This window comes from Cherax quadricarinatus, unplaced genomic scaffold (genome assembly GCF_038502225.1).
Source record: "Cherax quadricarinatus isolate ZL_2023a unplaced genomic scaffold, ASM3850222v1 Contig987, whole genome shotgun sequence".
Taxonomy (NCBI): domain Eukaryota; kingdom Metazoa; phylum Arthropoda; class Malacostraca; order Decapoda; family Parastacidae; genus Cherax; species Cherax quadricarinatus.
In genome coordinates, this window is record NW_027196013.1 from 1 (window position 1) to 115,423 (window position 115,423).

Sequence of the window (115,423 nt, forward strand, 5' to 3'; positions counted from 1 at the left end):
GATGCCAATTTCAAAAATAGGGTCCAGAATAAACAATGTAGACATTCTTGGCACTAAAATAACATATCTTCTGTTCATTAGTCACATCTCTAGACCCCTCTTATATTATTATTGCTTTCTATTTTGATTTTTTATTCATACAAAAAAATACAAAATTTACTGTTATGCAGACTACTGCATTATTGTAAAAATGGTATAAATAATATCAGTGCACTAGTGAAAGAATATTAGACTCCCCAGTTGACGTGTATTGGACGTGTGGTGTGATTTGTTTACTCCTGAATATTGGTAAAAATCGAACATTTCCGCTACTTTGAGCTCAGTTTCAAGGTCGTTTTCATCGTCAAAGTAATGAAAATCATCTCTATTTCTGTAATATGTTTTCCATTTTATGACCCAAGACCATGAAAACGCAAATACATCAATAAATACTATACGAAAATACACCTCAAAGTCGGCGTTTTAACCCTTTGAGGGTCGACAGGCCCTCTCCGAAACTCGTTCTCAGGGTCGGCCAAATTTAAAAAAGAAAAAAAATTATTTTCTCTTATGAAAAGATAGAGAATCTTTTCCCGATCATAAAGACACCAAAAGTTTGAAATTTGATAGAAAACTTACGGAATTATGCTCTCGCAAAGTTAGCGGTCTCAGCGATGTTTACGCATCGGCGATTTTGCCCACTTTGAGCCCCATTTTCGGCCAATTTCACTGTACTAGTCGACAAAAAACATGAATATTTCGCTAGAACTCCATTTTTTCAATCGAATGGATGCAAGAAACCACTCATTTATGAAATTCAACTATCCAGTACAGTGGTCAGAATTTAGCAATTTTGCCAATTTCACACAAATTTCAAAAGATGCCAATTTCGGAATAGGGTCCAGAATAAACAAGAAAGACATTCCTGGCACTAAAATGACATTTCCTCTAGTCATTAGTCATGTCTCAAGTCCCCTCTTATATTATTTTGCTTTCCACTTTGAATTTTTATTTTCACAAAAAATATAAGATTTACTGTTATGCAGACTACTGCATTAGTGTAAAAAATGGTATAAATATTATTGGTGCGCTTGTGAAAGAATATTAGACTCACCAGTTGACGTGTATTGCACGCTTGGCACGATTTGTTTACTTTTGAAGTTTGGTAAAAATCGAACATTTCTGCTACTTTGAGCTCAATTTCAAGGCACCTTTCTTTGTAAAACCAGTCAAAATCATCTCAATTTCTGTAATATGTCTTCCATTCTATAAAATGAGACCAAGAAAACTAGAATACAACAATAAATACCATACGAAAATACACTGCAAAGTCGCTGATTTATTCAAAAAAAATGGTCAAAGTTTTTTTTTTTTCATTATGCACTGTGTGCTGCAGGATTTTTTTTAGACTGTGCACACTGACCACATAGACCCATTCTTTCATATGAAGGCCTACCAGCTTTCTCCCACTAGATTTGAGGCCGCTAGAATTTATGAGTACTAGTACGTCAAAAACCCCTACGCGTAAAACGTACTAGTACGACGAAAACCCTCAAAGGGTTAATCCAAAAAAACGATCAGCTTTTTTTTCTCATTACGCACTGTGTGCTGCAGGATTTTTTTTATGTGGTGCACACTGACCACACAGACCCATTCTCTCACATGTGGGTCTACCAGCTTTCTTCCTCTTGATTTGAAGCCGCTAGAATTACTGAGTATATATACGTCTGAAACACTGGCTCGTAAGACGTATACAATGTATATACGACCAAAACAGTCAAAGGGTTAAGAGGACATTTTGGTTTCTTATGGTATTATCAGGTCTTGGTTTCAATTCTGACAAACCCACAATGGATCGGAACATTGTCTGCTTTCCTCTCCACAAAACAGTTTATTGCACCAACTCTCCTCTCCAGAAAACATTTATTGTACCAACGTGAAATTGTGAAATGCATGCAGGTGGTTGTCGACGTACAATATTTCGACTCTACGATGGTGCAGCATCAATTACTTTGGAGATGAAACTTAAGATAATTACCCAACATGAAGGTGGCAAGGCCATAACTTGTGTTCATTTAATTTTTCAATACTAGTACAGTGGACCCCCGCTTAACGATCACCTCCAAATGCGACCAATTATGTAAGTGTATTTATGTAAGTGCATTTGTACGTGTATGTTTGGGGGTCTGAAATGGACTAATCTACTTCACAATATTCCTTATGGGAACAAATTCAGTCAGTACTGGCACCTGAACATACTTCTGGAGTGAAAAAAGTTCGTTAACCGGGAGTCCACTGTATTAAGTTACAGTAATTAATTATTTACTTACTCAGTAGCACTAGTTATTTATTTGTTTATCAATTTAGCATACTGTATTCATATTCATAAGGATAACAAAAAAATTAGGTAATGAAGATTGGATATCAGACTGGAGGGAGAGAGTATGGAGGAGGTGAATGTATTCAGATATTTGGGAGTGGACGTGTTACTAGATGTGTCTATGAAAGATGAGGTGAATCATAGAAGTCATGAGGGGAAAAAGGGTGAGTGGTGCACTGAGGAGTTTGTGGAGACGAAGAACCTTATCCATGAAAGCAAAGAGGGGAATGTATGAGAGTATAGTTATATCAACGTTCTTGTATGGGTGAGAGGCATGGGTTGTGAATGTTGCAACAAGGAGAAGGCTGGAGGCAGTGGAGATGTCATGTCTGAGGGCAATGTGTGGTGTGAATATAATGCAGAGAATCAGTAGTTTGGAGATTGAGGAGGGGTTGCTGAGATGGTTTGGACATCTAGAGAGGATTGAACGAAATAGAATGACTTCGAGAGTGTACAGATCTGTAGTGGAGGGAAGGCAGGCTAGGGGATGGCCTAGGAAAGGTTGGAGGGAGGGGGTAAAGGAGGTTTTGTGTGTGAGGGGCTTGGACTTCCAACAAGCATGCATGAGTGTGTTAGATAGGAGTGAATGGAGACAAATGGTTTTTAGTATTTGACGTACTGTTGGAGTGTGAGCAAGGTAACATTTATGAAGGGATTAAGAGAAACCGGCAGGCCAGACTTGATTCCTGGAGATGGGAAGTACAGTGTCTGTACTCTGAAGGACGGGTGTTAATGTTGCAGTTTTATAACTGTAGTCTGGCAAGACAGTGATGGAGTGAATGATGGTGAAAGTTTTTCTTTTTTGGGCCACCCTGCCATGGTGGGAAATGACATGGAGTGAATGATGGTGAAAGTTTTTCTTTTTTGGGCCACCCTGCCATGGTGGGAAATGACCAATGTGTTAATAAAAAGCAAAATAATTCATATTAAACTTACGATATTTTCAATTTACGGTATTTTCAATTTACAGTGTCTTCAACTTACAGTGTCTCCAGCTTTTGCGATATTTTCAATTTATGACTGGTTCGCAAGTCAAGGTTCACCTGTATGTTGAAAGTATTTATGTTCTCATTTCACACATTACACTGAATCTTGGACAACTTAGGTCCTAAATGAGAAAGTGGATAAAAGAGAATCGTACTTACTAAGCACAAGGAATGTGTGTTTGGACTTCATCAAGACGAGGATTCGTTTGAGCAGGTCTCGTTGGACTATGTAGTTTTTGATGTGGTATGTGTGGTGCTCCACACAGAAGGCTAGCAGTTCCAGAATGAGGGCCAGGAGCTGTGCCGAGGGGTAGTCCTCGCGACCCACCTCGTCGCCAACCGTGTTGGATAGTAGTGGTGCTGCAACAGAGTAGAAACAAGAAATAAAAAAAATATTTGCATTACAGGCAGGTCCCACTTTACAGCATTTTGCTAACACAGCAGTTTACAATTATAGCCATTTTTCATTTACATTAAGCCTCCAACTTACGAACACATTGGGGACCTTCTGTATAGCATATAATAATGATATCACACAATACAGAATTCTCAACGTGTTCATAAGTTGAGATCTTACTGGATTCAAACTCCCTACAAAAATACATATTCACCATTCGGTAAGCATAAACATATTTTTAGGCAAGTAGTGTATTGTATATACAGTGGACCCCCGGTTTACGATCAGCTCCCAATGTGACCAATTATGTAAGTGTATTTATGTAAGTGCATTTGTACGTGTATGTTTGGGGGTCTGAAATGGACTAATCTACTTCACAATATTCCTTATGGGAACAAATTCGGTCAGTACTGGCGCCTGAACATACTTCTGGAATGAAATAATATCATAAACCAGGGGTCCACTGTACATTCTTAAGCCTAGTTCTATTGCTTACTTACTCTATAATACTGCAAACATGTCAGCAGGCTTTTATATGCATTTAAAAGAGGAAAAAAAATGATTCACCTTATAGCAATTTTTGTTCCATGGAAGTAGCCCGGAACCTGACACAAAATTAGTGGTGTATTATGCATGCATCGCAAAACAAAAATATAACGCTTATTTTACAAGAAACTACATACAGTGGACCCCCGAGTTTCGGCAGCCTCAACTTTCGCAAAATTTGACCTTTGACAAGTTTTTTTTTTTTGAAAAATTTGGCCTCGAGTTTCGTGAAAAAACTCGTGTTTCGGCGACTGTCCGGTACCCATCCACCCGTCACTGCGCACACAAAGCCAGTCTCCCACGCAACTCACGCTCAGTGTGCCATTGTTTACCAACATGTGACCATCACCCCAATGGTTCATGCAATACATTTCATAATAATCCATTGTTTTTTGTGCTTGCAACTGCTAAATAGGTCATCATGGACCAAAGGAAAGCTAGTGCAAGCCCTTTGGTAAATAAAGTGAGTGACGGGGATGTGGAAGAGTTGGTGGAGGACCACAGGGAAGAGCTAACCACTGATGAACTGCAAGAGCTTCAACTGGAACAGCATCAGACCACAGCCGAGGAACTTACTTCAGAGGAGGAGGAAGGAGTGGATGAGGTGCCTTCTTCAGTGATTAAGGACATGTGTGGAATGAGTTGCTAAGTTTTGTTGAAAAGTATCACCCTGACCAAGCTGAAACAAGCCGTATCTGCAACATGTACAATGACAGTGTTGTGTCCCACTTCAGGGAAATCTTAAAGAAACGCCAGAAAAAGACCTCTCTGGATAGATATTTTGCGCGCCAGGGGTCCAGTGACTCTCAAGTTGTTCCCAGTGGCATTAAAAGAAGAAGGGAAGTAACCCCAGATAAGGACTTGCTACCTAAAGTCCTAATGGAAGGAGATTCTCCTTCCAAATAATAGTGTACACCTTCCTCCTATCCCCTCCTCCCGTCTTCCATCCACGCAGAAGTCTTCAGTAAAGGTAAGTGTAATGTTATTATTTATTTATTTTAAATGCATGTACTTGATTTCTGATTTTCATTATGTAAATCTTTATTTAATTTGAAAAAAAAAATTTATTTTAATATTTTTGGGTGTCTGGAATGGATTAATTTTATTTCCATTATTTCTTATGGGGAAAATGGTTTCGAGTTTCGTGAATTTCGACCTTCGGCGGGCTCTCTGGAACGGATTAATCACGAAACTCGAGGGTCCACTGTATTTATATTGATATTTCATATTTTTACATTTCTGAATGATTTTTTAGTACACCTACCATTCGACTTACGACCGAGTTCGGTTCCGAGAAACCAGTCGTAAGTCGAAATGGTCGTAAGTCGAACTTTACTACTGAATATCAACAAAACATTTTTGTAATGACTTTATTTTGTTTTATTTTGGTATTTCATGTTTTACTTTACTTTTTATTTGTTAGTACTGTGTTTTATACTGTAAGGTTTAGGATAAACACTGTGTACAACACAAATACTGGTTTATTTCCCAGAAATTTGGCATGAAAAACACGGTCGTAAGTTGAGTGGTCGTAAGTCGGATGGTAGGTGTATTTATAAAATACAGTAGAACCCCCACAGTATCCACCGATTCGGTATCCGCAGTTTCAGTTATCCACAGTTTGTCAGATAACCGAAGTCCTGAACAGGCACGTAAGTTCCCCCCCCGTCTTTCAATAACATGTTTATTTTTCCCCTATAATCTACCTTGTCCATAATTAGTATCACATTTGCTTTGTTTGGTAAAGTCTGGGATCTTTCCTTAATTCATGTTATAACTTAACAAGTCTGTGAGGACAAGTGTATTAAGAACATAAGAAATAAGGAACACTGTAACAGGCCTACTGACCCATGCGAAGCAGGTCCATGCCACCTCCCGGCCTACAACGAACACCTAGTCAGGTCACTTCCACGTAATGAAGGAGCACAGCACCAGACCTGGTAGCACAAGTTAGTCAGGTCCAACTCACACCCACTCATGTATTTATCCAACCTGTTTTTAAAACTACACAAGGTCTTAGCTTCTATGAGGGTACTCGGGAGTTTGTTTCACGCATCAACAACTCTAAAATAATCACACATAAAGTGGGAGTTGTCACAGCTGCTCTTTGCTGATGACACTGTGCTCTTGGGAGATTTTGAAGAGAAGTTGCACAGGTTGGTGGATGAATTAGGTAGGGTGTGCAAAAGAAGAAAATTGAAAGTGAATACAGGAAAGAGTAAGGTTATGAGGATAACAAAAAGATTAGGTGATGAAAGATTGGATATCAGATTGGAGAGAGAGAGTATGGAGGAGGTGAATGTATTCAGATATTTGGGAGTGGACGTGTCAGCGGATGGGTCTATGAAAGATGAGATGAATCATAGAATTGATGAGGGGAAAAGGGTGAGCGGTGCACTTAGGAGTCTGTGGAGACAAAGAACTTTGTCCTTGGAAGCAAAGAGGGAAATGTATGAGAGCATAGTTTTACCAACGCTCTTATATGGGTGTGAAGCATGGGTGATGAATGTGGCAGCAAGGAGAAGGCTGGAGGCAGTGGAGATGTCATGTCTGAGGGCAATGTGTGGTGTGAATATAATGCAGAGAATTCGTAGTTGGGAAGTTAGGAGGAGGTGCGGGATTGCCAAAACTGTTGTCCAGAGGGCTGAGGAAGGGTTGTTGAGGTAGTTCGGACATGTACAGAGAATGGAGAGAAACAGAATGACTTCAAGAGTGTATCAGTCTGTAGAGGAAGGAAGGCAGGGTAGGGGTCGGCCTAGGAAAGGTTGGAGGGAGGGGGTAAAGGAGGTTTTGTGTGCGAGGGGCTTGGACTTCCAGTGGGCATGCGTGAGCGTTTTGATAGGAGAGAATGGAGACAAATGGTTTTTAATACTTGACGTGCTGTTGGAGTGTGAGCAAAGTAACATTTATGAAGGGATTCAGGTAACCTGGCAGGCCGGACTTGAGTCCTGGAGATGGGAAGTACAGTGCCTGCACTCTGAAGGAGGGGTGTTAATGTTGCAGTTTAAAAACTGTAGTGTAAAGCACCCTTCTGGCAAGACAGTGATGGAGTGAATGTTTTTCTTTTTCGGGGCACCCTGCCTTGGTGGGAACCAACCAGTGTGCTAAAAAAAATAATAATAATAATATTAATAATAATAATCCACAACTCTATTACCAAACCAGTGCTTTCCTATGTCCTACTGTAGAGGTGTGAGCTGTGCTCACACCTCTACAACACAACTATCCTCAAAGATTTGTTAAGTTACACCATGAATTAAGTAAAGATCCTGGACTTCACCTTACAAAACAACGCAAATGTAATAGTAATTATGGACAAGGTAGATTATAGGTAGGCTGTGGCTCGTACGTTGGTTTGCGTGCAGCCAGCAGCAACAGCCTGGTTGATCAGGCTCTGATCCACCAGGCGGCCTGGTCACAGACTGGGCCACGGGGGCGTTGACCCCCGGAACTCTCTCCAGGTAAACTCCAGGTCTCCAGGTAATTAGAAGACGGGGGAATTTACATGCCCCACATACAGCATCTCCTCACTTAACGACAGAGTTCCGTTCCTAAGACCACGTTGGTAAACGAGTACGTCACTAAGTGAGGAGAGGCTGTATTGTACTTATACCTGCAGTGAAAGTTCCTTGTATTTGCCTGCCTCCAAAAAGGACCTTTAGTGTAGAGCAATACTCCAGACAAGAGAGAACAAGTGATTTGATATATGGTTTAGCACCACTCACTCTTTTTCCCTCATCAATTCTAAAAAAGACCCAGTGGGGCAATTGATATATCCTCATAACCTTACTCTTTCCTGTATTCACCTTTAATTTTCTTCTTTTGCACACCCTACCAAATTCATCCACCAATCTCTGCAACTTCTCTTCAGAAAAACATTTCTTCAATAGAGATTTCCATATGTTACGTGTCTCAATCATCAACAAGTGATCTGATGAGAATCATCACTGGCTTTGGTATCCCAAGTTTCAAATAAACTTTTACCAGGATCGCTGGTAGCTGGGAGTCCTGGTCTTGGAGAGAGCATCAAAGGTCATGTGAAACTCTAACAACCCAAAATCCTTGACTATTATAATGTTTTAGGATGCATTTTGAAGCACCAAGCAGTTGTGGTTTTCCATGGTGTTGTGAAGCTCCACGACCTTGTGGTTTTACTTGGGGTTTTGCATCATTATGGAATATTTGCTTGTAAGCTGACTTCATTTCTATTTTCTGTGGGGTCTCGCCACTTGGACCAGTCAACACATAGCCGTCCAGGAACAGGGCTTGTTTTTCATAATCCTTATTTTGAAAACAGGCAAACCCATATTCCCGGTGTCCCCTGATTCTTCGTGGCATTTTTTCAGCTGTTTTACAGTCCTGTCCCTGCATAATGATGGGACGTTGGCTATAAACACTCCATACCCTGTAGGGTTGGGGATGGTGATGGGGTTGGGGACGGTAATCAGGTTCGGGGACGGTGATGGGGTTGGGGAGGGTAATGATGTTGAGGTAACAGCATCATCAGTAGTAGCAGGTTCTAGCTCACCACTCATCAGTGTGTCACTGGTGCTGTTAAGTATTTGTGGCTGTTGAAGCCAGGTACGGAAGCATCGCAGAATGAATTCGAACACCAGTAGCACTGTCATAACAAACCACAGAAAAACCAGCATCAGCTGGGGGGGGTTGAGGAAGTATCCTGGCAGGACTCCTTAATCTCCTTGAGGACAATCTCCAGCTCCTCAACATCACTGCTGGCTTGGTACCATCTAAAGATGATTCCCAGAAGAGGCCAGGAGTTTGGTGCCCACCAAGGGCTCACCTGGCTTCCAGGGACCTCTAAGGGGCATAATTATCACAATTAACAATTATCCCCATCCAGAAAACTCTCGGGAAAGCTAATATATTTATATAATGTCTAGCCATAATAATGGTCAAAATAAAATGAGAAATATAGTGCCCCTAGAATGTTGCTATTTTGCTCTTGAGTATAATGGTGGTGATATATGTGACACTGGGAGACGTACAAGTCATAATGTTTATATAAATAGATGTACAAATAATAATAATAATAATAATAATAATAATAACAACTAAAAATTATAACAAAAAAATCACTAATTGTCCTCTTATAACTCTTACGAGTTTAATGCTCTAATTCAAAAAATAAAACTCCCTTTTCAACAATAAAAACACTTGACTGAAATGCATACAGTCTTAGGAATCAACCAGTTGTATGGGACTTGTGGCTTTCATGTTGATATTAAACTTGGTAGCTGGGAGGCCTGGTCTTGGAGGGAGCAGCAAGGGTGTTCTCACCATTGCTGCATTTTGTACCACCATGAACTGGTGCTTTTCCATGGTGTTGGGAAGTACCATGATCTAGTGGTTTTCCATGGTGTTGTGGAGTACCATGATCTAGTGGTTTTCCATGTTGTGAGGTACCATGAACTGGTGGTTGTCCATGGTGTCGTGAAGTACCATGAACTGGTGGTTGTCCATGGTGTCGTGAAGTACCATGAACTGGTGGTTGTCCATGGTGTTGTGAAGTACCATGAACTGGTGGTTGTCCATGGTGTTGTGAAGTACCATGAACTGGTGGTTGTCCATGGTGTTGTGAGGTACCATGAACTGGTGGTTGTCCATGGTGTTGTGAAGTACCATGAACTGGTGGTTGTCCATGGTGTTGCGAAGTACCATGAACTGGTGGTTGTCCATGGTGTCGTGAAGTACCATGAACTGGTGGTTGTCCATGGTGTTGTGAAGTACCATGAACTGGTGGTTGTCCATGGTGTTGTGAAGTACCATGAACTGGTGGTTTTCCATGGTGTTGGGAAGTACCATGAACTGGTGGTTTTCCATGGTGTTGGGAAGTACCATGATCTAGTGGTTTTCCATAGTGTTGTGGAGTACCATGAACTGGTGGTTTTCCATGGTGTTGTGGAGTACCATGAACTGGTGGTTTCCCATGGTGTTGTGGAGTACCATGAACTGGTGGTTTTCCATAGTGTTGTGGAGTACCATGAACTGGTGGTTTCCCATGGTGTTGTGGAGTACCATGAACTGGTGGTTTTCCATAGTGTTGTGGAGTACCATGAACTGGTGGTTTTCCATGGTGTTGGGAAGTACCATGAACTGGTGGTTTTCCATGGTGTTGGGAAGTACCATGAACTGGTGGTTTTCCATGGTGTTGGGAAGTACCATGAACTGGTGGTTTTCCATGGTGTTGTGGAGTACCATGAACTGGTGGTTTTCCATGGTGTTGTGGAGTACCATGAACTAGTGGTTTTCCATGGTGTTGTGAAGTACCATGAACTAGTGGTTTTATATGGGGCTTTGCATCATCGTGGATTATTTGCTTAAAGGCTGGCTTCACGTCTATTTTTTGTGGATTCTCGCCTTTTGGACCCGAGAGGACGTGGCCATTCAACATAAGCGCTTGTTTTTCATAATCCTTATTTTTAAATGTTGCAAAGCCATACCCCCGATGGCCTTTGTCTCCTCGTGGCATCGTTAATTAGATTAAACCGCCGCATTTTTGCAGAAGCCGTTTTACGGTCATGTACCTGCACAAGGTGGGTACATTGGCTACAAAAACTCCATACCCTGTAGGGTTGGGGATGGAGATGGGGTTGGGGAGGGAAATGGGGTTGGGGATGGAAATTGGGTTGGGGAGGGTAATGGGGTTGGGGAGGGTAATGGGGTTGGGGAGGTTAATAGGCTTAGGGAGGGTAATGGGGTTGGGGAGTGTAATGGGGTTGGGGAGGTTAATAGGGTTAGGGAGGGTAATGTGGTTGGGTAGGGGCTATGAGGTACCAGCATCATCAGCAGTAGCAGGTACCAACTCACCACTCACCACTGTGTTACTGCTGCTGGATACTATTAGTATCTTCTGAATAATCCTACGGAAGCATTGCAGAATGAAGTACAGTACCATTAGAGCTGTCACAATGACCCGCAGAAGAACCAGCATCTGCTGGGAGGATGAATTATCCTGGCAGGACTCCTTAATCTCCTTGAGGACAATCTCCAGCTCCTTAACATCGCTGCTGGCTTGGTACCATCTAAACATGATTCCCAGAAGAGGCCAGGAGTTTGGTGCCCACCAAGGGCTCACCTGACTTCCAGGGACCTCTAAGGGGGTATACCTATCACAATTAACAATTATCCCCATCCCAGGGATCCCACACATCCTCTCAGCTAATGATTCACAAGCCCAGGAGGCTTCCTGGACCTCCTGTTGGAGTTGAGTGCGGTCCAATTCCAGCTCCTGGACCCACTCATCAAAAAAGCACCACACACCAACAAAAATAAATAAAGTGGCTAATACCACGAGGTACATTTCTTTTGTATAAGAATCCATACTTAAGTCTTTAGAAGATATTATAACTCTTGGATCAGCTAATATTTATATAACTTCTAGCCAAAATAATGATAAAAATAAAATATATGAGAAATATAGTGCCCCTAGAATGTTGTTGTTCTGCCCTTGTGTATAGTCATGGTGATATATGTGATGAATAGTGATAGTGAAAGATATATAGTGATGGTGATATATATGTGATGAAGTGATAGTGAAAGATTATAGTGATGGTGATATATATGTGATGAATAGTGATAGTGAAAGATGTATAGTGGTGATATGTGATGAACAGTGATAGTGAAAGATAGTGATGGTGATATATATGTGATGAATAGTGATAGTGAAAGATATATAGTGATGGTGATATATATGTGAAGTGATAGTGAACAATATATAGTGAGGGTGATATATATGTGATGAATAGTGATAGTGAAAGATATATAGTGATGGTGATATACATGTGAAGTGATAGTGAAAGATTATAGTGATGGTGATATATATGTGATGAATAGTGATAGTGAAAGATATATAGTGATGGTGATATATATGTGATGAATAGTGATAGTGAAAGATATATAGTGATGGTGATATATACATGATGAATAGTGATAGTGAAAGATGTATAATGATGATATATGTGATGAATAGTGATAGTTAAAGATATATAGTGATGGTGACACAAGTTGTGAATAGTGATAGTGAAAGCTATATAATGATGATGTATGTGATGAATAGTGATAGTGAAAGATATATAGTGATGGTGATATATATGTGATGAAGTGATAGTGAAAGATTATAGTGATGGTGATATATATGTGATGAATAGTGATAGTGAAAGATGTATAGTGGTGATATGTGACGAACAGTGATAGTGAAAGATAGTGATGGTGATATATATGTGATGAAGTGATAGTGAAAGATTATAGTGATGGTGATATATGTGATGAAGTGATAGTGAAAGATATATAGTGATGGTGATATATGTGATAGATACTGATAGTGCATGCCAGCGGGCATGCGCGAGCGTTTTGATAGGAGTGAATGGAGACAAATGGTTTTTAACCCTTTGAGGGTTTTGGTCGTACTAGTACGTCTTACGCGTAGGGGTTTTTGACGTACTAGTACGCATAAATTCTAGCGGCCTCAAATCTAGTGGGAGAAAGCTGGTAGGCCTTCATATGAAAGAATGGGTCTATGTGGTCAGTGTGCACAGTCTAAAAAAAAATCCTGCAGCACACAGTGCATAATGAGAAAAAAAAAAAAACTGACTATTTTTTTGGAATAAATCAGCGACTTTGCAGTGTATTTTCGTATGGTATTTATTGTTGTATTCTAGTTTTCTTGGTCTCATTTTATAGAATGGAAGACATATTACAGAAATTGAGATGATTTTGACTGGTTTTACAAAGAAAGGTGCCTTGAAATTGAGCTCAAAGTAGCAGATTATTATTATTATTATAATCAAAAAGAAGCGCTAAGCCACAAGGGCTATACAGCGCTGCAGGGTAGGGAAGGAAGCAAGGGAATTGGATGGCAGAAGGGAGGGGGGATGATCAGCAGGTTACAGAAAACAGCGGGGCAGGGGATAGTACGGGGGTAGAGGGTAGCAAGAGATTCAAGTAGAAAGGGCTGAAAGTATCAGAATTTGTGAAGTAAGTCAGTCGTTGTCAAAAAGTCAATGAGAGAGTCCGGATGAAAGGTGGGTCCATCAGCGAGAAGGGAAGGTAAAGAGAGAGCAGCGGGGCGAAGACGACGACAGAGGTAAATTCTGCGTGCTCGTTGATAAAGTGGGCAGTCCAACAGAATGTGGCTGACTGATAATGGAGCTTGGCAATTCTCACAGAGAGGAGCAAGACGCCTCTCCATGAGATATCCATGAGTAAGACGAGTATGGCCAATGCGAAGACGGGAGAGAGTAGTCTCCCAACCTCGACACTGGTGATAAGAAGACGGCCAGTAACCTATACTCGGTTTAATAGACTGAAGTTTGTTGCCGAGCATAGTAGACCAACGTTGTTGCCAACGGGTGTGAAGGTGGGAAGATATTACAGCAAAATAGTCCGTACATGGAATACCTCTATAAGAAACTGGTAGGTCATGTACTGCTGACCGCGCAGCAGTGTCTGCCTGTTCATTGCCCTGTACGTCAACATGACCAGGGACCCAACAAAAAACAATATCTTTATGCTTAGTAAAGATGCGGCGTAGCCAAAGTTGGATACGGAGGACTAAGGGGTGAGGTGTATCAAATTTTTGTATAGCCTGTAAAGCACTAAGGGAGTCTGAGACAACCACAAATGATGACACAGGCATAGATGCAATACGGATAAGTGCTGTAAGGATGGCATATAATTCAGCAGTAAAAATACTAGCTGAAGATAGTAAATGCCCTTGTACGACGCTGTCCGGAAACACTGCTGCGAATCCTACGCCGTCAGAAGACTTAGAGCCATCTGTGTACACAGCAATGGCATGAGAATGAGAGTGAAAGTGGTCAAGAAAAAGAGAGCGGGAAGCGACCGTAGACAGTTGGGCTTTCGAGCAAGGGAGGGAGAAAGAACAGACTCGAACAGCTGGAACTTCCCAGGGGGGTAGGGAAAAGTGAGATGCTACATGTACATAGAAAGGTGGTAGTTGAAGAGAAGACAAGAGCGAATGAAGGCGAAGAGAGAAGGGACGGAGTAAGCAGGGGCGGCGAACAAATAAAGAATGTCTACTAATATCAGTGACCATTCTATAAATGGAAGGATTGCGGAGATCATGAGAGCGTACATAGTAGCGCAGGCAATGGGCATCACGGCGATCGGATAAGGATGGAACGTTCGCTTCTGCATAGAGGCTTTCGACAGGGGAAGAGCGAAAAGCACCAAGGCATAAACGTAATCCTTGGTGATGAATGGGGTTAAGGCTAGAGAGAGTAGCAGGAGATGCCGCTGAATAGATCTGGTCACCATAATCAAGTTTCGATAAAATAAGGGTGGAATGTAGGTGAAGGAGGGTTCGACGATCAGCTCCCCACTAAAGATGAGCAAGGGTTTTAAGAAGGTTCAGCCGGCTGTGACAAGTTGCCTTCAGAGAGGTAATGTGAGGTTTCCAGGATAACCTACGATCAAAGAGGAGGCCCAGAAACTTGACTGTATCACGTTCAGGGATACGTGAGCCATAGAGGTACAAAGGATGATCGGAGATGACAGAGCGTCTAGTGAAAGTGATTTGGTGGGTTTTAGTGCTGGAAAATTTAAACCCATGTGTGGTGGCCCAATTGGAAACACGGTCGACTGCATGCTGGAGAGAAACTGTAAGGAGGTGACAGTCAGCGCCTGCACAGGCAATAGCGAAGTCATCAACATAGAGTGATGACCAAATATTTGATGGAAGACTAGAGGCCAAATCATTAATAGCAAGGAGAAAAAGTGTTGTGCTCAGAACACATCCCTGGGGGACACCTTCAGCTTGGATAAAGTCCGGGGAGAGCACATTATTAACCCGAACACGGAAATGCCTGTCAGTTAAAAAGTTCTTAAGGAAGGATGGTAGATTGCCTCGAAGGCCTAAGGAGTGGGCTTGGGCTAAAATATTATACCTCCAAGTTGTGTCATATGCCTTCTCAAGGTCAAAAAATATGGCAATAACTGAGTGGTTATTCGCAAAGGCATTACGAACATACGTATCCAAGCGCAGTAAGGGGTCTATGGTAGAACGTCCCTTACGAAAGCCATATTGACGAGTGGAGAGACTGTTGTGTGTCTCTAAATACCACACTAAACGTCTATTTACTAGACGTTCCATTACTTTGCAAACTGCACTGGTAAGAGCAATGGGACGATAGTGGGAGGTTTCATGTCCCGTAGTGCCTGGTTTGCGGAAAGGGAGAACAATGGCGGATTTCCACAGCTGTGGAAGAACTCCTTGTGACCAAATAAGATTGTAAAGGCGTAATAGGACTGCAAGGGCTGACTGATGTAAATGTTGTAGCATACGAATATGAATGTCGTCGGGCCCAGCTGCCGATGATCGACAAGCTGAGAGTGTTGCCTCCAGTTCTTGAAGTGTAAAAGGCACATTATACTGTTCTTCTCTGAGAGAAGAAAAGTCCAAGGGTGCTAACTCTCTGGCAGACTTTGAGGAAAGAAATGAGGGGCATAGATGGAGTCCCTGAGAAATACGGACCAGATGATTGCCAATTTCATTGGCAACATCTAGTGGGTTTGCTATATCAACACCGGCAACCCGCAGAACAGGAGCCGGGTCAGGAGAATATTTACCACTCAGTTTTCGTACTTTTTTCCAGACTGCACTCATAGAGGAAGCAGAGGTGATGGTGGAGACATAATCTCGCCAGCAAGTGCGTTTAGCGTCACGGATGACACGGCGAGCGATCGCACGCTTCTGTTTAAAATCAAGGAGTCGCTCTGTGGTTCTATTGTACCGGTACCTGCCCCATGCAGCGCGTTTCAAACGTACTGCACGAGCACAAGCAGGAGACCACCAAGGCACGCATTTCTGAGAATGCCTGCCCGAAGTTTGGGGTATAGAATGAGAAGCTGCGGTGAAAACGGAGGACGAGAAGAGGTGTAAAAGCTCATCGATGGAGGACGAAGAAGGAACCTCTTTAAAAACAGTCAGGTGTGAGTAAAGGTTCCAATTTGCCCGATTAAATTGCCAGCGTGGGGTGCGAAGAGGTGGCGAATATGAAGGGGAAGTAAGAATGATTGGGAAATGATCACTGTCATGTAAGTCCGGGAGAACAGACCAAGTAAAGTCTAATGCGGTGGAGGAAGAGCAAACTGAGAGATCGATGCAAGAGAGAGTATGAGTCCGAGGATCAAAATGGGTGTGAGTACCTGTATTTAAAACATGGAGGGGGTGGGTGGCAAGAAAAGCCTCTAACTGAATTCCTCGGGAATCACAGTGAGACCCTCCCCAGAGGAAATGGTGGGCATTAAAATCACCAAGCAACAGAATCGGTGGCGGTAATGACGAAACAAGGAAGGCAAAATCCGGAATAGATAATGCCCGAGAAGGAGAGAGATATAAAGAACAGAGCGTATACCACCTATGTAAGTGGATACGGGCTGCTGTGTAATGCAGCGAAGTATGAACAAATAGCTGATGGTACGGAATATCAGTGCGGAGAAGAAGGGCACTTTCATTAAAGGTCCCATCAGGAAAAGGATCTGAAGAATACAATAAATTATAGCCTGAGATGTGAGAAATAACAGCAGAGTGTAATTTTGGTTCCTGTAAGCAAACACCAACAGGGGCAAACTGGGAGAGTAACATCTGAAGCTCACCCCGATTACCCCTGAGGCCGCGTATATTCCACTGTAAAAAGGCCATGATTGGCAATGATAAAGATACTTGAAATCCGCAGGTAAGGGTTCCTACGGACTAGAAGGGTTAGAAAAGTCCACATGCGGAGGCAGTGGAAAATGTTCAAGCAGCGAAGGAACGGTGCGCTGTGAAGAAAGGAGTTGCGCAGATGGAGCAGAGGAGAGAGAAAGAGCGGAAGGTGGATCAGTGTCCATTGATGGTTTGGTCTCTGCAATATATTCAGAGATTGCTTCAAGTGTTTCGGAATTCAGAGATGTCGTATGGGAGACAATATTGGGAATGGTAGGGGGAGGATGAGTAAAGATTGGAACTGTATTGGACTGTACCAAGGTAGGGGGGGGCGAAAGGGTGGAGGGAACTGGAGAAGCGTGGCAGGGGACAGAAGAGACAGGAACCTGGGAGGTGGCAGAAGAGGAAGAAACTTGGGAGGGAACAGGGGAGGAAGGTACATTACGAGGAGGAGGGTGAACCTCTGCACTTGTAACTGAGCCAGTGAGAGGGGAAGAACTAGGGACAGAGACAGGGAGGGTAAAATGAGGAGGTGGAAGATGGGTAGGAGGTGTTACCGGACCTTTTTTTGACTTTTGAGAAGTAGAGGGACGATTGGGAAGAGGTGTCGTACGAGGTCTCGTCGATACTGAGGCTTGTAAGAGAGAACTCGAAGAAGCGAGATTAGACTGAGGCGTTGAAGTAGGGACGTCTGAGCCGAGGACAGCAAAAGGATTAGATACAGGAGTGATTATGGGAGAGGTAACCACAGAGGTGGGTGTAGAAGATGGGATACCAGAAGTGGGGGGACGTTTTGAAACACGGGAATAAGAAACACGTGGGAGTCTCCCTTGGAGGCGGAGATGAGAAACTGCCATGGCATAAGGGAGACCTTCTGTCTCTTTGAGGTAACGGATTTCCCGCTCGTTTAAATAGACCTGACAACGGCGAGAGTACGAAGGGTGAGCCTCATGACAGTTAAGGCAAGAGGGAGATCGATTGCAAGACGTATTAGAATGGTCATCGGCACCACAGACTGGGCATTCGGCGATAGATCTGCAATATTTCGCTGGATGGCCAAATCGCCAGCAATTTCTACACTGTTGTGGTGTAGGGATCACCTTTCGAACTTGTAACCGATGTCCTGCTATATAAACTGAGGATGGGAGTTCTCGGCTGTCAAAAGTTAAACGAGCCACATTGCTAAGGTATCGTCTCCGCCCACGGGCAGGAAGAACGTAAGTGTCTACCTTGAGGATTGGGAGATCTTGGAGTTCCAGCTGTTCTAGAATGTCGGTGCCACATGTCTGGAAATTTTGTTGAACTATGGTATGGGGCAGAATAACGGTACCACTACAAGAATTGAGGGAATGATGTTTTTCAAGGGTGACAGGAACAGTATCTATATGGGAAAGACGAGAGAGCTCACGAGCCTGGGTAGCATTCTGTACGGTAATGATGCGCGTACCGCTCTTAAGAGCATGAAAAGAAATATCTTTACCAACATGGCGTAGGAGTGCCTTGCCAATACTATGGTCAGAAAGATAGGCAGTAGAGGAAGTTGGTCGTAAAGTGAAGAATTTAGTCCACTGTTCAGTCTGAAACTGAGCGTGGAAAGGTAGTGAAGGACGTGTCGATCGTTTCTGAGAAGAACGAGAAGGTGAAGGTGGAGAAGTATCATCAGCAGGTAATTGTCGTTGACGTTTAGGCGTGGGACCAGAGTTGGTCCGACGTGGAACGGGTCGGCGATTTGAAAATTGCCGCACCGTAGAGGGAGAGGCCGGAAGCATAGTCAGAGGAGAGCGAAGGTCTGATAAATCGAAGGAGTCAGTCGAGGCCTCAGTACCTGAAGCGGGTGAGGAAACAGCACCGGCAATAGGTACAGAGGCATGAGGAATGTCTGAAGAGTGGTCCAAAGACGAGGCGGGGTCAGAACGGGGTGCGGTATCAAGAAGGGGCCCGGGGGTACCAGGTTCATGGACTAGGGCTGCCATGGTTAGATTACTTCTTTCTTTTTGTTTTTAAGAAAAAAAAAAGAAAGAAAAGAAAATAAAAATAAAAAAAAAGAAAAAAAAAGGGGGGACCGGGGAGGGATAGTTCCTAGGAGGAATGAAAGGGCCAGAAATCTCCCTCCGCGCCCAAGAGGACTCGACACCGCTAGTAGTGCAGATGCAGCATGGAACCCGTGCCATACCCTACAGCACCGGCAATAGGTACAGAGGCATGAGGAATGTCGGAAGAGTGGTCCAAAGACGAGGCGGGGTCAGAACGGGGTGCGGTATCAAGAAGGGGCCCGGGGGTACCAGGTTCATGGACTAGGGCTGCCATGGTTAGATTACTTCTTTCTTTTTGTTTTTAAGAAAAAAAAAGAAAGAAGAAAAGAAAATAAAAATAAAAAAAAAGAAAAAAAAAGGGGGGGACCGGGGAGGGATAGTTCCTAGGAGGAATGAAAGGGCCAGAAATCTCCCTCCGCGCCCAAGAGGACTCGACACCGCTAGTAGCGCAGATGCAGCATGGAACCCGTGCCATACCCTACCCTTCATGCCAGTAAACCAGCAATCTGGGATAGCAACCTCACATCTGCCGAGCTACCTCGGTGGACAAAAGAGAGGGCGGCCGGATATCCGCCACAAAGCATACCTCCTTCAGCCACCACCCCCGGAATCCGAAAGGTGGCTTCCAGAGATACACCCGTCGCCCAAAAGACACCCAAAGCTACTCCGGGATACCGGAGAGGGATCGGGACATCCCTAGGCAATCCAGATTCCACGGCAAACTACGCCACCGCCAAGAAACCTCAACGGAATGGGATGGACCCCGGTGTCCTTTCCCCTACCTAGGAACTAGCGCGCCTGTGGGAGAAATCCCAAAGGACAAAAAGAGGAAGGGCAAAAGGGAGGAGTGGGGAGGAGGAGGAGGAAAGGAAAAAGGGGAGGATGGGGAGGATGGGATAGGGGAGGGGAGATTGGGGGGTAATTAGGTTCGGTCTGAGGAAGAAGACCGATAGGTCTAATTCCTCAGACCAAGAGCCTCTTCACCACGCCAAGGAGCCCCCCTTGAAGAGGTCAAAGTAGCAGAAATGTTCGATTTTTACCAAATTTCCAAAGTAAACAAATCGTGCCAAGCGTGCAATACACGTCAACTGGTGAGTCTAATATTCTTTCACAAGTGCACCAATAATATTTATACCATTTTTTACACTAATGCAGTAGTCTGCATAACAGTAAATCTTATATTTTTTGTGAGAATAAAAATTCAAAGTGGAAAGCAAAAGAATATAAGAGGGGCCTTGAGACATGACTAATGACTAGAGGAAATGTCATTTTAGTGCCAGGAATGTCTTTCTTGTTTATTCTGGACCCTATTCGGAAATTGGCATCTTTTGAAATTTGTGTGAAATTGGCAAAATTGCTAAATTCTGACCACTGTACTGGATAGTTGAATTTCATAAATGGGTGGTTTCTTGCACCCATTCGATAGAAAAAATGGAGTTCTAGCGAAATATTCATGTTTTTTGTCGACTAGTACAGTGAAATTGGCCGAAAATGGGGCTCAAAGTGGGCAAAATCGCCGATGCGTAAACATTGCCGAGACCGCTAACTTTGCGAGAGCATAATTCCATAAGTTTTCTATCAAATTTCAAACTTTTGGTGTCTTTATGATCGGGAAAAGATTCTCTATCTTTTCATAAGAGAAAATATTTTTTTTTTTAAATTTGGCCGACCCTGAGAACTAGTTTCGGAGAGGGCTTGTCGACCCTCAAAGGGTTAATACTTGACGTGCTGTTGGAGTGTGAGCAAAGTAACATTTATGAAGGGGTTCAGGGAAACCGGCAGGCCGGACTTGAGTCCTGGAGATGGGAAGTACAGTGCCTGCACTCTGAAGGAGGGGTGTTAATGTTGCAGTTTAAAAACTGTAGTGTAAAGCACCCTTCTGGCAAGACAGTGATGGAGTGAATGATGGTGAAAGTTTTTCTTTTTTGGGGCACCCTGCCTTGGTGGGAACCAACCAGTGTGCTAAAAAAAAAAAAATAATAATATTAATAATAATAATCCACAACTCTATTACCAAACCAGTGCTTTCCTATGTCCTACTGTAGAGGTGTGAGCTGTGCTCACACCTCTACAACACAACTATCCTCAAAGATTTGTTAAGTTACACCATGAATTAAGTAAAGATCCTGGACTTCATTTAAAATACAAAGCAAATGTAATAGTAATTATGGACAAGGTAGATTATAGGTAGGCTGTGGCTCGTACGTTGGTTTGCGTGCAGCCAGCAGCAACAGCCTGGTTGATCAGGCTCTGATCCACCAGGCAGCCTGGTCACAGACCGGGCCACGCGGGCGTTGACCCCCGGAACTCTCTCCAGGTAAACTCCAGGTCTCCAGGTAATTAGAAGACGGGGGAACTTGCATGCCCCACATACAGCATCTCCTCACTTAACGACAGAGTTCCGTTCCTAAGACCACGTTGGTAAATGAGTACGTCACTAAGTGAGGAGAGGCTGTATTGTACTTATACCTGCAGTGAAAGTTCCTTGTATTTGCCTGCCTCCAAAAAGGACCTTTAGTGTAGAGCAATACTCCAGACAAGAGAGAACAAGTGATTTGATATATGGTTTAGAAAAAAGCCAGTGGGGCAAAACATTTCTTCAATAGAGATTTCCATGTTACGTGTCTCAATCATCAACAAGTGATCTGATGAGAATCATCACTGGCTTTGGCATCCCAAGTTCCAAATAAACTTTTACCAGGATCGCTGGTAGCTGGGAGTCCTGGTCTTGGAGGGAGCATCAAAGGTCATGTGAAACTCTAACAACCCAAAATCCTTGACTATTATAATGTTTTAGGATGCATTTTGAAGCACCAAGCAGTTGTGGTTTTCCATGGTGTTGTGAAGCTCCACGACCTTGTGGTTTTACTTGGGGTTTTGCATCATTATGGAATATTTGTTTGTAAGCTGACTTCACTTCTATTTTCTGTGGGGTCTCGCCACTTGGACCAGTCAACACACAGCCGTCCAGGAACAGGGCCTGTTTTTCATAATCCTTATTTTGAAAACAGGCAAACCCATATTCCCGGTGTCCCCTGATTCTTCGTGGCATTTTTTCAGCGGTTTTACAGTCCTGTCCCTGCATAATGATGGGACGTTGGCTATAAACACTCCATACCCTGTAGGGTAGGGGATGGTGATGGGGTTGGGGATGGTAATCGGGTTTGGGGATGGTGATGGGGTTCGGGAGGGTAATGATGTTGTGGAGGGATGTTGAGGTAACAGCATCATCAGTAGTAGCAGGTTCTAGCTCACCACTCATCTGTGTGTCACTGGTGCTGTTAAGTATTTGTGGCTGTTGAAGCCAGGTACGGAAGCATCGCAGAATGAATTCGAACACCAGTAGCACTGTCATAACAAACCACAGAAGAACCAGCATCAGCTGGGGGGGGGGGGGGGTGAGGAACTATCCTGGCAGGACTCCTTAATCTCCTTGAGGACAATCTCCAGCTCCTCAACATCGCTGCTGGCTTGGTACCATCTAAAGATGATTCCCAGAAGAGGCCAGGAATTTGGTGCCCACCAAGGGCTCACCTGGCTTCCAGGGACCTCTAAGGGGCATAATTATCACAATTAACAATTATCCCCATCCAGAAAACTCTCGGGTAAGCTAATATATTTATATAATGTCTAGCCATAATAATGGTCAAAATAAAATATGACAAATATAGTGCCCCTAGAATGTTGCTATTTTGCTCTTGAGTATAATGGTGGTGATATATGTGACACTGGGAGACGCACAAGTCATAATGTTTATATAAATAGATGTACAAATAATAATAATAATAATAACAACAACTAAAAATTATAACAAAAAAATCACTAATTGTCCTCTTATAACTCTTACGAGTTTAATGCTCTAATTCAAAAAATAAAACTCCCTTTTCAACAATAAAAACACTTGACTGAAATGCATACAGTCTTAGGAATCAACCAGTTGTATGGGACTTGTGGCTTTCATGTTGATATTAAACTTGGTAGCTGGGAGGCCTGGTCTTGGAGGGAGCAGCAAGGGTGTTCTCACCATTGCTGCATTTTGTACCACCATGAACTGGTGCTTTTCCATGGTGTTGGGAAGTACCATGATCTAGTGGTTTTCCATGGTGTTGTGGAGTACCATGATCTAGTGGTTTTCCATGTTGTGAGGTACCATGAACTGGTGGTTGTCCATGGTGTTGTGAAGTACCATGAACTGGTGGTTGTCCATGGTGTCGTGAAGTACCATGAACTGGTGGTTGTCCATGGTGTCGTGAAGTACCATGAACTGGTGGTTTTCCATGGTGTTGGGAAGTACCATGAACTGGTGGTTTTCCATGGTGTTGGGAAGTACCATGAACTGGTGGTTTTCCGTGGTGTTGTGAAGTACCATGAACTGGTGGTTTTCCATGGTGTTGGGAAGTACCATGAACTGGTGGTTTTCCATGTTGTTGTGAAGTACCATGAACTGGTGGTTTTCCATAGTGTTGGGAAGTACCATGAACTGGTGGTTTTCCATGTTGTTGTGAAGTACCATGAACTGGTGGTTTTCCATGTTGTGAGGTACCATGAACTGGTGGTTGTCCATGGTGTTGTGAAGTACCATGAACTGGTGGTTTTCCATAGTGTTGTGGAGTACCATGAACTGGTGGTTTTCCATGGTGTTGGGAAGTACCATGAACTGGTGGTTTTCCATGGTGTTGGGAAGTACCATGAACTGGTGGTTTTCCATGGTGTTGGGAAGTACCATGAACTGGTGGTTTTCCATGGTGTTGGGAAGTACCATGAACTGGTGGTTTTCCATGTTGTTGTGAAGTACCATGAACTGGTGGTTTTCCATGGTGTTGGGAAGTACCATGAACTGGTGGTTTTCCATGGTGTTGGGAAGTACCATGAACTGGTGGTTTTCCATGTTGTGAGGTACCATGATCTAGTGGTTTTGCATGTTGGAAAGTACCATCAACTGGTGGTTTTATATGGGGCTTTGCATCATCGTGGATTATTTGCTTATAGGCTGGCTTCACGTCTATTTTTTGTGGATTCTCGCCTTTTGGACCCGAGAGGACATGGCCATTCAACATAAGCGCTTGTTTTTCATAATCCTTATTTTTAAATGTTGCAAAGCCATACCCCCGATGGCCTTTGTCTCCTCGTGGCATCGTTAATTAGATTAAACCGCCGCATTTTTGCAGAAGCCGTTTTACGGTCATGTACCTGCACAAGGTGGGTACATTGGCTACAAAAACTCCATACCCTGTAGGGTTGGGGATGGAGATGGGGTTGGGGATGGAGATGGGGTTGGGGAGGGAAATGGGGTTGGGGACGGAAATTGGGTTGGGGAGGGTAATGGGGTTGGGGAGGGTAATGGGGTTGGGGAGGGTAATGGGGTTGGGGAGGGTAATGGGGTTGGGGAGGGTAATGGGGCTGGGGAGGTTAATAGGCTTGGGGAGGGTAATGGGGTTGGGGAGTGTAATGGGGTTGGGGAGGGTAATGGGGTTGGGGAGGGGCTATGAGGTACCAGCATCATCAGCAGTAGCAGGTACCAGCTCAACACTCACCACTGTGTTACTGCTGCTGGATACTATTAGTATCTTCTGAATAATCCTACGGAAGCATTGCAGAATGAAGTGCAGTACCATTAGAGCTGTCACAATGACCCGCAGAAGAACCAGCATCTGCTGGGAGGATGAATTATCCTGGCAGGACTCCTTAATCTCCTTGAGGACAATCTCCAGCTCCTTAACATCGCTGCTGGCTTGGTACCATCTAAACATGATTCCCAGAAGAGACCAGGAGTTTGGTGCCCACCAAGGGCTCAGCTGACTTCCAGGGACCTCTAAGGGGGTATACCTATCACAATTAACAATTATCCCCATCCCAGGGATCCCACACATCCTCTCAACTAATGATTCACAAGCCCAGGAGGCTTCCTGGACCTCCTGTTGGAGTTGAGTGCGGTCCAATTCCAGCTCCTGGACCCACTCATCAAAAAAGCACCATACACCAACAAAAATAAATAAAGTGGCTAATACCACGAGGTGCATCTCTTTTGTATAAGAATCCATACTTAAGTCTTTAGAAGATATTGTAACTCTTGGATCAGCTAATATTTATATAACTTCTAGCCAAAATAATGATAAAAATAAAATATATGAGAAATATAGTGCCCCTAGAATGTTGTTGTTCTGCCCTTGTGTATAGTCATGGTGATATATGTGATGAATAGTGATAGTGAAAGATATATAGTGATGGTGATATATATGTGATGAAGTGATAGTGAAAGATTATAGTGATGGTGATATATATGTGATGAATAGTGATAGTGAGATGTATAGTGGTGATATGTGACGAACAGTGATAGTGAAAGATAGTGATGGTGATATATATGTGATGAATAGTGATAGTGAAAGATATATAGTGATGGTGATATATATGTGATGAAGTGATAGTGAACAATATATAGTGATGGATATATATGTGATGAATAGTGATAGTGAAAGATATATAGTGATGGTGATATACATGTGAAGTGATAGTGAAAGATTAGTGATGGTGATATATATGTGATGAATAGTGATAGTGAAAGATATATAGTGATGGTGGTATATACATGATGAATAGTGATAGTGAAAGATGTATAATGATGATATATGTGATGAATAGTGATAGTTAAAGATATATAGTGATGGTGACACACGTTGTGAATAGTGATAGTGAAAGATATATAGTGATGGTGATATATATGTGATGAAGTGATAGTGAAAGATTATAGTGATGGTGATATATATGTGATGAATAGTGATAGTGAAACATATATAGTGATGGTGATATATATGTGATGAATAGTGATAGTGAAAGATGTATAGTGGTGATATGTGACGAACAGTGATAGTGAAAGATAGTGATGGTGATATATATATGTGACGAACAGTGATAGTGAAAGATTATAGTGATGGTGATATATATGTGATGAATAGTGATAGTGAAAGATGTATAGTGGTGATATGTGACGAACAGTGATAGTGAAAGATAGTGATGGTGATATATATGTGATGAAGTGATAGTGAAAGATTATAGTGATGGTGATATATGTGATGAAGTGATAGTGAAAGATATATAGTGATGGTGATATATGTGATAGATACTGATAGTGCATGCCAGCGGGCATGCGCGAGCGTTTTGATAGGAGTGAATGGAGACAAATGGTTTTTAACCCTTTGAGGGTTTTGGTCGTACTAGTACGTCTTACGCGTAGGGGTTTTTGACGTACTAGTACGCATAAATTCTAGCGGCCTCAAATCTAGTGGGAGAAAGCTGGTAGGCCTTCATATGAAAGAATGGGTCTATGTGGTCAGTGTGCACAGTCTAAAAAAAATCCTGCAGCACACAGTGCATAATGAGAAAAAAAAAAAACTGACTATTTTTTTGGAATAAATCAGCGACTTTGCAGTGTATTTTCGTATGGTATTTATTGTTGTATTCTAGTTTTCTTGGTCTCATTTTATAGAATGGAAGACATATTACAGAAATTGAGATGATTTTGACTGGTTTTACAAAGAAAGGTGCCTTGAAATTGAGCTCAAAGTAGCAGAAATGTTCGATTTTTACCAAATTTCCAAAGCAAACAAATCGTGCCAAGCGTGCAATACACGTCAACTGGTGAGTCTAATATTCTTTCACAAGTGCACCAATAATATTTATACCATTTTTTACACTAATGCAGTAGTCTGCATAACAGTAAATCTTATATTTTTTGTGAGAATAAAAATTCAAAGTGGAAAGCAAAAGAATATAAGAGGGGCCTTGAGACATGACTAATGACTAGAGGAAATGTCATTTTAGTGCCAGGAATGTCTTTCTTCTTTATTCTGGACCCTATTCGGAAATTGGCATCTTTTGAAATTTGTGTGAAATTGGCAAAATTGCTAAATTCTGACCACTGTACTGGATAGTTGAATTTCATAAATGGGTGGTTTCTTGCACCCATTCGATAGAAAAAATGGAGTTCTAGCGAAATATTCATGTTTTTTGTCGACTAGTACAGTGAAATTGGCCGAAAATGGGGCTCAAAGTGGGCAAAATCGCCGATGCGTAAACATTGCCGAGACCGCTAACTTTGCAAGAGCATAATTCCATAAGTTTTCTATCAAATTTCAAACTTTTGGTGTCTTTATGATCGGGAAAAGATTCTCTATCTTTTCATAAGAGAAAATATTTTTTTTTTTTTAAATTTGGCCGACCCTGAGAACTAGTTTCGGAGAGGGCTTGTCGACCCTCAAAGGGTTAATACTTGACGTGCTGTTGGAGTGTGAGCAAAGTAACATTTATGAAGGGATTCAGGGAAACCGGCAGGCCGGACTTGAGTCCTGGAGATGGGAAGTACAGTGCCTGCACTCTGAAGGAGGGGTGTTAATGTTGCAGTTTAAAAACTGTAGTGTAAAGCACCCTTCTGGCAAGACAGTGATGGAGTGAATGATGGTGAAAGTTTTTCTTTTTCAGGGCACCCTGCCTTGGTGGGAACCAACCAGTGTGCTAAAAAAAAAAATAATAATATTAATAATAATAATCCACAACTCTATTATCAAACCAGTGCTTTCCTATGTCCTACTGTAGAGGTGTGAGCTGTGCTCACACCTCTACAACACAACTATCCTCAAAGATTTGTTAAGTTACACCATGAATTAAGTAAAGATCCTGGACTTCACCTTACAAAACAAAGCAAATGTAATAGTAATTATGGACAAGGTAGATTATAGTGAAAAAATGAAGCTATTAGAAGACGGGGGAACTTACATGCCCCACATACAGCATCTCCTCACTTAACGACAGAGTTCCGTTCCTAAGACCACGTTGGTAAACGAGTACGTCACTAAGTGAGGAGAGGCTGTATTGTACTTATACCTGCAGTGAAAGTTCCTTGTATTTGCCTGCCTCCAAAAAGGACCTTTAGTGTAGAGCAATACTCCAGACAAGAGAGAACAAGTGATTTGATATATGGTTTAGAAAAAAGCCAGTGGGGCAAAACATTTCTTCAATAGAGATTTCCATGTTACGTGTCTCAATCATCAACAAGTGATCTGATGAGAATCATCACTGGCTTTGGCATCCCAAGTTCCAAATAAACTTTTACCAGGATCGCTGGTAGCTGGGAGTCCTGGTCTTGGAGGGAGCATCAAAGGTCATGTGAAACTCTAACAACCCAAAATCCTTGACTATTATAATGTTTTAGGATGCATTTTGAAGCACCAAGCAGTTGTGGTTTTCCATGGTGTTGTGAAGCTCCACGACCTTGTGGTTTTACTTGGGGTTTTGCATCATTATGGAATATTTGCTTGTAAGCTGACTTCACTTCTATTTTCTGTGGGGTCTCGCCACTTGGACCAGTCAACACACAGCCGTCCAGGAACAGGGCTTGTTTTTCATAATCCTTATTTTGAAAACAGGCAAACCCATATTCCCGGTGTCCCCTGATTGTTCGTGGCATTTTTTCAGCGGTTTTACAGTCCTGTCCCTGCATAATGATGGGACGTTGGCTATAAACACTCCATACCCTGTAGGGTAGGGGATGGTGATGGGGTTGGGGATGGTAATCGGGTTTGGGGATGGTGATGGGGTTCGGGAGGGTAATGATGTTGTGGAGGGATGTTGAGGTAACAGCATCATCAGTAGTAGCAGGTTCTAGCTCACCACTCATCTGTGTGTCACTGGTGCTGTTAAGTATTTGTGGCTGTTGAAGCCAGGTACGGAAGCATCGCAGAATGAATTCGAACACCAGTAGCACTGTCATAACAAACCACAGAAGAACCAGCATCAGCTGGGGGGGGGGGTTGAGGAACTATCCTGGCAGGACTCCTTAATCTCCTTGAGGACAATCTCCAGCTCCTCAACATCGCTGCTGGCTTGGTACCATCTAAAGATGATTCCCAGAAGAGGCCAGGAGTTTGGTGCCCACCAAGGGCTCACCTGGCTTCCAGGGACCTCTAAGGGGCATAATTATCACAAGTAACAATTATCCCCATCCAGAAAACTCTCGGGTAAGCTAATATATTTATATAATGTCTAGCCATAATAATGGTCAAAATAAAATATGACAAATATAGTGCCCCTAGAATGTTGCTATTTTGCTCTTGAGTATAATGGTGGTGATATATGTGACACTGGGAGACGCACAAGTCATAATGTTTATATAAATAGATGTACAAATAATAATAATAATAATAACAACTAAAAATTATAACAAAAAAATCACTAATTGTCCTCTTATAACTCTTACGAGTTTAATGCTCTAATTCAAAAAATAAAACTCCCTTTTCAACAATAAAAACACTTGACTGAAATGCATACAGTCTTAGGAATCAACCAGTTGTATGGGACTTGTGGCTTTCATGTTGATATTAAACTTGGTAGCTGGGAGGCCTGGTCTTGGAGGGAGCAGCAAGGGTGTTCTCACCATTGCTGCATTTTGTACCACCATGAACTGGTGGTTTTCCATGGTGTTGGGAAGTACCATGAACTGGTGGTTTTCCATGTTGTTGTGAAGTACCATGAACTGGTGGTTTTCCATGGTGTTGGGAAGTACCATGAACTGGTGGTTTTCCATGGTGTTGGGAAGTACCATGAACTGGTGGTTTTCCATGTTGTTGTGAAGTACCATGAACTGGTGGTTTTCCATAGTGTTGGGAAGTACCATGAACTGGTGGTTTTCCATGATGTTGTGAAGTACCATGAACTGGTGGTTTTCCATGTTGTGAGGTACCATGAACTGGTGGTTGTCCATGGTGTTGTGAAGCACCATGAACTGGTGGTTTTCCATAGTGTTGTGGAGTACCATGAACTGGTGGTTTTCCATGGTGTTGGGAAGTACCATGAACTGGTGGTTTTCCATGGTGTTGGGAAGTACCATGAACTGGTGGTTTTCCATGGTGTTGGGAAGTACCATGAACTGGTGGTTTTCCATGTTGTTGTGAAGTACCATGAACTGGTGGTTTTCCATGGTGTTGGGAAGTACCATGAACTGGTGGTTTTCCATGGTGTTGGGAAGTACCATGAACTGGTGGTTTTCCATGGTGTTGTGAAGTACCATGAACTGGTGGTTTTCCATGTTGTGAGGTACCATGATCTAGTGGTTTTGCATGTTGGAAAGTACCATCAACTGGTGGTTTTATATGGGGCTTTGCATCATCGTGGATTATTTGCTTATAGGCTGGCTTCACATCTATTTTTTGTGGATTCTCGCCTTTTGGACCCGAGAGGACATGGCCATTCAACATAAGCGCTTGTTTTTCATAATCCTTATTTTTAAATGTTGCAAAGCCATACCCCCGATGGCCTTTGTCTCCTCGTGGCATCGTTAATTAGATTAAACCGCCGCATTTTTGCAGAAGCCGTTTTACGGTCATGTACCTGCACAAGGTGGGTACATTGGCTACAAAAACTCCATACCCTGTAGGGTTGGGGATGGAGATGGGGTTGGGGAGGGAAATGGGGTTGGGGACGGAAATTGGGTTGGGGAGGGTAATGGGGTTGGGGAGGGTAATGGGGTTGGGGAGGGTAATGGGGCTGGGGAGGTTAATAGGCTTGGGGAGGGTAATGGGGTTGGGGAGTGTAATGGGGTTGGGGAGGGTAATGGGGTTGGGGAGGGGCTATGAGGTACCAGCATCATCAGCAGTAGCAGGTACCAGCTCAACACTCACCACTGTGTTACTGCTGCTGGATACTATTAGTATCTTCTGAATAATCCTACGGAAGCATTGCAGAATGAAGTGCAGTACCATTAGAGCTGTCACAATGACCCGCAGAAGAACCAGCATCTGCTGGGAGGATGAATTATCCTGGCAGGACTCCTTAATCTCCTTGAGGACAATCTCCAGCTCCTTAACATCGCTGCTGGCTTGGTACCATCTAAACATGATTCCCAGAAGAGACCAGGAGTTTGGTGCCCACCAAGGGCTCAGCTGACTTCCAGGGACCTCTAAGGGGGTATACCTATCACAATTAACAATTATCCCCATCCCAGGGATCCCACACATCCTCTCAACTAATGATTCACAAGCCCAGGAGGCTTCCTGGACCTCCTGTTGGAGTTGAGTGCGGTCCAATTCCAGCTCCTGGACCCACTCATCAAAAAAGCACCATACACCAACAAAAATAAATAAAGTGGCTAATACCACGAGGTACATCTCTTTTGTATAAGAATCCATACTTAAGTCTTTAGAAGATATTATAACTCTTGGATCAGCTAATATTTATATAACTTCTAGCCAAAATAATGATAAAAATAAAATATATGAGAAATATAGTGCCCCTAGAATGTTGTTGTTCTGCCCTTGTGTATAGTCATGGTGATATATGTGATGAATAGTGATAGTGAAAGATATATAGTGATGGTGATATATATGTGATGAAGTGATAGTGAAAGATTATAGTGATGGTGATATATATGTGATGAATAGTGATAGTGAAAGATGTATAGTGGTGATATGTGATGAACAGTGATAGTGAAAGATAGTGATGGTGATATATATGTGATGAATAGTGATAGTGAAAGATATATAGTGATGGTGATATATATGTGATGAATAGTGATAGTGAAAGATGTATAGTGATGATATATGTGATGAATAGTGATAGTGAAAGATGTATAGTGATGGTGATATGTGATGAATAGTGATAGTGAAAGATAGTGATGGTGATATATATGTGATGAATAGTGATAGTGAAAGATGTATAGTGATGGTGATATGTGATGAATAGTGATAGTGAAAGATAGTGATGGTGATATATATGTGATGAATAGTGATAGTGAAAGATGTATAGTGATGGTGATATATACATGATGAATAGTGATAGTGAAAGATAGTGATGGTGATATATATGTGATGAATAGTGATAGTGAAAGATATATAGTGATGGTGATATATATGTGATGAATAGTGATAGTGAAAGATATATAGTGATGGTGATATATATGTGATGAAGTGATAGTGAAAGATATATAGTGATGGTGATATATATGTGATGAAGTGATAGTGAAAGATTATAGTGATGGTGATATGTGATGAATAGTGATAGTGAAAGATAGTGATGGTGATATATATGATGAATAGTGATAGTGAAAGATATATAGTGATGGTGATATATACATGATGAATAGTGATAGTGAAAGATATATAATGATATATGTGATGAATAGTGATAGTGAAAGATGTATAGTGGTGGTGATACATGTCATGTACAGTAGGGGCTCCACTTACATGGCAGGTTAGGTTCCAGGCTACCGCCGTAAAGCGGAAATCGCCGTAAAGCGGAACACCCTTTTTTCCACTTATAAATGCATACAAATACTAGATAACAAGTTTACACTAACATACATTAAATTAACAATAGAACTGAGCATGAAAAAACAATAAAGAATTAAAATACACACATAGTGCACTCATTACTTACCTGAAAATATTTGTAGTCTTAATCTAGGGTGAGACAAGTAGTATTTATTATAAGAAATCAAGTGTGGTATGTATGGTAGTCAGCCGGGCTACTATACCAGGCCAACCCACCTACACATAATATTCTGTTACATATAAGCATCCCAGAGCAATAAAATGTACATACAGTTCAATCATTACTTACCTTAAAATATCTGTAGTCTTAATGTAGGGTCAGAGGTGAGTAAACGAGATCAAACGAATAAATGGGGGGGGGGGGGGAGAGAGGGAGAGAGAGGGAGAGAGAGAGAGAGAGAGAGAGAGAGAGAGAGCGAGAGAGTGAGAGACAGAGAGAGAGACAGAGAGAGAGACGGAGACAGAGACGGAGACAGAGACGGAGACAGAGAGAGACGGAGACAGAGAGACGGAGACAGAGACAGACAGACAGAGAGAGACAGAGAGAGACGGAGACAGAGAGACGGAGACAGAGAGACAGACAGAGAGACAGAGAGAGACAGACAGAGAGACAGACGGAGAGAGACAGACAGAGAGACGGAGACAGAGAGAGACGGAGACAGAGAGAATGAGTACATGAGGGAGGACAGGCAAAAAGTTTTGTAAACAAACCAGGTGAACAAAAGTTTTGTAAACAAACTAGGTGAACATAAGTTTTGTAAACAAACCAGGTGAACATAAGTTTTGTAAACAAACCAGGTGAACATAAGTTTTGTAAACAAACCAGGTGAACGTAAGTTTTGTAAACAAACCAGGTGAACATAAGTTTTGTAAACAAACCAGGTGAACATAAGTTTTGTAAACAAACCAGGTGAACGTAAGTTCTGTAAACAAACCAGGTGAACAAAGAACATTTTGTAAACAAACCAGGTGAACATGTAAACAAACCAGGTGAACATAAGTTTGTGTGAACAAGTGTAAACAAACCATGTAAACAAACCAGGTGAAGATAAGTTTTGTAAACAAAGTGTACATGTCCAGTTTGTGTACAAGTTACATTGTGTACAAGTTGTCTCTACATTGATACGGTAGAATAAAGAATACCACTCCCATTCTCTTGTAACACCATTTTTTAGGAGAAATGACGCTCTGAGTGAAGGTAATGGAAATAAGTCACTGACTTTTTTTTGGGTTATCCCAGGTTCTCTACACATATGCTGTTATGTATGATAATCTATGTAACTGTATTTGTATATACCTGAATCAACTTACATACATACTAAAGGAATAATTTTCTACAGTTACCGCCAGTAACACATTCTCTGATGTTGGACTAGAGAAAATGTTATTCTTGCTGTAACTCGTAAAAGTCTGGCTACATCTCATAATTATGTTTATTTATTCTACTGTGGGGTGTATTATTATTATTATTATTATTATTATTATTATTATTATTCTACTGTTGGGTGTATTATTATTATTATTATTATTATTATTATTATTATTATTCTACTGTGGGGTGTATTATTATTATTATTATTATTATTATTCTACTGTGGGGTGTATTATTATTATTATTATTATTATTCTACTGTGGGGTGTGTATTCATCATCTTTATATGTTATGTATCGTGTTTATTATATAATTTTGAAAAAATATCATGGATGGATTAATGAAAATGTGTATATTAACAAAATATACGACATTTAATGAGACTTCGTGATTATTACCATTACTAATACGATGTCTCGAGACGTAAGACACTCTTAGTGATTTTAATGTGTACCTGCATGCCAGCAGTGTGTTTAAGTTTATTTAGGTACAGGTATACATAAGTATAATTATCAGAGTATATATAAAATATGAAATAACTTAAAAACACTTGAAATTTTGGAGTTTCCAGACATAATGAAGAGACTTAGTGCTCACGGATCTCACATAGAATGTAAACAAACCAGGTGGGGCGCGGTGACCGTATTATAAAGTCAGGTGGGGGGAGCCGTATAGAGAGCTTTGGTCATAATTTGAAATGACCGTATTAGCAGAACCCCATAAAGTGAAACGCTGTAAAGTGGGGCCCTACTGTATAGTGATGGTGATATATGTATAGTGATGGTGATATATGTATAGTGATGGTGATATATGTATAGTGATGGTGATATATGTATAGTGATGGTGATATATGTAGTGTATAGTGATGGTGATATATGTATAGTGATGGTGATATATGTATAGTGATGGAGATAGATGTATAGTGAGGGTAATAGATGCATACTGAGGGTGATAGATGTATACTGAAGGTGATAGATGTATAGTTAGGGTGATAATGTATAGTAAGGGTGATAGATGTATAGTGAGTGTGATAGATGTATACTGATGGTGATAGATATATAGTGAGGGTGATGGATGTATACTGAGGGTGATGGATGTATAGCGAGGGTGATAATGTATAGTGTGGCTGATAATGTATAGTGTGGGTGATAATGTATAGTGAGGGTGATGTATAGTGATGTATAGTGAGGGTGATAATGTAGAGAGGGTGTAATGTATAGAGGGAGTGATAATGTAGAGAGGGTGATATGTATAGTGAGGGTGATAATATATAGTGAGGGTGATAATATATAGTGAGGGTGATAATATATAGTGAGGGTGATAATGCATAGTGAGGGTGATGGATACAGTGTAAACTACACTAGTAGTACGAAAGTTGATATCATCATTGTAACTTGACTGAGTAGGTCACTTAGTAGGTGACTGAGTAGGTCACTTAGTAGGTGACTGAGTAGGTCACTTAGTAGGTGACTGAGTAGGTCACTTAGTAGGTGACTGAGTAGGTCACTTAGTAGGTGACTGAGTAGGTCACTGAGGTCACTAAGCACTAAACTAATACATAGACAAGATAGAAGGCAGCCAGCAGCAACAGCCTGGTTTATCAGGCTAGCACCAGACAAGCCTGGCCAAGGGCCGGGTTCGGACCCTAGGCCAGAAAGCTTCAACACTAAATACACAATTACTGTCATACAATGGTAAACACTGATTACACTCCCCTTTAAATTATCAATGTCCACCTGGAGGACTACCTGGGGGAACCACCTGGAGGGTCTACTTGAAGGGTTTACTTTGACTCATCCGACTCTTCAGCTTCCAATTGTGACCCCATGTTTGTGTCCCAACTCTAGAACATCCTCGCTTTCTCCACCATGTCAATTCCTCGCAGTATTTTGTAAGTCGTTATCATGACTCTCCTAACTCTCCTGTCCTCCAGTATCATCAGGCAGGTTTCCCTTCTGGAGGGTCCACCTGGAGGGTGTTATAAGGGTCAACACCCCCATGGGCCAGTCACTGGAGAGACCTCTTAACCCTTTGACTGTTTCAGGCCCCTTTCTGAAACTGTCATTCTATGTCGCTAAATTTTTGAAAAAAAAAAAAAATTATTTTTTCTTATGAAATGATAGAGAATCTTTTCCCGATGGTAATGACACAAAAAGTTCGAAATTTGGTCGAGAACTCATGGAATTACGCTCCCGCGAAGTTAGTGGTCTCGGCGACATATGCATATCGGCGATTTCGCCGACTTTGAGCCCTATTTTCAGCCAATTCTGTTGTTCCAGTTGACCAAACTCATAGCTATTTCTTTAGAACTCCATTTTATCTATCAGCTGAGTACAAGAAACCTCCCATTTACCAATTTGAACTACCCAATATTGTGATCAGAAATTGGCAATTTGGCCAATTTCACGCAAACTAAAAAAGATGCCAATTTCAAAATAGGGTCCAGAATAAACAAGGTAGACATTCTTGGCACTAAAATAACATATCCTTTGTTCATTAGTCACATCTCTAGGCCCCTCTTATATTATTATTGCTTTCTATTTTGATTTTTTATTCATACAAAAAAATACAAAATTTACTGGTATGCAGACTACTGCATTATTGTAAAAATGGTATAAATAATATCAGTGCACTAGTGAAAGAATATCAGACTCCCCAGTTGACGTGTATTGGACGTGTGGTGTGATTTATTTACTCCTGAACAATGGTAAAAATCGAACATTTCCGCTACTTTGAGCTCAGTTTCAAGGTAGTTTTCATCGTCAAAGTAATGAAAATCATCTCTATTTCTGTAACATGTTTTCCATTTTATCACCTAAGACCATGAAAACGCAAATACATCGATAAATACTATACGAAAATACACCTCAAAGTCGGCGTTTTAATCCAAAAAAAACGATCAGTTTTTTTTTTTCTCATTACGCACTGTGTGCTGCAGGATTTTTTTTATGTGGTGCACACTGACCATACAGACCCATTCTCTCACATGTGGGCCTACCAGCTTTCTTCCTCTTGATTTGAAGCCGCTAGAATTATTGAGTATATATACGTCTGAAACACTGGCTCGTAAGACGTATATATACAACCAAAACAGTCGAAGGGTTAAAGACACATGTAATGTTTCTCAAGGATTCGTATAGTCATCACGTTGATGAGTTTCAAGAGTCTCATTACTTTGGAGCACAGCCATGGGCCATGCTCATCTGGTGCTTGCCTGGTCAACCAGGCTGTTGCTGCTGGAGGCCCGCTGCCCCATATATCTATCACAGCCTGGTTGATCTGGCACTTCACTAAGATACTTGTCCAGTTTCCTCTTGAAGCTTCTACACTTGTTCCACCCAGGTTTCTGATATCTTCTGTTAAGATGTTGAATAGTCTGGGGCCCCGGATGTTGATACAGTGTTCCTGTATTGTGCCCACTGCACCCCTGCTCCTCACTGGGCTTATTTTGAACTTCCTCCCATATATACCCTTGATCACTTTCCCGAGTTTTGCTATCTGTGTAGCCTGACCCAGTGTCAGGCTCATCTGGTGCTTGCCTGGTTACCTAGACTGTTGTTGCTACTGCTGCGCCACAGACTGACCCTGAGTCAGGTTCATCTGGTGCTTGCCTGGTTACCTAGACTGTTGTTGCTGCTGCTGTGCCACAGACTGACCCTGGGTCAGGTTCATCTGGTGCTTGCCTGGTTACCTAGACTGTTGTTGCTACTGCTGTGCCACAGACTGACCCTGAGTCAGGTTCATCTGGTGCTTGCCTGGTTACCTAGACTGTTGTTGCTGCTGCTGTGCCACAGATTGACCCTGGGTCAGGTTCATCTGGTGCTTGCCTGGTTATCTAGACTGTTGTTGCTGCTGCTGTGCCACAGACTGACCCTGGGTCAGGTTCATCTGCTGCTTGCTTGGTTACCTAGACTGTTGTTGCTACTGGCCCACTGACTCCCATACCCATCACAGCCAGCTTGGCCTGGTAATTAAACAATAAGTCACTTGTGCAACATCTGGGAATCTTTACTGCAGATTCCCAAATGTTTACACAAGTGTCTCGAATTCTTCAACTTGTCAGTTTTCAAAAGTGTTTTCACCTGGCCTGATAATTATAAAACCAAGAGTCACATTATGCTTACTGGTGGACTGCCACCTCATCGTTCAAGAAGAACAACATTCGTGCACCGCCTAACCATGTTTTGGTCAACAAGGTACTGCATATACGATGGTCGTGACATGCAATACCAGTAGTATAAAAGCATAACTCATACCATCATGTACACTAAGTAATACTTGATAATAAACAACTATGCTATTCTTTTATGTACTTACTATACTCTATAGTAAACAGATGCGGTAAATACGAGATGTATGAGGCAGCAGCCTCGTACATCTCACATTTAACGCATCTCTTAACAGCAATATTTTTCCTTATGCTTGATTTAATCTCGTGTTGTTTTGTTCATCGTGGCTCCTAAGCTATATCAAATAGCTTAGGTGTGTAGTAGGCTATACCATCTATAGTGTAAATACACTCTACGACATCCACACAAACACAATCACGTAATGACACATTTCCCAGAATGCATCCCCATTGTTAAGCAACGCACGACTGAGGTGTTGAGGTAAGAGGTGGGTATGATGGGTACTTCAATGCCTAATTCTTTACCAAGTCTCAAGAGGTAGACGGGACAAGGAACTCAGTCCATTTACATAGAATTGAGTTAGTTTACAAGGAAAGTATTTACACACAAGGTAGTGGACAGAGTTAGGTTGCAAGGAAAGTACTTACCCACAAGGTAGTGCATGGAGTGTTTATAGAAGAACGCGAGGAAGTCCGCTCGCTCAGACTTGGTGACGGTGGCCATCATGTTCTCGGGATCTATTAGAATCCTCAGGATGCCCATTAACTGGACTGCTCCTCCCATCTCAGGGTCCGAGTCCACCACCATCTGTTCAATGATGATGTTTAACAGGTACTGTTCCTGTTAAACCCAAGGGAAAATATATATATAATTAAACACTTTCAGATGCTTTCATGAACACACCAGCTGTCTCCCGTAAGTCAAAATATGTTCCACTCCCCTCCCCACTTAAGATATATTTTCTTTAACGCATCAGCTGCCTCATATCGAAGTAGGGTGACCCACGAAAGCAGAAACACATTCACCATCAATTTATTCAATCACTGTCTTGCCAGAAATGTGTTGACATCACAGTTCACAATCGCCCTTCAAACTGCAATACCCTTATCCTAGTTGAATCCTTCCAGGGTCTAAAACTTGCTCTCAGGGTCTGAGAATTTAACCCTTAAACGGTCCAAACGTATATATACGTTTTTTCAACATCTGAAAGTATGTAAAAAATGTAGATATATTCTTTTTTGTTTTACATGTGAAAAAGTGGATAAAAAACTTTAATCTGCATTTTTTTTGTTATATTTGAAAATATGTAAAAAAAAAAAACTAGATCTACTTTTGTAGCTACGAATTTGAATGTCGATCTGTTTGGACCGTTTAAGGGTTAAAAAAGTTTTTTTTGTTTTGTTTTCTTGTGAAATGACAGAATTTTTTCCGAAGGTAGAGACACCAAAGGTATGAAATTTGATGGAAAACTTACAGGATTAAGCTTTGCAAAGTTAGCAGTCTTGGCGATATTTACGCATCAGTGATTTCGCCCACTTTGCACCCTATTTTGGACCAATTCCATTGTTCCAGTCAACCACTCATAGCTATTTCACTAGTATTTCTTCTGTTCTATCAAGTGAGTACAAGAACCCACCCATTTACCTATTTCAACTATCCAATAAAGTGATCAGAAATTGATAATTTAGCCAATTTCACACAAAATTCAAAAACTGCCAATTTCAAAATAGGGTTCAGATTAAACGATGTAAACATTCCTGGCACTAAAAAACATTTCCTGTGTTCATGTCTCCAAGCCTCTCCTATATTATGCTTGCTTTCTATTTTCAATTTTTATTCACACACAAAAAAAATAAAATAGAAAATTTACTGGTATACAGACTACTGCATTATTGTAATAATTGTATAAACAACGTCAGAGAATTTGTGGACGTGTATTTGACCCACCAGCTGACATGTATTGGACGAGTAAAGTACAGTGGACCCCCGGTTAACGATTTTAATCCGTGCAAGAGGGGTAATTGTTATGCGAAATAATCGCTATGTGAATGAATTTTCCCCATAAGAAATAATGGAAATCAAATTAATCCGTGCAAGACACCCAAAAGTATGAAAAAAAAAAATTTTACCACATGAAATATACATTTTCCCACACACAAAGAGAAGGATACATGCACAATAGTAGAGTAGTACATGCACAGTATATATTGTGCATGTACTAGTCTACTAAATGAAGAATAAATGACACTTACCTTTATTGAAGATGCAGCAATGACTGATGAGACACTGTGTCCTGGGAGTGCCTTTTCCTCCTGAGTACTGTAGGTCCTGTTTGGCATTTTCTTCCAGAACAGGCCTTATCACACTGTGTATGCCACTACGATTCTTAAATCTCTCAAACCAACCTTTGCTGGCTTTAAATTCACCAATATGAGCACTAGTTCCAGGCATTTTTCCCTGTTCACCTGGGTGTTAGTCAACTTGTGTGGGTTGCATCCTGGGAGACAAGATTAAGGACCCCAATGGAAATAAGTTAGACAGTCTTCGATGACACTGACTTTTTTGGGTTATCCTGGGTGGCAAATCCTCTGGGGTTAATTGTTTCTTGGTATTCTCAATAAGCCACACCAACAACGGTGCTACAGCAGCAGCAGCAGCTGACAGTGCAGCAGCAGCAGCAGCTGTACCACCAATAGTAGCGATGGTTGATTGGGGTTTATTATACAACCTGGCCAGCTCAGAGACATGCACTCCACTTTCATACTTATCAATGATCTTTTTCTTCATCTCTATTGTAATTCTCACCCTTATTGCTGTAGGGTTGGCACTAGAAGCTTTCTTGGGGCCCATGGTCACTTATTTTCCAGAAAAAGCACCGAAAACACTGTAATAATACGAAATATTCCGATTGTATGCTTGGATGTTACCGCGGAGGCTGGCTGGTAAACAATGCCACCGGCGGAACATGTGAGCGTGGCTCAGGCCGCACATTGGACGCGTCTCGGACGAAAATCGGTAAGCGGGTTTTTAAGCGGTATGTGAGGCAAAATTTTTGCAATTAAAGTAAGCGGTATGCGAAATAATCGCTATGTGATGCCATCGTTATGCGGGGGTCCACTGTAATTTGTTTACTCTTGGATATCGGCAAAAATTGAACATTTCTGCTACTTTGAGCTCAGTTTCAAGCTACTTTCAGTCCTGAAACCAATCAAAATCATCTCTATTTCTGTAATAAATCTTCTGTTAAATGAGACCAAAAAACTAAAAATGCAACTATAAAAACCATACGAAATATGCAAAGTCGCCGTTTTAAACCAAAATCACGGTCGGAGTTTTTATTATCTCCATTATGCGCTATGTATGCAGGATTTTTCTTGTATGGTGCACGCTGACTGCACAGACCCAATCTCTTATACCACTCACAGTTTATATGAGAGCCGAGCTCATCACACAGAATAGGACAGACCTGGGCCTCAAAGCCATAGCACAACGGGACCCACTCTGAAAGGGTTAAGAGTGTAGGCAATACACTTCCCACCTCCAGAACTTAAGTCTGGCTAACTGGGTTTCCTTACTCACACCCCAACAGTGCATCAAATGATAACACCCACTTGCCTTCATTCACCCTGATCAATCATACTCACAAAATTCTAATGGATAATCAAGCCCCTAACGCGTAAAGAGTTGGTGAATAACAATGCAAGGCGATAAACACTGCAAAATGAAATTTTCTCCATGGGGGGAAATGGAACAGAATTCTCCCTCATTAAGCCATGCGTGTCATAAGGGGCGACTAAAATGCCGGGAGCAAGGTGCTAGTAACCCCCGTCTCCTGTATAAATTACTAAATGTAAAAAGAAAAGCTTTCAATTATTTTTTTAGGTCACCCTGCCTCTGTGGGACACTGCCAATGCATAAAAAAAATAAAAAGATTTCTGCACACAAACTGTAGCAATGGTTCTAAAACAAGAAAACAGGGTAAGTGACTCGTAGTTACCATTGTAGCAAGTGGTTCTAAGACAGGATGAGTGACTCGTAGTTACCATTGTAGCAAGTGGTTCTAAGACAGGATGAGTGACTGGTAGTTACCACTGCAGCAAGTGGTTCTAAGACAGGATGAGTGACTGGTAGTTACCACTGTAGCAAGTGGTTCTAAGACAGGATGAGTGACTGGTAGTTACCACTGTTGCAAGTGGTTCTAAGACAGGATGAGTGACTGGTAGTTACCACTGTAGCAAGTGGTTCTAAGACAGGATGAGTGACTGGTAGTTACCACTGTAGCAAGTGGTTCTAAGACAGGATGAGTGACTGGTAGTTACCACTGTAGCAAGTGGTTCTAAGACAGGATGAGTGACTGGAAGTTACCACTGTAGCAAGTGGTTCTAAGACAGGATGAGTGATTGGTAGTTACCACTGTAGCAAGTGGTTCTAAGACAGGATGAGTGACTGGAAGTTACCACTGTAGCAAGTGGTTCTAAGACAGGATGAGTGACTGGTAGTTACCACTGTAGCAAGTGGTTCTAAGACAGGATGAGTGATTGGTAGTTACCACTGTAGCAAGTGGTTCTAAGAGAACAGGACAAGTGACTGGTACTTACCTCCTCTGTTTTATGCTGCTGTTGCATCATGTACTCCCGCACCATGGACGGGGAGAACTCCACGATGTAACTGAGAATGTCTATGGAGGCAGCTTTAATGACAGCATCGTCGAGCCCTAGAGTGATCTCCAGCGCTGATAAGACCCCCAGGCTGGACAGAGTCTAGATAGGCAGTGGTAAAGAGTGCCATCAGTTCACCTGGGTCTTGTAGGACTGGGTTACATGTGGGTCAGGTCAGGTAGTGACTGATGGTAATCAATCATCGGTTTCTAATTAATGTGCCAGACAATTATAAGAGTGCAAATACCCCCATCTAAACTTTTTAAATTACTTGCAATGAAATACATTATGGATGCACTCAATCATACATTATAAGGTCACAAAACCTAATCATAATATGTAACTCAACATGTAATTCATATACACTAACCAAGTTTGCCCTCAAAGATTTGTGAAGTTATACCATGAATTAAGGAAAGATCCTGGACTTCACCTTACATAAGAACGTAAGAAAGAAGGAACACGGCAACAGGCCTACTGACCCATGCGGAGCAGGTCCATGTCCCCCCCGGATTAACAAAATGACCTACCCAGTCTGGTCACCTCCACTCAAGGAAGGAGCACAGCACCAGACCCAGCACCACAAGCTAGTCAGGTCCAACTCTCACCCACCCACACCCACTCATGTATTTATCTAACCTATTTTTAAAACTACACAACGTTTTAGCCTCAATAACTGTACTTGGGAGTTTGTTCCACTCATCCACAACTCCATTACCAAACCAGTGCTTTCCTATATCCTTCCTGAATCTGAATTTTTCCAACTTGAAACCATTGTTGAGAGTCCTGTCTTGGCTGGAAATTTTCAGCACGCTATTTACATCCCCTTTATTTATTCCTGTTTTCCATTTATACACCTCAATCGTATCCCCCCTAATTCTACGCCTTTCGAGAGAGTGCAGATTCAGGGCCTCAGTCTATCCTCATAGGGAAGATTTCTGATACATGGGATCATCTTTGTCATCCTCCTCTGTATGTTTTCCAGAGCATTTACATCCATTCTGTAATACCGTGACCAGAACTGAGCAGCATAATCTAAATGAGGCCTAACAAAGGATATATAGAGTTGAAGAACAACCTGAGGACTTCTATTATTTATACTTCTAGATATGAAGCCAAGAATTCTGTTAGCTTTATTGCGAACACTAATGCACTGTTGTCTTGGTTTTAGATTACTGCTAACCAGAACTCCTAAATCCTTTTTGCAATCAGTAATATTAAGATCTACATTATTTAGTTTATATGTGGCATGGTTATTTACCTGTCCAATATTTAGAACTTTGCATTTGTCAATATTAAACTGCATCTGCCACTTCTCCGACCACTGCATCAGTCTATTCAAATCATCCTGGAGTGCTCTAGTGTCCTCATTAGAATGAATTGGACGGCCTATTTTGGTGTCATCAGCAAATTTGCTGATGTCGCTATTTATTCCCTCATCTATGTCGTTTATGTAAATTGTGAACAACAAAGGGCCCAACACTGACCCCTGAGGAACACCGCTTGTGACATGCCCCATTCTGATTTCTCCCCATTTATGCAAACTCTCTGCTGCCTATTTGTCAGCCATGCCTCGACCCAGGAAAAAAAATTTCTCATCCTATTCTGTGTGCCTTAAGTTTCCTCAATAGCCTCTGGTGTGGAACTCTACCAAAAGCCTTACTTAAGTCCATATACACAATATCATATTCATTACCATGATCTACCTCCTCAAACACCTTAGTGAAAAAAGTTAGTAAATTCCTAAGACAGGAACGCCCCTTTGTAAAACCGTGTTGAGATTCATTAATCAATCTGTACCTATCAAGATGGCTACGAATTGCTTCGGCAATTATTGATTCCATAAATTTTCCCACTATGGAGGTAAGGCTTATTGGTCTATAGTTCGAAGCCAAGGACCTGTCACCTGCCTTGTAAATAGGTATTACATTTGCCATTTTCCACTTATCAGGCACTATGCCAGTTTGTGGTGATATGTTAAAAAGATTAGCCAAAGGTATGCTAAGTTCCTCTTTACATTCCTTTAACACCCTTGCAAACAGTTCATCAGGACTTGGGGATTTGTTAGGTTTTAGTTTCTCTATTTGTCTGAGGACCATGTTACTAGTTACCGCAATTGTGCATAGTTTATCATCATCCTGTTCTACAGAATCTATTATTTCAGGAATATCGCTAGTATTTTCCTGGGTGAAAACAGAGGAAGTAGATATTGAGAATTTCACACATATTCTTATCACTGTCAGTGATCTGACCAGAGTTACTCTTAAGTGGGCCAATCTTGTCCCTAATCTTACTTCTGTATACCTGAAAGAACCCTTTTGGGTTAGTCTTTGAATCCTTTGCGACCTTAGCCTCATAATCCCTTTTTGCTTTTCTTATTCCTTTCTTTATTTCTCTCTTTAATTGAATATACATGTATTGATTTCTTAACTGCCCATCCCCTCTTTTGATACGCCTATATATGCCTCTCTTTTGACCAATGAGATGTTTTAATCTATTGTTCATCCATTTGGGATCATTTTTGTTAGATCTAATTTCCCTACTCGGAACAAAAGTTGTCTGAGCAGCTAGAACTATGCTCTGAAAAACGTCATATTGGCAACCAAGATCACCTACCTGACCCATAGTCAGGACATCCCAATTTAGCCCACCCAGGTAATTTTTCAGTCCCATGAAGTCGGCCAAGCGAAAATCTGGGACAGATTTGATTGCAGTTATCTGAGTAATTCCATGATATATTGTAACTAAGTGATTTGTGATCACTTTCCCCAAGCTCATCATTAACCTCAAGATTATTAATTAGTGAATCTTTGTTGGCAAGAACCAAGTCATGCAGATTGTTTCCTCTAGTTGGTTCTGTCACAACTTGTTCTAAAAAGCAATCCTGAACCGTACCAAGAAAGTCACTAGACTCAAGATTTCCTGTCAAATTGTTCCAATCAATTTGTCTAAAGTTAAAATCTCCCATTATCACAACATTTTCGTATCTAGATGCCTTATGAATTTCATCCCATAACAGCTTACTGCACTCCCTATCAAGGTTTGGGGGCCTATAAATCACACCCAAAATTAATTTGTCACGTCCCTCGAGAAACTGTAGCCAAACAGATTCTGTGTTCTATGTTTCTAATCTTATATCATGTCTAAGACAACAATTTAAATTTTCTCTGACATACATCGCCACTCCATCACCCTTCCTGTTGACCCTGTCAGTGTGGAATAGTTTATAACCCTGTATGTTGCATTCAGAAGGCATTTCTCTATCTTTCAGGCTGAACCAGGTCTCTGTTATACGAATAATATCTATATTACCTACACTTGCAAGTAATCTTAGCTCATCTATCTTATTTCTTAGACTCCTACTATTTGTGTAGTAAACCTTAAGGGAGCTAGTCACTCGTTGCCCTCTGCTATCTCTCTTTGTTTGTTGATCAATTGATTTGCCATTACTAGCAACTTTATTTTGAATATTGTCTTTTAAACATATCCCTGAGGTATCCCGGTATTATTATTATAATCAAGGGGGAAGCGCTAAACCCGGAGGATTATACAGCGCCTGGGGGGGGGGGATGTGGAAGGCATTCAGGCTTAATTCGGGGAACTGGAGCACAGATCCAATTCCCTAAATCAAGAGCCCCTCACCAACATCAAGGAACCTTCCTTGAGGGGAGGTATCCCAGTAATAACTGCTGTTTTTAACACTAATGCTGCAGCCTGATTGTTTCCCACAAACACCCATACGATGGTAATTATGACTTCCAAAATTCTATTTGATGTAAACTTAAATGTTATTTTTATCTTAAATATTTTTTGTATATGTATACAGTTTCTTGCTAAAACAGCGGCTTTCAATTATACCTATTCTTCATTTATGCAGACTTTTTTTTTTTTCAGCAAGTCAGTCGTCTCCCACCGAGGCAGGGTGACCCAAAAAAGAAAGAAAATCCCCAAAAAGAAAATACTTTCATCATTCAACACTCACCATACTCACACATAATCACTGTTTTTGCAGAGGTGTTCAGAACACAACAGTTTAGAAGCATATAGTACGTATAAAGATACACAACATATCCCTCCAAACTGCCAGACTTGCTACAATAAATATATTCACTACTCACTACAGTGGAGCCCCGGTTTACGATATTATTTCATTCCAGAAGTATGTTCAGGTGCCATTACTGAATGAATGTGTTCCCATAAGGAATATTGTGAATTAGATTAGTCCATTTCAGACCCCCAAACATACACATACAAACGCACTTACATAATTGGTCGCATTGGGAGCTGATCGTAAAGCGGGGGTCCACTGTATAAGCTAAGTACAAAAATATTTTAAAGTAAGTAATGTGTGTACTGTATGTGCATTTTTTTAGACCTAGCTCTATTGCTCACTTAACATATGATAGTGTAAGTATGTTATCAGGCTTCTATACGTATTTGAAAGTGAAAAAAAGAGGGGGGAGCAGGGAGCCGTCTGTCTCGCACGTAATGATTCACTTTACAGCAGTAGTCTGGAACCCAATCTGCTGTATAAGCAAGGCACTCCTGTAGATACAATGCATAGGTTCTATCATATTTTAAGTATCTTAGCTCACAACCTCAGTTGACACAATGAAGGGATCAATCCATCACGGGTGAAACACCTGTAGCATGAAGGTACTTGGGTGTTAATCACCTGTTGTGGGTACCATCCTGGGGGAGAATATTGACCTACGTTGCCTGAAATGCTTTGCATAACCAGGGACTTTCTATATAGTTGTCAGCTATGGTCTGTAAAAGTTGTACCATGTACTGATAGGAATAATTATTATTACAAATGTTATATAATTTACATAAAAAACATACATGTATTTGGTAATGAAGTACAGTGGACCCCCGGTTTACGATATTATTTCATTCCAGAAGTATATTTAGGTGCCAGTAATGACCGAATTTGTTCCCATAAGGAATATTGTGAATTTGATTAGTCCATTTCAGACCCCCAAACATACACATACAAACGCATTTACATAAATACACTTACATAATTGGTCGCATTGGGAGCTGATCGTAAACTGGGGGTCCACTGTATTTAATTTGTTGTCAACAAGTGAGAAAAAGCTAGTTATGTTTCACTGTCATATTCCATCCCAAGGGACAGGGATCATACAAGGTGTTGAAATTTGTCAGCCCAAGTTTGGAAGGATATGTTATGTATCTTTATATGTATATGCTACTAAACTGTTGTATTCTGAGCACCTCTGCAAAAACAGTGATAATGTGTGAGTGTGGTGAAAGTGTTGAATGATGATGAAAGTATTTTCTTTTTGGGGGATTTTCTTTCTTTTTTGGGTCACCCTGCCTCGGTGGGTCACCCTGCCTCAGTGGGAGACGGCCGACTTGTTGAAAAAAAAAAGTTGGGAAAACTCCGGTAGGGCACTGAGGATATCATTAGGTATGGGAACTTTAAGAGGCACGTAAGTTCCCCCATCTTCTGACAGCATATTCGTTTTACCACTAAAATCTACTTTGTCTATAATTCCCATCACATTTGTTTTGTCTGTTTTGTAAGGTAAAGTCTAGTTTCTTTCCTTAATTCACAGTACTGTACAACTTAACAAATCTTTGAGGACAATTGTGTTGGAGAGGTCTGGGCTTTGCTCAGACCTCTCCAACACAATTGTCATCACAGATTTATTAAGTTATACCATGAATTAAGGAAAGATCCTGGACTTCACCTTATGAAACAATGCGAATGTGGTATTATGTACAGTGGAACCTCAAAAATCAAACTGCTCCCAACTCAACCAATTACGTAAGTGTATTTTTGTAAGTGCTTTTATAAGTGTATTTTTCAGGGTCTTAAATGGACTAATCTAATTTACATTATTCCTGATGGAAATAAATTCGTTCGGTAGTGGCACTCGAACAGCCTTCTGGACCGAAGAAAGTTCGATATTTGAGGTTCCACTGTACAAGGTAGATTATAGTGGTAAAATGAGCATGTTATTAGAAGACGGGGGGAACTTACGTGCCTCTTGATATTCTCATTCCAGCATTGATGAAGTTACTATCTTAGTGACTATGATACTAAGCACTGTCTTCCAGGCTGAGGGACTGATTACCTAATCCTACACCGTCTTCTGTGTATAGTTCTGCAAGATTGAGGGACTGATTACCTAATCCTCCGTCTTCTGTCTACTGTTCTGCAAGGTTTAGGGACTGATTACCTCACCCACTGTCACCAGTTTCATTCATCTCCTTCAATTAACCTATGTACTGAGTTGATAAAGCCACTTGTTGAGAAAAAACTTCAAATAAAGATACCCAGGTGTTGCACATGTGTCTAATTTCTCATCTTACTGACTGAGGAGGGGTGACAGTATAGCCTCTCCTCACTTGATGACAGAGTTCCGTTCCTAAGACCACGTTGGTAAACAAATTCTTCGCTAAGTGAGAAGCATACTAATGGTAGTGGGTTTGTGTCAACCATTTTTTATATTGTTTTAATGTCACCTTTGCACCATTTATAAAATTTCTGGTATATTTTTAACTGTTTATACAGTAGTGTAACTGTATATTGTAATAAACAGAATAGAGGAAATCAGCTCTAATATACATTATTTAGGTATGCATACTAGTCAGAGAGCCCGTCGTAAGTCCAAGTCGTCAGTATACAAGTACATAGCTAAGTGAGTAGAGGCTGTATTCACCCACCTCCTCACCCCTCACACCTCCCCAGGAGCACCTCACACATCAGTCACATACTCACTTTAAAGAACGCTTCTCTGCTGGTAGGCTGGAGGGTTTGTGAAAAAGTACAGAACTCTTTGAGAAACAGGACGAGATCTCGCCGCTTTTCCGTTGGTACGTCCTCGTCACCACCCAACTGGTGAAACAACTCGCTCAAAAATCTTTCATCTTCCTGCAACACAAAAAAGTAAAGAGTTGTCTAAGCAAGATTATCATAGCTACATAGTGAGAACAACTTCAAAACTGGTCTTCCTGCAACACAAAATGAGATGTCTGAGCAACACTCTCATGGCTATATATGAGAACTTAAAAAACAGCCATGCGTGTCATAAGAGGCGACTAAAGCGCTGATAATAAGGTGCTAGTAACACCTCCTGTATAAATTACTAAATGTAAAAAAGAAAAGCTTTCCTATTTCTCTTCAGGTCGCTCTGCCTCGGTGGGAGACAGCCAGAATGTAAAAAAAAAATTGAAAAAAAAAAATTTCAAACACACTAGACAAAATCAATAGGCATTTTATTTTTTAAATCACGTTTCACTAGGCCTGTTGGCATTCCTCAAATTATTACTGAAAGTAAGCAAAAACCCAGGAAGCAAAGAGCACAAAAACTGCACATCAAACCCACTGCCATAAATGAAAAATAAGGGAAAACAAGGAAACGAAGACCCAGAAATGATTACTGGAGAAAGGAGAGAAACTAAAGAGGGAGGTACTACTGCCTGTGGTAGCAAATTGGTAGACAGCAACCACCCAGTGAGGTACTGCTGTCCTTCCAAGTGAGTGTAAAACGAAAGCCTGTAATTGTTTTACATGATGATAGGATTACTAGTGTCCATTTTTGTCTCATAACATGCAAGATTTCAGGAACGTCTTGCTACTTCTACTTACACTTAGGTCACACTACACATACATGTACAAGCATATCCATACACACCTCTCTGGGTTTTCTTTCTAGTTCTTGTCCTTGTTTATTTCCTCTTACCTCCATGGGGAAGTGGAACAGAATTCTTCCTCCGTAAGCCATGCGTGTTGTAAGAAGCGACTAAAATGCCAGGAGCAAGGGGCTAGTAACCTCTTCTCCTGTATATATTACTAAATGTAAAAGGAGAAACTTTTGTTTCCTTTTTTGGCCACCCTGCCTCAGTGGGATACGGCCGGTGTGTTGAAAGAAAGAAAAAACATGCAAGCTTTCAGGTACGTCTTGCTACTTCTACTTACACTTAGGTCACACTACACATACATGTACAAGTATATATATACACACCCCTCTGGGCTTTCTTCTATTTTCTTACTAGTTCTTGTTCTTGTTTATTTCCTCTTATCTCCATGGGGAAGTGGAACAGAATTCTTCCTCCGTAAGCCATGTGTGTTGTAAGAAGCGACTAAAATGCCAGGAGCAAGGGGCTAGTAACCCTTTCTCCCATATAAATTACTAAATTTAAAAGAGAAACTTTTGCTTTCTTTTTGGGCCACCCCGCCTCGGTGGGATACGGCCGGTTTGTTGAAAAAAAAAAATATATATATATATACACACACCCCTCTGAGTTTTCTTCTATTTTCTTTTTTATTTCCTCTTATCTTTATGGGGAAGTAAAACAGAATTCTTCCTCCATAAGCCATGCATGTCGTGAGAGGCAACTAAAATGCTGGAACCAAGGTGCTAGTAACCTCTTCTCCTGTATATATTACTAAATTTAAAGAGACAAACTTTCGTTTTTCTTTTTGGGCCACCTTGCCTTGGTGGGATACAGCCGGTTCGCCAAGAAAAAATAAAATTAACATAATGGGTACAGGACACCATGGGCAAAGCATTACTTTCTTAGCTATAAATGGTTAATTACAGTCCTGATCAGGAATGGCTTCAGGGACCCCATTAAGTTCCTTCTCACAAAGGTGAGCATTTTGATGTAATAGTCTTACTTGCACACGACAACCACCCTGATACACTAGACTTGCCTGCACACGATAACCACCCTGTTATACGTACTAGACTTACTTGCACACGACAACCACCCTGATACACTAGACTTGCCTGCACACGATAACCACCCTGTTATACGTACTAGACTTACCTGCACACGACAACCACCCTGATACACTAGACTTACCTGTACACGATAACCACCCTGTTATACGTACTAGACTTACCTGCACACGACAACCACCCTGATACACTAGACTTGCCTGCACACGATAACCACCCTGTTATACGTACTAGACTTACTTGCACACGACAACCACCCTGATACACTAGACTTGCCTGCACACGATAACCACCCTGTTATACGTACTAGACTTACTTGCACACGACAACCACCCTGATACACTAGACTTGCCTGCACACGATAACCACCCTGTTATACGTACTAGACTTACTTGCACACGACAACCACCCTGATACACTAGACTTACCTGTACACGACAACCACCCTGATACACTAGACTTGCCTGCACACGATAACCACCCTGTTATACGTACTAGACTTACTTACACACGACAACCACCCTGATACACTAGACTTACCTGTACACAAACTCCACCCTGAAACACTGAACTTACCTGTACACAACAACTACCTTGATACACTAGACTTACCTGTATGAGAGAAACAATCTCCACTTTGTTGAAGAAGATAAAGGATGAGAGTGTAGACAACATGTTCTCCTCGAACACCGCTGGGGTGGGTAAGACCACGTCCTGGATGTACTGTACACGATACGTTTGATGAATCTTACTTAGAAGCTCACTGTTTTCTATGGGGATTACCTGGAAACACAATTGATTTAAAATATAACAATACTCGAAACCAGTTTAAAAAAACTTCCCACTATACGAGTTAGAAATGTACACCTACCATCCGACTTACGACCGAGTTCGGTTCCGAGAAACCGGTCGTAAGTCGAAATGGTCGTAAGTCGAACTTTACTACTGAATATCAACAAAACATTTTTGTAATGACTTTATTTTATTATTTTATTTTGGTATTTCATGTTTTACTTTACTTTTTATGTTGTTAGTTCTGTATTTTATACTGTAAGGTTTAGGATAAACACTGTGTACAACACAAACACTTGTTTATTTCCCAGAAATCTGGCATAAAAAACACGGTCGTAAGTCAAGTGGTCGTAAGTCAGATAGCAGGTGTATATATAGGTGGGCTCCGCTTTACAGCGATTTGCTTTATGGCATTTTGCTAATGCAGCGGTTTTCAATTATATCCATTCTTTATTTATTCAAACTTCCAACAATATATTCACCACTCACTATAAGCTAAGAATGTATTCAGATATTTGGGAGTGGACGTGTCAGCGGATGGGTCTATGAAAGATGAGGTGAATCATAGAATTGATGAGGGAAAAAGAGTGAGTGGTGCACTTAGGAGTCTGTGGAGACAAAGAACTTTGTCCTTGGAGGCAAAGAGGGGAATGTATGAGAGTATAGTTTTACCAACACTCTTATATGGGTGTGAGGCATGGGTGATGAATGTTGCAGCGAGGAGAAGGCTGGAGGCAGTGGAGATGTCATGTCTGAGGGCAATGTGCGGTGTGAATATAATGCAGAGTATTCGTAGTTTGGAAGTTAGGTGGTGTGGGACTGCCAAAACTGTTGTCCAGAGGGCTGAGGAAGGGATATTGAGGTGGTTCGGATATGTAGAGAGAATAGAACGAAACAGAATGACTTCAAGAGTGTATAAATCGGTGGTGGAAGGAAGGTGGGTTAGGGGTCTGCCTAGGATAGGTTGGAGGGAGGGGGTAAAGGTTTTGTGTGCGAGGGGCTTGGACTTCCAGCAGGCATGCATGAGCGTATTTGATAGGAGTGAATGGAGACAAATGGTTTTTAATACTTGGAGTGTGAGGAAGGTAACATTTATGAAGAGATTCAGGGAAACCAGCAGGCCGGACTCAAGTCCTGGAGATGGGAAGTACAGTGTCTGCACTCTGAAGGAGGGGTGTTAATGTTGCAGTTTTATAAACTGTAGTGTAAAGCACCCTTCTGGCAAGACAGTGATGGAGTGAATGATGGTGAAAGTTTTTGTTTTTCGGGCCACCCTGCCTTGGTGGGAATTGGCCGAAGTGTTAATAATAACGATAATATGTGTACTGTATACGTACTTTTTAGGCCTAGCTCTACTTCTCACTTAATATATGATAGTGTAAATATGTTATCAAGCTTTTATATACACTTGAAAGTGAAAAAAGACTGTTTCATTTCACAGAGATAGCCGGGAACTTAACCTGCTGCACAAGCAGGTCCAGCCTATATTTACTACATAAATTATGGACATACCTCCTTAAACTTAGCTATACTTTTAAGGTACTGTCGATGTCTCTTTGGGTACGGCGAGGATGGGTCGTACTCCAAGCACCCGACGATGTCAAATATGGTATCATCTGCAAACATAATTTCGAAAAGGGCATTTTTGTTGAGCAGAAAGATGTTCTTGAAGATTTCATAGAGAAGATGGAGACCCTCCATGTTCTCCAGGTCCTCGCAGGTGTGGAACACTGACACTAGCTTCTTAACGTAGCCCTCGTTTTCTAGGGCTATTGCTAATTTTTCTCGCCTTACAGGAGAGTGTAGACAATTGCTTATCACCTGCAATTATAAACAAGTTTTGATTAATTTTGAATTCTTGATGGAATATTTATAAATTTTGAATTCTTGATGGTATAAATTTTGAATATTTAATGGTACAAATTTTGAATACCTGATGCTACAAATTTTGAATACTTGATGGTACAAATTCTGAATACCTGATGGTACAAATTGATAACATACAGATTCTCTTCGACTTATGATGGAGTGACTTTCCGATTAACCCATTGTAAGTAAAAAAATTTAGCCTCTCCTCACTTAACGACGAAGTTCCGTTCCTAATACCGCGTCAGTAAACTGTATAAAGCGACATTTCATTAAGGTCATAGGCTATCTCTTGTCTAATATTTCTATTTTCTTTGTTAATTCTAAGACTTAAACACATATACCTTTACTTGCCACTTTCAGCAACACTGGTATGCCTACTGGGTTCTATGATTGCTTGGTAGATACAAGATATGGTAATTAAAAGATCAAAACAATTCCAAACATAGCTAGCTCCTAAGACAATGTAACTGAATATACATTCACGAAGGCAGGGATGAGGGTGCTGGGAGTGTCGGGGGGGGCAGGGGATGGCGGGAGTGTTGGGGGTGGCAGGGGATGGTGGGTCTCCCCTGCTGACCGACAACAAGGCAGCAGCTTGAGTTGGGGACAGTTTTTCTGGTGCCTGCAAACGGAACCATGTTAATTTTACGAAGTGTTGTATAAAACTGTGTGTGTGGGGGGGGGGGGTTAAAGCTGTGCCACTTCTAGACTTATAAGAGGGCAGTTCCCAACTGCTCATAAGTAAGACTAATTAAAAAAAAAAAAACACCAAAAAATGACTGTCTGGACTCTACACGATAAAATGACTGAACTAAAAGAAAGCCACAGAAAAAAATAGCAAAAGATAAAAAATAAAAGGTTTTAGAAAGGTCCGATCTATAACATTAAGAGCATCATTCAGATCTCATCTTCACTGCCAGGATGGAACACTACAAGGTTAACTCTCACCTCATTTATGTCTTCCAATCTACCTATCTCACACGGGGGTAACTCGACCCAGGGGTTAGAGTCTGACACATCGTCGAATCTCTCGTCCTCGCTCTCCTCGACGATGTCTTGAGTTATGTCTACACTGGGATCTTTCCCTTGTACCTTTAAATGAAGAAACTGCCATTATAACCCAATTTCCATGCATTTGAATATAAACTGAAGAGGATGGAGGGTAAAGGAGGGTTTTGCATGCATGGGGCTTGGACATATTGCAGGCACATGCATAAGCATGTTAGATAGGAGTGAGTGGAGATGAATGGTTTTTGGGACCTGACGAGCTGTTGGAGTGTGAACAGGATAATATTTTGACAGAAATCAGGAAAACCATTTAGCTAGACTTAAAAGTCCTGGGGGTGGGGAGTACAATGCCTGCACTTTAAAGGAGGGTGTTGGGATATTGGCCGTTTGGAGGGACGTCTAAGCTGTCGTACCAAAGTGCCTCTGCAAAGACAGCGATTTTTCCCAACTTTACAACCAGGTGATGTATTTTCACAAGGCTCTCATCATTCATTCAATGCTGTCATTCTCATTCTCTCTCACATCATTCATTAAACATTCTCATTCTCTCTCATTCTTTCTCTCATCATTCATTCAATGCTGTCATTCTCATTCTCTCTCACATCATTCATTAAACATTCTCATTCTCTCTCACATCATTCATTAAACATTCTCATACTCTCTCATTCTCTCTCACATTCATTAAACATTCTCATTCTCTCTCACATCACTCATTAAACATTCTCATTCTCTCTCATTCTCTCTCACATTCATTAAACATTCTCATTCTCTCTCATTCTCTCTCACATCATTCATTAAACATTCTCATTCTCTCTCACATCATTCATTAAACATTCTCATTCTCTCTCACATCATTCATTAAACATTCTCATTCTCTCTCACATCATTCATTAAACATTCTCATACTCTCCCTCAATATAACAGATACAGTGTATTTTCCACAGAGGTCAAAAATCCACTCTGCAAAATGTTATGAAACATGTATGGAAAAATAAAGCCAAAAATTAATTTTAGAAATGTTGATTTTCTCTACTACATCGGATTTTTTTTTATAATTTCTATCTTACTACTGATTATTTTTTTGAACACGCTGCTGGCCGTCTCCCACCAAGGCAGGGCAACTCAAAAACAGAAACACTTTCACCATCATTCGCACTATCACTATCTTGCCAGTCACGCAGATTCAACACAGTATACAGTGGAACCTGGGTTTTCGTATACCCTAGTCTGTATGTAAAGCTATAATTTTTTTTTTTCAACAAGTCGGCCATCTTCCACCGAGGCAGGGTGACCCACCGGGGCAGGGTGACCCACCGAGGCAGGGTGACCCACCGAGGCAGGGTGACCCACCGAGGCAGGGTGACCCACCGAGGCAGGGTGACCCACCGAGGCAGGGTGACCCACCGAGGCAGGGTGACCGAAAAAGAAAATACTTTCGTCATCATTCAACACTTTCACCACACTCACACATAATTACTGTCTTTGCAGAGGTGCTCAGAACAACAGTTTAGAAGCACACAAAGATATATAACATCTCTCTCCAAACTGCCACTATCTCGAACTCCTTTAAAGTGCAGACATTGTACCTCCCATTTCCAGTACTCAAGTCCGGCTATATAAAAATAACCGGTTATTCTCAATGTGTTTTTTGTTAATATTTTTGGGTGTCTAGAATGGATAAATTGGATTTACATTATTTCTTATAGGAAATATTAACAAAAAATACATTTTAAAGAGAATAACTATAGTTTTACATAGACTAGGGCAAACAAAAACTCAGGTTCCCCTGTATATTCATTTGAGACGTCCCTCCAAACAGCAAATATCCCAAACCCTGAATTATTAATGTCTTAATTCAAAAAAACATACATAAAACACTCAACTGAAGATCTCTCAACAATTGTACATTAGGTATCAACTTTTCTTGAAAGGTCAGGGACAAATCCAACAAATAATTTTTTTTTTTTTTTCAACAAGTCGGCAGTCTCCCACCAAGGCAGGGTGACCCACCAAGGCAGGGTGACCCACAGAGGCAGGGTGACCCACCGAGGCAGGATGATCCACCGAGGCAGGGTGACCCACCAAGGCAGGGTGACCCACCAAGGCAGGGTGACCCACCAAGGCAGGGTGACCCACCAAGGCAGGGTGACCCACCAAGGCAGGGTGACCCACCGAGACAGGGTGACCCACCAAGGCAGGGTGACCCACCGAGGCAGGGTGACCCACCGAGGCAGGGTGACCCACCGAGGCAGGGTGACCCACCGAGGCAGGGTGACCCACCGAGGCAGGGTGACCCACCGAGGCAGGGTGACCCACCGAGGCAGGGTGACCCACCGAGGCAGGGTGACCCAAAAAAAAGAAAATCCCCAAAAACAAAAATACTTTCATCATCATTCAACACTTTCACCACACTCACACATTATCACTGTTTTTCCAGAGGTGCTCAGAATACAACAGTTTAGAAGCATATATGTATAAAGATACACAATATATAATTTTAATTTAATTTTAATGCAGTGGTCACGTCCCACCGAGGTAGGGTCACCCTCTCCCCAAATATGAGGAAACACACATACCATCATTTGTTCAATCACTCTTGACAGAAGTGAGCTGACACTACACTTAGTGGCCCTCAACTGTAACATTCTCACCCATCCTTCAGTGCAGGTGCATGTACTGTACTTCCCACCTCCAGAACTGTAACATCCCTACTCACCCCTCAGAGTGCAGACGCTGTACTCGTTACAATTACATACCTGACATATTTTTTCCCATATTTCGTCACAGCCGGCCTTCTCTTGAAAACTCAGGGCCAAATCAAAGTTCTCTCCTTCTGACCACACTATGAGCGTGCCCTGTTGCTTCTGATATGCAGTATCTGCTTGGATTCTTGACTCTAACAGTAATGACCCGTCCGATTCAGCCCGCACTAGGAGGGACATGCCTTTCAACCGTTCTACATATCTGTGGATAGGCGAAGGAATGTCAGTAGGGGCAGGATTATCATCATGGGGAGCACTAAACCCATTGAGATTATACAGCGCCTGTGGGGTGTCGGGGTTGGAAGGTGTTCAGGCTCAATTCAGGGAACTGGAGCAGAGATTTGATTCCCTAGATCAAGAGCCCCTCACCAGCATCAAATAACCTCCCTTGAGGGAAGGGTTACAAGGAGCATCTGCCTATTCATGGGAAGGTACATGAGCATTATCACAATGCTGCAATAAGATCACAGTAAACAGATGATATCACAATATATGGAACAACCTTGAAAAAATAGTGAAATTCCAAGCACTTTCGTGATTTCTCACACTGTCAAAGCGAGAAAGCACAAAAGCGCTTGGAATTTCACTATTTTTCAGTGGTTGTTCTGCAATAGTACAATGAATAACTACAGAGTCATGAACACTTGTCAATGCTCATTAATAACCCACATGGAGGGACAAACTCCGAAAATTAATTGAGCTGTATATTTCCACCCCTGTCTGGGATCCTCTTCAATAATACAAGTTCAGTGGCAATCAATTACAGTTGCTTGTCTTATAAAGCACATCGATATTATATAACTTTTGTATATCCTATTAACCCTTTGGGGGTTTCGGCCATACTAGTACGGCTTACGCCCCAGGGTTTTTGACGTACTAGTACGCCTAAATTCTAGCGCCCTCAAATCTAGTGGGAGAAAGCTGGTAGGCCTACATATGAAAGAATGGGCCTATGTGGTCAGTGTGTGCAGTATAAAAAAAATCCTGCAACACAGTGCGTAATGAGAGAAAAAAAATTTAACCATGTTTTTGGATTAAAACAGCGACTTTGCACTGTATTTTCATATGGTATTTATTGTTGTATTCTAATTTCCTTGGTCTCATTGTCTAGAATGGAAGACATATTACAGAAATTGAGATGATTTTGACTGGTTTTACAATGAAAAGTACCTTGAAATTGAGCTTAAAGTAGCAGAAATGTTTGAGTTTTACCAAAGTTCAAAAGTAAACAAATCATGCCAAGCGTCCAATACACGTCAACTGGTGAGTCTAATATTCTTTCACAAGTGCGCTGATATTATTTATACCATTTCTACACTAATGCAGTAGTCTGCATAACAGTAAATCTTCTATTTTTTGTGAGAATAAAAATTCAAAGTGGAAATCCAAAGAATGTAAGAGGGGCCTTGAGACATGACTAATGAACAGAGAACTTGTTATTTTAGTGCCCGGAATGTCTTTCTTGTTTATTCTGGACCCTATTCGGAAATTGGCATCTTTTGAAATTTGTGTGAAATTGGCAAAATTGCTAAATTCTGACCACTGTATTGGATAGTTGAAATCGGTAAATGCGTGGTTTCTTGCACTCATTCGATAGAAAAAATGGAGTTCTAGCGAAATAGTTATGATTTTTGTTGACTAGTACACTGAAATTGGCCAAAACTAGGGCTCAAAGTGGGCAAAATCGCCGATGCGTAAACATCGTCGAGACCGCTAACTTCGTGAGAGCATAATTCCGTAAGTTTTCCATCAAATTTCATACTTTTGGTGTCGTTATGATCGGGAAAAAATTCTCTTATCTTTTCATAAGAATTTTTTTTTTTTTAATTTGGGCGACCCTGAGAACAAGTCTCTGAGAGGGCCTGGCGACCCTCAAAGGGTTAAAAAGTGGACCAAAACTGAACAGGATATGATATTTAACACAGTATGTGATATTCAACACAGTATGTAATATTCTACACAATATGTGATATACAATTTTGTATCCACTTTTTTGAGAACATGATGTGAGGAAATTAGGCACAGAAAAGCCTATACAGTGGTACGTCGAGTTTCGAACAGCTCCTAACTCGAACAATTGTGTAAGTGTATTTTTGTAAGTGCTTTTGTAAGTGTATTTTTGGGAGTCTGAAATGGACTAATCTAATTTACATTATTCTTTATGGGAACAAATTCGTTCAGTATCGGCACTCGAACAGCCTTCTGGAATGAATTAAGTTCGTAACTCAAGGCACCATTGTATGTGTGTTGCCTTTGCTGCCGAGTCTTCTATATTTAAAACAATGGCTAAAACAAAAAAAACAAAAATACTGAAATAAATACCTTTGACTTGAGTTTAAAAAAAAAAATCAGTTCCTATACCAAATATTACATAAAAAAAAACTTACTCGTTTTTTTTTTTAAATTCAGTTCGTACACCACATAAATAATACTGTATACAAGTTAATATTGTTTCCAAGGCCAATGTTCATTTCTGAGATATTTTTCACAAGTGTTGTTTTCCAAACTATTTTTATATAATAATTTTGTTGAAAAAGAGTACATATGTACTAACCTTAGTACAAAGTACACTGTAACCATTTAACCCGTTAACTGTCCAAACGTAGATCTACGTTTGCTCGTTTAGTGCTCTGAACGTAGACCTACGTTTTTTTTTTACATGCCTTCAAATGGAGAAAATCAAGGTCGGAGCGCTACCTGCGTAAACGTAGATCTACGTTTGGACAGTTAATGGGTTAAGAAAGTCACCCATTAACCCGTAAACGGTCCAAGCAGATCTACGTTCACATGTGTAGTGCTACAAAAGTAGATCTACGTTTTTTTTACATATTTTCAAATGTAACAAAAAAAAAGTAGATCAAAGTTTTTTTTACACATTTTCAAATGTAAAAAAACAAAAAGATCTACGTTTTTTTTTACATATTTTCAAATGTAACAAAAAAAAAGTAGATCAAAGTTTTTTTACACATTTTCAAATGTAAAAAAACAAAAAGATCTACGTTTTTTTTACATATTTTCAAATGTAACAAAAAAAAAGTAGATCAAAGTGTTTTTACACATTTTCAAATGTAAAAAAACAAAAGTAGATCTACGTTTTTTTACATACTTTCAAATGTTGAAAAAACATATATATATGTTTGGACCGTTTACGGGTTAAACCGTTTAGGAAAAATTTATACCATCAACTTGTGTCTGAAATACTGTTCTTGTCAGCAGTTGTGTCTGTCTGTCTACCTACAGCAATTGCTTCAAGAGGGAAAAATTTATATTTGGAGAGGATATAGAAAAACAGGGGCTTGGACTTCCAGCAGGCATGCTTGAGCGTGTTTGATAGGAGTGAGTGGAGACAAATGGTTTTTAATACTTGACGTGCTGTTGGAGTGTGAGCAAAGTAACATTTATGAAGGGATTCAGGGAAACCGGCAGGCCGGACTTGAGTCCTGGAGATGGGAAGTACAGTGCCTGCACTCTGAAGGAGGGGTGTTAATGTTGCAGTTTAAAAACTGTAGTGTAAAGCACCCTTCTGGCAAGACAGTGATGGAGTGAATGATGGTGAAAGTTTTTCTTTTTCGGGCCACCCTGCCTTGGTGGGAATCGGCCGGTGTGATAATATAATAAAAATAAAATAGAAAAACACTGGTTTGGTACGAGTTGTGGATGAGTGGAACAAATTCCTGAATAGGGTCACTGAAGCTAAAACCTTTAGTATAGTTTTAAAAATAGGTTAGATAAATACATGGGTGAGTGAGAGTTGGACTTGACTGGCTTGGGCCAGTAGGTGACTTGGACCTGCCTGACTTGGGCCAGTAGGCCTGCTGCAGTGTTCCTTCTTATGTTCCTATGGGAACTCTAGTTTCTTCAACGGATGACTAGAGATGTGTGTATCCAGGTTACCTCACTGAATGTAAAAAAAAAAAAAAAAAAAAAAAAAAAAAAAAAAAAAAAAAAAAAAAAAAAAAAAAAAAAAAAAAAAAAAAAAAAAAAAAAAAAAAAAGCAAGGTGCCATAGACAGAAAGACATTTAATATGGATCATCTAGTAGACAATGGAAGGTTTACTGGCTACAGAATACACACACACATACAAACACAAAATTTTTGAATGAGGAACAATATAGGTGGTCCTTGACTTACTATGGGGTTACATTCCCTTGAACTCATCGTAAGTTGAAAATATCCTAAGTCGAATATGATAAATGAGTAAATAACTACTGTCGTTGAATAAGTGAATTAACAAATAATTACTGTAAATACCAGTACTGTAAATACCAGTACTGAAAACTAAACAAATGAATACAACTTTATTCTGTCAATAAACGTACAGTTCTATATGGTACAAATCTGCATCACTATCACACCACTGTAGAGTCAAAATATAAGTCAAAATATCGTAAGTTGAACCATCATAAAGCAAGGAGCACCTGTAATTGGTTGAAAATTTGCTACAACTAGAATTGCGGGCTAACAGCAGGGTCCAACTTACGAGGATGTGACATGGCCTGTACCCCTGTCGTCCCACTGGCGGTCAGCGTTCAGCGCATATAGTTTGACCCTGCGCCGTGCCATTCTGTCAGCCATGTCTCCGCAGTGTGCCCCGCCCACAGCTTCTGGCCCGGCTACTGGTCATTAACTCTTGCAAACATCTGCGGGGAAGACAATGATTGTTACAGCCTCTCCAGGGAAGACAATGATTGTTACAGCCTCTCCAGGGAAGACAATGATTGTTACAGCCTCTCCAGGGAAGACAATGATTGTTACAGCCTCTCCAGGGAAGACAATGATTGTTAGAGCCTCTCCAGGGAAGACAAAGATTGTTACACGCCTTTCTAGGGAAGACAATAATTATTACACGCCTCTCCAGGGAATACAATTGTTATACGCTTCTCCAGAGAAGACAATTATTACTCGCCTCTCCGGGGAATACAATTATTACACGCCTCTCCAGAGAAGACAATAATTATTACGCGCCTCTCCAGAGAAGACAATAATTATTACGCGCCTCTCCAGAGAAGACAATAATTATTACACACCTCTCCAGAGAAGACAATAATTATTACGCGCCTCTCCAGAGAAGACAATAATTATTACGCGCCTCTCCAGAGAAGACAATAATTATTACTCGCCTCTCCAGAGAAGACAATAATTATTACACGCCTCTCCAGAGAAGACAATAATTATTACACACCTCTCCAGAGAAGACAATAATTATTACGCGCCTCTCCAGAGAAGACAATAATTATTACGCGCCTCTCCAGAGAAGACAATAATTATTACGCGCCTCTCCAGAGAAGACAATAATTATTACGTGCCTCTCCAGAGAAGACAATAATTATTACGTGCCTCTCCAGAGAAGACAATAATTATTACACACCTCTCCAGAGAAGACAATAATTATTACACGCCTCTCCAGAGAAGACAATAATTATGCGCCTCTCCAGAGAAGACAATAATTATTACGCGCCTCTCCAGAGAAGACAATAATTATTACGCGCCTCTCCAGAGAAGACAATAATTATTACGCGCCTCTCCAGAGAAGACAATAATTATTACACGCCTCTCCAGAGAAGACAATAATTATTACGCGCCTCTCCAGAGAAGACAATAATTATTACACGCCTCTCCAGAGAAGACAATAATTATTACGCGCCTCTCCAGCATCAAACATTTCTTTAAATGACTAAAGCTTAAGCAAATAAATTTCGTGTTACCACATATTAACATCCATCCTTACTAGGAATTTTCCTGTAACCATAAAACAAACATTATGGTGTACATAGTCAGCTCTATTATCAACCTCTTATATATACAGTCAGCTCTAAAATAAAGCTCTTCTATATACAGTCAACTCTTGTAAAGCTCCTCTATACAAAATTTTTTGTAAATGGGAAGCAAAAAATGAACAGAAATTTGAAAGGCATGTACCCTGAAGGCCTTTCCACTTGCTATTCAGTTTTGGATTGACTTTTCAATTGCATTTACAAAAATGCACATTCAATGATGGGTGAGAATGTTACAGTACTGGAGGTGGGAAGTACAGTACCTGTACTCTGAAGGATGAGTGAGAATGTTACAGTACTGGAGGTGGGTAGTACAGTACCTGTACTCTGAAGGATGAGTGAGAATGTTACAGTACTGGAGGTGGGAAGTACAGTACCTGTACTCTGAAGGATGAGTGAGAATGTTACAGTACTGGAGGTGGGAAGTACAGTACCTGTACTCTGAAGGATGAGTGAGAATGTTACAGTACTGGAGGTGGGAAGTACAGTACCTGTACTCTGAAGGATGAGTGAGAATGTTACAGTACTGGAGGTGGGAAGTACAGTACCTGTACTCTGAAGGATGAGTGAGAATGTACAGTACCTGTACTGAAGGATGAGTGAGAATGTTACAGTACTGGAGGTGGGAAGTACAGTACCTGTACTCTGGAGAATGTGTGGGAAGTACAGTACCTGTACTCTGAAGGATGAGTGAGAATGTTACAGTACTGGAGGTGGGAAGTACAGTAGTACTGAAGGATGAGTGAGAATGTTACAGTACTGGAGGTGGGTAGTACAGTACCTGTACTCTGAAGGATGAGTGAGAATGTTACAGTACTGGAGGTGGGAAGTACAGTACCTGTACTCTGAAGGATGAGTGAGAATGTTACAGTACTGGAGGTGGGAAGTACAGTACCTGTACTCTGAAGGATGAGTGAGGATGTTGCAGTTCAAGTGATTATTTGAATTGTGATGTCAGCACATATCTGGCAAGACAGGGATTGAGAGAATGATGGTGACTCTCTCTTCTTTATTTTGGGGTAACCCTACCTCATTGGGAGACAGCTGGAGTTCAATAACGATATTACACACAAAAAAATTTAAAAAGATTCTCTTTTTAAATTTATTAATTTATACAGGAGAAGGGGGTTACTAGCACCTTGCTCCTGGCATTTTAGTCGCCTCTTATGACACGCACGGCTTACGGAGGAAGGATTCTTTTCCCACTTCCCTATGGAAAATATAACATGTCATATGTCATAACAATAACAAAATTGTTGAGGGCTGCACTGGATGGCACCTCTACCCTATAAACACCACCAACTTTAGCCACTGAAATCCTCTGTTTATAGTGACCAAGCTGTGATGGAAGTGTGGACCAGCAGACATCCTGCAGCAACAGCCTGGTTCACCAAGAAAGCACCCGATAAATTTGACCCAGTGCACCAGACAAGCCTGGTCCAGGGCACCGGACAAGCCTGGTCCAGGGCACCGGACAAGCCTGGTCCAGGGCACCGGACAAGCCTGGTCCAGGGCACCGGACAAGCCTGGTCCAGAGCACCGGACAAGCCTGGTCCAGAGCACCGGACAAGCCTGGTCCAGAGCACCGGACAAGCCTGGTCCAGAGCACCGGACAAGTCTGGTCCAGAGCACCGGACAAGCCTGGTCCAGAGCACCGGACAAGCCTGGTCCAGAGCACCGGACAAGCCTGGTCCAGAGCACCGGACAAGCCTGGTCCACAGCACCAGACAAGCCTGGTCCACAGCACCAGACAAGCCTGGCCCAGAGCAACAAATAAGCCTGATCCAGAGCACCAGACAAGCCAGGTCCACAGCACCAGACAAGCCTGGTTCAGAGCACCAGACAAGCCTGGTCCAGAGCACCAGACAAGCCTGGTCCAGAGCACCAGACAAGCCTGGTCCACAGCACCAGACAAGCCTGGCCCAGAGCAACAAATAAGCCTGATCCAGAGCACCAGACAAGCCAGGCCCAGAGCACCAGACAAGCCTGGCCCAGAGCACCAGACAAGCCTGGTCCAGAGCACCAGACAAGCCAGGCCCAGAGCACCAGACAAGCCTGGCCCAGAGCACCAGACAAGCCTGGTCCAGAGCACCAGACAAGCCTGGCCCAGAGCACCAGACAAGCCTGGCCCAGAGCACCAGACAAGCCTGGTCCAGAACACCAGACAAGCCAGGCCCAGATCACCAGACAAGCCTGGCCCAGAGCACCAGACAAGCCTGGTCCAGAACACCAGACAAGTCAGGCCCAGATCACCAGACAAGCCAGGCCCAGAGCACCAGACAAGCCTGGCCCAGAGCACCAGACAAGCCTGGCCCAGAGCACCAGACAAGCCTGGCCCAGAACACCAGACAAGCCAGGCCCAGAGCACCAGACAAGCCTGGTCCAGAGCACACACCGTCTCCCTCACTCTCTCGTGTTGGTGTGACTAGTTAATGGTCTGAGGTGGACCCAAACATCATCGTAACTTTCTCTCTCTCTTACGTACGGGTTGTCAATAAAACGTATTTGTTTATCACAAAGGTTGGTTTAAAAATGACCGTGGCAGTTGTGCAAGGTGATAAGTATTAATCACTCTGAGAGGCCAAATCTTTATCACTGATATAACAATATTTTTCACCAGAACTCCTTTGTTTGTGCTTTAAGAATGTTTAAAAATTGATCTTTTGTAAAAATTAAAAGGTGAATGGCCCAAGTGGGGTTGTGTATGAGAGAGTCGAACCCTCAATATAATCGACTTATGAAATAACAAAAAATATACTTAATGCATTTAATTTTAGTGTTTATTGTAATAAAGTCGACTTCTCGTATAAAGCTACTCTATACAGTCCATTTTTTTTCAAATACAATTAATAAAGGTCATTTAAAACTTAACAGTACATAAAAAGGTCTTCACAGCACATAAAATTACTTCTGAATGTTTCAATTAAAGTTGAAAAAAGAATAATACTACATATAGAAGTTTTATAAGAAAAGTGTAAATTGTGTACGGTATAATATTAGGTATATACTACGTACAGTACGAACATTACTTAAGATATTTTTGTCCCTGGTGGCCTGGTGGTTAACGCTCTGGCTTCACACGGTGAGGGCCTGGGTTCGATTCCCAGCCAGAGTAGAAACATTGGACGTGTTTCTTTCCACCTGTTGTCTATGTTCCCCATCAGTAAAATGGGTACCTGGGTGTTAGTCGACTGGTGTGGGTCGCATCCTGGGACACTGACCTAAGGAGGCCTGGTCACAGACCGCGCCGCGGGGGTGTTGACCCCCGGAACTCTCTCCAGATAAACTCCAGGTATAGTGAGTGGTGAATACATCTATTGTATCAAGTTTATAATGAGTGGTGAATACATCTATTGTATCAAGTCTAAATAAATGAAGAACAGATATAACTGAAAACTGCTGCACTAGCAAGGTGCTGTAAAGTGGAACACTGTAAAGCAAAATGCTGTGAAGCTAAACATTGTGGGGGAACTTCAGTGTTTTTCTGTGATTTTTAAAACATTACTGAATTGCCTTCCAATTTAATGGACACTTATGGACTCCGCCCAACTCGTCTCACATCAGTAGTTTACCATTTTAATATGTCAGGCATTTCCCAACACGGCAGGGTGACCCAAAAGAAGCAAATGTATTCACCATCATTCATACCTTAGCTGTCTTGCCAGCACTGTGTGTGACTGTGTGTGTGACTGTGTGTGTGTGACTGTGTGTGTGTGTGTGTGACTGTGTGTGTGTGTGTGTGTGTGTGTGTGTGTGTGTGTGTGTGTGTGTGTGTGTGTGTGTGTGTGTGTGTGTGTGTGTGTGTGTGACTGTGTGTGTGTGTGACTGTGTGTGTGTGTGACTGTGTGTGTGTGTGACTGTGTGTGTGTGTGTGTGTGTGTGTGTGTGTGTGTGTGTGTGTGTGTGTGTGTGTGTGTGTGTGTGTGTGTGTGTGTGTGTGTGTGTGTGTGTGTGTGTGTGTGTGTGTGTGTGTGTGTGTGTGTGTGACTGTGTGTGTGTGTGTGTGACTGTGTGTGTGTGACTGTGTGTGTGTGTGACTGTGTGTGTGTGTGTGACTGTGTGTGTGTGTGACTGTGTGTGTGTGTGTGTGTGTGTGTGTGTGTGTGTGTGTGTGTGTGACTGTGTGTGTGTGTGTGTGTGTGTGTGTGTGTGTGTGTGTGTGTGTGTGTGTGTGTGTGTGACTGTGTGTGTGTGACTGTGTGTGTGTGTGTGTGTGCGTGTGTGTGAGTGTGTGTGTGTGAGTGTGTGTGTGTGTGACTGTGTGCGTGTGTGTGTGTGTGTGTGTGTGTGTGTGTGTGTGTGTGTGTGTGTGTGTGTGTGTGACTGTGTGTGTGACTGTGTGTGTGTGTGTGTGTGTGTGTGTGTGTGTGTGTGACTGTGTGTGTGTGTGACTGTGTGTGTGTGTGACTGTGTGTGTGTGTGTGTGTGTGTGTGTGTGTGTGTGTGTGTGTGTGTGTGTGTGTGGGTGTGTGTGTGTGTGTGACTGTGTGTGTGTGTGACTGTGTGTGTGTGTGTGACTGTGTGTGTGTGTGACTCTGTGTGTGTGTGTGACTCTGTGTGTGTGTGACTCTGTGTGTGTGTGTGACTGTGTGTGTGTGTGTGTGTGTGTGTGTGTGTGTGTGTGTGTGTGTGTATGTGTATGTGTGTGTGTGTGTGTGTATGTGTATGTGTGTGTGTGTGTGTGTGTATGTATGTGTGTGTGTGTGTGTGTGTGTGTGTGTGTGTGTGTGTGTGTGTGTGTGTGTGTGTGTGTGTGTGACTGTGTGTGTGACTGTGTGTGTGTGTGACTGTGTGTGTGTGACTGTGTGTGTGTGTGTGACTGTGTGTGTGTGTGACTGTGTGTGTGTGACTGTGTGTGTGTGTGACTGTGTGTGTGTGTGACTGTGTGTGTGGGGGGGGGGGGGGCCTCTGAACCTTATCACTGACACTGGCTGGAAACACTAGTGGGCATGCTTCTTTATGACACCTGCTGTCACTGCTCACCTAGCAGTAAGTAGGTACCTGGGTGTTAATCCACTGGTGTGGGTGGCATCCTGGGGTCAAAATTAACCTAAGCTGCCAGAAATGCTCTTCAATTTGTAAATATCGCCAAGGTCGCTAACTTCACGAGTGTAATTCCGTCAGTTTTCCATCAAATTTCGCTTTTTTTTTTTTTTGGTGTCATTACAATCGGAAAAAGATTCTCTATTATTTCATAAGAAAAAATAATTTTTTTTTTAATTTTTGCAACACCAGGAGACACCTCAGGATTGGAGGTTGCGACAGTCAAGGGGTTAAAGGTAGTGAGACCATTTGCGACTTGTCTCAAGGCTAATACCACCTCAATATTACAGGTAGTGAGACCATTTGTGACTTGTCTCAAGGCTAATACGTCCTTGCTATTAGTGTGTGTGGCACAAATATGGATGAGCAACATGCTTCTCTGGGTGTAAAACATCATTGCAAAATATCAACGGTTTAAAATGCTGCGTGGTTTATGAAAAGAAGATTGAAACTGAATTAGAATTATGGTAAGTGGAGAAAAATAGAAAGATCTTCATAGGAGAAATATAAACCATACCACAGGCGGGATTTGAACCCGAGGTCAGAGAGTCTCAAAACTCCAGACAGTCGCGTTAGCCACTGGCCACTGGAGTTTTGAGACTCTCTGACCGCGGGTTTCAAATCCCGCCCGTGGTATGGTTTGTTTGCAATCGTGTCATTACGATTTCCTGAGTCAGGAGAAATATTGTAGTGGTTATCAAGGATGAGTGGCTCGGTTGGAGACCAGGCCCGTCTATCAGGTAGATGGGTGTACAAAAGCACAGCTGCTGCCACCTCTTGATCCCCCATATCTCAATATTTCTAGTGTGTTTTTTAACACTATCTACTCTTGCACACTATTCCCCTCCCATTACTTCATTCATTTTGCTACTTCCATTGTGATAGTCAATTTCCCTACTTAAAATTATCACCAGTTATCTTATCACCGCACAAGTGACGTCACACTAATTACTTACATAATCTAACATGGTTGTTGCAATAATCACAATTTTGTTAAAATTATCTTGTACTTAGCATATCATTGACAACTCAATCATGTTACGACGAGAATTAGTACAATTTAACATTAACTAATCCATCAGTTATTTTAAGGTTTCTTAACCCTTTCAGGGTCCACAGGCCCTCTCAAAGACTTGTTCTCAGGGTCCACCAAATTTAAAAAAAAAAATCGTATGAAAAGATAGAGAATCTTTTCCCGATCATAATGACACCAAAGGTATGAAATTTTATGGAAAAACTTACGGAATTATGCTCTCGCGAAGTTAGCGGTCTCGACGATGTTTATGCATCGGCGATTTTGCCCACTTTGAGCCCTATTTTCGGCCAATTTCAGTGTACTAGTCGACAAAAATCATAACTATTTTGCTAGAACTCCATTTCTTCTATTGAATGAGTACAAGAAACCACCCATTTACCGATTTCAACTATCCAATACAGTGGTCAGAATTTAGCAATTTTGCCAATTTCGCACAATTTTCAAAAGATGCCAATTTCCAAATAGGGTCCAGAATAAACAAGAAAGACATTCCTGGCACTAAAATAACAAGTTCTCTGTTCATTAGTCACGTCTCAAGGCCCCTCTTACATTCTTTGGATTTCCACTTTGAATTTTTATTCTCACAAAAAATAGAAGATTTACTGTTATGCAGACTACTGCATTAGTGTACAAATGGTATAAATAATATCAGCGCACTTGTGAAAGAATATTAGACTCACCAGTTGACGTGTATTGGACGCTTGGCATGATTTGTTTACTTTTGAACTTTGGTAAAAATCAAATATTTCTGCTACTTTGAGCTCAATTTCAAGGTACTTTTCATTGTAAAACCAGTCAAAATCATCTCAATTTCTGTAATATGTCTTCCATTCTATAAAATGAGACCAGGAAAACTAAAATACAACAATAAATACCATACGAAAATACAGTGCAAAGTCGCTGTTTTAATCCAAAAACACGGTCAAAGTTTTTTTTTTCTCATTTTGCACTGTGTGCTGCAGGATTTTTTTTTATACTACGCACACCGACCACATAGACCCATTCTTTCATATGTAGGCCTACCAGCTTTCTCTCACTAAATTTGAAGGTGCTAGAATTTTTGCGTACTAGTACGTCAAGGACCCTGGCGCATAAGCAGTTCTAGTACGGATGAAACCCTGAAAGGGTTAAATTATACATATCTCCAAAATAAATTGTATATATTGTTTTTTCTATGACAACTTAAGTGTTTATCACGATGATGTCAGCATTATTTAATCTCTATACCATGTATTATCTGGGTAAATCAATTTATTAGTGTGAGTGAGTGAGTGAGAGAGAGAGAGAGAGAGAGAGAGAGAGAGAGAGAGAGAGAGAGAGAGAGAGAGAGAGAGAGAGACAGAGACAGAGAGAGAGAGAGAGAGAGAGAGAGAGAGTGTGTGAGTGTGTGAGAGTGTGAGAGAGTGAGAGTGTGTGAGAGTGTGAGAGTGTGTGAGAGTGTGTGAGAGTGTGAGAGAGTGTGAGAGAGTGTGAGAGAGTGTGTGAGAGTGTGTGAGTGTGAGAGTGTGTGAGAGTGTGTGAGAGTGTGTGAGTGTGTGAGAGTGTGTGAGAGTGTGTGAGAGTGTGTGAGAGTGTGTGAGAGTGTGTGAGAGTGTGTGAGTGTGTGTGTGTGTGAGTGTGTGAGAGTGTGTGAGAGTGTGTGAGAGTGTGTGAGAGTGTGTGAGAGTGTGTGAGAGTGTGTGAGAGTGTGTGAGAGTGTGTGAGAGTGTGTGAGAGTGTGTGAGAGTGTGAGAGAGTGTGAGAGAGTGTGAGAGAGTGTGAGAGAGTGTGAGAGAGTGTGAGAGAGTGTGAGAGAGTGTGAGAGAGTGTGAGAGAGTGTGAGAGAGTGTGAGAGAGTGTGAGAGAGTGTGAGAGAGTGTGTGAGAGTGTGAGAGAGTGTGAGAGAGTGTGAGAGAGTGTGAGAGAGTGTGAGAGAGTGTGAGAGAGTGTGTGAGAGTGTGTGAGAGTGTGTGAGAGTGTGAGAGAGTGTGAGAGAGTGTGTGAGAGTGTGTGAGAGAGAGTGTGAGAGTGTGAGTGTGAGAGTGTGAGTGTGAGTGTGAGTGTGAGTGTGAGTGTGTGTGAGTGTGAGTGTGTGTGTGTGTGTGTGTGTGTGTGTGTGTGTGTGTGTGTGTGTGTGTGTGTGTGTTTGTTTTCAGAGCACCTCTGCCACAGCTTTAATGTTCTGTCATCTTGTTCTCCTTGTTGCTTGTCTTTAAAATATATTCCTTCCCTATTCTGTCTTCCTCATATTTTTTTTATTAATATTATCACACTGGCCGATTCCCACCAAGGCAGGGTGGCCCGAAAAAGAAAAACTTTCACCATCATTCACTCCATCACTATCTTGCCAGAAGGGTGCTACACTACAGTTTTTAAACTGCAACATTAACACCCCTCCCTCTTGTGTAATATTCTTTGGTTATTAAGCTTGGTTATCAAGATAGCTGGTCCAGTGGCTAACGCGACGGTCTGGAGTTTTGAGACTCTGACCGTGGGTTCAAACCCCACCTGTGGTACGGTTTGTTTGCAATCGTGTCATTACGATTTAGTGTGTCTTGGCTATCGTGTCTTATCCTCTTATCAGGCAATGAGAGTATCTAAGTTATTTTTAACTTTAATTGGTTTCTCCTGTAGCCGGAGTTGATTTGCAACACGATTTGGGACTATTTCAGGCTTATCCACGTGGATCAATGACTGATGCTACATCAGTGTTGCACATTACAAGTTTGGTGCAACATGTGTTGTGAACACCTGTGGATGGAAGATACATGTGGTTTCACTGTTCTAGGAGCATTACACTGCAATATGCTACTCTACATGGCATCTACATCTGTAGCTGGGTTGGTAGTGCAGTCAGCTCACACATTAAGATCCGTGGCTCCATCCCCAGTACGGGTGGAAACATTAGGATGTCTCTCCTTAAGACACCTGCTGTCCCTGTTCACCTATCAATAAAACAGGTACCTGGGTGTTAGTGGACTTGTGTGGGTCGCATCCTGGGACAAAATTGATCTAATTTGCGAGAAATGCTCTGCATAACAAGGGATTTTCTATATATCACTGATGTCAGCTAGACCCATTTTTCAGTATCAATACTGACAATGGAAATAAGTCACTTAGTCTGACTTTTCTGAGTTATCCTGGTGGGTAATTTACACTATGTATGATAACTAGTTATATGTACCTGTGCCTAAACAAACTTACTTATATACATACTTGCACTTATTACCGTATTTCGCGGCTTGTAAGACACAGCTCATAAGACTTGTTTTAGTTTCAATGGCTCGGCATCGGACGCAACTGGGAGAGCTACAGCCCACCCCACACCCCAAACTTATAGCTCCCCGTCACTGGCCTTCAGCTCAAAGGACGCAGGCTGGTTTTTGGAGACATTTTATGAAAAAAAAAAAAATGAGTCTAATAAGCCGTGAAATACGGTATATGTGGTGTTCCACAGGGGTGAATGCTGGGGCTGTCTTTGTTCACAATCCCCATGACAGTGACAAGGGAATAAACAGCAACGAGGGTATATTTACTGACCAGACAAAAATAGGCAAATAAGTAAGTTTATGCAGGTACAGGTACACACAAATAGTTACATAAATTATCATACATAGTGGCATGTGTGTGGATTACCTAGGATAACAAAAAAAAAAAAAAGTCAAAGTGACTTATTTCCAATGCTGAGGACACTAGAGCACTGCTGGATGATTCGAAAACACTCATGTTGTGGCCGGAGAAGTGGCCGATACAATTTCATGTACACAAATGTAAGGTTTTGATCCTAGAAAAATAAAAATAAATAATACTTATAACTAAATAACACAGATGTTAATAAATAACAAAAAGGCACAATACCGTGACTGGAACGATACACAAATAACCCGCACATGAAAGAGAGAAGCTTACGACGACGTTTCGGTCCGACTTGGACCATTGACAAAGTCACACAATGTGACTTTGTCAATGGTCCAAGTCGGACCGAAACGTCGTCGTAAGCTTCTCTCTTTCATGAGCGGGTTATTTGTGTACAGATGTTAATAAAATGTACAGATAAGTATTAGGCAAGAGAGACCTGGTGCCCTGTGGCCTGGTGGCTAAAGGTCTCGCTTCACACGGTGAGTGTCCAGGTTCGATTCCTGGCGAGGATAGAAACATTGGGCATGTTTCCTTACACCAGTTGTCTATGTTCACCCATCAGTAAAATGGGTACCTGGGTGTTAGTGGACTGGTGTGGGTGGCATCCTGGGTGTTAGTGGACTGGTGTGGGTGGCATCCTGGGTGTTAGTGGACTGGTGTGGGTCACATCCTGGGTGTTAGTGGACTGGTGTGGGTCACATCCTGGGTGTTAGTGGACTGGTGTGGGTCACATCCTGGGTGTTAGTGGACTGGTGTGGGTCACATCCTGGGTGTTAGTGGACTGGTGTGGGTCACATCCTGGGTGTTAGTGGACTGGTGTGGGTCACATCCTGGGTGTTAGTGGACTGGTGTGGGTCACATCCTGGGTGTTAGTGGACTGGTGTGGGTCACATCCTGGGTGTTAGTGGACTGGTGTGGGTCACATCCTGGGTGTTAGTGGACTGGTGTGGGTCACATCCTGGGTGTTAGTGGACTGGTGTGGGTCACATCCTGGGTGTTAGTGGACTGGTGTGGGTCACATCCTGGGTGTTAGTGGACTGGTGTGGGTCACATCCTGGGTGTTAGTGGACTGGTGTGGGTCACATCCTGGGTGTTAGTGGACTGGTGTGGGTGGCATCCTGGGTGTTAGTGGACTGGTGTGGGTCGCATCCTGGGTGTTAGTGGACTGGTGTGGGTCGCATCCTGGGTGTTAGTGGACTGGTGTGGGTCACATCCTGGGTGTTAGTGGACTGGTGTGGGTCACATCCTGGGTGTTAGTGGACTGGTGTGGGTCGCATCCTGGGTGTTAGTGGACTGGTGTGGGTCACATCCTGGGTGTTAGTGGACTGGTGTGGGTCACATCCTGGGTGTTAGTGGACTGGTGTGGGTCACATCCTGGGTGTTAGTGGACTGGTGTGGGTCACATCCTGGGTGTTAGTGGACTGGTGTGGGTCACATCCTGGGTGTTAGTGGACTGTTGTGGGTCACATCCTGGGTGTTAGTGGACTGGTGTGGGTCACATCCTGGGTGTTAGTGGACTGGTGTGGGTCACATCCTGGGTGTTAGAGGACTGGTGAGGGTCACATCTGGGTGTTAGTGGACAGGTATGGGTCACATCCTGGGTGTTAGTGGACTGGTGTGGGTCACATCCTGGGTGTTAGTGGACTGGTGTGGGTTGCATCCTGGGGTGTTAGTGGACTGGTGTGGGTCACATCCTGGGTGTTAGTGGACTCATGTGGGTCACATCCTGGGTGTTAGTGGACTGGTGTGGGTCACATCCTGGGTGTTAGTGGACTGGTGTGGGTCACATCCTGGGTGTTAGTGGACTGGTGTGGGTCACATCCTGGGTGTTAGTGGACTGGTGTGGGTCACATCCTGGGTGTTAGTGGACTGGTGTGGGTCACATCCTGGGTGTTAGTGGACTGGTGTGGGTCACATCCTGGGACAAAACTGACATAATTTGCGGGAAATGCTCAACATAACAAGGTACTTTCTATATAGTAGTATGTCATGGGTGTCAACTATGGTCTGTATACCTTGTATATGTTTACCTTGTACATGTATACCCTGTACCTGTATACCTTGTACATGTATACCTTGTACATGTATACCTTGTACATGTATACTATGTACATGTATACCATATACATGTACCTTGTACATGTATACCTTGTATTGTTATACCTGTACATGTACCTTACTCTTCTAACCGGCGAGGGAGAGAACGGTCTTCCCCGGCGAGGGAGAGAACGGTCTTCCTCGGTGAGGGAGAGAACGGTCTTCCCCGGTGAGGGTGAGAACGGTCTTCCTCAGTGAGGGTGAGAACGGTCTTCCTCAGTGAGGGTGAGAACGGTCTTCCTCGGTGAGGGAGAGAACGGTCTTCCTCAGTGAGGGAGAGAATGGTCTTCCTCGGTGAGGGAGAGAACGGTCTTCCTTGGTGAGGGAGAGAACGGTCTTCCTCAGTGAGGGAGAGAACAGTCTTCCTCGGTGAGGGAGAGAACAGTCTTCCTCGGTGAGGGAGAGAACAGTCTTCCTCGGTGAGGGAGAGAACTCTCCTTCAACTAGGGAAAAATTCTCCCTCAGTGAATTAGACAATCATCTCCCTCTGAGATAGTTCTTTCTCCCTCACAAAGGAGTGAGAATCATCTCCCTACGATGGAAGTGTGAATTGTCTCCCTTAATGAGGAAGAATCATCGCCCTTTAGGGAGAGAATCATCCTCCCCAAGGCGATAGTAAGTCACCCTCCACCAATGAGGGAGATGATACTCTCCCTCAAAGTGGGAAAGAACTATCTCCCTTGTGAGGGTGGGGGTTACTTCACTCAACTGAAGGAATATTCTCTGAGGGAGAATACTGCTTCCCAAATCCATCAATCTCTAAATCTCCCTCAATGAGCCTACCCAAAGGACCTCTCTCTCCCTTTCTCACCAAACCAAGCCATTATAATCCTCCCTGGGAAAGTAGGAACTCACATGAGGGAGACAATGTCAGGGAGACAACCTAAGTCAACCTCAGGGAGACAACCACAGGGAGATAAGCTCAGGGAGACAACCTAATAATATATGAATTTCAGGGGGGTTAACCTATGGGAGAATCAGGGAGACAATGTCGGGGGGAGAACCTGACTACCTCAGGGAAACCACCTGGGGAGACTATATCAAGGAAATAACCTGGATATTACCTGGGGAGATTATCAGGGACCACCTGGGGAGACAATATTAGGGAGACCACCTGGGGAGACAATATTAGGGAGACCACCTGGGGAGACAATATTAGGGAGACCACCTGGGGAGACAATATTAGGGAGACCACCTGGGGAGACAATATTAGGGAGACCACCTGGGGAGACAATATCAGGGAAACCACCTGGGGAGACAACATCAGGGAGACCACCTGGGGAGACAACATCAGGGAGACCACCTGGGGAGACAATATCAGGGAGACCACCTAGGGAGACAATATTAGGGAGACCAACTGGGGAGACAATATTAAGGAGACCACCTGGGGAGACAATATCAGGGAAACCACCTGGGGAGACAATATTAGGGAGACCACCTGGGGAGACAATATCAGGGAAACCACCTGGGGAGACTATCAGGGAGACCACCTGGGGAGACAATATCAGGGAGACCACCTGGGGAGACAATATCAGGGAAACCACCTGGGGAGACAATATTAGGGAGACCACCTGGGGAGACAATATCAGGGAAACCACCTGGGGAGACAATATTAGGGAGACCACCTGGGGAGACAATATTAGGGAGACCACCTGGGGAGACAATATCAGGGAAACCACCTGGGGAGACAATATTAGGGAGACCACCTGGGGAGACAATATTAGGGAGACCACCTGGGGAGACAATATCAGGGAGACCACCTGGGGAGACAATATCAGGGAGACCACCTGGGGAGACAATATCAGGGAAACCACCTGGGGAGACAATATTAGGGAGACCACCTGGGGAGACATCAGGGAGACCACCTGGGGAAACAACATCAGGGAGACCACCTGGGGAGACAACATCAGGGAGACCACCTGGGGAGACAACATCAGGGAGACCACCTGGGGAGACAACATCAGGGAGACCACCTGGGGAGACAATATTAGACCACTTGGGGGGAGAATATTAGGGAGACCACCTGAAGGAGATACCAAGGAGACAACTTGAGGGAGACAACTTGAGGGAGACGTGTGGGAGATAACCTAAGGGAGACTTGTGGGAGACAACGTGTGGGAGACAACGTGTGGGAGACAACCTAAGGGAGACAACTTCAGGGAGACAACCTAAGGAAGCAAACCTAAGGGAGACAACCTAAGGGAGCCAACCTAAGGGAGACGTGTGGGAGAACCTAAGGGAGACCAACCTAAGGGAGACAACTTGTGGGAGACAACCTAAGGGAGACAACCAAAGGGAGACAACCCAAGGGAGACAACCCAAGGGAGACAACCCAAGGGAGACAACCCAAGGGGGACAACCCAATTGAGACAACCCAAGGGAGACAACACAAGGGAGACAACACAAGGGAGACAACCCAAGGGAGACAACCCAAGGGAGACAACCCAAGGGAGACAACCCAAGGGGGACAACCCAAGGGGGAAACCCAAGGGGGACAACCCAAGGGAGACAACCCAAGGGAGACAACCCAAGGGAGACAACCCAAGGGAGACAACCCAAGGGAGACAACCCAAGGGAGACAACCCAAGGGAGACAACCCAAGGGAGACAACCCAAGGGAGACAACCCAAGGGAGACAACCCAAGGGAGACAACCCAAGGGAGACAACCCAAGGGGGACAACCCAAGGGGGACAACCCAAGGGAGACAACTTAATGGAGACAACTTAATGGAGACAACCCAAGGGAGACAACCCAAGGGAGACAACCCAAGGGAGACAACCCAAGGGAGACAACCCAAGTCAGACAACCCAAGGGAGACAACCCAAGGGAGACAACCCAAGTCAGACAACCCAAGTCAGACAACCCAAGGGAGACAACCCAAGGGGGACAACCCAAGGGGGACAACCCAAGGGAGACAACCCAAGGGAGACAACCCAAGGGAGACAACCCAAGGGAGACAACCCAAGGGGGACAACCCAAGGGAGACAACTTAATGGAGACAACTTAATGGAGACAACCCAAGGGAGACAACCCAAGGGAGACAACCAAAGGGAGACAACCAAAGGGGGACAACCTAAGGGAGACAACCTAAGGGAGACAACCCAAGGGGGACAACCCAAGGGAGACAACCCAAGTCAGACAACCCAAGGGAGACAACCCAAGGGAGACAACCCAAGTCAGACAACCCAAGTCAGACAACCCAAGGGAGACAACCCAAGGGGGACAACCCAAGGGGGACAACCCAAGGGGGACAACCCAAGGGGGACAACCCAAGGGGGACAACCCAAGGGAGACAACCCAAGGGAGACAACCCAAGGGAGACAACCCAAGGGAGACAACCCAAGGGAGACAACCCAAGGGAGACAACCCAAGGGAGACAACCCAAGGGAGACAACCCAAGGGGGACAACCCAAGGGAGACAACCCAAGGGGGACAACTTGTGGGAGACAACCTAAAGGAGAGAAACTAAGGGAGAGAAACCAAGGGAGAGAAACTAAGGGAGAGAAACTAAGGGATATAAACTAAGGGAGATAAACTAAGGGAGACAACCTAAGGGAGATAAACTAAGAGAGAGAAACTAAGGGAGATAGAAACGGGAGACAACCTAAGGGAGATTAACTAAGGGAGATAAACTAAGGGAGACAACCTAAGGGAGAGAAACTAAGGGAGACAAACTAAGGGAGATAAACTAAGGGAGAGTATGTCTTTGTCTGCCCCCCCCCAGGGAGACCAGCCCCCCTCCCCCCGCCCAACAAGGGAGAGTAAACAGACTTACCAAGCTCCCTGAAGACCTCGGATCAACACCTCCCTCAAAACATCGAAAAAAATAAAAAAAAAACACGAAATAACCCTCTTAAGGGAGATTATCAACACGAGGTTAAGCTCTATCTCCCGGGGCTTAACATAGTATCTCTCACTTAACACTGGTTAAATTGTCTGTAGTGAGCGCTTAAGCGCTCACTGGTACACTTAATTAAGGGGAAAATTAGATTAATTAAGTCTTGTCACTTGAAGCTTCTCCCTCACAAACGCTAAATTTCCAGCAGCTTTTCCCTCAGTTTTGAGGCGTCGTGGGCGGTCATCTGAGGCGCTGTGGATGGGCGTGAGGGTAGTGGGCGTGGGCGTGGGTGGGGCACTTAGGGGCGGCCCTGGAGGGCTGAGGAGGGAGTAAAGATGAAGTAACTCAGACAGACACAACCTCCGCCGCCATCTTGGTCTCACCATAACACTCCACGGGGGCCACACGCACGGACTCCCTTATTTAACACTATATTACAACTTTTTAACACGTTTTAACATTGTTTAGTAAGTTTAACATGTTCTATGTGGCTCTCTGAGTGTCTTGGTGTCTTATACATCTTCTCTACCGTGTATGGAGGCTGTAAAAGTCACTGCTAGATTGTAGCTTTCTCCGCTATTATTGAACTTTTAACAGGTTTTAACATTGTTTAACAGGTTTAACATATTCTATATGTGTCTATGATTGTGTTGGTTTGTTATAAATCTTCTCTACCGCGTATGGAGGCTGTAAAAGTCACTGCTAGATTGTAGCTTTCTCCGCTATTATTGAAATTTTAACAGGTTTTAACCTTGGTTAATAAGTTTAACATATTTTATATATGTCTCTGAGATATATTAACACATTACAGATTTTCTCCAGCGTGTACGGAGGCTGCAAAAGTCACTGCTAGATTGTAGCAATCTCCGCTATTATTGAACTTTTAACATGTTTTAACATTGTTTAGTAATTTTAACATATTCTATGTGTCTCTCTGAGTGTGTTAATATGTTATATACCTTCTCTACCGTGTATGGAGGCTGCAAAGCTCTCCGCTAGATTTTAACTATTTCCGCTATTATAGAACTTTTAACATCTTTTAACATTGCGTAACAACTTTAATATATTCTATGTGTGTCTATGAGTGTGTTGATATGTTATGTATCTTCTCTAGCGTGTACGGAGGCTGCAAAACTGTCCGCTAGATTGTAGCTTTCTCCGCTATTATTGCGCTTTAAAACGTTTTAACATTGTTTAACAAGTTTAACATATTCTATGCATGTTTCTGAGCCATATTAACATGTTATACACCTTCTCTAGCGTGTACGGAGGCTGCAAAAGTACCCGCTAGATTCTAACTATTCCCGCTATTATTGCAATTTTAAAATGTTTTAACATTGGTTAATAACTTTAACATATTTTGTGTATGTCTCTGAGGTATATTAACACATTATAGATCTTCTCTACCGTGTACGGAGGCTGAAAAAGTCAATGCTAGATTGTAGCTCTTTCCGCTATTATTGAACTTTTAACATGTTTTAACATTGTTTAACAACTTTAACATATTCTATGTATGTCTCTAAATCATATTAATACATTATAAATCTTCTCTAGCGTGTAAGGAGGCTACAAAACTGTACGCTAGATTCTAACTTTTCCCGCTATTATTAAACTTTTAACATGTTTTAACATTGGTTAACAAGTTTAACATATTTTGTGTATGTGTCTGAGGAATATTAACACATTATAGATCTTCTGTAGTAGAGAGGCTGCAAAAGCGTCCGCTAGATTCTAACTATTCTTGCTACTATTGATCTTTTATCAGGTTTTAACACTATTTAACAAGTTTTAACATATTTAACAACTTTAGGGCGCCTTATAGGTCTATCTAAGTCATATGTTCACATTACAAACCTTGTCTAGTATGCACTAAGCCTCTAAATGTGTCTGCTAGATTCAAACAATTCCGCTATATTTAAACTTTTAACCTGTTTTGACATTATTTAACAACTTTAACACATTTTATGTATGCTTCTGACTTATATTATAACATGACATAACTTGTCTAGTAGGTACAAAGCTTCTAGATGTGTCTGCTAGATTCTAACTATTCCCGCTACATATATGTTTTCTAGGTCACTTAACAGTATTTACCAATACTAACACACAATATATGTCTATCTAACTTACATTACCACATTATACACCTCGTCTAATACGTACAAAGATTCTAGAAGTGTCTGCTAGATTCTAACTATTCCCGCTACATTTAAGCTTTTACAGTATTTAACAATCTTAACACACTTTATGCATCTATTTAATCTATATTAGTTCAATATAAAACTTGTCTAGTAAGTACAAAGCTTCTAGAAGTTATTGCTAGATTCTAGCTATTCCCGCTACACTGAAGAATATATATACCGGTTTACAATTATAATTATATTATATATAATTTTATACTTATATTTTATATTAATAAATTCTAACGTCTATCTCAGCTATATTATTATATTATATTATAAACTCTAATATGCTCAAAACTAGCAAAAATTTCTGCTAGATTTTAGCTCTTTCCGCTATTGATATTTTTGACAATTTTTTCATTAATTCCTTATATTAAGACACTTTTTAACATTCTGAAGATGAATATATAAAATATTACATCTGGTGGCCTTTCACGTTGCAATCAACACATCATCAGGAGCTTCCAATGTTGGAATATTGAGTAGGAAGTCCAGGTTGACAGACAACAACCACCCTTATGTCTACAGTATATAAGCCACTTGTTCGCTTATATGTATTTTTTCGTGACTGAGGGACTGATTACCTTATTCTCCTTCTGACCTTCAACCATTCTTCTCTGTATTGGACTGATGAAGTCATTGTGGCTAATCGTTTCCTCAGTAAAGTCACCCAAGAGTTGTATATGGGTCTAATTTATCAACTTATGGCTTATCTCAATTATTTATATATATGCATGTACGTACATACAGCAGACATTGAGGGGATTACCAATAGTCTCCTGGTTGTCTTCAAGACTCCTGGTTGTCTTCAAGACTCCTGGTTGTCTTCAAGACTCCTGGTTGTCTTCAAGACTCATGGTTGTCTTCAAGACTCCTGGTTGTCTTCAAGACTCCTGGTTGTCTTCAAGACCCCTGGCTGTCTTCAAGACCCCTGGTTGTCTTCAAGACCCCTGGTTGTCTTCAAGACCCCTGGTTGTCTTCAAGACTCCTGGTTGTCTTCAAGACTCCTGGTTGTCTTCAAGACCCCTGGTTGTCTTCAAGACCCCTGGTTGTCTTCAAGACCCCTGGTTGTCTTCAAGACCCCTGGTTGTCTTCAAGACTCCTGGTTGTCTTCAAGACCCCTGGTTGTCTTCAAGACCCCTGGTTGTCTTCAAGACCCCTGGTTGTCTTCAAGACCCCTGGTTGTCTTCAAGACCCCTGGTAGTCTTCAAGACTCCTGGTTGTCTTCAAGACTCCTGGTTGTCTTCAAGACTCCTGGTTGTCTTCAAGACCCCTGGTTGTCTTCAAGACTCCTGGTTGTCTTCAAGACTCCTGGTTGTCTTCAAGACCCCTGGTTGTCTTCAAGACTCCTGGTTGTCTTCAAGACCCCTGGTTGTCTTCAAGACTCCTGGTTGTCTTCAAGACTCTGGTTGTCTTCAAGACCCCTGGTTGTCTTCAAGACCCCTGGTTGTCTTCAAGACTCCTGGTTGTCTTCAAGACCCCTGGTTGTCTTCAAGACCCCTGGTTGTCTTCAAGACTCCTGGTTGTCTTCAAGACTCCTGGTTGTCTTCAAGACTCCTGGTTGTCTTCAAGACCCATGGTTGTCTTCAAGACTCCTGGTTGTCTTCAAGACCCATGGTTGTCTTCAAGACTCCTGGTTGTCTTCAAGACTCGTGGTTGTCTTCAAGACTCTGGTTGTCTTCAAGACCCCTGGTTGTCTTCAAGACTCTGGTTGTCTTCAAGACCCCTGGTTGTCTTCAAGACCCCTGGTTGTCTTCAAGACCCCTGGTTGTCTTCAAGACCCCTGGTTGTCTTCAAACCCCTGGTTGTCTTCAAGACCCCTGGTTGTCTTCAAGACTCGTGGTTGTCTTCAAGACCTCTGGTTGTCTTCAAGACCCCTGGTTGTCTTCAAGACCTCTGGTTGTCTTCAAGACCCCTGGTTGTCTTCAAGACCCCTGGTTGTCTTCAAGACCCCTGGTTGTCTTCAAGACCCCTGGTTGTCTTCAAGACCCCTGGTTGTCTTCAAGACCCCTGGTTGTCTTCAAGACCCCTGGTTGTCTTCAAGACCCCTGGTTGTCTTCAAGACCCCTGGTTGTCTTCAAGACCCCTGGTTGTCTTCAAGACTCCTGGTTGTCTTCAAGACCCCTGGTTGTCTTCAAGACTCCTGGTTGTCTTCAAGACTCCTGGTTGTCTTCAAGACCCCTGGCTGTCTTCAAGACCCCTGGTTGTCTTCAAGACCCCTGGTTGTCTTCAAGACTCCTGGTTGTCTTCAAGACTCCTGGTTGTCTTCAAGACCCCTGGCTGTCTTCAAGACCCCTGGCTGTCTTCAAGACCCCTGGCTGTCTTCAAGACCCCTGGTTGTCTTCAAGACCCCTGGTTGTCTTCAAGACTCCTGGTTGTCTTCAAGACTCCTGGTTGTCTTCAAGACTCCTGGTTGTCTTCAAGACTCCTGGTTGTCTTCAAGACCCCTGGTTGTCTTCAAGACCCCTGGTTGTCTTCAAGACTCCTGGTTGTCTTCAAGACTCCTGGTTGTCTTCAAGACTCCTGGTTGTCTTCAAGACCCCTGGTTGTCTTCAAGACCCCTGGTTGTCTTCAAGACCCCTGGTTGTCTTCAAGACTCCTGGTTGTCTTCAAGACTCCTGGTTGTCTTCAAGACTCCTGGTTGTCTTCAAGACCCCTGGTTGTCTTCAAGACTCCTGGTTGTCTTCAAGACTCCTGGTTGTCTTCAAGACCCCTGGTTGTCTTCAAGACCCCTGGTTGTCTTCAAGACTCCTGGTTGTCTTCAAGACTCCTGGTTGTCTTCAAGACTCCTGGCTGTCTTCAAGACTCCTGGTTGTCTTCAAGACTCCTGGTTGTCTTCAAGACCCCTGGTTGTCTTCAAGACCCCTGGTTGTCTTCAAGACTCCTGGTTGTCTTCAAGACTCCTGGTTGTCTTCAAGACCCCTGGTTGTCTTCAAGACTCCTGGTTGTCTTCAAGACCCCTGGCTGTCTTCAAGACCCCTGGTTGTCTTCAAGACCCCTGGCTGTCTTCAAGACCCCTGGCTGTCTTCAAGATCCCTGGCTGTCTTCAAGACCCCTGGCTGTCTTCAAGACCCCTGGCTGTCTTCAAGACCCCTGGCTGTCTTCAAGATCCCTGGCTGTCTTCAAGAGGGAGCTGGACAGGCACCCACAGTCAGTACCTGACCAGCCGGGCTGCGGTTCGTACATCGGGTTGCGTGCGGCCAATAGTAACAGCCTGGTTGATTAGGCCCTAATCCACCATGGTCTGGTCACAGACCTGGCCGCGGGGGCGTTGACCCCCGAAAACCCTCCACAGGTAACTTATACAGACAATAGCTGACATCAGTGACATACTACTATATAGAAAGTCCCTTGTTATGCTGAGCATTTCCCGAAATTAGGTCAATTTTGTCCCCAGGATGCGACCCACACCAGTCCACTAAAACCCAGGTACCTACTTACGGCTAGGTGAATAGTGACAGCAGGTGCAAAGTAACACCCAGGTACCTACTTACTGCTAGGTGAACATGGACAGCAGATGTCCTAAGGAAACACGTCCTAGTGTTTTCCATCAGTACCGGAGATCGAACCACGGACATCAATGTGTGAGCTTTTGCACCTGCAAGAACTAATGCATCTTAACCCAGGTCCTGGACCCAGGTTTTAGACCCAGGTCCTAAACCCAGGTCCTGGACCCAGGTTTTAGACCCAGGTCCTAAACCCGGGTCGTGGACACAGGTTTTAGACCCAGGTTTAAGACCCAGGACATGGACCCACGGCCTGGTCATTCTAACATAGTTACACCAAACATTATAGCTGCATAAAACCGTTTTCTGTGAATAGTGATATTAAACTGGTTTTCTGTGTTATTTCAATGGTAAACTGAAAAAGATATGTAGTAATATATGCTGAGCTATACTGGGTTATACTGGGCTAAAACATAGTGATATACACCTCTCAGTGTATATACACTGAGATATACACCTCTCAGTGTATATACACTGTGATATACACCTCTCAGTGTATATACACTGTGATATACACCTCTCAGTGTATATACACTGAGATATACACCTCTCAGTGTATATAATAATAATAATAATAATAATATCTTTATTTTACTACAAGTACATGTACAGGGTATACAGTCCTAGCTGATTACAATGACATATTACTATATAGAAAGTCCCTTGTTATGCTCCGGAGGCATTTCGGGCAAATTAGGTCAGTGTCCCAGGATGAGACCCACACCAGTCGACTAACACCCAGGTACCCATTTTACTGATGGGGAACATAGACAACAGGTGGAAAGAAACACGTCCAATGTTTCTACTCTGGCTGGGAATCGAACCCAGACCCTCGCCGTGTGAAGCGAGAGCGTTAACCACCAGGCCACCAGAGTCCCTGTGATATACACCTCTCAGTGTATATACACTGAGATATACACCTCTCAGTGTATATACACTGTGATATACACCTCTCAGTGTATATACACTGTGATATACACCTCTCAGTGTATATATACTGAGATATACACCTCTCAGTGTATATACACTGAGATATACACCTCTCAGTGTATATACACTGAGATATACACCTCTCAGTGTATATACACTGATATACACCTCTCAGTGTATATACACTGTGATATACACCTCTCAGTGTATATATACTGAGATATACACCTCTCAGTGTATAAACACTGTGATATACACCTCTCAGTGTATATACACTGTGATATACACCTCTCAGTGTATATATACTGAGATATACACCTCTCAGTGTATAAACACTGTGATATACACCTCTCAGTGTATATACACTGTGATATACACCTCTCAGTGTATATACACTGAGATATACACCTCTCAGTGTATATACACTGTGATATACACCTCTCAGAGTATATATACTGAGATATACACCACTAAGTGTATATATACTGATATAAGATAAGATTTCGTTCGGATTTTTAACCCCGGAGGGTTAGCCATCCAGATAACCCAAGAAAGTCATCGAGGACTGTCTAACTTATTTCCATTGTGGTCCTTAATCTTGTCCCCCAGGATGCCACCCACACCAGTCCACTAACACCCAGGATGCCACCCACACCAGTCCACTAACACCCAGGATGCCACCCACACCAGTCCACTAACACCCAGGATGTGACCCACACCAGTCCACTAACACCCAGGATGCCACCCACACCAGTCGACTAACACCCAAGATGTGACCCACACCAGTCCACTAACACCCAGGATGTGACCCACACCAGTCCACTAACACCCAGGATGCCACCCACACCAGTCCACTAACACCCAGGATGTGACCCACACCAGTCGACTAACACCCAGGATGTGACCCACACCAGTCCACTAACACCCAGGATGTGACCCACACCAGTCCACTAACACCCAGGATGTGACCCACACCAGTCCACTAACACCCAGGATGTGACCCACACCAGTCCACTAACACCCAGGATGTGACCCACACCAGTCCACTAACACCCAGGATGTGACCCACACCAGTCCACTAACACCCAGGATGTGACCCACACCAGTCCACTAACACCCAGGATGTGACCCACACCAGTCCACTAACACCCAGGATGTGACCCACACCAGTCCACTAACACCCAGGATGTGACCCACACCAGTCAACTAATACCCAGGATGTGACCCACACCAGTCCACTAACACCCAGGATGTGACCCACACCAGTCCACTAACACCCAGGATGTGACCCACACCAGTCAACTAATACCCAGGATGTGACCCACACCAGTCCACTAACACCCAGGATGTGACCCACACCAGTCAACTAATACCCAGGATGTGGCCCACACCAGTCCACTAACACCCAGGATGTGACCCACACCAGTCAACTAATACCCAGGATGTGACCCACACCAGTCCACTAACACCCAGGATGTGACCCACACCAGTCCACTAACACCCAGGATGTGACCCACACCAGTCCACTAACACCCAGGATGTGACCCACACCAGTCCACTAACACCCAGGATGTGGCCCACACCAGTCCACTAACACCCAGGATGTGACCCACACCAGTCCACTAACACCCAGGATGTGGCCCACACCAGTCCACTAACACCCAGGATGTGACCCACACCAGTCCACTAACACCCAGGATGTGACCCACACCAGTCCACTAACACCCAGGATGTGACCCACACCAGTCCACTAACACCCAGGATGCCACCCACACCAGTCCACTAACACCCAGGATGTGACCCACACCAGTTTACCTGGAGTTTACCTGGAGAGAGTTCCGGGGGTCAACGCCCCCGCGGCCCGGTCTGTGACCAGGCCTCCTGGTGGATCACAGCCTGATCAACCAGGCTGTTGCTGCTGGCTGCACGCAAACCAACGTACGAGCCACAGCCCGGCTGATCCGGAACTGACTTTAGGTGCTTGTCCAGTGCCAGCTTGAAGACTGCCAGGGGTCTGTTGGTAATCCCCCTTATGTGTGCTGGGAGGCAGTTGAACAGTCTCGGGCCCCTGACACTTATTGTATGGTCTCTTAACGTGCTAGTGACACCCCTGCTTTTCATTGGGGGGATGGTGCATTGTCTGCCAAGTCTTTTGCTTTCGTAGTGAGTGATTTTCGTGTGCAAGTTCGGTACTAGTCCCTCTAGGATTTTCCAGGTGTATATAATCATGTATCTCTCCTTCCTGCGTTCCAGGGAATACAGGTTTAGAAACCTCAAGCGCTCCCAATAATTGAGGTGTTTTATCTCCGTTATGCGCGCCGTGAAAGTTCTCTGTACATTTTCTAGGTCGGCAATTTCACCTGCCTTGAAAGGTGCTGTTAGAGTGCAGCAATATTCCAGCCTAGATAGAACAAGTGACCTGAAGAGTGTCATCATGGGCTTGGCCTCCCTAGTTTTGAAGGTTCTCATTATCCATCCTGTCATTTTTCTAGCAGATGCGATTGATACAATGTTATGGTCCTTGAAGGTGAGATCCTCCGACATAATCACTCCCAGGTCTTTGACGTTGGTGTTTCGCTCTATTTTGTGGCCAGAATTTGTTTTGTACTCTGATGAAGATTTAATTTCCTCATGTTTACCATATCTGAGTAATTGAAATTTCTCATCGTTGAACTTCATATTGTTTTCTGCAGCCCACTGAAAGATTTGGTTGATGTCTGCCTGGAGCTTTGCAGTGTCTGCAATGTCTGCCTGGAGCCTTGCAGTGTCTGCAATGTCTGCCTGGAGCCTTGCAGTGTCTGCAGTGTCCGCCTGGAGCCTTGCAGTGTCTGCAATGTCTGCCTGGAGCCTTGCAGTGTCTGCAATGTCTGCCTGGAGCCTTGCAGTCTCTGCAATGTCTGCCTGGAGCCTTGCAGTGTCTGCAATGTCTGCCTGGAGCCTTGCAGTGTCTGCAATGTCCACCTGGAGCTTTGCAGTGTCTGCAATGTCTGCCTGGAGCCTTGCAGTGTCTGCAATGTCTGCCTGGAGCCTTGCAGTGTCTGCAATATCTGCCTGGAGCCTTGCAGTGTCTGCAATGTCTGCCTGGAGCCTTGTAGTGTCTGCAATGTCTGCCTGGAGCCTTGCAGTGTCTGCAATGTCTGCCTGGAGCCTTGCAGTGTCTGCAATGTCTGCCTGGAGCCTTGCAGTGTCTGCAATGGAAGACACTGTCATGCAGATTCGGGTGTCATCTGCAAAGGAAGACACGGTGCTGTGGCTGACATCCTTGTCTATGTCAGATATGAGGATGAGGAACAAGATGGGAGCGAGTACTGTGCCTTGTGGAACAGAGCTTTTCACCGTAGCTGCCTCGGACTTTACTCTGTTGACGACTACTCTCTGTGTTCTGTTAGTGAGGAAATTATAGATCCATCGACCGACATTTCCTGTTATTCCTTTAGCACGCATTTTGTGCGCTATTACGCCATGGTCACACTTGTCGAAGGCTTTTGCAAAGTCTGTATATATTACATCTGCATTCTTTTTGTCTTCTAGTGCATTTAGGACCTTGTCGTAGTGGTCCAGTAGCTGAGACAGACAGGAGCGACCTGTTCTAAACCCATGTTGCCCTGGGTTGTGTAACTGATGGGTTTCTAGATGGGTGGTGATCTTGCTTCTTAGGACCCTTTCAAAGATTTTTATGATATGGGATGTTAGTGCTATTGGTCTGTAGTTCTTTGCTGTTGCTTTACTGCCCCCTTTGTGGAGTGGGGCTATGTCTGTTGTTTTTAGTAACTGTGGGACGACCCCCGTGTCCATGCTCCCTCTCCATAGGATGGAAAAGGCTCGTGATAGGGGCTTCTTGCAGTTCTTGATGAACACAGAGTTCCATGAGTCTGGCCCTGGGGCAGAGTGCCTGGGCATGTCATTTATCGCCTGTTCGAAGTCATTTGGCGTCAGGATAACATCGGATAGGCTTGTGTTAATCAAATTTTGTGGCTCTCTCATAAAAAATTCATTTTGATCTTCGACTCTCAGTCTGGTTAGCGGCTTGCTAAAAACTGAGTCATATTGGGACTTGAGTAGCTCACTCATTTCCTTGCTGTCATCTGTGTAGGACCCATCTTGTTTAAGTAGGGGCCCAATACTGGACGTTGTTCTCGATTTTGATTTGGCATGGGAGAAGAAATACTTTGGGTTTCTTTCGATTTCATTTATGGCTTTTAGTTCTTCCCGCGATTCCTGACTCCTAAAGGATTCTTTTAGCTTAAGTTCGATGCTTGCTATTTCTCTGACCAGTGTCTCCCTACGCATTTCTGATATATTGACCTCTTTTAGCCGCTCTGTTATTCTTTTCCGTCGCCTGTAAAGGGAGCGCCTGTCTCTGTTTTACATCCACTAACACCCAGGATGTGACCCACACCAGTCCACTAACACCCAGGATGTGACCCACACCAGTCCACTAACACCCAGGATGTGACCCACACCAGTCCACTAACACCCAGGATGTGACCCACACCAGTCCACTAACACCCAGGATGTGGCCCACACCAGTCCACTAACACCCAGGATGTGACCCACACCAGTCCACTAACACCCAGGATGTGGCCCACACCAGTCCACTAACACCCAGGATGTGACCCACACCAGTCCACTAACACCCAGGATGTGACCCACACCAGTCCACTAACACCCAGGATGTGACCCACACCAGTCCACTAACACCCAGGATGCCACCCACACCAGTCCACTAACACCCAGGATGTGACCCACACCAGTTTACCTGGAGTTTACCTGGAGAGAGTTCCGGGGGTCAACGCCCCCGCGGCCCGGTCTGTGACCAGGCCTCCTGGTGGATCAGAGCCTGATCAACCAGGCTGTTGCTGCTGGCTGCACGCAAACCAACGTACGAGCCACAGCCCGGCTGATCCGGAACTGACTTTAGGTGCTTGTCCAGTGCCAGCTTGAAGACTGCCAGGGGTCTGTTGGTAATCCCCCTTATGTGTGCTGGGAGGCAGTTGAACAGTCTCGGGCCCCTGACACTTATTGTATGGTCTCTTAACGTGCTAGTGACACCCCTGCTTTTCATTGGGGGGATGGTGCATTGTCTGCCAAGTCTTTTGCTTTCGTAGTGAGTGATTTTCGTGTGCAAGTTCGGTACTAGTCCCTCTAGGATTTTCCAGGTGTATATAATCATGTATCTCTCCCTCCTGCGTTCCAGGGAATACAGGTTTAGAAACCTCAAGCGCTCCCAATAATTGAGGTGTTTTATCTCCGTTATGCGCGCCGTGAAAGTTCTCTGTACATTTTCTAGGTCGGCAATTTCACCTGCCTTGAAAGGTGCTGTTAGAGTGCAGCAATATTCCAGCCTAGATAGAACAAGTGACCTGAAGAGTGTCATCATGGGCTTGGCCTCCCTAGTTTTGAAGGTTCTCATTATCCATCCTGTCATTTTTCTAGCAGATGCGATTGATACAATGTTATGGTCCTTGAAGGTGAGATCCTCCGACATAATCACTCCCAGGTCTTTGACGTTGGTGTTTCGCTCTATTTTGTGGCCAGAATTTGTTTTGTACTCTGATGAAGATTTAATTTCCTCATGTTTACCATATCTGAGTAATTGAAATTTCTCATCGTTGAACTTCATATTGTTTTCTGCAGCCCACTGAAAGATTTGGTTGATGTCTGCCTGGAGCTTTGCAGTGTCTGCAATGTCTGCCTGGAGCCTTGCAGTGTCTGCAATGTCTGCCTGGAGCCTTGCAGTGTCTGCAGTGTCCGCCTGGAGCCTTGCAGTGTCTGCAATGTCTGCCTGGAGCCTTGCAGTGTCTGCAATGTCTGCCTGGAGCCTTGCAGTCTCTGCAATGTCTGCCTGGAGCCTTGCAGTGTCTGCAATGTCTGCCTGGAGCCTTGCAGTGTCTGCAATGTCCAAATGGAGCTTTGCAGTGTCTGCAATGTCTGCCTGGAGCCTTGCAGTGTCTGCAATGTCTGCCTGGAGCCTTGCAGTGTCTGCAATATCTGCCTGGAGCCTTGCAGTGTCTGCAATGTCTGCCTGGAGCCTTGTAGTGTCTGCAATGTCTGCCTGGAGCCTTGCAGTGTCTGCAATGTCTGCCTGGAGCCTTGCAGTGTCTGCAATGTCTGCCTGGAGCCTTGCAGTGTCTGCAATATCTGCCTGGAGCCTTGCAGTGTCTGCAATGTCTGCCTGGAGCCTTGTAGTGTCTGCAATGTCTGCCTGGAGCCTTGCAGTGTCTGCAATGTCTGCCTGGAGCCTTGCAGTGTCTGCAATGTCTGCCTGGAGCCTTGCAGTGTCTGCAATGGAAGACACTGTCATGCAGATTCGGGTGTCATCTGCAAAGGAAGACACGGTGCTGTGGCTGACATCCTTGTCTATGTCGGATATGAGGATGAGGAACAAGATGGGAGCTAGTACTGTGCCTTGTGGAACAGAGCTTTTCACCGTAGCTGCCTCGGACTTTACTCTGTTGACGACTACTCTCTGTGTTCTGTTAGTGAGGAAATTATAGATCCATCGACCGACATTTCCTGTTATTCCTTTAGCACGCATTTTGTGCGCTATTACGCCATGGTCACACTTGTCGAAGGCTTTTGCAAAGTCTGTATATATTACATCTGCATTCTTTTTGTCTTCTAGTGCATTTAGGACCTTGTCGTAGTGATCCAGTAGCTGAGACAGACAGGAGCGACCTGTTCTAAACCCATGTTGCCCTGGGTTGTGTAACTGATGGGTTTCTAGATGGGTGGTGATCTTGCTTCTTAGGACCCTTTCAAAGATTTTTATGATATGGGATGTTAGTGCTATTGGTCTGTAGTTCTTTGCTGTTGCTTTACTGCCCCCTTTGTGGAGTGGGGCTATGTCTGTTGTTTTTAGTAACTGTGGGACGACCCCCGTGTCCATGCTCCCTCTCCATAGGATGGAAAAGGCTCGTGATAGGGGATTCTTGCAGTTCTTGATGAACACAGAGTTCCATGAGTCTGGCCCTGGGGCAGAGTGCCTGGGCATGTCATTTATCGCCTGTTCGAAGTCATTTGGCGTCAGGATAACATCGGATAGGCTTGTGTTAATCAAATTTTGTGGCTCTCTCATAAAAAATTCATTTTGATCTTCGACTCTCAGTCTGGTTAGCGGCTTGCTAAAAACTGAGTCATATTGGGACTTGAGTAGCTCACTCATTTCCTTGCTGTCATCTGTGTAGGACCCATCTTGTTTAAGTAGGGGCCCAATACTGGACGTTGTTCTCGATTTTGATTTGGCATAGGAGAAGAAATACTTTGGGTTTCTTTCGATTTCATTTATGGCTTTTAGTTCTTCCCGCGATTCCTGACTCCTAAAGGATTCTTTTAGCTTAAGTTCGATGCTTGCTATTTCTCTGACCAGTGTCTCCCTGCGCATTTCAGATATATTGACCTCTTTTAGCCGCTCTGTTATTCTTTTCCGTCGCCTGTAAAGGGAGCGCCTGTCTCTTTCTATTTTACATCCACTAACACCCAGGATGTGACCCACACCAGTCCACTATCACCCAGGATGTGACCCACACCAGTCCACTAACACCCAGGATGTGACCCACACCAGTCCACTATCACCCAGGATGTGACCCACACCAGTCCACTAACACCCAGGATGTGACCCTCACCAGTCCACTATCACCCAGGATGTGACCCACACCAGTCCACTATCACCCAGGATGTGGCCCATACCAGTCCACTAACACCCAGGATGTGACCCACACCAGTCCACTATCACCCAGGATGTGACCCACACCAGTCCACTATCACCCAGGATGTGGCCCACACCAGTCCACTAACACCCAGGATGTGACCCACCCCCGTCCACTAACACCCAGGATGTGACCCACACCAGTCCACTATCACCCAGGATGTGGCCCATACCAGTCCACTAACAAACAGGATGTGACCCACACTAGTCCACTAACACCCAGGATGTGACCCACACCAGTCCACTAACACCCAGGATGTGGCCCACACCAGTCCACTAACACCCAGGATGTGGCCCACACCAGTCCACTAACACCCAGGATGTGACCCACACCAGTCGACTAACACCCAGGATGTGACCCACACCAGTCCACTAACACCCAGGATGCCACCCACACCAGTCGACTAACACCCAGGATGTGACCCACACCAGTCCACTAACACTCAGGATGTGGCCCACACCAGTCCACTAACACCCAGGATGTGACCCACACCAGTCGACTAACACCCAGGATGTTACCCACACCAGTCCACTAACACCCAGGATGCCACCCACACCAGTCCACTAACACCCAGGATGTGACCCACACCAGTCCACTAACACCCAGGATGTGACCCACACCAGTCCACTAACACCCAGGATGTGACCCACACCAGTCCACTAACACCCAGGATGTGACCAATACCAGTCCACTAACACCCAGGATGTGACCCACACCAGTCCACTAACACCCAGGATGTGGCCCACACCAGTCCACTAACACCCAGGATGTGACCCACACCAGTCCCCTAACACCCAGGATGTGACCCACACCAGTCCACTAACACCCAGGATGTGACCCACACCAGTCCACTAACACCCAGGATGTGACCCACACCAGTCCACTAACACCCAGGATGTGACCCACACCAGTCCACTAACACCCAGGATGTGACCCACACCATTCCACTAACACCCAGGATGCCACCCACACCAGTCGACTAACACCCAGGATGTGACCCACACCAGTCCACTAACACTCAGGATGTGGCCCACACCAGTCCACTAACACCCAGGATGTGGCCCACACCAGTCCACTAACACTCAGGATGTGACCAACACCAGTCCACTAACACCCAGGATGCCACCTACACCAGTCGACTAACACCCAGGATGTGACACACACCAGTCCACTAACACTCAGGATGTGGCCCACACCAGTCCACTAACACCCAGGATGTGGCCCACACCAGTCCACTAACACTCAGGATGTGACCCACACCAGTCCACTAACACCCAGGATGCCACCCACACCAGTCCACTAACACCCAGGATGTGACCCACACCAGTCCACTAACACCCAAGATGTGACCCACACCAGTCCACTAACACCCAGAATGTGACCCACACCAGTCCACTAACACCCAGGATGTGAGCCACACCAGTCCACTAACACCCAGGATGCCACCCACACCAGTCCACTAACACCCAGGATGTGACCCACACCAGTCGACTAACACCCAGGATGCGACCCACACCAGTCGACTTACACCTGCTGTCACTGTTCATCTAGCAGTAAGTAGGTACCTGGGTGTTTCCTTACACCTGCTGTCACTGTTCACCAAGCAGTAAATAGGTACCTGGGTGTTAGTTACACCTGTTGTCACTGTACACCTAGCAATAACTAGGTACCTGGGTGTTAGTTACACCTGCTGTCACTGTACACCTAGCAGTAAGTAGGTACCTGGGTGTTAGTTACACCTGCTGTCACTGTACACCTAGCAGTAAGTAGGTACCTGGTGGTTAGTTACACTTGCTGTCACTGTTCACCTAGCAGTAAGTAGGTACCTGGGTGTTAGTTACACTTGCTGTCACTGTTCACCTAGCAGTAAGTAGGTACCTGGGTGTTAGTTACACCTGCTGTCACTGTACACCTAGCAATAAGTAGGTACCTGGGTGTTAGTTACACCTGCTGTCACTGTTCACCTAGCAGTAAGTAGGTACCTGGTTGTTAGTTACACTTGCTGTCACTGTTCACCTAGCAATAAGTAGGTACCTGGTTGTTAGTTACACTTGCTGTCACTGTTCACCTAGCAGTAAGTAGGTACCTGGGTGTTAGTTACACCTGCTGTCACTGTACACCTAGCAATAAGTAGGTACCTGGTTGTTAGTTACACTTGCTGTCACTGTTCACCTAGCAGTAAGTAGGTACCTGGGTGTTAGTTACACCTGCTGTCACTGTACACCTAGCAGTAAGTAGGTACCTGGTTGTTAGTTACACTTGCTGTCACTGTTCACCTAGCAATAAGTAGGTACCTGGGTGTTAGTTACACTTGCTGTCACTGTACACCTAGCAGTAAGTAGGTACCTGGGTGTTAGTTACACTTGCTGTCACTGTTCATCTAGCAGTAAATAGGTACCTGGGAGTTAGTTACACTTGCTGTCACTGTACACCTAGCAGTAAGTAGGTACCTGGTTGTTAGTTACACCTGCTGTCACTGTACACCTAGCAGTAAGTAGGTACCTGGTTGTTAGTTACACTTGCTGTCACTGTACACCTAGCAGTAAGTAGGTACCTGGGTGTTAGTTACACTTGCTGTCACTGTTCACCTAGCAGTAAGTAGGTACCTGGGTGTTAGTTACACCTGCTGTCACTGTACACCTAGCAGTAAGTAGGTACCTGGGTGTTAGTTACACCTGCTGTCACTGTACACCTAGCAGTAAGTAGGTACCTGGGTGTTAGTTACACTTGCTGTCACTGTACACCTAGCAGTAAGTAGGTACCTGGGTGTTAGTTACACCTGCTGTCACTGTACACCTAGCAGTAAGTAGGTACCTGGTTGTTAGTTACACTTGCTGTCACTGTACACCTAGCAATAAGTAGGTACCTAGGTGTTAGTTACACCTGCTGTCACTGTACACCTAGCAGTAAGTAGGTACATGGGTGTTAGTTACACCTGCTGTCACTGTACACCTAGCAGTAAGTAGGTACCTGGTTGTTAGTTACACTTGCTGTCACTGTACACCTAGCAATAAGTAGGTACCTAGGTGTTAGTTACACCTGCTGTCACTGTACACCTAGCTGTAAGTAGGTACCTGTGTGTTAGTTACACTTGCTGTCACTGTTCACCTATCAGTAAGTAGGTACCTGGTTGTTAGTTACACGTGCTGCCACTGTACACCTAGCAATAAGTAGGTACCTGGGTGTTAGTTACACTTGCTGTCACTTTTCACCTAGCAGTAAGTAGGTACCTGGGTGTTAGTTACACCTGATGTCACTGTACACCTAGCAATAAGTAGGTACCTGGGTGTTAGTTACAGTTGCTGTCACTGTTCACCTAGCAGTATGTAGGTACCTGGTTGGTAGTTACAATTGCTGTCACTGTTCACCTAGCAGTAAGTAGGTACCTGGGTGTTAGTTACACCTGCTGTCACTGTACACCTAGCAGTAAGTAGGTACCTGTGTGTTAGTTACACTTGCTGTCACTGTTCACCTAGCAGTAAGTAGGTACCTGGGTGTTATTTACACTTGCTGCCACTTTTCACCTAGCAGTAAGGAGGTACCTGGGTGTTAGTTACACCTGATGTCACTGTACACCTAGCAACAAGTAGGTACCTGGGTGTTAGTTACAGTTGCTGCCACTGTTCACCTAGCAGTAAGTAGGTACCTGGTTGTTAGTTACACCTGATGTCACTATACACCTAGCAATAAGTAGGTACCTGGGTGTTAGTTACACCTGCTGCCACTGTACACCTAGCAATAAGTAGGTACCTGGTTGTTAGTTACACATGCTGCCACTGTTCACCTAGCAGTAAGTAGGTACCTGTGTGTTAGTTACACCTGCTGCCACTGTACACCTAGGAACAAGTAGGTACCTGGGTGTTAGTAAACTGGTGTGGGTGGCATCCTGGGGACAGAATTTACACCTGATATTAATAATAATAATTTAATACCCAGGTTTAAAATAATTAAAATAATTAAAATAATTAAAATAATTAAAATAATTAAAATAATTAAAATAATTAAAATAATTAAAATCCAGGAAAACCATAGTAAAAATAATAGAAAATAGTGAATATTTTTTTATTAGTGACACAGGAGGTTTTAAAAGGGTGTGAGTGTAAGAGGGACATATGTCACAAAAAAAGGGTTGGGTCTCTTAATTTGCATATCAAGAGGGTGCATGGCGAGGGTTAAGTGGGCTTTAGGGGCGAGGAAGTGGGTGTAAAGGGTGGTTCAGGGGTCACCCCTTAGGGGGAGGGGTAGAAAAGGGGTTATTTATCAGTCTATATCGTAAGAGGACAATTGTTGGTTCTCAGTTACTCTGGCCAGGATGTTGTTGGTTCTCAACTACTCTGGCCAGGATGTTGTTGGTTCTCAACTACTCTGGCCAGGATGTTGTTGGTTCTCAGTTACTCTGACCAGGATGTTGTTGGTTCTCAACTACTCTGGCCAGGATGTTGTTGGTTCTCAACTACTCTGGCCAGGATGTTGTTGGTTCTCGGTTACTCTGGCCAGGATGTTGTTGGTTCTCAACTACTCTGGCCAGGATGTTGTTGGTTCTCAACTACTCTGGCCAGGATGTTGTTGGTTCTCAACTACTCTGGCCAGGATGTTGTTGGTTCTCAACTACTCTGGCCAGGATGTTGTTGGTTCTCGGTTACTCTGGCCAGGATGTTGTTGGTTCTCAACTACTCTGGCCAGGATGTTGTTGGTTCTCAACTACTCTGGCCAGGATGTTGTTGGTTCTCGGTTACTCTGGCCAGGATGTTGTTGGTTCTCAACTACTCTGGCCAGGATGTTATTGGTTCTCGGTTACTCTGACCAGGATGTTGTTGGTTCTCGGTTACTCTGGCCAGGATGTTGTTGGTTCTCAGTTACTCTGGCCAGGATGTTGTTGGTTCTCAACTACTCTGGCCAGGATGTTGTTGGTTCTCAACTACTCTGGCCAGGATGTTGTTGATTCTCAGTTACTCTGGCCAGGATGTTGTTGGTTCTCGGTTACTCTGGCCAGGATGTTGTTGATTCTCAACTACTCTGGCCAGGATGTTGTTGGTTCTCAACTACTCTGGCCAGGATGTTGTTGGTTCTCAACTACTCTGGCCAGGATGTTGTTGGTTCTCAACTACTCTGACCAGGATGTTGTTGGTTCTCAACTACTCTGGCCAGGATGTTGTTGGTTCTCGGTTACTCTGGCCAGGATGTTGTTGGTTCTCAACTACTCTGGCCAGGATGTTGTTGGTTCTCAACTACTCTGGCCAGGATGTTGTTGGTTCTCGGTTACTCTGGCCAGGATGTTGTTGGTTCTCAACTACTCTGGCCAGGATGTTGTTGGTTCTCAACTACTCTGACCAGGATGTTGTTGGTTCTCGGTTACTCTGGCCAGGATGTTGTTGGTTCTCAACTACTCTGGCCAGGATGTTGTTGGTTCTCGGTTACTCTGGCCAGGATGTTGTTGGTTCTCGGTTACTCTGGCCAGGATGTTGTTGGTTCTCAACTACTCTGACCAGGATGTTGTTGGTTCTCAACTACTCTGGCCAGGATGTTGTTGGTTCTCAACTACTCTGGCCAGGATGTTGTTGGTTCTCAACTACTCTGGCCAGGATGTTGTTGGTTCTCAACTACTCTGGCCAGGATGTTGTTGGTTCTCAACTACTCTGACCAGGATGTTGTTGGTTCTCAACTACTCTGGCCAGGATGTTGTTGGTTCTCAACTACTCTGACCAGGATGTTGTTGGTTCTCAACTACTCTGACCAGGATGTTGTTGGTTCTCAACTACTCTGACCAGGATGTTGTTGGTTCTCAACTACTCTGACCAGGATGTTGTTGGTTCTCAACTACTCTGACCAGGATGTTGTTGGTTCTCAACTACTCTGGCCAGGATGTTGTTGGTTCTCAACTACTCTGACCAGGATGTTGTTGGTTCTCAACTACTCTGACCAGGATGTTGTTGGTTCTCAACTACTCTGACCAGGATGTTGTTGGTTCTCAACTACTCTGGCCAGGATGTTGTTGGTTCTCAACTACTCTGACCAGGATGTTGTTGGTTCTCAACTACTCTGGCCAGGATGTTGTTGGTTCTCAACTACTCTGACCAGGATGTTGTTGGTTCTCAACTACTCTGACCAGGATGTTGTTGGTTCTCAACTACTCTGACCAGGATGTTGTTGGTTCTCAACTACTCTGACCAGGATGTTGTTGGTTCTCGGTTACTCTGGCCAGGATGTTGTTGGTTCTCAACTACTCTGGCCAGGATGTTGTTGGTTCTCAACTACTCTGACCAGGATGTTGTTGGTTCTCAACTACTCTGACCAGGATGTTGTTGGTTCTCGGTTACTCTGGCCAGGATGTTGTTGGTTCTCAACTACTCTGGCCAGGATGTTGTTGGTTCTCAACTACTCTGACCAGGATGTTGTTGGTTCTCAACTACTCTGGCCAGGATGTTGTTGGTTCTCGGTTACTCTGGCCAGGATGTTGTTGGTTCTCAACTACTCTGGCCAGGATGTTGTTGGTTCTCAACTACTCTGACCAGGATGTTGTTGGTTCTCAACTACTCTGACCAGGATGTTGTTGGTTCTCAACTACTCTGACCAGGATGTTGTTGGTTCTCGGTTACTCTGGCCAGGATGTTGTTGGTTCTCAACTACTCTGGCCAGGATGTTGTTGGTTCTCAACTACTCTGACCAGGATGTTGTTGGTTCTCAACTACTCTGACCAGGATGTTGTTGGTTCTCAACTACTCTGACCAGGATGTTGTTGGTTCTCGGTTACTCTGACCAGGATGTTGTTGGTTCTCAACTACTCTGACCAGGATGTTGTTGGTTCTCGGTTACTCTGGCCAGGATGTTGTTGGTTCTCGGTTACTCTGGCCAGGATGTTGTTGGTTCTCGGTTACTCTGACCAGGATGTTATTGGTTCTCAACTACTCTGGCCAGGATGTTGTTGGTTCTCGGTTACTCTGACCAGGATGTTGTTGGTTCTCAACTACTCTGACCAGGATGTTGTTGGTTCTCGGTTACTCTGGCCAGGATGTTGTTGGTTCTCGGTTACTCTGGCCAGGATGTTGTTGGTTCTCGGTTACTCTGGCCAGGATGTTGTTGGTTCTCGGTTACTCTGGCCAGGATGTTGTTGGTTCTCAACTACTCTGACCAGGATGTTGTTGGTTCTCAACTACTCTGGCCAGGATGTTGTTGGTTCTCAACTACTCTGGCCAGGATGTTGTTGGTTCTCGGTTACTCTGGCCAGGATGTTATTGGTTCTCGGTTACTCTGACCAGGATGTTGTTGGTTCTCGGTTACTCTGGCCAGGATGTTGTTGGTTCTCAGTTACTCTGGCCAGGATGTTGTTGGTTCTCAACTACTCTGACCAGGATGTTGTTGGTTCTCGGTTACTCTGGCCAGGATGTTGTTGGTTCTCAACTACTCTGGCCAGGATGTTGTTGGTTCTCAACTACTCTGACCAGGATGTTGTTGGTTCTCAACTACTCTGGCCAGGATGTTGTTGGTTCTCAGTTACTCTGGCCAGGATGTTGTTGGTTCTCAACTACTCTGACCAGGATGTTGTTGGTTCTCAGTTACTCTGGCCAGGATGTTGTTGGTTCTCAACTACTCTGGCCAGGATGTTGTTGGTTCTCAACTACTCTGACCAGGATGTTGTTGGTTCTCGGTTACTCTGACCAGGATGTTGTTGGTTCTCAACTACTCTGGCCAGGATGTTGTTGGTTCTCAACTACTCTGGCCAGGATGTTGTTGGTTCTCAACTACTCTGACCAGGATGTTGTTGGTTCTCAACTACTCTGACCAGGATGTTGTTGGTTCTCAACTACTCTGACCAGGATGTTGTTGGTTCTCAACTACTCTGACCAGGATGTTGTTGGTTCTCAACTACTCTGGCCAGGATGTTGTTGGTTCTCAACTACTCTGACCAGGATGTTGTTGGTTCTCAACTACTCTGACCAGGATGTTGTTGGTTCTCAACTACTCTGGCCAGGATGTTGTTGGTTCTCAACTACTCTGGCCAGGATGTTGTTGGTTCTCAGTTACTCTGGCCAGGATGTTGTTGGTTCTCAACTACTCTGACCAGGATGTTGTTGGTTCTCGGTTACTCTGGCCAGGATGTTGTTGGTTCTCAACTACTCTGGCCAGGATGTTGTTGGTTCTCAACTACTCTGACCAGGATGTTGTTGGTTCTCAACTACTCTGGCCAGGATGTTGTTGGTTCTCAGTTACTCTGGCCAGGATGTTGTTGGTTCTCAACTACTCTGACCAGGATGTTGTTGGTTCTCAGTTACTCTGGCCAGGATGTTGTTGGTTCTCAACTACTCTGGCCAGGATGTTGTTGGTTCTCAACTACTCTGACCAGGATGTTGTTGGTTCTCAACTACTCTGACCAGGATGTTGTTGGTTCTCAACTACTCTGACCAGGATGTTGTTGGTTCTCAACTACTCTGACCAGGATGTTGTTGGTTCTCAACTACTCTGGCCAGGATGTTGTTGGTTCTCAACTACTCTGACCAGGATGTTGTTGGTTCTCAACTACTCTGACCAGGATGTTGTTGGTTCTCAACTACTCTGGCCAGGATGTTGTTGGTTCTCAACTACTCTGGCCAGGATGTTGTTGGTTCTCGGTTACTCTGGCCAGGATGTTATTGGTTCTCGGTTACTCTGACCAGGATGTTGTTGGTTCTCGGTTACTCTGGCCAGGATGTTGTTGGTTCTCAGTTACTCTGGCCAGGATGTTGTTGGTTCTCAACTACTCTGACCAGGATGTTGTTGGTTCTCGGTTACTCTGGCCAGGATGTTGTTGGTTCTCAACTACTCTGGCCAGGATGTTGTTGGTTCTCAACTACTCTGACCAGGATGTTGTTGGTTCTCAACTACTCTGGCCAGGATGTTGTTGGTTCTCAGTTACTCTGGCCAGGATGTTGTTGGTTCTCAACTACTCTGACCAGGATGTTGTTGGTTCTCAGTTACTCTGGCCAGGATGTTGTTGGTTCTCAACTACTCTGGCCAGGATGTTGTTGGTTCTCAACTACTCTGACCAGGATGTTGTTGGTTCTCGGTTACTCTGACCAGGATGTTGTTGGTTCTCAACTACTCTGGCCAGGATGTTGTTGGTTCTCAACTACTCTGGCCAGGATGTTGTTGGTTCTCAACTACTCTGACCAGGATGTTGTTGGTTCTCAACTACTCTGACCAGGATGTTGTTGGTTCTCAACTACTCTGACCAGGATGTTGTTGGTTCTCAACTACTCTGACCAGGATGTTGTTGGTTCTCAACTACTCTGGCCAGGATGTTGTTGGTTCTCAACTACTCTGACCAGGATGTTGTTGGTTCTCAACTACTCTGACCAGGATGTTGTTGGTTCTCAACTACTCTGGCCAGGATGTTGTTGGTTCTCAACTACTCTGGCCAGGATGTTGTTGGTTCTCAGTTACTCTGGCCAGGATGTTGTTGGTTCTCAACTACTCTGACCAGGATGTTGTTGGTTCTCGGTTACTCTGGCCAGGATGTTGTTGGTTCTCAACTACTCTGGCCAGGATGTTGTTGGTTCTCAACTACTCTGACCAGGATGTTGTTGGTTCTCAACTACTCTGGCCAGGATGTTGTTGGTTCTCAGTTACTCTGGCCAGGATGTTGTTGGTTCTCAACTACTCTGACCAGGATGTTGTTGGTTCTCAGTTACTCTGGCCAGGATGTTGTTGGTTCTCAACTACTCTGGCCAGGATGTTGTTGGTTCTCAACTACTCTGACCAGGATGTTGTTGGTTCTCAACTACTCTGACCAGGATGTTGTTGGTTCTCAACTACTCTGACCAGGATGTTGTTGGTTCTCAACTACTCTGACCAGGATGTTGTTGGTTCTCAACTACTCTGGCCAGGATGTTGTTGGTTCTCAACTACTCTGACCAGGATGTTGTTGGTTCTCAACTACTCTGACCAGGATGTTGTTGGTTCTCAACTACTCTGGCCAGGATGTTGTTGGTTCTCAACTACTCTGGCCAGGATGTTGTTGGTTCTCAGTTACTCTGGCCAGGATGTTGTTGGTTCTCAACTACTCTGACCAGGATGTTGTTGGTTCTCAGTTACTCTGGCCAGGATGTTGTTGGTTCTCAACTACTCTGACCAGGATGTTGTTGGTTCTCAGTTACTCTGGCCAGGATGTTGTTGGTTCTCAACTACTCTGGCCAGGATGTTGTTGGTTCTCAACTACTCTGGCCAGGATGTTGTTGGTTCTCAACTACTCTGGCCAGGATGTTGTTGGTTCTCAACTACTCTGGCCAGGATGTTGTTGGTTCTCGGTTACTCTGGCCAGGATGTTGTTGGTTCTCAACTACTCTGACCAGGATGTTGTTGGTTCTCAGTTACTCTGGCCAGGATGTTGTTGGTTCTCAACTACTCTGGCCAGGATGTTGTTGGTTCTCAACTACTCTGACCAGGATGTTGTTGGTTCTCAGTTACTCTGGCCAGGATGTTGTTGGTTCTCAACTACTCTGGCCAGGATGTTGTTGGTTCTCAACTACTCTGACCAGGATGTTGTTGGTTCTCAACTACTCTGGCCAGGATGTTGTTGGTTCTCGGTTACTCTGACCAGGATGTTGTTGGTTCTCAACTACTCTGACCAGGATGTTGTTGGTTCTCAACTACTCTGGCCAGGATGTTGTTGGTTCTCAACTACTCTGACCAGGATGTTGTTGGTTCTCAACTACTCTGACCAGGATGTTGTTGGTTCTCAACTACTCTGGCCAGGATGTTGTTGGTTCTCAACTACTCTGACCAGGATGTTGTTGGTTCTCAACTACTCTGACCAGGATGTTGTTGGTTCTCAACTACTCTGGCCAGGATGTTGTTGGTTCTCAACTACTCTGGCCAGGATGTTGTTGGTTCTCAACTACTCTGGCCAGGATGTTGTTGGTTCTCAACTACTCTGACCAGGATGTTGTTGGTTCTCAACTACTCTGACCAGGATGTTGTTGGTTCTCAACTACTCTGGCCAGGATGTTGTTGGTTCTCAACTACTCTGGCCAGGATGTTGTTGGTTCTCGGTTACTCTGACCAGGATGTTGTTGGTTCTCAACTACTCTGGCCAGGATGTTGTTGGTTCTCAACTACTCTGGCCAGGATGTTGTTGGTTCTCGGTTACTCTGACCAGGATGTTGTTGGTTCTCGGTTACTCTGACCAGGATGTTGTTGGTTCTCAACTACTCTGACCAGGATGTTGTTGGTTCTCAACTACTCTGGCCAGGATGTTGTTGGTTCTCAACTACTCTGGCCAGGATGTTGTTGGTTCTCGGTTACTCTGACCAGGATGTTGTTGGTTCTCAACTACTCTGGCCAGGATGTTGTTGGTTCTCAACTACTCTGGCCAGGATGTTGTTGGTTCTCGGTTACTCTGACCAGGATGTTGTTGGTTCTCGGTTACTCTGACCAGGATGTTGTTGGTTCTCAACTACTCTGACCAGGATGTTGTTGGTTCTCAACTACTCTGGCCAGGATGTTGTTGGTTCTCAACTACTCTGGCCAGGATGTTGTTGGTTCTCGGTTACTCTGACCAGGATGTTGTTGGTTCTCAACTACTCTGGCCAGGATGTTGTTGGTTCTCAACTACTCTGGCCAGGATGTTGTTGGTTCTCAACTACTCTGGCCAGGATGTTGTTGGTTCTCAACTACTCTGGCCAGGATGTTGTTGGTTCTCAACTACTCTGGCCAGGATGTTGTTGGTTCTCAACTACTCTGACCAGGATGTTGTTGGTTCTCAACTACTCTGGCCAGGATGTTGTTGGTTCTCAGTTACTCTGGCCAGGATGTTGTTGGTTCTCAACTACTCTGGCCAGGATGTTGTTGGTTCTCAACTACTCTGACCAGGATGTTGTTGGTTCTCAACTACTCTGACCAGGATGTTGTTGGTTCTCAACTACTCTGGCCAGGATGTTGTTGGTTCTCAACTACTCTGGCCAGGATGTTGTTGGTTCTCAACTACTCTGGCCAGGATGTTGTTGGTTCTCAACTACTCTGACCAGGATGTTGTTGGTTCTCAACTACTCTGGCCAGGATGTTGTTGGTTCTCAACTACTCTGGCCAGGATGTTGTTGGTTCTCAACTACTCTGGCCAGGATGTTGTTGGTTCTCAACTACTCTGGCCAGGATGTTGTTGGTTCTCAACTACTCTGACCAGGATGTTGTTGGTTCTCAACTACTCTGACCAGGATGTTGTTGGTTCTCAACTACTCTGGCCAGGATGTTGTTGGTTCTCAACTACTCTGACCAGGATGTTGTTGGTTCTCAACTACTCTGACCAGGATGTTGTTGGTTCTCAACTACTCTGACCAGGATGTTGTTGGTTCTCAACTACTCTGACCAGGATGTTGTTGGTTCTCAACTACTCTGACCAGGATGTTGTTGGTTCTCAACTACTCTGGCCAGGATGTTGTTGGTTCTCAACTACTCTGACCAGGATGTTGTTGGTTCTCAACTACTCTGACCAGGATGTTGTTGGTTCTCAACTACTCTGGCCAGGATGTTGTTGGTTCTCAACTACTCTGACCAGGATGTTGTTGGTTCTCAACTACTCTGACCAGGATGTTGTTGGTTCTCAGTTACTCTGGCCAGGATGTTGTTGGTTCTCAACTACTCTGGCCAGGATGTTGTTGGTTCTCAACTACTCTGACCAGGATGTTGTTGGTTCTCAGTTACTCTGGCCAGGATGTTGTTGGTTCTCAGTTACTCTGGCCAGGATGTTGTTGGTTCTCAACTACTCTGACCAGGATGTTGTTGGTTCTCAACTACTCTGGCCAGGATGTTGTTGGTTCTCAACTACTCTGGCCAGGATGTTGTTGGTTCTCAGTTACTCTGGCCAGGATGTTGTTGGTTCTCAACTACTCTGACCAGGATGTTGTTGGTTCTCAACTACTCTGGCCAGGATGTTGTTGGTTCTCGGTTACTCTGGCCAGGATGTTGTTGGTTCTCAACTACTCTGGCCAGGATGTTGTTGGTTCTCAACTACTCTGACCAGGATGTTGTTGGTTCTCAACTACTCTGACCAGGATGTTGTTGGTTCTCAACTACTCTGGCCAGGATGTTGTTGGTTCTCAACTACTCTGACCAGGATGTTGTTGGTTCTCGGTTACTCTGACCAGGATGTTGTTGGTTCTCAACTACTCTGACCAGGATGTTGTTGGTTCTCAACTACTCTGGCCAGGATGTTGTTGGTTCTCAACTACTCTGACCAGGATGTTGTTGGTTCTCAACTACTCTGACCAGGATGTTGTTGGTTCTCAACTACTCTGGCCAGGATGTTGTTGGTTCTCAACTACTCTGACCAGGATGTTGTTGGTTCTCAACTACTCTGGCCAGGATGTTGTTGGTTCTCGGTTACTCTGGCCAGGATGTTGTTGGTTCTCAACTACTCTGGCCAGGATGTTGTTGGTTCTCAACTACTCTGACCAGGATGTTGTTGGTTCTCAACTACTCTGACCAGGATGTTGTTGGTTCTCAACTACTCTGGCCAGGATGTTGTTGGTTCTCAACTACTCTGGCCAGGATGTTGTTGGTTCTCAACTACTCTGGCCAGGATGTTGTTGGTTCTCAGTTACTCTGACCAGGATGTTGTTGGTTCTCAACTACTCTGGCCAGGATGTTGTTGGTTCTCGGTTACTCTGACCAGGATGTTGTTGGTTCTCAACTACTCTGGCCAGGATGTTGTTGGTTCTCGGTTACTCTGGCCAGGATGTTGTTGGTTCTCAACTACTCTGGCCAGGATGTTGTTGGTTCTCGGTTACTCTGGCCAGGATGTTGTTGGTTCTCAACTACTCTGACCAGGATGTTGTTGGTTCTCAACTACTCTGGCCAGGATGTTGTTGGTTCTCGGTTACTCTGACCAGGATGTTGTTGGTTCTCAACTACTCTGACCAGGATGTTGTTGGTTCTCAACTACTCTGGCCAGGATGTTGTTGGTTCTCGGTTACTCTGGCCAGGATGTTGTTGGTTCTCAACTACTCTGGCCAGGATGTTGTTGGTTCTCGGTTACTCTGGCCAGGATGTTGTTGGTTCTCAACTACTCTGGCCAGGATGTTGTTGGTTCTCAACTACTCTGACCAGGATGTTGTTGGTTCTCAACTACTCTGACCAGGATGTTGTTGGTTCTCAACTACTCTGGCCAGGATGTTGTTGGTTCTCGGTTACTCTGGCCAGGATGTTGTTGGTTCTCAACTACTCTGGCCAGGATGTTGTTGGTTCTCGGTTACTCTGGCCAGGATGTTGTTGGTTCTCAACTACTCTGACCAGGATGTTGTTGGTTCTCAACTACTCTGGCCAGGATGTTGTTGGTTCTCGGTTACTCTGACCAGGATGTTGTTGGTTCTCAACTACTCTGACCAGGATGTTGTTGGTTCTCAACTACTCTGGCCAGGATGTTGTTGGTTCTCGGTTACTCTGGCCAGGATGTTGTTGGTTCTCAACTACTCTGGCCAGGATGTTGTTGGTTCTCGGTTACTCTGGCCAGGATGTTGTTGGTTCTCAACTACTCTGACCAGGATGTTGTTGGTTCTCAACTACTCTGACCAGGATGTTGTTGGTTCTCAACTACTCTGACCAGGATGTTGTTGGTTCTCAACTACTCTGGCCAGGATGTTGTTGGTTCTCGGTTACTCTGGCCAGGATGTTGTTGGTTCTCAACTACTCTGGCCAGGATGTTGTTGGTTCTCGGTTACTCTGGCCAGGATGTTGTTGGTTCTCAACTACTCTGACCAGGATGTTGTTGGTTCTCAACTACTCTGGCCAGGATGTTGTTGGTTCTCGGTTACTCTGACCAGGATGTTGTTGGTTCTCAACTACTCTGACCAGGATGTTGTTGGTTCTCAACTACTCTGGCCAGGATGTTGTTGGTTCTCGGTTACTCTGGCCAGGATGTTGTTGGTTCTCAACTACTCTGGCCAGGATGTTGTTGGTTCTCGGTTACTCTGGCCAGGATGTTGTTGGTTCTCAACTACTCTGGCCAGGATGTTGTTGGTTCTCAACTACTCTGGCCAGGATGTTGTTGGTTCTCGGTTACTCTGGCCAGGATGTTGTTGGTTCTCAACTACTCTGGCCAGGATGTTGTTGGTTCTCAACTACTCTGGCCAGGATGTTGTTGGTTCTCAACTACTCTGGCCAGGATGTTGTTGGTTCTCAACTACTCTGACCAGGATGTTATTGGTTCTCAACTACTCTGGCCAGGATGTTGTTGGTTCTCAACTACTCTGACCAGGATGTTGTTGGTTCTCAACTACTCTGGCCAGGATGTTGTTGGTTCTCAGTTACTCTGGCCACGATGTTGTTGGTTCTCAACTACTCTGGCCAGGATGTTATTGGTTCTCGGTTACTCTGACCAGGATGTTGTTGGTTCTCGGTTACTCTGACCAGGATGTTGTTGGTTCTCAACTACTCTGGCCAGGATGTTGTTGGTTCTCAGTTACTCTGGCCAGGATGTTATTGGTTCTCAACTACTCTGGCCAGGATGTTGTTGGTTCTCAACTACTCTGACCAGGATGTTGTTGGTTCTCAACTACTCTGGCCAGGATGTTGTTGGTTCTCGGTTACTCTGGCCAGGATGTTGTTGGTTCTCAACTACTCTGGCCACGATGTTGTTGGTTCTCGGTTACTCTGACCAGGATGTTGTTGGTTCTCGGTTACTCTGGCCACGATGTTGTTGGTTCTCGGTTACTCTGACCAGGATGTTGTTGGTTCTCGGTTACTCTGGCCAGGATGTTGTTGGTTCTCGGTTACTCTGGCCAGGATGTTGTTGGTTCTCGGTTACTCTGGCCACGATGTTGTTGGTTCTCAACTACTCTGGCCAGGATGTTGTTGGTTCTCGGTTACTCTGGCCAGGATGTTATTGGTTCTCGGTTACTCTGGCCAGGATGTTGTTGGTTCTCGGTTACTCTGGCCAGGATGTTGTTGGTTCTCAACTACTCTGGCCAGGATGTTGTTGGTTCTCAACTACTCTGGCCAGGATGTTGTTGGTTCTCGGTTACTCTGGCCAGGATGTTATTGGTTCTCGGTTACTCTGGCCAGGATGTTGTTGGTTCTCGGTTACTCTGGCCAGGATGTTGTTGGTTCTCGGTTACTCTGGCCAGGATGTTATTGGTTCTCGGTTACTCTGGCCAGGATGTTGTTGGTTCTCGGTTACTCTGGCCAGGATGTTGTTGGTTCTCGGTTACTCTGGCCAGGATGTTATTGGTTCTCGGTTACTCTGGCCAGGATGTTATTGGTTCTCGGTTACTCTGGCCAGGATGTTGTTGGTTCTCGGTTACTCTGGCCAGGATGTTGTTGGTTCTCGGTTACTCTGGCCAGGATGTTATTGGTTCTCGGTTACTCTGGCCAGGATGTTGTTGGTTCTCGGTTACTCTGGCCAGGATGTTATTGGTTCTCGGTTACTCTGGCCAGGATGTTGTTGGTTCTCGGTTACTCTGGCCAGGATGTTATTGGTTCTCGGTTACTCTGGCCAGGATGTTATTGGTTCTCGGTTACTCTGGCCAGGATGTTGTTGGTTCTCAACTACTCTGGCCAGGATGTTGTTGGTTCTCGGTTACTCTGGCCAGGATGTTGTTGGTTCTCGGTTACTCTGGCCAGGATGTTGTTGGTTCTCGGTTACTCTGGCCAGGATGTTGTTGGTTCTCAACTACTCTGGCCAGGATGTTGTTGGTTCTCGGTTACTCTGGCCAGGATGTTGTTGGTTCTCGGTTACTCTGGCCAGGATGTTGTTGATTCTCGGTTACTCTGGCCAGGATGTTGTTGATTCTCGGTTACTCTGGCCAGGATGTTGTTGGTTCTCGGTTACTCTGGCCAGGATGTTGTTGATTCTCGGTTACTCTGGCCAGGATGTTGTTGGTTCTCGGTTACTCTGGCCAGGATGTTGTTGGTTCTCAACTACTCTGGCCAGGATGTTGTTGGTTCTCGGTTACTCTGGCCAGGATGTTGTTGGTTCTCGGTTACTCTGGCCAGGATGTTGTTGGTTCTCGGTTACTCTGGCCAGGATGTTGTTGGTTCTCGGTTACTCTGGCCAGGATGTTGTTGGTTCTCGGTTACTCTGGCCAGGATGTTGTTGGTTCTCGGTTACTCTGACCAGGATGTTATTGGTTCTCGGTTACTCTGGCCAGGATGTTGTTGGTTCTCGGTTACTCTGACCAGGATGTTATTGGTTCTCGGTTACTCTGGCCAGGATGTTGCTGGTTCTCGGTTACTCTGACCAGGATGTTATTGGTTCTCGGTTACTCTGGCCAGGATGTTGTTGGTTCTCGGTTACTCTGACCAGGATGTTATTGGTTCTCGGTTACTCTGGCCAGGATGTTGCTGGTTCTCGGTTACTCTGACCAGGATGTTATTGGTTCTCGGTTACTCTGGCCAGGATGTTGCTGGTTCTCAACTACTCTGGCCAGGATGTTATTGGTTCTCGGTTACTCTGGCCAGGATGTTGCTGGTTCTCAACTACTCTGACCAGGATGTTGTTGGTTCTCAACTACTCTGGCCAGGATGTTGTTGGTTCTCAACTACTCTGGCCAGGATGTTGTTGGTTCTCGGTTACTCTGGCCAGGATGTTGTTGGTTCTCAACTACTCTGACCAGGATGTTGTTGGTTCTCAACTACTCTGGCCAGGATGTTGCTGGTTCTCAACTACTCTGGCCAGGATGTTATTGGTTCTCGGTTACTCTGGCCAGGATGTTGTTGGTTCTCAACTACTCTGGCCAGGATGTTGCTGGTTCTCAACTACTCTGACCAGGATGTTGTTGGTTCTCAGTTACTCTGGCCAGGATGTTGTTGGTTCTCGGTTACTCTGGCCAGGATGTTGTTGGTTCTCGGTTACTCTGGCCAGGATGTTGTTGGTTCTCGGTTACTCTGGCCAGGATGTTGTTGGTTCTCGGTTACTCTGGCCAGGATGTTGTTGGTTCTCGGTTACTCTGACCAGGATGTTGTTGGTTCTCGGTTACTCTGGCCAGGATGATCTTTCACTTCTGACTACGTCATCAGGAGCTATGCAACATTGCAAGAGAAGCAAGAGGAAGACTGAGAGTCAAGTCATATCAGAGTCAAGTTGAGAGGAACTGACTGGTGTCACCTCACTGACTTACTCTCAATTATAATAATGGAGAAGCGCTAAACCAGTAAGATTAATACAGTGCATGAGGGGGAATGGAAGATATTCTGGCTTAATTCAGGGAACTGGAGCACAGATCTAATTCCCTAGATCAAGAGCCCTCACCAGCATCAAGGAGCCTTCCTTGAGAGGCCTTTGATATGACTTCCTCTCATTGCACCTACTGCAACAAGTGTTGCAACATAGCTCCTGATGACGTATCGGATGTGTGAAAGATCTGTTGTTTGTGTTGCAAATATACAAATACCTGGAGATAGTTTTGGGGGTCAATGCCCCCGTGGCTCAGTCTGAGACCAGTCCTCTGATCAACCAGGCTGTTACTGCTGGCCACAAAGAGACGAACCCAATATCAAATCATACTTTGAAAAATGGATCCATTATTCTGAAACACCCCTATAGGCCTATGCCATACCTAATAGGCCTATCTCCCTTAAAAATTAAAACCCAAAAAATTCCCTTACAGAATAAAAGGCTTAAATAGGCCTAATTTTTTGAACGACCCGTCGGTAGAAATTATAAACGAGAGTCATTTAAATTTAAGATAACGTGGGACAGATGACCACTGTAACAATGGTACCGCTATAACAATGGTACCGCTATTAGACAACAATATACATTAATCATGGGCTGTGTCGGCGACCACTGTACCGACGGTCGCTCCGACACTCTGGGTGACACATATCTCCACGTGTGTCGACACTAAAGGCCTTGCTTAATTTGGGGTATTTAAAAGTCGGGGTACTCTTACACTGTCGAGGGGAAGTACCCTGAATACCCGGGGTATATATGTATGTTGTATGCACACTGAAATATACACCTCTCAGTGTATATATACTGACAGATATATACCTCTCAGTGTATATATACTGACATATATATACCTCTCAGTGTATATATACTGACATATATATACCTCTCAGTGTATATATACTGACATATATACACCTCTCAGTGTATATATACTGACATATATACACCTCTCAGTGTATATATACTGACATATATATACCTCTCAGTGTATATATATTGACATATATACACCTCTCAGTGTATATATACTGACATATATATACCTCTCAGTGTATATATACTGACAGATATATACCTCTCAGTGTATATATACTGACAGATATATACCTCTCAGTGTATATATACTGACAGATATATACCTCTCAGTGTATATATACTGACATATATACACCTCTCAGTGTATATATACTGACAGATATATACCTCTCAGTGTATATATACTGACATATATATACCTCTCAGTGTATATATACTGACAGATATATACCTCTCAGTGTATATATACTGACAGATATATATACCTCTCAGTGTATATATACTGACAGATATATACCTCTCAGTGTATATATACTGACAGATATATACCTCTCAGTGTATATATACTGACAGATATATACCTCTCAGTGTATATATACTGACAGATATATATACCTCTCAGTGTATATATACTGACAGATATATACCTCTCAGTGTATATATACTGACAGATATATACCTCTCAGTGTATATATACTGACAGATATATACCTCTCAGTGTATATATACTGACATATATACACCTCTCAGTGTATATATACTGACAGATATATACCTCTCAGTGTATATATACTGACATATATATACCTCTCAGTGTATATATACTGACAGATATATACCTCTCAGTGTATATATACTGACAGATATATATACCTCTCAGTGTATATATACTGACAGATATATACCTCTCAGTGTATATATACTGACAGATATATACCTCTCAGTGTATATATACTGACAGATATATACCTCTCAGTGTATATATACTGACAGATATATATACCTCTCAGTGTATATATACTGACAGATATATACCTCTCAGTGTATATATACTGACAGATATATACCTCTCAGTGTATATATACTGACAGATATATACCTCTCAGTGTATATATACTGACATATATACACCTCTCAGTGTATATATACTGACAGATATATACCTCTCAGTGTATATATACTGACATATATATACCTCTCAGTGTATATATACTGACAGATATATACCTCTCAGTGTATATATACTGACAGATATATATACCTCTCAGTGTATATATACTGACAGATATATACCTCTCAGTGTATATATACTGACAGATATATACCTCTCAGTGTATATATACTGACAGATATATACCTCTCAGTGTATATATAGTGACATATATACACCTCTCAGTGTATATATACTGACAGATATATACCTCTCAGTGTATATATACTGACATATATATACCTCTCAGTGTATATATACTGACAGATATATACCTCTCAGTGTATATATACTGACAGATATATACCTCTCAGTGTATATATACTGACATATATATACCTCTCAGTGTATATATACTGACAGATATATATACCTCTCAGTGTATATATACTGACAGATATATATACCTCTCAGTGTACATATACTGACAGATATATACCTCTCAGTGTATATATACTGACAGATATATACCTCTCAGTGTATATATACTGACATATATATACCTCTCAGTGTATATATACTGACAGATATATATACCTCTCAGTGTATATATACTGACAGATATATATACCTCTCAGTGTATATATACTGACAGATATATATACCTCTCAGTGTACATATACTGGAAGACAGTCACACAGACTTCCAGTGTCCTCACTGGGCGACAGTCACATAAACTTCCAGTGTCCTCACTGGACGACAGTCACATAAACATCCAGTGTACTCACTGGACGACAGTCACACAGACTTCCAGTGTCCTCACTGTACGACAGTCACATAAACTTCCAGTGTCCTCACTGGACGACAGTCACATAAACTTCCAGTGTCCTCACTGGACGACAGTCACATAAACTTCCAGTGTCCTCACTGGACGACAGTCACATAAACTTCCAGTGTCCTCACTGGACGACAGTCACATAAACTTCCAGTGTCCTCATTGGACGACAGTCACACAGACTTCCAGTGTCCTCACTGTGCGACAGTCACACAGACTTCCAGTGTCCTCACTGTGCGACAGTCACACAGACTTCCAGTGTCCTCAATGGACGACAGTCACACAGACTTCCAGTGTCCTCACTGTACGACAGTCACACAGACTTCCAGTGTCTTCACTGTACGACAGTCACACAGACTTCCAGTGTCCTCACTGTACGACAGTCACACAGACTTCCAGTGTCCTCACTGGACGACAGTCACATAAACTTCCAGTGTCCTCACTGGACGACAGTCACATAAACTTCCAGTGTCCTCATTGGACGACAGTCACACAGACTTCCAGTGTCCTCACTGTGCGACAGTCACACAGACTTCCAGTGTCCTCACTGTGCGACAGTCACACAGACTTCCAGTGTCCTCAATGGACGACAGTCACACAGACTTCCAGTGTCCTCACTGTACGACAGTCACACAGACTCCAGTGTCCTCACTGTACAACAGTCACATAAACTTCCAGTGTCCTCACTGGACGACAATCACATAAACTTCCAGTGTCCTCACTGGACGACAGTCACACAGACTTCCAGTGTCCTCACTGTACGACAGTCACACAGTCTTCCAGTGTCCTCACTGTACGACAGTCACAAAGTCTTCCAGTGTCCTCACTGTACGACAGTCACACAGACTTCCAGTGTCCTCACTGTACGACAGTCACACAGTCTTCCAGTGTCCTCACTGTACGACCGTCACACAGACTTCCAGTGTCCTCACTGTACGACAGTCACACAGACTTCCAGTGTCCTCACTGTACGACAGTCACACAGACTTCCAGTGTCCTCACTGTACGACAGTCACACAGTCTTCCAGTGTCCTCACTGTACGACAGTCACACAGACTCCAGTGTCCTCACTGTACGACAGTCACACAGTCTAGTATAGTCTACCATGAATCAGACGG

At 43.6% G+C, this 115,423-nt stretch overlaps 1 protein-coding gene across 1 annotated transcript; it reads right to left on the bottom strand.

The window, feature by feature from the left end:
- Positions 1-3,445: 3,445 nt before the first annotated feature.
- LOC138851558 (serine/threonine-protein phosphatase 4 regulatory subunit 3A-like) lies at positions 3,446-79,226 on the bottom strand. The gene is made up of 10 exons (XM_070080798.1): positions 78,975-79,226; positions 62,112-62,271; positions 57,625-57,832; positions 54,809-54,952; positions 53,504-53,812; positions 51,812-51,982; positions 49,234-49,386; positions 42,423-42,584; positions 38,472-38,664; positions 3,446-3,705 (listed from the first exon to the last, which is right to left on the bottom strand). Exons 2-10 carry the CDS (start codon positions 62,204-62,206, stop codon positions 3,461-3,463), a joined length of 1,680 nt encoding a protein of 559 aa, XP_069936899.1. The 5' UTR covers positions 62,207-62,271; positions 78,975-79,226; the 3' UTR covers positions 3,446-3,460.
- Positions 79,227-115,423: the final 36,197 nt, after the last annotated feature.

What these genes read in the sequence shown, in the direction of transcription:
- LOC138851558 (XM_070080798.1), bottom strand. Translation starts at nt 62,206, where the DNA reads ATGGCTGACAGAATGGCACGGCGCAGGGTCAAACTATATGCGCTGAAC. An exon ending in ACAGGCCATGTCACATCCTC is followed by an intron (nt 57,833 to 62,111) that starts GTAAGTTGGACC and finishes GCCTATCCACAG; the next exon opens with ATATGTAGAACGGTTGAAAG. An exon ending in TATGGGAAAAAATATGTCAG is followed by an intron (nt 54,953 to 57,624) that starts GTATGTAATTGT and finishes CTTCATTTAAAG; the next exon opens with GTACAAGGGAAAGATCCCAG.